Raw genomic sequence first — 141,490 nt, 5'->3', positions numbered from 1 at the left:
CAGCAAACTGCAGACCCAGAAGAGCTGACGGTGTAGTTCCCATCCGAAGACCAGCAGACTTGAGACCCAGGAGAACCAAGGTTTCTGTTCAAGTCTGAAGGCAGAGACAAGCTGCCATCCCAGTTTGAAGGCTGTCAGGCAGGAGGAATTCTCTCTTCCTCGAGGGAGGGTCAAACTTCTTGTTCTACTTAGGTCTTCAGTGGGTTGGATGAGGCCAGCCACACTGGGGAGGGCCATCTGCTTTACTCAGTCTACAGATTTACTTGCTCATCTCATCCAGAGACATGTTACAGGCACACCCAGAACAGTGCTTGGCCGAATATCTGGGCACGTGTGGCCCACACAAGTTGACAGGTAAAATTACCCACCACGACTGTGAGGAGTCTTCACCTGCTTCCTGTGGCCTCAGCTTGCTGGGCTGAGCTATGAGTGACTCCTGCAGAATCTAGCTGGGGACGGGGAGGTGTCCCTAGGTATGAAGTGTTTGCATAATGCAGGTGTAAGATGATCAGCTTCGGGGCAGGTCGTAATATAGGAATCGGAATAGTAAGAACTCTGCCTCGGAACCTTATAGTGCTTTGGGATTTGCAAAGCTCTTCCACACCCATGTCCTGGTTTTCCCTTCCCCGCAGTCCTGTGCCTTATTACTGCCATTCTACAGAGGAGAGGACAGGTGTGAAAGGGGTAAGAGGTTCGCCAAGGTTACACGCGTAGCCAGACACAGTCAGCTCTCCCCAGGTGATGGGGAGCTTGGGTGGGAAGAACAGTACGGCTGCAGAGTGTGGGCAGAGCTGCAGCGGGCGAGGGGACAGCCTGGTGTGCACCACAGGCAGGAGACAGCCAAGGACACAGCGTGCTGCCGCCTGGCCACAGTGACAAGCAGGGCTGTCACTTAGGCGTGGAGACGGCTGTGGCCAGTGGAGCCTGCTGGCAGTGGCAGCTGAGGTCAGAAACCCAGGGCTAGCAGGGATGCAGCCAGACGGTGGGTGAGGAGCAGCCAAATCTGTCACTCAGTCAAGGGCAGGCCTGATGCTTCGGGGAGGAGGTCAGAGAGGCTATCGGGTGGCAGCCCCGGCTCCACGGCCCTGTCCTAGAGGCCCGCGCTGAGTGCCTGCCCACGGGACGCTGCTCCTGGGCCTTTCCTTGCTGACCATGAAGGGACAGAGAAGGCGGGTGAGCTCAGGACTGCTTCTTCTGCCGATGCATCTTTTGGCTGTCCATTGGCTAGGGTCTGAGTGGTTTCATACTGGAAGTCCTCCTTCCTAGCACTGTGCCCAGTGCATGGGAGACCCCTGATGCAGGTTTGTGGAGGGAAGCGACCAGAACACCCTACCGGAGGGCATGTGCCTGATGCCCGGTGGAAAGTATTGGAGGGAGAAGATGACGACAGACACCAGTTGCCACCTCGGGGGCAGGTGAACAGGGCCAGAGGCAGACAGCACTGTGGACCGAGGGCCCATGAGGACTCCCAGGAGCAGGGAGAGCAGAGCAGGCCCGGGGGAGACTCCGGTAAACAGAGAAGAGGGGCTAGCAGGAAAAGAGGGAGAGCAGAGGAGGGACGCACTCAGCAGGAGAGGTGGACAGCATGAACCCGGCCTCGGGGCTGGGTAAGGGAGATGAGACGAGGCCAGAGCCGCAGAGCAGGACAAGGGGAGAGGTGGCTGCAGGAGTCCTGAGTGTCTGGGGAAGTCCTTGCCCAGGGAAACACAGTCACATGGAGAATAAGGGATTCGGGAAATGATGGAAACAATGGGCCTTTCCCCTGCCTTATGTGGAGGCCCCAGTGTCTGACCTGGAGTGGGTACAGGGTTCCACTGGACCTGTGTCTCATGGTGCTGAACCCACCGGTGCCCAGTGCCCGGGTGCTGGCGAGAGGGCTTCTCCCTCCATGGTCTCCTGTGCCCCAGACCCTGAAGCTCCCTTACTCCTGCCCTCTGGGGCTCTTTGCTCACCCTCAAATCTTCCTGATCCTCTGCTCACACGTGGACACCCTCTTCTCCTTGCCAGTTTTGCTGACACCAGCTGCTCGGGGCCCCTCCCTGGGGCTGTCACTCTGCCAGCCATTCTCGCGGACCTTAGACCTTTGAGTAAGACACAGGCGGCTTTCCTCCTTCACAGCGCCTTGGTGCCCGTACTGGCTCACAGCTGACCCCCGGCCCTTGGGGCAGGTTTTTATTTTTTTCACTGCTGGAGAAATGCTTTCCTTTTAAATACCTGGAAGGACAAGCCTGCAGGAAATCTCAAGAGTATATAATATCTGACTCACGATGACATTTCATTCTGTGGAAGCTCATGCTTAGAAATTGGAAGGCCTACCAAACCTTTGAAAGAAAGAACAGAAAGGAAAAAATATGTAACCTATACACATCTATATACACACAAATAAATATGTTTCCTTTGTATATGTATGTGTGTGCATGCATGTATATTTATATTTATATATATACACATACACACACATATATATTCTAGGGTTCTACGTGAACTTCAACATCGAGTATTTCAAGTAACTTTCAGCAAGAAACGAAATCTTTTTCTTGAAAGAGGAAGTTACAAATTGGAAGAGGACAAAGGAGATACACAGATTGTTTTAGAGTAACATGTTCTTTCCCCCACCCAGCTTTATGGACGTGTAATTGGCAAATAAAAATTATATCTATTTAGGCATGATGCTTTGACAATGTGTGCATTGTACAATGATCACCACAGTCGAGCTGAGGAAGGTACACATCACCGTCATCCCCTTCGGAGAGTTTTGACCAAGGTACACACATAAAGGTGTCCAGACGCTTCCCGATGGCCCCAGTCACTACTCACTCTTCCTCCTGTAGACAGGGAAACGGAGGCTTAGACCGAGGGGAGACCGGTTGGGCCAGTTCAGCGGAGACTTGGCCCCCAGGTTTTTCTCGCAGTTTTGAATATTAGGGTTGTGCGAGTGTATCAGTCAGAGCTATTCAGAGAAATAAACCAATAGGCTATGTGTATGTGTATGTTTATTTACATATATATGGAAATTTATTATGATCTCACATTTGTTATGAGCCTCACCTCACTCTGCAGGCTGTGAAACCCCACAGTGTGCTATCTGCAAGATGGGGACCAGAAGGGCCCATGGTGTAATCCCAGTGTGAATGTGAAGGCCTGTGGACCAGGGGGAGCTGGGGAAGACCCAAGGAGATGTCCCAAGCAGGCAGGCAGGAAGGACGAACTCCCCTCTGCTGCCTTCACGTTCCACCCAAGCCCTCAACGAACAGGATGAGGCCCCTACATTGGAGGGCAGTCTACTGCGTCCACTGATTCACATGCGAATCCCAGAAATACCCTCAGGCACCCCCAGAAATAATGTTGAGTGTGGACGCAGCCCTCCCTCACCTGCACTGGTGGTGGGACTTCAGTCCTGCCTTCCTCCCCAGAGGAAACCTCCCAGCCTCGAGAGGACTTAGCTGCCGGCCCACTCAAAAGGACCTGCGGCTGGGCTGGGCAGAGTGGCGTGGTGGTGGCAGGTCTGCCTGGCAAGGGGTGCAGAGCAAGGATGGTCACCCTGGCCCTGGCTCACCTGCTGGGTCTTAGGTGTGAGGAGAGAGGTCTTACTTAGCTGCCTGTTGCTGGTGACCACGGCCGTTCTGTAAAGCAGGAGGATTAATCAAACACACCCTTCATCGGGGGTCCTTATGGGCATTTCTCCCGATTCTAATGCTCAGTTTTTATTTTCTAAACAGACATTTACTACTCTTCCCTCTCTGTTAATTCTATGATAATAAAATAACATTGGGGCTGTGAACTTGAAGTACGTTTGAGCTCAGATAAGCTCATAAATAACAGAGAGAGTCACTCCGAAGGGGCTCACATACTGCCCCGCGCTGTTCATTTCACGCCTGGTCCTATTTTAGCAAATCTCAAAGTGGAAAAAGTCTTCTAAGGTAACATCAATAACATAGCAGACATTTTTCAAAGGATCCAAGTCATCTTTTACTATACTCTTTCCTTTAAAGGTGATGTTTCTTTCTGTCTGCAGGGCAGGGAAATTAAACCAGTAGCCTGGAGTTTCCCCAACTTCTGAGTGTCATTCAGTGCTTCAGGTTCACATAGACCTTGTGAAGTGCCCTCCCAGGGTGGAGAAGAGCTGGTTCCGGAGAACACACCGGGAGGTTTAGAGCACCTGCGGTGCCCGCTGCTAAAGGCCATTTGGTCCCGTGATTACCACCAATATTCTAGGCTAGGTGTGAAGCCTCCTTCCACCTCTGTGGCTGGCAAACATCCTCATTCCGTTTTGCTCCCTGCCTCCCCAGTCTCAGAAATCCTGAAGTGCGGAAAAGACGAAGCCTCTCCCAGCCCTCTCTTCATCAATCCCACTCCTGGTGATGTGGAACAGGCCTGGACAGACCACCCGGTCCAATCTCCTGCTTCTGGGCTGCACAAACCAACGACAGAGCAAGCTCCCCTTGGTCTCATCTACTGACTGGCTTGCTCTCCCCTGCACATTAACAGCCAGCAAGAGAGGAAAGAAACTCTGGAAAGAACCCAAAGTGGCCATTAGATGATTGTTATTATGTTGGTGCCTGTTGCAATGATATACATCTGGGGTCTTAATAAAATCCAACATTTTTCCAATTAGCTCTTGCTTAATTAGCATCATGAATATTCAGCGTCCTCGTGCCCTTTTGAATGCCCCGCCCTGCCCAGCCTCTCCCAACGAGGCTGCTCTGTCAGTGCACTGGTGACCCCTTTTGGGGTGGGGATGGAGACCCAAGGAGCTCAGACTCCTCTCATCTTGCTTGGCCTCCTGGGAGGCTGGGATGGATTTAAGCCTGAGGCCACACTTCTCACCACTGCCGGTCCCCATCCAGGGGCCAAAGGGCTTGGCGGTCAGATCATCTCGTCTGAGATGCAGGATGCACAGATGTACGGCGGATTTTCTGCACTTGCTGCGAAGGCTATGAGGATGATTGCTTCTGGAAAGGCCCACCCTGAGTACTAGAATATGGAACTCTTTCCACAGACTATGGGAGCAATTAGAAGTCTAGAGGTTTCCTCCCTCCCTTCTTCCTTCCTGCCTTCCTGCCTTCATCTCTTCCTTTTTTCCTCTTCTTCCTTTTTGGAAAAAGAAATTAGCAACAGAACCGTTCCTTCAAAGGCATCTCAGTAGCTGTAACAGATGGAAACAGCACAGTTCTAGCTCATCTGCAATTGAGGGTGTAAAACGCTCTGCTTCTCTACCCTACCCTCCCATCGGGTCACCTCTGGGACACCTTCTGAAAATCTAATGAACACAGTTTTTAAAACTTCCCTCCCACCCCCCAGGAAAGAAAATGAAGGGCCAGGGAGGGGAGGTAAATCACCCAAAATAGACAAGCTCATTAGAAGCAGAAGCCTCCCCACCTGGGGCATTTCCCAGGCCACTAAATGGGGAGGCCAGACAGAAACACAAACCCCGGGCTCCCAGCCAGAGGGAAGGGGAAGCTCCCGGTTGACTGCACAAACACCCATTTTGCTTCCCTCTCTCTACTCCTGATTGAGGGAGGAGAGGAGAGGAAAATGTTCATTCTTTGCCCTCCAAGTCTTTTTCCTGGCCTCTTCTCACCCTACCAAGGTTTGACTATGTTGCACTGGCTATAATTTGGGCTTAGCTTGGAGGTAATTTCCTGGTGGTGTCTGCAGCTTCGTAATGCAGGCTGTCAAAATGATGTAGAATTGTGCTCTGCCAGCCGCCTGGGTGACTTTATTCAGATACATCTAATGTGACAATTTTGTCAAAGCCTGTTTTACAGAGCTGTTTTGACTGGATGTGAATGTGGCCTTCCTCATCAGCCGATGCTGCAGCTGATCCCCCCATACCAGGAATGAGAGGATGATAATCTTTCTGTAGGTAAATGTTTCTGGCCTTGTCTCCCTTGTGTTGGGGTGAACTGGCCCACCACAGGGGTGGGTGGTGGGACAGTAGGCTGAGCCCGGCCCAGCCCGGCCACCCTGTCCTGCGCTGGCTGCAATGACAGCACCAGGGAGCCAGTCAGGCCCTCAGGCTTAAGAGCTGAGTGGAGGAGAGCAAGCTGCAAGCTGAGGGTGTGCGTGCGGAAAGAGGTGCAGGAGCTTGTGCTAATGAGGGTGAGCGGTGGGACCTCAGAGAAGCTACAGCAAGGGCACGGCCAGGAGAGGCCACATGCTGGGCAGGGCAGTGAGTTAGGGAATCCCAGACTCTTGGGTTGAGAGGTCCTGTGCTCAGGCTGAGGGTCCTCCTGATAGCAAGCCTGGGAAGGAAGAGCGAGAACGGGCTCTGGGCTGACAGATGCCGGTCGGAATCCCGGACCCTCCCTGAGCCCCACTGGTTCATCTGCGAGTATTGATCCTTGTAGGACAGCTGTGGGAATTAAACACGATAGCATAAGAGCAGCAGGTCCCCCCCCACCATCTTGCCCTCGATTCTGGGCAGGAAGGGCTGGAAGCCAGACGGTGAGATGTACGTGGAGGTAGACGACACAGTTTCCGGCAGCTTCTTACGCCCCTCATGCTCCGTGGACTGTTTATAAACGCCCTTGCGAGATTTTTAAGCTCTGTGTGGGTGGGAGTTGGGAATTTATTATTTCATATATATTGCAAGGGCCTCACATATTTCCGCATATTCCTGTAGAATCCTTGGTACCTGATTTAGTATGAGAAAGTTCTCATGCCTGGTGTTTAATCAAGATTTTTATTTTTGCCATTTAAACCGATTTCTCTAACCATTGGATTTTGCTTCAGAGGGAAGCAGAAAATGCAGGACCAGATACCTACTCTTCGAGTGTCTGCACACACCAGGCCTCTTCAGGTTGAGCCACAAGCCACATCACCCCCTTGAACTGAGGTGCAGCAGGAGTGAGCCAGCAAGCTCGGATGTGAGCTCACCTCTTCTACCGCCAAGGCTCGCGTCTGCCCGTCACACTGCTGCCACGAAGGTGTCACGTGTGCGAAGCCATCCCGGTTTTGGCACTGACAAACTAGCAGCTGACATCTGTACCTGGTCCTGAGAGGTGTGGAGGTGGGGGTGGCTGTGGGTTGGGGGGTCTCCAAATTGTCTGCAGGCCACGTGTGCTCAGGCACGCGGGGGTTGGGACTCTCCTTGCCTGGCTTTGGGACTTCCCACTTCATTTGCATCTCAAAATGTCACCTCTTTTCTTCAGCCGCTGGTTATTGATGTTTATTTTTAACTCGCATGTGATTAAGATGAATCAGAGCTGTCTCTGTCAGCTGCAGATGGGCCTAATTGGGGCGTTGGAGGTTCGGGCCTCTCTGTCCTCTTTGGGGGTCCTCCCTGTTTATGATAGTTGGAAGGCTGGGACACATCTGACTTCCTATCTTGCTCCCAGAACCTGCTGACGGAGCCACGAGAGATTCTTTGAGCCTGTCTGAATACCCGTTTCTCCGGCCCCTACTTCCTTTGCACCCCTGGGAACATCTGTGCTGCCGAAGGCACTTTATTTGTCTTCATAAGACAAGAGTTAAAAATAAAAATCAATAATGACCAGATTACCAAGGGAAGATTAATTCCACTTTTGTAAATACTAATGAGATTTGGAACCCTAGCCGGTGGAAGGAGCGTGGATTAGTGCCCTTCTGCTGCTTCCAGGAGAAGGGCTTGATGGGAGCGCTTGTGGGGGACTCGCATCCCTATCTCCTTACCCCTTGAGGCCGTGCCCCAGGACTAAGGCCATGCCTGAGCCCTGGTACCTCCTCCATGGCCTCCTCAGCAGCTCAGGCTGCTGCTGGCAGAGTTTGACCAGAATGCCAACTACCTGGGAGGAGAATGAAATCATGGAGTCAGGGCCTGGCGTCCTCGGCTGTGAGGCTGCAAGGGCACTGCAGTTCCCGTAGGGCTGGGGAAGCCTGTGGCAGGCTCTCCACCGCGCATCTGCCTGAGCCGGCTTCAGGGACCTCTCCCGGGCCTGGCTACCGATAGCCGAGTCAGAGGCAGCAGTCCTGGGTGCTCTGAGATGTCGTCTCAGCCAGAAGGCACTGGGGCAGCACTGGGCGACCTGGGCTTGGAGAAGCACATTCTGCCCCGAACTGCACCTTATTTAGTTGACTTTGCTCCAGCCAAGTCTGCCCAGCCTTTCTCTTCCAGTGTTTCCCCTGCTGGGTAGGCTTCCCTTCCGCGGCCCACCAGGAAGCTAACACCCTTCAAGTCTTTGCACAAAGGTCCCCTTTTCAAAGAGGGCTCTCTGGCTCCTGCCCCCGCCGTTCCTAAGCACGGCCTCTTGCCCACATTTCTGACTCCTCTCCCACTTCTCTATTTTCCCGGTAGCACCCCACTTGACACACCACACCACTTATTTAGTACGTACATCCTTCACCACCCCTCTCCTCCCGCAAGAACGGAAGCCCCATGAGGGCAAGAACTGCAGCCTGCTTTGTTCACACGTGCATCCCAGTCCCCTAAAGTGAAAACACGGAGGACACTCAATCCTCTCTTACGTAATGAAGGAACAGGGACAGTCACTGTGTCTTCACTTCTTTCTATCTTGGACCCCTCTGTGAGGAAGGTGCTAAGCTTTGATGAAGTAGACCCAGAGGGCAGGGGCGCAAACTGTGGTCCACCCACGCCACGGGGCACAGTTCCAGAGAAAAAAGCACACGCGATGGCGAGAGGTAACGGCTTGGGTAGGCAACAGCTTGGGCAGATCTCAGACACTGTGCTGAGTGAAAGAAGCCAGTCTCAAAAGGTGGTGTACTGTAAGCTTCCATTTGTTTGCTATAGTAGAAAAGACAACATTGTAGTGATAGAAAACAAATCGGTGATTGTAGGGGTTATGGACTGAGTGAGGGTTGGAGGATAAGTGGGGGCAGCTTGAGGGAGTGTTTTGAGTGATGGAGCTGCTATGCGTCCGACTGGGTGGTGGCCACACGACTCTAGACACGGGGAGAAATTCACATGGTCTATAGGGCTATAGACCAACAGAAAAAAGCGTTAATTTTTCCATACAGTAATTTTAAAATAAACAAAAAACTATTTTTAAAAGGAAGGGGTGGAGTTTATGCAGATGCACAGGCTCCAGCATGGTCCCTAAGTGGAGTATCAGCCCCGCTTCTGGGAGAGGTGTCTACGCTGCGGAAGCGACTCCCCCGCCACCTTGATCAGCACAGGTGCGGCCCCGCGTTATGAATGGGAGCCGCGGATCGGTTTCTCTCTTTATGTACACACAGCAGATAGAATGCACCGGTGTCTGTGCCGTTTTAAAAGGACAGCATATTTTTAATACAGAGCAATACATTTTAGCAGCCCATTTACTGCGATAACAGGGAAATACACCCTGAATAGAATTTTCTTTGCAAATCCTTTTCCTGGTCTCAGACCCAGTGATGGATTTCTTGCTGTTAATAGAATCCAGTCCTTTCACTGTCTTCTTCTTGCCGGTTCTACCGCTGTCGCTGTGCCCTCTGCCTCACAATGGTTCCCATTCCACTCTAGGATTTGCAGTTCTCACTCACCATTGGGCCCAAGCTTTCCATTTAGCCTCAAAGCCAGACAGAGCAGGAGCAAGCGGCAGTTCACCCCAGTGAGAAACCTCTCCCTCCAGGATGCTGTGTGTGACGTGCCCTTTGGTGAAATGCAGCTATTCCTGGGCAGACAGGCACTGGGAGAGCTTACCATACATTTCCTTTGCTATTGCTATGCGTTTATTTTTCTGCCCATTCAACCTACACGTGTGATCCAGTACCTTCTAAGCATTAGTCGCTGCGCTAAGGCTAGAATGAGCCACAGCCTGCCCTGCCTGCCCTGGGCTCACATCCAGGACCTTTCTCCTGCAAGTCAGAAACCTGGGGGTGATCTGTCTCTGAATCCACCATCCACCCTGTCCAGCCATCCCTCTGGCCTTGGTATCCGCCTGAAACCTCCCTCTGATCTGCCCTCTCTTCCCTGCCCTCACTGCCTTGCCTTAGAAGGGGCTGGCAACACCTTGCCCCTGGACCACTGACCTGGACTCCTGCAATGGCCCACATTCCCTCTTCACAATCTGTCTCCAACTCACCCCAAACCATCGCCTGCTGATACCTGGGGACCCCTCCCTCACCACAGCCTGCCTTCTGATCAGCACCCAGGAAGCCCCTGGAAACATGCACCATGTGACCTGCTGTGTTACCGGCCCTTGTAACATCCCCAGCTCACTCCCAGGGGTCACATGTCACCTTCTCTGACAAAGCTGCCTTCCTCGCCAGCCCCTGGGCAGAATTAAGCTTTTCCTCTTCTGTGCCCTTGTTGTACTTTATTCGTACGAGTGGTATACCGGCGATCATGCCATAACCATGGATAAGCTTACAGAGGGCAGGGCTGCATTTTATTTCTGTTGGCATTTCCAGCACCTGGCAGAGCACCTAGCAAGGAGAAGTACATTTAATGCACACCAGTTTGTTGTGCTGAATTGATTTCAATTTCCCAGATACCATCTTCTCTGAGGGTGTTGTGTGTGTGCAGTGTGAGAGGGGGAGGGAAGGAAAGGCGAGGGTCAAAAACGAAGTCTCTTCATGGCTTTCTGGCCTGGAGCCAGCCCCATCCTCCCCTGCAGCAGGTCCGGCTTAAGCTCCCTGTCCTTAGGGAGGGGACTGGGTGTGGGCTTACTTCTTCCCCCTCCAACTTTCCTACTTCAGGTCCACAGTGGCTCAGGCACAGGAGGCCAGTGCTCCTTCCTGCCTCTCCCTCTTCTGGTGCACGGTCACCATGGCCTCCGATCTCTCTGGGGCGGGGGCGGGGGCGGGGCGTGGGGGAGCTCCCAGGGCCTGGCTGCAGATTGGTGCTGGGCTGCCGCAGGAATCCTGGTGGCTTCCTCTCCAGGGAGTGCTGGGCTCCTGCCTCTGAGCTGGTGTGAATAGAGAGACATCCTTTCACCTTTCCCACAGGCTTTCACATCCAAGTTGGATGTATTTGGAAGGAGAAATCTGACAGCCTGGGGAGAAAATTTCTCTCATTTTTGTCAGGAAATTAGTGAATTCTCCTGAATCAGAGAGTTCTAAGAATTAGAGATTTCCTGCTTCTTCTCCCTTCATCCCCCCTCCTCACCCCCAATCCTACCTCAAGAGCCTGACTGGGAGTGGGATGTGGGGAGCAGCTGCTGTTTCTGTGGCTGTTTGAATTTTTGAGAAATTAATTTTTGGTCTATTTATATTCCCCCCCTCCGCCACCCGCCTGCACCCTTTTCCAAGAAAGCATCCAGGTCTTCTATGTTCTCTTGCTTACGCAGACGAGATATGTTCCTCATAGACACGCTTCCTTCCTGGCTTTTGTTTTCTAAGGCTGGGCTCCTGGGAGGAATTGGGTTGGGGGGGTGGTGGAAGGGGAACTTCCAAGGGGATTGATGGCAGTGGTGGGGAGTGGGGTGGAGGGTCTCGGGCTTGGGAGCAGGGGCAGGTCCTCACCCTCTGGTGAGAGGGTCTTTGTAGTCCTGTTTGCTCTGCCTCAAGGTTCTTTCCCCCATGTATTTGCATGACTTCTTCACTCAAGCGAGGGGTTATTTCTCGAGATCTTCCTGACCAATCTGTCTAAAATGGCAACCTTCATTAGTTTCCTTCACGTAACCTGATTGGTGTTTCTTCTTAGTACGATAGCTACCTAACATATGATACATGTATTTGATTATGGTTTATTATTATTTTTCCCACTCCTAGAATGTAAAAGTCCCAGATTTTTGCCCGTGTTGGTTCACTGCTCTATCCCCAGTGCCTACATCACTTAATGGCATCTTACGATGATGAATTTTATGTGTCAGCTTGGCTAGGCCATGGTACCCAGATATTTAGTCAAACATGAATCTGGATGTTACCGTGAAGGTACCTTTTAGATGAGATTAACATTTAAATCCGTCAACTTTGAGTAGAGCCCTCGGTAAGGTGGATGGGTCTCATCCAATCAGTTGAAGGCCTTAAGATAAAAAAGACTTGACTTCTCCTGAAGGAAAGAAAATTCTGCTGGCAGATGGCCTTTGGACTTGAGCTGCAACATCAGCCGTTGCCTGGGTCTCCAGCCTGTTGGCATATGCTGTGGACTTTGGGCTTGCCAGCTCTAAACACAGGACCAATTCCTTAAAATCAGTCTCTCTCTCTCCACTCTCTTGTACTTGTTCTGTTTATCTAGAGAACCGTAACTAGTAGAGCACCCAGTAAATATTTGTTGAAGGTCTGAATGAGGTGTGAGACCTCAGAAGAGAATGGCTTTCCTGAGTGTCTAAGAGACTGTATTGTAGACACTGGGACTCCCAAGACAGTCCTGATAGCTGTAGCATAACTTGCCTTTAAGGAATCATGGTGTGTGAGGTTTGAAGGTATCACAAATGGCCATCGTAGACTTGGGGAGTAGAGGCTTTTTTTCCCACAGTGATTTTTTTCCCAGATCCTTGGGTGAGGTTGAGGTGGGGTAGAGCAGGGTTTTGGGTAACAATAATGATTTGGGGTCAATTTATTCAGATTTGAAGAAAATAAAGTATTATGACATTTCTCGAATTCCCGAGTTTATGGGCTAAGTTTTATCTTTCCAAGTTTGGAATGTGAGTTCTCCTGGCCATGGCCACCAATTCCCTCTTCTCATCAGTAGTCATAATGTTTGACTGATAGCCCCTCTACTAGAAGCTTCATTCATTCATCCGTGAAAATTTCCTGAGCACCTGCTGTGTTCTAGGAACTACATTATTACTAGGGATATGTGTTAGTTATTTCTGCTCCAATGCGTATTGCCTTAAAACCTAGCAGTTTAAAGCAACCATCTCTATTTCTTACCTCTCATAGTGTGTATGAGTCAGGAATTCAGGAGTGGCTTGGCTAGGTGGTCCTGGCCTGGGGTCTCTCATGGGATTGTAATTGGATGTCCAGCCTGGGCTATCATCATCTGAAGGCTTGACTGAGGCTGGAGGCCCCTCTTCCTCACTCTCCGATGACAAAGGTCTAGAAGGCACAACAAAGCCCAGAAGATATAAAGGACCTGCTTCCAAGGGGGTTCACTCATGTGGCTGGCAGTTGATGCTGGCACTTGGCTGGAGTCCTCAGTGAGGACCCTCCCCCGGGCTGCTGATGCATCCTCATGGCATAACAATGACTTCTCCCCAAGTGGGTCATCCAGGAGACCAAGGCACAATGCCTCTGTGATAAAGCAATGGAAGTTGCACATCGTCACTTCCCTGTGATTCTACTGGTGAGTAACACAAGTCAGCCCTAGGGACTTGTGTTTCATATCTTGCAAAGAAATTGTTGTGGCTGGGGCTCAGCATATGCCCACATCATCTCCAGGTGACCAGTTCTCCCGCCTAGGAAGCCCTCTTGTTCCTCAGTATCATCACCATACCAGCCTCTGTTGGTACCTCTCATCATGGTGCCCACTAATACTATTAAGTCCAGGACATTATACCCCAAGTCTGGGCATATTCTATGCCCTGCTCATATTGTGGGTGAGCATATACAAATGACCTCATGCCACTGAAGGACTCCTAAAAAAATGAACAGGCCTATAAAGGCAAAGTATAAATCACCGGTGAGGGGTTTGACTCCTGAAACAGACACAGATACACAGAGTGGCATCCATCAGCTGCATCAGCTGAGTGGCATGTTCCCTGGTTCCTTGGTCCTGATGTGAGACACTGCATTCATCTGTACTTCTTTCCTGCTAGACTCTGTTCCTGGGGTCAGGGAGTGAGTCTTCTCCCTCTGGGTCCTCTCTCTCTTTCTTCTAAAGCTGGTGCACCACTGAGGACTCACACCACACCCCGAAGTGACTGGTTTGAACCGTCCTCACCAGACGGTCAAGGACCAAGACCCTTCACTGCAGCAGCCCGAGGCCTGACAGCGTACCACTGTCCGGAGTGAAGTTCTGGGAGTTAGAAACTTTCCCGTTCACATTGCTGAAAACAGCACTTGCCACATAAAGACTTAAATGCTATTGAATGAACCAATTCCCCAGGACCAAGTCAAGTTCACTCAGCACTTGGGGGAGTTCACAGGTCCCAGAGAGCCAAAGCCTGTCTCATTCTCCTGGACCCAAGAAAAACATCAGAACGACTTTCCTCTCCTCTGGGCTTTGTTTTGCCTCCTGGTTCTTTGTCATCGGAGAGTGAGGAAGAGGGGCTAATGCATCACAAAGGTTTGTGGGTGCCAAACCCTGGCTTTAGATATCGTTAACTGGATGCGGACACAAGAAATGACCTCCTTTGAGTTTATCTGTAGGCAAGGGGGCTGAACCCAGGGCTGGCCCTGAGGGTGGGTTGGGGGTGCAGGTACAGGAGAGCCTGTGGTGCTGTGGGATCTGGGTGGGATCCTGTACAGCCTGGAGAGAGGAGTGGGGCGGAGTGCCTCATTAGCCTATGATTAATATATCATAATATAGTAATCACCAGGCAGAGCCATGTGAACACAGCATTAGGCTGGAAATAACACCCGCAGGAAACACCGTCTGAAGCCTCCCACGGCATCGCAGTTTGGCCTCTCATTCTGTGTTGGCTCAGGTGAGAGCCGGGGCCCCCGAGAGCCCTGGAAACGCAGGCAGCTTCCTAACTGCTTCATGTAGGAAGCACTGCTCAGCTGAGGGACCACACCTGGCCTGGGACGCCAGCTCCTGGGGGAAGCTTTGGGCCTTCCCTGCCCATTATTCTCTCCCTCAGCTCATGCCTAAGTGGGAAGAAGCTGGATTTCCATGGGCTGAGGGCAAGGGTGGTTTGGGGCCAAGGTGGTTTGGGGCCACCTTGCAGGTCTGGTCCCTCTCCCTGGGGATTCTGTGCCTAGGACTGTCCTCTTTCCTACTGGTGTGCCGTCCTGACCTATGTGCATGCCTGGCTGGGGCTCTACGCTTGCACAAGGAGGAAGTGCTTCTGCTTTCAATCCTGCTTTGAGGTGGCTCCCCTCCCCTCTCTGGTCAAGTGGGTATAGACCTGGAGACAAGAAAGAACAAAGGACACCTGCCTCTGGTCTTGACCAGAGGAGACGTTTGTGTCCAGGTTGCACTCCAAGACCATTGTGGAGTTTTCAGCACAAACTTTAAGAGTGTGCTTTGTCCTGCCTTTGTCCTCCCCACCACTATCTCTGCAGGAGAGCCACAGAGCCAGGGAGGGGGACCAGAGCAAGTGGCACAGCCTGGATTCAGGTGTGCAGGGACTGGGGTCCCTGGCCAAGCCTTGCCTTCCACATTCACATAACTTATGCATAGGAACAGGAGAGCACCTGATGTTCTGGGGCATGTGTACCTCTGGAGGCAGGGAATGGGCAGTTTGACCCCGCACAACCCTAGAATTCACAAGGCTTTTGCATTTCCAGCATGTAGCAATTGCTCAAGAGAGAAGGAAACAGTATTTCCAAGCAGCCTTTGGTGCAGAGCTGATGGTGTGTTTGCCATGCAAGGAGCGGTATCCCAAAGGTGAGTGGAGAGAGACGTCCCGGTGAACATAAAAGTAGTAAGGGCGGAGTTCAGCCCAAGAGGCTGACCAGGGCCAACCAGTTGGTTCAGGCAGACTATATGCTCGACTCTGCTCTGTCCCCCAACAACACCCCCATCGACATCTCCCTTAATTCCCTGGTGCTTGAGTCCCATCTTCCTGGCGAAGCCTATTTTCAGCGGTTTCTCACTGCAAGGAGAATGCTCCCAGCTCTACTGTAAAATGTGACCCTTTCTTTACTGCCCCAGCTCAGTGTTCACCATGCAAATACCTACAAATGTGGGTGTTGCTCGTACAGTAAATTAAGACAATGTACCACCCCAGCCTAGTAAGCAGGGAGCCACCAGTGTCATCTTCTCGGGACAGGAGGGGACGACCACCAGGGACTCCAGGCTGGTGGCGTCTGGTGCAGGCTTTTCTGCTCTGGCATCCGATGTGTCCAGATATAGACAGATTCTCTGGGACCTGTTGCTGTCACTTTTTCTTCTTGGCCAGGGGAAATATTTTCTTAGGCCAATTCCATCCTAAGAAGGGATCACCACCTGCTCCATTAGGACAGGAAGAAAAGTCAGGGATAGGAAGCAGAAGGAAAAGTCGTGAGACTGAGCCCAAGTTAAAAGAGGCTTGTAGCCGGGCGCGGTGGCTCACGCCTGTAATCCCAGCACTTTGGGAGGCCGAGGCGGGCGGATCACAAGGTCAGGAGATCGAGATCATGGTGAAACCCCGTCTCTACTAAAAATAGAAAAAATTAGCCGGGCGCAGTGGCGGGCGCCTGTAGTCCCAGCTACTCGGGAGGCTGAGGCAGGAGAATGGCGTGAACCCGGGAGGCGGAGCTTGCAGTGAGCCGAGATTGCGCCACTGCACTCCAGCCTGGGCGACAGAGCGAGACTCCGTCTCAAAAAAAAAAAAAAAAAAAAAAAAAAAAAGAGGCTTGTGCAGAATTTTCCCAGAGTGCTTCTTTTGTTGGTTTGGTGATGCTGGCCCCCACTGAAGTCTATTGTAGGGGGTACAGAATCCACGATTTCTGGCTTAGATGAAAACTGAGGCATCAGGTCACTGTGGCGTTGTCCCTCCTTGCCAAAGTACAAGGTATCCAGGTCACCTTGCAGGCTCTGGGGCTGTGTCTCCTCTCTCTGGGCAAGGCCGGCTTTGACCGGCTCTGCCCTTTCTTTCTGGCTCAGGTGACATGACACGTTCTCTGTTCACTGTGTTTTTACAGGGCTGCATTGCTCCCCTGGCACAGCTGTTCCTGCCTGTCCTGGCTTCTGGGTGGAACAGCACCACCTTCCAGCTAGAGAGAAGGAGATCTCCCTACAGGCTGGTCACAAGAGGGGATGCCAGAGGCTGTCACCTTCTGAGGAGGTACTCAGAAGATATGCAAAGCTTTCAGGCAGAGTGGGGCATCTTCCCTGTGCCATGCCCTGGTGCCCATTGTCAGTGCACAGGTCCCACCACACAGGGCAGAATTCACTGGCATCTAAACAACAGCTCTGTTTGTGGCAGGGTAAAAACGTGCCCTGCAGCTTTATGTCACTCTTTTAATAAGCTCATTATGAATCCCCAAACACTGCAAGCACAACCAGTTCTTTGTTGTGGCCATGTGCTGTCTTGCTGGGAATCAACCTGGTCCACCTCTGGCTTGGCTGGTGGGGAGAAAGGCAACTGGATTAGGAATCTGCTAACTTTCCCTTGACCCCATTCTGTCCAGTTCTTATTCTCTAGGAATCCTGCAGTGCATTTGCTGTGTTATACTTTTTGCAGTCGGTGCACCTCCCAGGTCTCCTTCCTGGGCTGCCACAGTCTGCCCCCTGCCTCTCTCTGAGTGTGGACTGCTGTTGCTCAGAGCTGCACCCTTTCTTGCAGGGAGACGCTGAGGAGGCCACACCCCACACCAGGGTGACGAGCAGCCACGAGGGACTGGTGCAGGTTACGGAAGGCCAGCACTTTCCCCAACGTGCGACAAGTCTGTGGTGCCATTCCTGCCCGGGACTCTGGGGGTGGGCAGTTGGAAGAGATACTTCAGATGAAACCATGTTCTTTTCTTGGCTTCTTCCCCGGCCATTCTGCTTTCCTCTCTTCCTTAAGGCTCCTCCTAGGAGCCCTCCCTCCATAACTCCCTGGCACAGAATCCCCAATCTCAGACTTGGCATCTGGGGAACCCCACCCAAGACAAATAGCTTACTCTAGTGGTGAGTGTGTGTGTGTGTGAGTGTGTGAGAGTGTGCACATGTGTGCGTTCAGGAAAGAAGAAATGCTGGGCTGGGAATCAGATGAATTCAATTCATTGAACACTTTCTATGAAGCATGGACCAGAGGCACTGAGGGAGGGCCAGGAAGACCCGCAGGGGAGAGCACATCCCCTGAGTCTGGAGGACGAGGGATAAAAGTGCAAAGAGGAAGAGGAGCGGTGGCAGTGAAGCAAAGCAACTGAGCCCTAGAGAGAGGGTTAGCCACCTGCCTGTATCTGCGGGGAGCACTGGAACTGGGCGGAGCTCAACCCAGCCTTTCTGAAGCCAGGGCTGTCCTACTCCCACTCACCTCGCTCCCTTGAGCTGGGCTGACTGGGTGAATACGGACCCCTTGCCCTGCCTATTGCCATCATGTCAGGACACGGTGCACCTGCTTGCCTGATGTCACTGTGCCTGGCACAGCACCAGGTGAAATGGTTTGCATTCATTAAATGTCTGTTGAATGAAGTTGACACCATAACTGCTCTTACCCCAGCTTGCATCTTGTATGTCAAGGTTCAGTAAAGGAAAAAGTCCCCACTCTACGTAGTTCAAGCCAAAAGGGATTGCGTACAGGAATTTGGGAGCTTACACAATCATTGGAAGGGCAGAAGAAGAAGATTCAGGATTGAGGCTACTACAGTGACTCCCAGAACAACACAGAATTACTGAAGCCATGACTCAGAGGCACCATTGAGGGTATGCTCTTGGACGTCAGAGCTGCCACTGGCCCTGGAGAAGCCTCTGGAGACCTGCAGATGAGAGAAGAGACAGTGGATTTCAGGGAGCAGGCAGTCAGATGGAGAGGCTGTGCAGGCTAACATTCTGCATCTTGGAAAACGAAGCATGAACACTGGAAACTCCCGCAAGCCTGTTATGACCTTGATAGCCACCAACAGCTAGGGCTGCAGGAAGAGCACCCCTCTCCTGTTTGTCTGCCAAATCTTGTGCAAGTGCACACAATTGGTGGCATCTAATCCACACCCAGAAACATAGTGCAAGGTGTTTTGGGAAATGCTTTCCAACCTTTTGGCACAGATGGTGGGGTGGTGGGAGTAAAATGGTGGATGAGAGAGCCGGCCACAGGGATCTTCCACAGACTTCTCTCCATTACTCTGACCTGCAAGGGACCACCGAATGGCAAATTCCTCTCAGTCCACGCAGCTGTTACTGGTGGGGTATGGGGGCCTAGGGGTGGCGGGGCAGAGTTGATGGTCCTTAAACCCTCATGGATGGTTGGAAAAGCTCTGTGCGATAGAGGACAGGAAGCAGGTTACACAGAGAAGGTTCAGACCACGGACATGAGGACAGAAACTTCGGCTTTATGTGCCAGGCTTCTGATTCCAGTGATGGGGCCAAGGCCCGAGGTGTTGATGGGGAACGCACAGCACTGAAGATGTCCTCCCCAGATCGTACACATCTATCTTCGGCTGCTGTAAGCCTGCAAATGCAGCTTATCTGGGGGGAGGCGAAGGCCGAGAACTCACTAGGAATATTAGCAGTATATTAGTATAATAAAGGGAATTAGTAGACAAAATTAGAGACAAAACTCAAATAAGCCTTATTCCGTAGATTGGCAGATATCTGACTTTTTCAAGATCTTCCTTTTGCATAGCGGAGGCCTCGGTGCCCTTCACCTTCTTTTGAGGGTCAGATCACTCCCAGATCCCACCCTCAGCCTCTGCAGAGCCTCGCACTGAGAACTATGAGTAGAAATGCCCAACAGTGGCCCTTCCTTCAGACAAGCTGCAGACCAACCGTTTGTTATTGAAATGGCTTTCCTTCCACTTCATGCCAACCAGTGAACATTCTGGGGAGGGAGATTTTACTCTATTTAGAGGGAATTTTAGAACTGTTCGGCAGAGAACCGCCTGCGTGATGAGAGGCCTCTGCTCCTCCGGTGTCCTTGGGTGCCGCATGTTCGGTGTGAGGGACAGTCCCTTGCTGGGAATGTCATTAAGGAGAGTTGGGCACCAAGAGAATGTGGGCCGGAGGGACTCGAGGATCTCCCAGAGCTTTTCTCCTTCTGACGTTCTATGTTTCTATGACTTAACCTGGAGATGTGCCTGGCAGGAAGCCATTGGCCAGTGGCGGGGAGTAGAGAACTTGGCCATAAGGAAAGAGGCAGTGGAGTCTGAGGCCTTGGGTGTCTGCTTGGGCTGTATTGGATGGCCAGTCCTACTCTGTCTCCTCTCTCCTCTGTACTTGCCATTCATGTTTCCATTCTGTGCGGGAAGGGAGTGAGCTGGTGGCTGTCACTCTGTGTTGGCATCTGTAGGAACTGGCACCTCCTTTCCAATGGTTTGGGGCCTCAGGTGCAGACGCACTCCAAGCTCCTCTGAGGACTGAGGTGTAGAGACAGCCCAGCTGAGTTATAATGGGCTTTGTCTGGTGGAGAAGCAGCTGGGCATTTCTCCAACACCCCAAAGGGATGAGGAGGCAGGGTCCATTGCAGGGGAGGGCACACCACAGGCCTCTGCAACAGTAGAGGAGTTTCTGCGTGGACGTGTGTGTGGCAGGCGTGCCGGACCCCTCCCACCGTAACTGTTGGTGGGTGTGCTCACACGTGGAGCTAGGAGGGCAGCCGGGGAGGGGGCCGGGATGGGCTAGAATCCAGCTCCTCACTTGGCTGGAGCATGCTTCCTGTGGGCCTCAGAGCATTCTCTTCTCCAGCCAATGGCATGTGTGTGTGCCCCTGCGCATGAGCGGGCGTGTGTGCTTTTTGTGTACATGCATGTAGACTTGCATGAAAGTGTCCGTCTATATCAAGCTATGTATGTGTCTACATGTGGATACCCATATGTGGCCCGGTGCATTTTGTGTGCATACTGATCCATGTACTTCTTGGGCAAGGGGATGAATGCATGTGTGTGCATGTGTGTGCACACATGTGTGCAGGTACATTCCAAGTTTGCACCAGCAGGTCTCTCGCCGGGCTTTGCCTTGGGCCATTGGTTCCTAGAGGCTGAGTTTGGGTTTGTCCTCCCTGCTCCAGGGTCGATGGCATTGATCCAAGAGGAGGGAAGAATCAATTGTAATTTGGTTGGAGGGCCTGGCGCCAGAGTGTGTGAAGAGTAATTAGAGGGAGAGGAGCGATGCAGAGGGCTGAGCCCACTGCTCTTGGTAGGGGCTGCAGGCCTGTGGGCAGATGCGGGCAGCGTGGGTGGAGCAAAACCTCATTTGGCAGGTTCCGGGACTCTTCCTGTGAGTGCTTGACGCACCCCCACAGCCTCTTTTCCTTTCCTGGGCTCAGGACAAGCTGAGAAAAGCCCACAGGGAGTGTTGGGGTGGCCACGCTGCTTGTTTGTTTGCTGGTCTACTGCGTGATGGGAACAGCATCTCCTGACAGACACCATGTCTTTCACCACCAGGCATCTCTTTCATGATAATAGAATCACACATCATTTATTCAACTTGCCTTTCAACAAATTTCCACCTTTCTTTTCTCCTTTGAACCTTGTTATCTCCTTTTTTTGAACCTTGTTTCTTTTCTCCTTTGAACCTTGTTATCTTTGAATGAGATAACAAGTATCAAGCCCATTTTGTGGCTACAGAAATGGAGGCACACGTGCAAGGTAACTTGCTAGCGTTCCCATAACGAGCGATTGGCAGAGCCTGGTTCACAGCCCAGGCCCAGCTCAGCCAGCACAGGGCTTCCTCTAGCAACAGGTCACAGAGCTTGTGTGTGTCTGAGGACACCTGGTCATCTGGAGAGAAGGTTGGTGGTTTGGAGGATGGTCCCTGCCCCTACAAGGACAGTGGCTCCCCAAGCTGTGCCTGAGCTCCAGGGGCTCTGCAGAGGCACCACTCTCAGGCCCTGCTTCCAGGCTCCGACTCAGCAGGTCTGGGGGCATCTGAGGTGAATTCCGGAAGCTGAGTTCTTATCATGTGCTCCAGGTGATCCTGACACCGGTGATCCATGAGCCTGGTTTGGGGGAACAGAAACAGAGCTGTAGGGAGTGGAAAGCAAAGAGATGTCAGGAAGCAGGTGGTACCAGCTCAGGGCAGGGGCTGCTACAGGGAAGCCTGAGTGCCTGACATCCTGCCTGCCTGAGGAGAGAAGTGCAGCCGTCCCTGCTGTGAGTGAAGAGTGAAGATGGAAGGACTGAATGACCGTTCTGAAAACCCGGGCTGTTCTGAGACTCCTTAAGACTTGTTCTGTGGGCTTTGGAAGAGAAGCAGCTGCATCTTTCTTAGGCAGTGGAGGGTCGGGATGGGGCAGGGTGGGAGGGGTTGAGGTGGGGGCGCGGGTTCAGGAAACAGGAGGGGAACATGACAGGAGACAGAAAAGGAGTAAGAACAAAACAGAGAGCAGAGTGCTTGGGGCCTTCACTGACCGCTAATGGTGACAGATTCCCAGCCATTGCTGTTAAACGCCTGAGATCATTTGCCAGTGTGAGGAGCACAAGGAAAGGACTCTGTCCTGACAGATTCATCAGCAAGGAGGGGAAGGAAGGGGGACCAGCTCAGGGCTGGGAAGACTGCCTGGGATTCTGGGAAGAAAAGGAAGATTGGGACAGCGTAGGAGACGGGGCAGTGTGAGTGTCTGAAAGCCCCTCCGTCCCTGGCCAGTGACTGTTCTGCCCTGCACAGCAGCCAACCAAGCACGAGAGGTATGGGGCTTCCAGAAAGATGGGTTTGTGCTTTTGTAAGTGAAATGATTCCATTCTGAGCATCAGAGAACCTTCTACAGAAAGTGGCAGGTCATAGGATGAGGCTGATCGGGGACCTGGCAGTGTCCAGAGGTCTCCTTTGCCTAAAGTAATCTGCAAAGTAGTTCTCGGTCTCCACGTCCTACCCTTTGAAACATCAGAAGTACCTTCTTGAATCCACGGAACCCTCCTGACTGTCCTTCTGGGACCTGTCCTAGGATGACTCGGCTTAACACTGGTTCTCCTGGCATAGTGATTCTCAGAGAGGTCACAGACCTGGTGACGGGTTTCACATGAGGGAAGGTGGTTGAGGGGTGGTAATGCGAGGAGCAGAAGGATAAATGGACTGCATACAGCTTTAGGGGTTGGAAGAAGAGAGATGTCAGGTGAGACAAAGGTTATAATTAAGAGAAGGATTAGAAGGATTTTGGGGTGAATTGAAATTATCTTCTTGATTTTCTAGAAACTATTTTGACCTCTTACCTAGTCATGGACTAAGGAGAGAGTCAAAAGCCATGCGAGGGTGCATATGGCTGCCCACCCCTCTTGGCCCATCTTCTACCCATTTCTCCCTTCTTGGTGTGATGTGCCAGTCCCAGATGGCACCCGTCCCCACCCGGTTTCCTGTATTCATTTCGGCTCTCATTCCTTGCACAATTACTCATACATGAGCCAGGCTGGGATGCATAACAATATACCCTAACATTCGTATAATGCTGTGCAGTCCTCAAGCTCCTTTTAGACCCATGACGTCATCGGATGCACACGGCCTGCCACGAAGGAGGTCACACTGTGTCATGGCTGAGAATACAGATTCTGGAGGCGGGCTGCCTGGGTTCCAATCCAGTTTCTACTCCTACCATTGGTGTGATCTTAGGCAAGTGCTTTCATTTATTCTTCTATACAGTGAGGATAGTAACAGATCATTCCATTTAATGTCATGAGGATTCAAGGATTTAATCTTTGTAAAGTGCTTATAACAGGGCTTGGCATTCAGGAAGCTCAGTTCGTGTTAGTATTATTATTGTGATTATTCCAAGTTAGTAGACAGGAAACAGAGACTCAGATGGGGTGAGTAACCTGCCTAGGTCTCAGAAATTTGGCAAGACTGGGGCATGAACCCAGATATCCTGGCTCATGGTCCCGCAACATGGCAATGCTGTGTCACCAAGGAAATCAATATGTTTTGCACAGACTATTCATCTCTTGGCCTGGAAGTGCCTGGGGCTGGGAGCCAGAGTGGTTGTTAGCGACATTGACAGTGTTCTCTAGTACACGTCAGGCACAGTGCTGGGTGCTGTATGGTCTCCAGTCATTTGATCCTCCTGACAGCCCTGAGAGGTAGGTATTTTCAACCCCTGTTTATAAGACTCCTGGGTCAACAGGGTTGGACTTGAGTGTATCTGACTTAGCTGGTCTTCTGGATGCACGTAAGCGGCCTCTGGTGTCCCGCGCCTCTGAGAACTGCTCTGGGCTTCACCGTCCTGCTATGGAGGCGCTGTCCACAGTGCTGAGGGACTCGGCTGGACCACCACTGCCCCCAGCCTGGGGCACATGGGTGTGTTTGTAGAAGGCTCTCTGTTCATTCCCCTGCGCCCCTATCCTCAGACAAGGGGCTTTCTGATGTCACACGTCTCTCTGATCTCCAGAGGCTCAGAAACCGGGGTGCTTTACAGGATGAGAGTCATCTTTCTGCCCTGAACCTCTTTCTTTCCCTTTCTTGGGCGTGCGGGGATCTAAGGATCTACAGATACAGCGCAGCATGTGTGTGAGTGCACACACGTGCAGGTGCACACACAGCCGGTGTGCCGTTGCTGTATCTATATGTATCTCTAGGTTCTCTACCGGCCTGCGTGTCTGTGAGAAAGTGTGTGGGTGGCAGGTCTCTATGGGGTGGCACAGCACCTGTCTGTGTGGGTGGTGTGCGAGTGTGTGTCCCTGGAGTGTGCGTGGTGTGGGGAGTGTGTGGAGGCGGCTAACGACTGTTATCTGTGGCGTGCTGACCATCCTGCAGTTGTGAGGTCTAGTTTGCTTGACTTCATCTTTACCTTCTCCCAGAGTCTCCCTGTGCGCATCAGATTGTGCAGACACGCATGGACCTATGCACACACACGCGCGCGTGCAAACACACACACCTGTGTCCTCAAAGCTTGTGCAGACACGCATGGACCTATGCACACACGCGCGCATGCAAACACACACACACACACGCATGTAAACACACACACCTGTGTCCTCAAAGCTTGTGCAGACACGCATGGACCTATGCACACACACGCGCGTGTGCAAACACACACACCTGTGTCCTCAAAGCTTGTGCAGACATGCATGGACCTATGCACACACACGCGCGCGTGCAAACACACACACCTGTGTCCTCAAAGCTTTTCAAACCTCCTTCTTCCATATCCACGGACACACGGGTAGCGCCCTGCATTATAGTGCAGCGCTCACATATGCATGCAGACACTGAGCCAGGCGCACACGGAACACGAGCACACACACCCGGACCCCCAGCTGACCCCGCAGAAGGGGCTTGTTGCTCCCCTCCACTTTCCTGTCCCTGGTCTTCCGCCTCCCGTCTCCTCCAAGGGGCGGGATCCTGTCCTTTCTCTCTTCTCTCTTGGGAGTGGCTGTCTTTGGCCTGGTGGTCTCGGTAGATCATGCCGGGGCTGGGGCTCAGCACAGCAAGGCCGAAACGCGGATTTGTCCTCCTGCTAGTCTCGGTTCTCCCGCCGGCGCCACCTGCTGGCGGTCGTTCCCTAGAGCCTGTAGCCCGTGCGGGTGGGAGCCGGGTGCCCCAGAGGGCAGGACTGCGTGAAGCATGGGCAGCCTGGACGCTGGGCACGGGGTAGGGGTGGAGAAGGTGGATTTCAGGCGGACAAGTCTCCTTGGGACCTGATTTAGACAAGACAAGAAGGGTGTTCTGGGGACGTCCGTGCCAGGAGTTCTGGTGTGGGAGAGCATGAGGCCCACCTGCACATGTGTTCACGTGTCCTACTTGCACACAGCCCACGTTAGCCTCGCGATGCGTGAGGATGTGGCACACACTTGCACACATGAGCAGCTCCAGAGGGAGCAGACGGTGTAGATAACATATGTGTGGTTATCTGAAGAGATTCTGCATGTGAGCGTGTGCACAGGAGGGTCCGCGTTGGTGTGTGGACCTCTGTACATGTCATTTTGCATACGTGTGTGTGTTCCTACAAGGGCTGTGTGTGCAGCATGTTGCTTGTGTGTGTGTCTGCAGAAACACGTGGGTTTTAGTTGTGTTAACACACCATATGGTAAAAGCCTGGGCATTTCTGATTATGCCAAACCCTTCAACCTAGACACAGGTCTCTGAAAAATTGTCAACATTTTCTTCTACACTGCCAACTCCTGATCCTCCTAAGGGCACTGCCTGTCCTTCAGCTGATACTCAGCCTCCTCCCCTTCTCTTCCTTCATGCCCTTCTCTAAATACCCATAATTCATGTTAGAGTCAGACTCGGTGGAATTCCGTATACAGAGATTTCCCAGCTACCATCATCATCTCAGGGCTGAGGGCGGCTGAACCAGCCACTGACCCCTTCTTCTCTGCCAAGAGCAGCCCGTTGGCCTGGACGATGAATGGTGAACCATCCACCCCGGCCCCTCCTCACTCCCTGCTTTTTCACAGGGCTCATGCCTCAAAGAACCTCCACAAAGGGACGGCAGCCCAGGGCAGAGAAAGGCCCCTTCTCCCCACAGCAAATGCTCTTTTCAAACCAGCCTCCCTCTTGTTGGAATGTTGCAGAGGCTGCTCCGTGCCCCTCAATTAACCTTGGGAAGCTGCCAGGAGAGCAGCCCTCGCAGAGCCAGCCCCTCCATCCCCTTCTTCCCATATTCCCCCTTCCATCAGCTCATTGTCCGGGATTCCCCATGAGACTCTCTTTTCAGTGCCTCCACTGGCCGCCTCCCACACTCCCCCTCCCCACTGCCCCAGGCTCCCCTGGCAGCTGTGCCCACCACCAAGGCCCAGGCTCTGCTTTTCCAAGTTGCTTTCCTAGAAAGGGAGTGGGGAGGGAGTCCAGCTTCCGAGCCCTCCCCAGTCAGGGCTCTGGATCAACTCTCTTCTCCCAAACAGATCCCGTTATTATGTTTATTCCTCCCACCCTGCCCCCGGGAACACACCCTTCTCATTCATACGCACCAAATATCATTGACAGTTGGGCCTCCCCAGGTTGGGCAGTCCTCTCTATCCTCTATCTCATGTTTTCCCCTGGTCTTTAACCACCTAGAACAGACACTAGGCTGCAGACAAGGTCAGAGGTTAAGCACCATCCTCTAATTCTAGCCAGGGCCATTGCAGCCACATCCCACAGGGTAGATGGAGGTCTGGCTGCACTCTCCTTGCTGGGCTTCTGGTAGACCTGTGCACAGCATCTCTTGAGCACTTGCTGTGGACTGGCCGCCATACTAACCTCTTCTGAGCAACCCTATTGTCTCTTAGCTGTACGTTCTGTGAGGGCAAGAACCATGTCTGTGTTACTTGTCTTGCACCCAGTAAAGTGCTCGGCTCCCAGTAGGTGCTTGGCACATGATGGTGGGTTCAGACAGCTGATTAAATGGTTGGACATTTGCAAAAAAAATGAGGCTTGGGCAGGTTACGCAACTTGCTTAAGGATGCACTGGTGGTGAGGAGAGGCAGGGACAGCACCCAGGTCCTCTGACTCGGAGTCCAGGAATCTCTCCTCTATGCCATATTTGCCTTGTGTCCAAGCACCATGGAAACTTGTTGCTGTGGTACCCTCTGCCATGGACGTGTTTTCCAAGAATAAATCCGGATCTGTCTCTAGGCTGTCCATACCACTCTGAAGCCCAGCGAGGGGAGGGACAGAGAGGAGAGGAGGGAAACAGAGAAAGGAGGGGTTAGGAGAGAAGGCTGTGGAAAAGGGCGGGCAGAGGGCAGCAGGGGAGGGAGGCAGGCTGATGTTTCCATCTGACCTCTGGCCTGTCTGCTCCCCAGCCCCTCTCTTCCTGTCCCCTGCACCTGCTGGGGCAATGTGCATGCCAAGGCTCCCAGGAAGGGTGGGGGCAGTGAGATAAAGCTGCATTGGGCATCTCCAGTAATACCACACAAGGCCCTTTTGTGTGGGTGTTGAGAGCTCAGTGTGGAGAGGTCCGGGAATGAGAGGTCTGGGGGTCGAATGGGTACAAGAATAGACCCCCTAGAGCCCTCCAGCTGTGGCTCCAGGGCCCAGTCTCCTCCCCCACCCCCAGCCTATCCAACTGCAGGCCCAAAGCAGAAGCCCAGGCCCCCCACACCCCTGCAAGGGCCTCTTTCCTCTCCCCAGCCCCCACTTCTGTGCCCTCAGCTTCAGTTTGGTTTTGACCAAGAGAGGTACTTCCTCCTTCTCCTCAGCCTTTCCTTCCACCCAGACCTGTTTCTCACTGCTTCCCTCCAAATTAACCTACAATTCGCCCCATTTGCCTATGCCTCCTTTCCACCTTTCTGAGTGGACCTATTTCCTCATTCTCCCCCAACACAGTTCTGTTCTAAACACGGAAGCCTGTTCCTTGTGCCACACTGACCAGCCGGGCCACCTCCTTGCCACTTCTGCATGCTCGGCTGCCAGGCATCGTTAGGGAATGCCAACTTGGGGCTAGGTGCTGCACAGACCAGCCCCTTGACCTCAGCAAGTTTCAGAGCAGCAGCTTTCCTGGCTGGCAGTCTCTTACTCTTCCATCCCATCTCTCCCTCTCCTTTCTTGAAGACTGAGCTCAGACCTCACTTCCTTTACTCAGCCCTCACCATCTGCGCCATCTCCATTTTCTTTTCTTTTCTTTTTTAATTTTTGAGATGGAGTTTCCATCTTGTTGCCCAGGCTGGAGTACAATGGTGCAATCTCGGCTCACTGCCACCTCCACCTCCCAGGTTCAAGTGATTCTCCTGCCTCAACTTCCCGAGTAGCTAGGATTACAGGCGCCTGCCACCACGCCAGGCTAATTTTTTGTATTTTTTTTTAGAGGTGGGGTTTCACCATGTTGGCCAGGTTGATCTCGAACTCCTGACTTCAGGTGATCCGTCTGCCTCGGTCTCCCAAAGTGCTGGGATGACAGGTGTAAGCCACTGTGCCATTGTCCTGTTCTACTGCAATTCAAGTCTGGGCCATCCTCACTCTTGAGACGGTGTAGACAGAGTTTAGTAAGTGCCATTCATGTGGTCAGCCTTGTTTTTCCATCCAGGTGCTCAGGTCCTGAGCGACTGAGACTGTGGCTGGTCACTTTGGTGTTCTCCGTAGGGCCTAGCACAGTGCTGACTGCAGGCTGGTGTCCAGGTGCTACTCATTCATTGTGGAATCCCTTCTGCTGGCGCTTCTTGAGCGTAGGCCCTGGGCCTGTCTGTTTCTGGCATTCTGGCATGGCTTGCTCCTTGGCTGACTCCTCATAGCTTCTTGAGCCACTGCTCGAGTCCACCTTTTGGCAGTTTCAAGGTTGTCATTTGCCTGAGTCCAGGACTCCATGTGCCTCTGTGGAAGCGTCTATGCTGTACTAGAATCCCTGGCTATTCAAGCCTTGGGGAGAAAGCCAGGTCCCATTTTCTTCCTGTATCATGTCACAGGGGCATGACATTGGGCTGTTGGAGAGTCTGTGACAAACTGCCCATTAGAGTCCTCAGATCCTTCTCTCCTGGGCCTTAGTTCCCACTACCTTCTATGGTCCCTTTTCCAGATGGAGGAAGTAGAACTCAGACAAAGAGAATGACCCACATCTGCTGGCTGCTGGGGCCAGAGCTGGATGGTGCAGTGGAACCCTGATTCTAGTTATCTTCCAGACTTCTGGATGCCAAGAGTTTGAGTGAGGTTCACTGCTGCCTGTCTGTCACTGTGCCTTGCAGCTGGGGCCTGTGGCCATGGACAGACAAGGGCATACTCAGGTGGGCCAGAGTAGCCCCAGGAGGCCTGAGAACAGCATTTTTAATGATGCAGCCATTGGCAAGGTGAGGAGTTGCAGAACAGTGAGGGTGACATGTTCCTGGGGGGCAGTTCACAAGCATGGCTATCTATATAGGGCTCCTGAGTTCTATGGGACAAATTTCATGCAGATTGATGAACTTCCTTTCTGTAGTCCTACCTTAAGTCACACAACAATGAAATATGTCTTCTCTGAGATTGTTCAGAGCTGGCCTGGAACACCAAGAAGAAAGAGGAGAGGGATTAATAAGGCTGAGGGTGCTGTCCACCTAGCTTTCAAATAAACTTATCCTAAATTATAGATCTACTTTCTACCTTGAGCAAGGACTCCTCCCTTCTCAGCTAGGCAAGAAATGAATACAGTTCAGCTAAAATTCTAGTTTCTTTATCATTAACTTCTACTACATTGCCACAAACAAATCTTTAAGAATTTGGACTTCGGGCTCAGCATGAGAGAATTCTGCTCTGTAGAGATGCATGTTTACACCTGTGCACACACAAACGACCAGGACAGGTTGTGAGAGTGTCATCTGCTGTCCACTTGCATATGTGGGCAGCAGTTGGCATACATGCTACCTCTGCCATATGCGTGGGATGGTGAGAGCACAGGGAAGCAACGTTAGGATGCATCCTTGCAATGCATGGGATTTGGGTTGACCCTCTTGCTGGGCTGTGGACTCATCTGGATGAAATACAAAATGACGCTATGGTGGTTGGAAAGGGTATCTTAAGCTAGGAAGGGCTAGATCACTCTCTGGGTCAGTTACCACCACCTAACCAAGCTGTGGCCTTCAGAGGAAATTGCACCTCAACAGAACTCTGGACATTGTAGCCATTTTTTTAAAAAATGCGATCTTATTCTATCACCTGGCCTGGAGTAGAGCGGTGCAATCATAGCTCACTGCAGCCCAGAATTCCTGGGGTCAAACGATCCTCACACCTCAGCCTCCCAAGTAGCTGGGACGACAGGAGCATGCCACCGTGCTGGCTAATTTTTTAACTTTTTTTGTAGAGATGAGATCTTGCTTTGTTACCCAGGCTGGTCTCGATTTCCTGACTTCAAGCAATCCTCTTGCCTCAGCCACCCAAAGTGCTGGGATTATAGGGGTGAGTCACCGTGCCTAACCTGGTAAATTTGACTCATAATGAAGTTTGCGTTTGAATAAGACAAAGTCTTCAGGAATTTATGTTTGGAGAGGGCAAGATGGATGGTTGCAATATCTACTTGGGTCCAGAAAAACAACTTAAGACCAGAGGCCACCCACCCAAGAGACAAGCAGGGAGCCAGGAGAGACGAACACCATGTGAGGTGCTTGCAATGTTCTGGGAGGATTTTGAGCCTAGATGAAAAATTCTTATGGTGAGAGGGCTTGAGACCCTTGCAAAGCTTTTCTCTACTTCTCCTGCATCAGATCTTAAGATTATATATTTATATTTTAGAAATGCAATTTTATTTATTTTATTCTCTCCTCCAAGTTCTTTTAAAATATGCTGACTGGTCTCTGGTATATTAAAAGAAAGCAAAGTGAAAGGATTTGCTTCACAAACAGGCTAGTCTTCTGCAAGGATCAAGGGCACATCTCTGACACCTGGGACTGGCAGCAGTAGCTTGAATCAAAGGGAGAAAACTCTGAGATCGGATACTATATGCCAAGCCCTTTTGTGTTGGTCAATTTTAGATGTCGACTAGGGTAAGGGCTGCCCAGATACCTCATAAAACCTTTCTGGGTGTGTCTGTGAGGGTGCTTCTGGAAGAGGTTGGCAACGGAATTGGGAGGCTGAGTTAAGATGGTCTGTCCTCACTAGTGCAGGCAGCCATCATCCTACCCTCCATCAAGTCCCCACATACAGCACCGAAGGCTGAGGGTGGGCAAATTGCTCTCTTCTGGAGCTGGGGTAGCTTCTCCTGTCCCTTGGACATCAGAACTCTAGGTTCTCAGGTCTTTGGACACAGACTGAATTACACCACCAGCTCCTCTGGTTCTTCAGCATTCAGATGGCATATCATTGGACTTCTCAGCCTCCATAATTGCATGTGCCAATTTCTAAAATACATCCTATTATATCTCTATATGTATATTTGATATCAATATTGGTGTCTATATCAACCCTATTAGTTATATTTTTTTCCGGAGAACTCTAATATATACCTTTCTTTCTAGTTATTTCTTCTAGCAGTCATTTTTTTTGCTTCAATTTTGAAGACTGTTTTCATTGCAAATTGTATCATCCAAAAACGGCTGCAACACTCTCTCCCATCCTATAAGTTCTTCTTAAAATGTGACGGGGGCCAGGTGCGGTGGCTCACGCCTGTAATCCTAGCACTTTGGGAGGCCGAGGTGGTTGGATCACGAGGTCAGGAGTTTGAGACCATTCTAGCCAATATGGTGAAACCCTGTCTCTACTAAAAATACAAAAATTAGCCGGGCGTGGTGGCGTGTGCCTGTAGTCCCAGCTACTCAGGAGGCTGAGGCAGAAGAATCGCTTGAACCTGGGAGGTGGAGGTTGCAGTGAGCTGAGATCACGCCACTGCACTCCAGCCTGGGTGACAGAGTGAGGTTCTGTCTCCAAAAAAAAAAAAAAAAAAAAAAAAAAAGTGACAGGGACACTGTTCTATTGCGAGCTGGGGAACTGTGTCCTCTCCCTTTGAATTGGGGCAGGTTTTTGACCCTGATGGAAGTGATGCTATGTGTCTTCCAAGGCTAGGATATAAAGGGGAATATGCCTTTCACCTGGTTCTACTGGGACGCCAGCTTTTGGAACCCAGCCACCATGCTTTGAGGAAGCCCAGGCAGCCTGCAGAGAGGCCCACTTGAGGAAGAATCACAGCCCTTTGCTGGCAGCCCAGGCTAACAGCCAGTGTCAACGTACTAGCCACGTGAGTAAGCCATCCTGGCCATCCTGAAAGAAGAAAGGTCCACACTCCACTGGAGCTGATGCAACATGACGTAGAGAAGAGCCGTCCTCACCTACCAGTGTCCAAATTGCAGATTCATGAGCAAATGAATGAGCCTCATTGCTTTAAGCCATGATATTTTGGGCTGGTTTTACATGGCGACAACTGATACAGTTCCGTATTTATGTAAACACTAAACATGCTCTTTGGTGTTTGTGTTGAGTAAATTGCTTTTATTTAGAGTTGGCTCTCCTTTTCACAAGCAGCTGTCCCAACAATTGTTCTACCCTGGATTCTGCAGTGAGGTCTGGAACCACTAAGGAAGGTGAGAAGTGACAGGCAAGTGAACTATTGTTTTTGAGTCCTCCTTGTTCAATGACTGTGAAGAGGGAATGAGGATAGTTTCCTCTTCTCCTACACTTGAAGCCTCTGTCAGCCCCTTTTCTCACATGTCCTCCAAAGGCCTCTGGGGATGTGTAGGTAGGTGGCTGCATGTGGTTTTTTTTCACAGACACACTGATGGGATTATTGTTTTGTATTTCCAACAAGTCAATGCCTCTTAAAAGAAGACGACAGACACTCCCATATCTGATATACATAGCATCCCTGGATATATTACTGCATTTATTAGTGACATTGATGACATTCAGGTACACCTATGAACTGCTCAGGGAAGTGGCTCATGTTCCTCCCTCATGTCCCTCTTGGACATCTGGGGTCCATGCTCCCCTTGAACACTCAACTGGATGTGTCTACGCTAGGAAGGGGCAGCCATCCGTTCTGGGTCCAAAGCTCAGCCATATGCCAAGAGGAAAAGATTTGATCAGACTCACTCCCCACTGTAAGCTCATACAGTATATCTCTATTTAGCTGATCTGAAACCCAGTTGAGATATGTCTAATGATGATGATGATGATGAACTTTTCCCTTTCTATCTTAATTTTCTTCCCCTTCCTCTCTGCCTTCATCCCTTGTTCCACTGTTGCCAGTAGAATTATCCAGAAGAAATTTATTCTCCTCTTTAGATAGATCTTTTAAACCCCTTCCCAACCCAATTCATGTTCTAAAGCTTGTTACGTGTTTTTTCTTTCCAATTTGATGGACACTTTTGTTGTTGTTGTGTCTGTTTTTTAACAGGGTCTCATTCTGTCACCCAGGCTGGAGTGCAGTGGCATGATTACAGCAGTCTAGAACTCCTGGGCTCAAGCAACACTCCTGCTTCAGCCTCCTGAGTAGCTGAGACTACTGGCATGAGCCTCCATGCCCGCCATCCGTTCTGATAGACAACTCTACTTTTTTTAGCGGAAGCCACAACCCTGGGTAGGACAAATGGATGGCCAAAGAAAGTAGTCAAGATGGGTGGTGACAGTGGCTCCATCTTTTTCCTTGCCCCGCAGGCCCCTAGGAGAGGGTTTCTCTGAGACCTGTTGTTTCCCGCTCCATACCTAACAATGGTGAGGAATTAGGGCCAGCCTTTGCGGATCCAGCACTTTTCTCTAGGCCACAGTTAGCTGCTTAGAGGTTTTGGGAGGAGAAGGATCCTGTTATGACCAATTCTGCAAATGGATTCCAATATGTCTTTACAGTCCTGGGGCGCTGGGAAAGTGTGTAAGTGTGTGTGTGTGTGTGTGTGTTGGGGGTGGAGTTATTCCAGGTCATGCCACCTGGAAATCGCTGCATCAATGAGACCTGGAGCAGCTCACTTAATTGTCCCCAGAAAGGCATCTTTGCCCAAGAAGATAACCAAAATCATGGCTCAGGGAGAGATGGCCCCAGGTTATGCATCTTGAGTGTGTTTGCACGGGTGGAGGGGTGGGTAGGGTAGAAGGTTATTCAAGAGTCCTGGTTCTCCACATCTATCCAGGCCCTCAACCTTTATCCATGTGCTCATTGACTGCTCTGTTGGGGGCCTCTTTCCGCCTCAGGGCTGGCGGTGAGCTAAGAGGCTTCCGGTGTCAGGGAAGGCTCCACCTTGGGTATTCAAGGCCACTTTCTGTGCATGTGTGTGCACCTGTGCGCACGCTTTCCCAGAAGCAAGTCTCTTTGCTGTTTTGGGAGCTTCGTGTCCTGGAGCCAGGGCTTTGTGCTAATGAGTGCTTTGAGAGGATGAAATTCCTGAGATCTCGCTCGCTGACCCTCTGCCTTCCTTCCTTGGCCAACAGCCCGTCCCAGGGAGCGGCGTGATTCTTACCACTGCCTTCACTCCTTGAAAGAACAAACATCTTCACTGCAGCCTGTGAGCGCTGGTGTGAGGTGATTGTTTATAGTAGATGTTTCCATGACACTCATTTATTTCTTCTGCAAATACAACTGTATTGGGGGAGGGGACGGAGACACGATAGGGTAGGGAGACTGGAACCTACGAAGACCTTCCAGTTTCCTATTTACATTCCTCTGTAGGATGAGAAGCCCCTTCCCTTTCCCTGGGTCTCCACCATCCCAGACTCCTAAAGCGTCCCTCAAACCCATCTTGGTTTCGTGCGGTAGAGACAGAGACGGGGCTGGGCTCCGAGTAAGGTGGGGAGGGGAGGAACCATGTGCGTGAGGAAGCAGCTTTTACCAGGAGAAGTGGGAAAAAGCCCCAACTTTGACTGCTCGGAGTCGGGATTCAGTAATGACGAGCAGCAGTGACCAGCACCGGGGGTGGTGTGTGCACGAGTGTTCCTGAGGGGTCTGTGGCACTTCGCAGCTGAGCCAATGACTCACTCTAAATCTGAGCGACTTTGAGAGGTCATTTTAGTCATCCCCCGGTCTGCATCACGTTTGGAGGGGGTGGTGCGCTGCTCTGGGGACGTGTCTGGGTGCGGAGGGAGTGGGGGTGGGGAGGCGGCGCGTGACCTCTTTGAAAAGCTCTCCGGCGAAGGACGTTCCCCGGCTCTCCCGGGCCGCCGGCTCCTGGGTTTCCCCATCATAGAATCAGCATGGTCCTCTCGGGAACTGCTGTTTGCAGGATGGAAACCGGATGTTGGCTTCCATGAGTGGGCGGGGGCTCCACTTCCCTCAGACCTGTCCGGGGTAATTGCGACCCGTCAGGGTCCCGTTAGAAGCTACCATTTCCTTCACTCACCAGAAACTTGCCACGCAGTGTGAGCTGAGAGAGAAGCGAGCAGAGACGCTACACCGCCTTCTCCCCGGCAATGCGCATGATTCTGCGGCTCTGTGCTCGCCACACTTCAACGCACCTTGAAATGGGCTCGCCTCCTTCGCGCCGCGACGGGCGGAAGGCTGAGCCAATCGGACCCCGGGATTGAGGGAGGCGCCCAATAGGCGGGCGGCGGGGGCGGTTCCAGAGGCCCGGCCCGGCTAGGCTTCACCGTGGACCTGGCTGCGCTCCGCCCGGGCGAGTAGTGCAGGTGCCGCTGCGCCGGGGCCGGGGAGGCGCGCGCCGAGCCGAGCGGAGCCTAGGAGGGATGGAGAGCTGGCCGCCCGGGCTGCAGGAGCACCGGCGCGGGGCGTAGGCGGCGCGAGGCGGGCGCGAGGCGGGCGCTCGGGCGCGAGGCGCGTGCGGGCGCGGGAGCACTTTGCGATAGGATGAGGCTCCGGGCTGGCGCGGTAGTACTATGATTTGGTATGTGGCCACTTTCATAGCAAGTGTGATCGGCACCCGAGGGCTTGCGGCTCAAGGTGAGTTGAAGTGCGGCGTTTCTCCCCTGCCCCTCCCGGCGCCCTCGGCCCCTCGCGCTCGGCCCCCTCGGTTTCCCGGTTCCTCGGCCCCCCGGTTCCCCAGCTCCCCAGCGCGCCTTCCCGCGGGCGAGGCTTGGGCTCCGGCGCGGGCCAGGCGCGCCGGGGAGCATTGCTGGGGAGGGCCTGCGGGCCGTGGGCTGGAGGGGCGGGCGGGAAGGGGCCAGAGCCCACGGGCTGCCGGGCACTCGGGGAAAGGACGCAGTGGAACCCAGGTCGACTTCGCCCACCATGGGCCCCGCGGTGCACCCCGGCGCGCCGAGCCCGTCGCCTCCTACCCGGCGGCCGCCTCCCAGAGCTGCGGGAAACTCTAGCTGCGGGAGTTTGCGGTCTCCGGGCAGGCTGCAGCACGCTCGAGCCCCGCGCCGCGAGGAGCGCCTGCGGGGAGGCGCGACCGGGAGGATCCCTGGGACTCGCGGCACACGAGTCTAAGGCCCCGGGTTCGCGGCCCTGCGGGCGCCCACCGTTTCGCTCGCGCCCTTCCTGCCCACACATCTTGGCAGCTGGAGGTCGGAGCCCCCTTACAGGGGCGCCTGGTGAGAGGAGGATTGATGAGGCCGGCTTCGAGGTGTGTCCGCTTTTGGCCGGACCCGGCCGGCGCCCGCGCCTCTCAGCCGCACCTGGGCCCAGGCCAGGCAAAAGTTCCCCGGGAGCGCGCCGCAGCCGCGCGGGCCCCACGCCGCCCTCCCCGGCTGCGAGGCAGAGCTGGATGGGGGCTGGAGGGAGGGGCGGGGGAGAGGGGTCCCCACGCTGTGAATCCGAGCGGAGGGGGGATTTTCTCTTTCCGCTTTCCTGGGTCTGAGCTGGGGGAGACGCAAGGGGGAAGCCGCCGAGTTGGGTGATGCGTGCGTGAGCGCGCGGGCTTTTGCTTTGGCGATGGGCAGAGCGACCTACAAGCCTCTGGGTGGCACCCCCGGCTCTCGGCCCTTGTATGGAAGTGGGAGCGGAGCCTGGAGGGAGCCAGGACTGTGAGCTCAGGGCTGTCAGCGCGCAGACACGACCCGGCTGCGGGCAAGTTCACCAAGCCGGAGGAGATGGCGGCGGGAGAGAACCCGCTGTGGGGGGAGTCAGCAGGCAGGACTCGCCGACGGAGCACCCTCTCCCAGCGGCATGGGGCACCGGGTGGGCTGGAGGCGCCTCTCGCGGGGTCCCCTCGTCACCGGTCTCTGCAGGGGGGAGTGCTTCAAGAAACTTTCTGGAATGGAATGAATATGTCGCCTCTGCTTCTGGGGAGGGTGGTGGTGTCTGAAAACAGAATGAGCAGAGGGCGAAGGGAAGGGTGATTTTGTTAACTGACATGTTGGTCCGGGCGGTTTTAAAACTCTTCGTTTGTCAGGTGGGAACAGAGGCAAGGGTGATGGCGGAAGCTTATGGAACGCGGGGTGGATGTGAGGTGGGTCGGGCTGCGCTTGACAGTCTGCCTGTAGCCTCATCCTCTCCCCCATTTCCTTGCCGTCTTCCAATGCCCGCATCCTCCTCCCCTCCCGTTTTTGGTATGTTCCTGCTATGGGACTGTCCCTGAAAGCACAAAAGGATGAGCTGGGATCTTTGAATAGAACAGAGACGCTGAAGGAAGGCTCTGAAATAGCCTACAAACCTAAGTCAGGGTGGGCAATGGACTTCTTTGCAAGTTTAAGCCCAGAATAAAGGAAAATGAGTTTATACTGCAGCAACACACAGAATCGCAAGATAGAAGAAAAGGCTTCCCAAAATTGAAGGTTGCCCGGCATGAAGGTTATGCCCTCTTTCAGGGTGCAGAGGGGTCCTTCTGTCTGGAATGGCTGGACATGTACCCCTGTCTGGAAGCAGAGGGTGACCTTACTGGTCTTGGGGTCTTTTTTAGCTTCAAGTGCTCTGTGTGTGGTTAGTTAAGGACCTAGGTCTAGAGCCATATGACTGGGATTCGAATTCTGGCTCTGCCACCTGCTGACCCTGTGACCTTGGGCAAATTCTCAACCTCTCTAAATGTCACTTGCCTCAATAGAAAATGTGCTAACAGTATGCGCTTTTAGGGTTTTTCGGTGGACATGAGTGTTATAAGGAAACAAACAACTACCTGTTATATAGTATGTGCTCAGGAAATATTAACATCATTTTCTCAGTGTCCCTGGGATTCCAGGATCCTCCTCAGTTTCTTTCCCTTGGGCCATTCAGGGCACTAGGAGCTGGGAATATGTTGCAGGGAAGTTCAGAAGGCTGCCCATGTCAGGAAGTAAGACCCCTTTCTGGGCTGACCTTGTCTGGGCAGAACCTCTTGTCCCTGGCATCCCAGGGACACGTGTGCAGGGTGTGCAGGCCTCAGAGCTGCTCAGAAGTCCTTTGCAAGGTCTCCAAAGCTGGAATGTTATCAGTGGCCAGAGGTTTATGGAAGGACACAGCCCGGGAGGTGAGGGCTTACAGCACACAGCCTCTGGAGAGAGAGGGTGGGTGCCCGCTCGTGTGAGCAGCACCAGCCAGTGTTCACATGCTAGTGAGGCTCCCTGCGAGAGCTCAGCTGTTCCCTGACTGGCAGAGGTGACTTCTGGGGAAGTCCCTCAGCAGGAGGGACTTTGAGATGCCACCCTTGGGAATTGGCCATAGCAGGGGCTACTCCGGCAGAGGGGAAAAAGGGATGATGTTGTGTTGGGACCCAACTCCATCAGCCCTCGGGTGTGGGACAGAGGTTGGAATGGGCTCTTCTTTTTGACTTTGAGTGTGTGTGCCTAGGAGGTGGTTAAGGTCAGTGGACAGGTTGGGGAGTGTGGAGAACAGAGAGGCTGGAGTGCTACACAGAACCTGGAAGACAGTGATTGGTGTAGACTCAGTAGCTCAGACGGCTGCTGAGCCCGCCCAGGGGAGTTCCTACTCTGTGGGAGGACCCTGGGCCGTGCTTAGCTGACTGTGGACCTTGGATAGGGGAGGCAAGTCTGGGACTTTCCTCCCACGCCTGCCTTCTCTGTCTGCCACAGATTCCGTGGTTGCATTATCCCTGACTACAGTGTCCCCAAATACAATGAGGTTCTGACTCAGATCCTGCTACTAGTTGGACCATTGCCCTCTACTTTCTACCTGGCCTTGACCTACCCTTCTTCCTTTTGGTAATGAAGATGGGAGGGTGGAGGTTTGGACTCAGAGGTTGCTATCAAGACCCCGTGGTGAGCCTATCAGCTGAGAAGGACTTAACTCAGGAAGTGGTCAGTGGATGGATGGATGTGTGTGTGTGTGTCCTCAGCACACACACGCTGGGGACAGGAGTGTGTCTGGCAGCCTGTGCCCTGGGGGATGTGAAAAGGGCTTGGCTGAGGGCAGTGGGAAAATCAGCTTTCAGCTGCGGGCCTGTGGCCCTGCATGTGCTGGTCTTGGAGTTGCAGGGTTCCAGACCTGGAGTGGTTTCGTGTTTCTGGCTCTGAGACAGAAAGCTGGGATCTGGTTACAAAAGAGCAGAGGCTGGCTGGCTGGAAGATTCTGAGCCCCAGCATCACTCTGGCCCTCACTCCAACCTCCTGTGCCTTTGCCCTCTCCCCAGCCTGGGTGCTGGCTTGTGTCTTCTTCCTTGGCCCTCTCTTCCTCAGCCCTGCTGGCTGCTCCCTGCTGGGTGCTTCAAGATGTGGGGGTGGGAGATAAGCTCTAAAGAGGGCTGGGCCTGAGATTTAAGGTAGCCCTCTCCACATCCTGTGGCCTTCTCAGGCTGGGGTGCAGGGTACTTAGGGAGCAGTCCCCTTCCACCTGCTTCCTAGAAGAGTGAAGCAGCTTGTGTGAAGAGTGGATCTGAATGGTCAAAGAGCTGCAACTGTTGACAGCTTCCAGCTGTCCAGAAGTGTGTGTGCGCACACATGCATATGTGTGCACTTGTGTGTGTGCATACACACATGTTCCTATATGTGTGTACATATGTGTGCCCCTGCATGTGTACATATATGTGCCCCGTGTGTGTATGCATGCCAGCATGTATATGCATTGCATATGTGTGCACACCTGTATGTGTGTGCACATGTGCCCATCCGTGTGAAACTTGTATGTGTGCATGCTCACAAGTGCTTGAGTGCCTGTGTGTTTGTGTGCACGTGCGTGGAGTGGCAAGGTGGGGAATTTAGTGTGCAGACACGAGGTGGGGGCCGCTCCTCTCCGTGCTGCAGCCCTGAGAGCAGAGAGACCCTTGGAGCCAACTTCTTGCCTTCGTATCCCCTCCCACTCTGCCGAGGTGCCCTTGGTGCTGGAGTCTAGGCAGCACGGAGGTTATCCGGAGCCCGGGCCTGTCTGTCTCGCTGAGGGTGTGGCTGTGGTCTCAGTTGCTCACTCCAGAGGACTCTGGGGTTGGACAGGCAGCTTATGCCCATTCCCCACAAGGCGCTGCCCATGGGTGTGAGCCCAGTGTGCTGGAGGCAGCTGACCTATTTTTCTTGGGAATCTTCCTGCTTTTCTATTCTCTCTTGCGTGAATAAGCAGGAGATGGGGCCTCCAAGAGGGCTCTGGAGAAAAAGTCCATGTGCGCCAGGGCTGGGAGGAGTCTCAGCCGGCCTGACTGTCCTTTCTGAGAAGGCCCCGCTCAGCCTGGCTTTCGGTCCCCCGTGGCCCCTTGCCTCCCTCCCAGCCGTGTATGCCGCTGAGATGGAGTGGGGGCCTGTGACTTGCACACAGGCACAGACTGTATGAGGTGAGTCACTGTCTTCATTTTCTGGCTTCGGAGTAGGAATGTTGATGTTGCCCAGGGAGTAAACATGGGACTTCGGCTTCCCACGGACTTACTGCCTCTATCTGGCACCTTACCACGGAGCCCAGCCTCCTGGGGGCTGAGCCCACGGTGCCCTCAGTTGGCCAGACTGCCTGCCAGCTGCAGGGGTGCGTGCACCTGGGCCCTGCGAGTGCCAGGCAGGCCTCTGCCCAGGTAGGGAGGGGGCAGTGGGGGTGTGGCTTTGCCTCTGCTGAGGAGCCATTAAAGGAGTGGAGCCGAGATTGAATTACTGACTTCCTTCCTGCCAGTGGCTCCTGGGGAAAGGACTCTTGGAAATACAATCTAGCTGAGAGCAAATTAAGGTTGCTAATAGCATCCCGGCCTCACAGCTGCTGGGGGAGCCCAACCGAGAAGGGTCAGGGCAGAGCGGCCCCTGCAGGAGGAAGGAGCCTGGCGACCTCGCACCTCCCCAGCGCCTCTCTCCTTAAGGAGCGGCTAGGGCTCCCTGACCCCTGGCTTCCGAACCCGAGAGGTTTGGTGGCGAGTGGGGGCCGGGAGGGCTGTGAGGGCACTAAGGGGCGATCACTGAAGGGTGGAGACGCTCTGAGGTGCTGTCGGGTTTTGTGGGGGCTTTCCTGCAGGCAGCAGGGTGTCCAGAACAGCCTGTACCTGCCTGCCTTCCTGTAGGGAGAACAGGACGCCGTCGGCGTTTTGGGCCAGGTCTCTCCCCCGCCGCCTCGTCCTTTCTGGGTGTTCGCTGTGCTTTGGGTCCCGCCTTCCTCCTGCCTTCCTTTGGGCGTGTGCCTCCCACTTTGTGAGAGCCCCGGGTCTGCCGGCTTCCTGGAATCTCCTGGAGCCTCCTGGCTTGTCAGGGAGGAGGGGTTGGGGGACTATTGGGGGCTGTGCCTTTTTTGGACTCAGCAGGGATTATTTTTAGGCTGGCAGATGGAGGTGGCGGTGGCTGTCGCTGGTATTATTAGACAACAGGCCTGTGGTTTGGAAGTCTGGTGCCCAGAGGAGGAGGAGGAGGAGGAGGAGGAGGCTGCAATAAGGACTTGTACTAATGAGCAACGGAGGCTGGTGCTCGCTCCGTTTCCCCCCTTCCCCAGCCACCAGCCAGACCTAGCGAGGGGTCTCAGAGTCTCAGGCAGAAGGCCGGGCTCCTCAGAGCGGGTCAGAACCCACCCGGCTGCCTTCTGAGACAGGCCCACCCTATGGTCCTAGGCTTCAGGGTCTGGACTGGCAAAACCTGTCCCAAGTGTGGTGTGGGAGTTGCCGACTTCTGGCTCAGGCCCTAAGAAAGGGAAAAGTGAGGGACAGTGGGTGAAAGGCCTTGGTCCCGGGGCCTGGGTCGGGCCAGGATGACCTCTGCGCCCCCTGCTTGCTGAGAAGGACAGGGACCCCATCCGTGCATCAGGCACAGCTGGAAGCGAGTAACTTTGGGTGAGCAGCGCAACTCCCTGTTGCTCATTTTTCAGTGGGAGACAGCGGTGCTTGTGTCAGGAGGGCCATTGTGGGCAGGGATTGAGATTCCCTGCGTTCCCAGCACAGAGCCTAGTGTGCAGCAGGCACTCACAGCGTGAGAGGCTTGCATGCCAGCTGATGCTCGCCCGGCCCTGCTCCTCACACCTTGCCCTGCACTCCTTCCTCTGTGTTTAGAGCAGTCCTGCTCTCAGGTACCCTCCTCCCCCCAGCCCTCCCCTGGAGGAGCAGCTCCAGGTTGTGAGTGCTGGGCATGGGCTGTGCCAGGCCCTGGATGCCTCATGGTTCTGCACAGGGGGTCCAACGGCAGCCCTGGACTCAGCCAGCCACTGGGTACCACCTGGCCCAGAGAGCGGGAGATTTGTACCCTGTGGGCTTCCAAAAAGGTCAGCCAGACCTCCAGGGGCTACCTCGTCTTTCCTTGCCCTCCTCCTTTCTCTTCCCCGCCATAACTGCTCCAGAGGGAGCTGGGCACACCCCCAAGATACAGATTTACTAGGTTCTGGGCACTACTATTTCTGGCCTTCTCTAAAAAGAGTGAGACCTATGGCACCACATGGGTGCCTTTCACTGTGCCCACCCCTGACAATGCCAGTTTTCCCCCTTTGAGGGAGGAGCCTGGTCCCTCTGGGCTGCTGTGGTGGGAGAGGGGCTCAGCAGGCTTCACCCTCCCCTTCCTCTCTTCCTCCTGTTCCTCCCCTTTCTCCCCTCTCTTCAGGAGCCAGCCCCTCCCCCTTCCACTCTCCGATCTGCCCCCACCCAGGCTCTGGGGTGTTCTTACAGTCTGTGTCTGTATCCAGCTGGCCTGAACTCACCCTCCCAGGGATGGGCTTTGCACCTGGCCCTTCCTCCGCTCTCCTCTTTGCTCTCTGCTTTGCACTTCTTTTACTCCTGGATGTGGGTTTGGTTTCCCCCTATATTTGGGTTTCTCTATCTCTCCTCCATCTTCCCTCTTTACTGCCAGCCTGATTACTTTTTTTCACATTGAGCTTTTCTGGAGAGAGAGAGTGTGTTATTAGACATACTTTGGCTCAGAAACGATCAGGCTTAGGGAGAAGTGCTTGTGGGTGATGGAGTGAGAGAACATGCCGTGCGTGTGTGTGTGCGTGCGCATGTGTGTGTGAAGGAGATGACAGAAAACCGATAAATATTTTAGGATCCAGAAAAGCAAGAGGGCTTGGACCGAGGGTGGAGGCCAGGACACGGGCACCCACACCACTGCTTTGTTCTGGGGAAGCTCCCTCTCATTTTGTCTTGCTTCTCCTCTTTGGGATGTGTCCTCTCTGCAGCTGCCTCTGCCTGGTTGAAAGGGTCTTTGGGAAGAGATGCTAGGAGGGGACTGCCTGCCTTGAGGGTAGGCCTTGGGTTGGGTGCTCAGCGCTTCGCCCAGGGGCTGGCTGGGGCTGGGGTGGGAGCCCAGCGCTGGGGAAGGTTTGAAGAGCCTGCCTCATTGCTATGCAGTGAGAATGAGGCAGGCTAGGTGCAAATGAGCGGCCTCACAGCGGGAACCCATGTCAAAGCCAACCCACCTCCTGGCGTTGTCCCCTAGAGCCCTCCACCTGGAAGCCAGCTCACCAGAGCAAAACTTCACTGTTGGAGGTCCCGCTGTCCCCCTAGGCCTCTGTTCCTCCTGCCTGGGCCCTAGGGTCAAAGCTCTGGGGAGGAGCCACCTTCTGTTGCCCACTCTGCCCTCCTCTAGGTAACATGGCACTTGGGAATAACTCCCTCCTCTTCCCCTAGGCTCCTGTAGTTTCTTATCTCCTCACAGGTCTGTGCTGTAGACACACACACACCACACACACACACACACACACACACACACACACACACACACACAGCTTCTCTGCAAGCTCATGGCGCTCATTATTCACCCATTCCTCTTGGTCCAGCATCTGCCTTGTGGTCCTGGCTGCTGGGAGGCAGGCTCTCCTGCTGAGGGCCCCTGGGGCTGTGGGGGAGGCGAGGCTGCAGCTGGGCACTCTCCCTGCTTTCCCTGAGGGGCTGGGATGCAAACTTAGCCTGAAGCAAGGTTGGGGGTGGGGAATTGGGAAACCTGCTGGGGCCTCAGGCAGGTGAGTGCGATGCTCTGCTCTGCTCCAAAAATACTCTGTGATCTTAGCTCTTTCTCTAGAAAACAGTGATGTCACCAGGAGCCAATCAGCTTCTGGAAGGGCTTGCCTCCTCCCTCTTCCGCAACTTGCAGGGGAGGGGGAGGGGGAGAACAAGACACACAGAGATGACATACAGACAGACACGGAGAGCCACAGACAGGGAAGTACACACATGCAGAGACAGAGCCCTTGCATACAGAGAAGCAGGCAGAACCCCTCCCCTTGCAAGAGCCAACCAGAACACACACACACACACACACACACACACACACACACACACGCTGGTAGACAGAAACAGGGAGAGAGACAGGCAGGTAGACACAGTCACCCACATAGAGCAAGAGCTAGAGAGAGACAGAGAGAGACACAGAAAGACATGGAGAAGGAGCAGGAGCCAGAGAGAGGTGGACAGATAGACACACACGCAGAGATGGAGCCAGCAAGACAAATAGGCAGGCAGACAGACAGAAGGAGCCAGAGAGAGACAGACACACAGAGGAGCCAGCAAGGCAGACAGACAGAGATCCAGAGATGAGAGAGAGAGAGAGAGAGACAGAGGAGCCAGTAAGACAGACAAACAGAGATCCAGAGATGAGAGAGAGAGAGAGAGAGAGAACAAACACACACAGAGGAACCCGGCATGTGTGTACGTGTGCACAGACACACAGAGGTGGCCAGACACAGACATGAAGGGATACGAGACAGCAAGGTGCACACAGGGGTCTGAGATGCAGAGAGAGTCAGACCCAGGCACCGGAATGGGGAATGGCAGGGACTGGTGCTGCCCTCCTCTGGGCATCCTCCCCTGCGGGAGTCCCAGCTGGCTCTCTGTAAGCTGCCGCTTCAGTACTGCAGCTGCTGTCCTAGGTGCTGCCCTGGAGAGTTGGGTGCCTGGCCTGGGACCAGAAGGGTCTGGGGCTGGGGAAAGCTGTGGTCAGTTGGGAGTAGGGGGTAGTACCAGGGAATGAAGGGGGTGAGGCTTCCCCTCAGCCATCCTTTTCCCTGGGACGTTGCTGGACAAGGTGACCTTGTGGCCTCCCTGGCCCTGCCTGGCAGTGGAGCCTGGCGTGGGAGGAGGGCTGCACGCCTTGTTTGGGCCCGGAAATGGTGCTGCGGCGCTTGGGGTGCGTGGCTCTTCCTCTCTGCAGCGTCCTCTAGCTTGCGGTGGGGTGGAGGCCGGGGTGGTCCTCCCTCCTGCTGCCTTGCTCGCCCCCTCTGCTGCCAGCCAGGGTGGGTGTGCCCTATCCCACCGTCTGATTTCGTTTTCCTCTGCCCAAGGTGAGCACGGCCCTGGGATCTCCCTCCTCTGTCCCCAGCATGCTGCTCTCCTGATGGTGATGTCTGGGGCTTGGGCCCCTCCCACTCCCCCTCTGCAGCAGGGCTGGCACACGCTGCGGGGAGGAGGGGCCAGAGAGGCCGGCTCAGCCTGCAGGGCTTTCCTTCTGGTGTTGCCACGAGCAGCCTCGGCTGAGCTTGTTCGGGATTTCCCTGCTCCTGCATGGAGTACCCTTGTTTTGTGCCGTGCACATCAGGCTGAGCTGGGGGTGGGGTGGAGGAGGAAGGCTGGCTCTGTCATTTCCCACCAGGCTGTAGTGGCAAGCGTCCTGGTGCAGAAAGAATGTTCCATGTACACAGGCGGCCACAACTGGGCAGCGCTGTGGGCCTCCAGAGGGGGCCAGGCCCCTCACCTCCATGTCCTGGACTCCTTGTAATTCATGCAGCGGGATGACGCCTACGGCTCTTTGAGACTGGGGAGGGAAGAGCTGGCGTGTAGGACTGAAGAGAATGGCTTCCCTCTCCTTTCCTCTCTCTTCCTTTCCCCCAAGTTGTAGATGTTTGGGGGCCCCAGGACAGAGGGAGGTATGAGCAGCGAGGGGGAAAGGGATGGAAGGTGTGCGTGAGACCCTCCTGGGAGGGCACGGTAGCCCATGGAGGGCAGCTGGTGGGAGGTGGGGCCACCCTGTGACATGGGCATGGGGCTGCTGGGGCAGGATCTCTTTGTCACCTGCTTTCTGTGTCCAACCTGGCTGTCCCCATCAGGCGCCCACGGCCTGCGAGAGGAGCCCGAGTTTGTGACGGCAAGAGCTGGGGAGAGCGTGGTCCTACGATGCGACGTGATCCACCCAGTGACCGGACAGCCCCCACCCTATGTCGTAGAGTGGTTCAAGTTCGGGGTCCCCATCCCTATCTTCATCAAGTTTGGCTACTACCCCCCGCACGTGGACCCTGAGTATGCAGGTAAGGTCTGGGCATCCTGTTTCCCGCACCTTCTCCATCTGGAGTCAGCTCCTCCATGGTTCCCCTCTGGCCCCTACCTTTTCCTGACCACTCTTTATCTCTGTTTCCCCGTCTCTGCCTGGTTCCTCCCATCCTTTGTCCTCTGGTAGGTTCTAATTAAGTGGTGGGAGGAGAGGGAAGTGGAGGTGATGCAGGGTAAAGCCCTTCTAAACAGCCTAAAAACCCGCCTGGGGTGTGGAGAGGGCTGGGAGCCATAGGGGAAGCTGGAGAGGCCTGGGTGGGAGAGGGGACGGAGTGGACAGGAAGCTGAGTCAGGCAGCCCTGGGCCAGCGTGGCTTCCCTGCTTGGCTGCACCCACCCCTTCCCTCTTGGCTCTGAAGTCGGAGCTCCTTCCCATCCTGAACGTATGGATGAATCTTCGGCCCCCCACCATTTGCGGGTGCCTGGTCTCTGCTTCCTCTGTCATGCTGTCCTCTCCTTCTCCTGGCCCCGTCTGTGTCCTGCTTGGCAGTTACTCCTGCCACCAAAGGCCTCATGACTCACTGCCACTGCCTGCCCCCCAGCCCGCGGGAGAGGAGGGCGTGGGTGTGTGTGTGCGTGCGTGTGCGTGTCATTAAGCGAGCGTGTGTTGGAGTTGAAAGGAAGGGAGGAAGCAGGCAGGGCACTGCCTTCACTTTCATCTTTGCTGGTGGCTTCTGAGGTCTGCCCTGCCTTTCTCAGAATGCTTCCGTCCCTGTCTCTTTCGCTCCTGTGCCTATGTCTCATGCTCTCTTTTTGGCCAGGGATGGCTTTGAGAGTCTAGTTTTTAGGCAGATTGCCAGCGTCAGGACAAGGAGGAGAGCAGAGGTCCTGTGATATTGGCTGGGGTGAGGGGTGAGCTAAGAGTGGGTGAGGTGGGGGGCTGACCTCGAGGGTTCCTTCACCCTGCTGGCGTCATGGAAGGGGCTTCTGCACCTCTGGCCTCCTCATTGCCGCATGTGAGACACAGATGGCATCCTACTGGGGTGGGGATTGGAGCTGAGGAAGGGTGCCTCCAAGATTTTGCTCTGAGGGTCAACCCATTCCTTGTTCTCAGGCTCCTGCCTCCCTCATCTCCTGGGGTCTGGGCTTTGGTAGGATACGTAGTCTCTCTGGCACTGACAGCAGGACTGGGAGGGGACCCTAGCATCCTGGTCCCCAGCCTGCCTTCCCTCTGCTCTAGAGAGGGAAGTTGGGTGAGCCAGTCCTGGGAACCCTACTGGGATAGGCATACTGCTCAACTGAATGGAGGTGCTCCTGGGTGCGCTGGAGACCCCCCACCCATCCTCTTCTGTTGGCACTTTTTCATTCTCTCTTTCTGTCGCTTTCATCTCTTCTCATCTCTGTATCCATCATGACTGACTTTTGTCCCAGGAGACCTCCAAAAGAATGAGAGTATTCTAAGGAACTGAGGCTGCTCTCAGTGCCAAGTGCATTGAGTTGCCTTACAGGCTGGGGCAGGGCCAGCTGGGGCAGGAGAGTGGCTCTGTGGCCAAGGTGCTAGGCCCTTTCGTTTGCCACCTGCTGCTGGAGGTGGGTCCAGCTGTTGTTCTGGGGCCCTGCCATAGGGAATGCTATGAAGATTGTGAGGGGTCCCCTGTCTTTAGCTAGGGCAGAGGGTGGGGAGCTGCTGGCCTTCCCTGATGGCCTGTGGGGCTTTTTGTCTGCTCTATTCCCCCAGGCCGGGCCAGTCTTCATGATAAGGCATCTCTGCGGCTGGAACAAGTTCGCTCTGAGGACCAGGGCTGGTACGAGTGCAAAGTGCTCATGCTGGACCAGCAGTATGACACCTTCCACAACGGCAGCTGGGTCCACCTCACCATCAACGGTGAGTGAGGGCTCCTTCCGGGGTGGGTCCACCTCATCATCAACGGTGAGTGAGGGCTCCTTCCGGGGTGGGTCTACCTCACCATCAGTGGTTCCTGAGGGTTGTTTCTGGGGTGGGCCTGGAGGACTGCCCCGAGGGCCTGCCCCAGGGGAAGCCCTTCTCCCAACCGCACCCCACCCCATGGCCCTCTCCTTGTTGCTGTGGTTCCATGAGACATCAGCTTGCTCCTGCAGTGTCCCACTGCTGTCTTCCAGAAGCCTCTGCAGGCAGTGCAGGTGCCCTGGAGCAGCAGCTCCCTGCACGTGTGGTGCTGTCAGAGTCCTTAGAGGGACATGGGAAGCTGCTGCTTCAAATCAGGAGGGCTGAAGCTTTAAGGTGGCAAAATTGGTCACTGCTGGGATTATTTCTCAGCCTTGGGAAGACCCTGGTACTCCAATTCTAGTGGAATTCCTGGGGTCTCAGAGTTAGTCTTTCTTTTTAGATTGATATTTTGGTTCTCTTTAACCACATTTGATTAGTGTGTACCAAGGGTGTAGTGTGTGTCCAGCTCTGCAGCTGACGATAGAGAAACACTGACAAACAATCCCTGCTTGTGTGGGGTTTACCAGGTAGTAAAATGCAAGCATCCTGGGAAGAGTCACAGTTTTAATGGGTATCAGTTACTTACAACTCAGGTTAAATGACTCGTGCTGGATAAGATGCTTTTCAAGGGTCTGGGTAAGGGCAAGGAAGCCCCAAGAGCTTGCTGAGCTCCGGGAGTTGGGCTAGGCGGGGGGCCTGAGTCCCCGGCAGTGACAGCACTAGGGGCTGGGTCCTTGGGGTCTCCCTGGAGGGAGAGTCTCCTCTTTGTGTCCCTGGAAGGAGGTACTCTGGAGGAGCTAGAAGACTGGCACCACGGAGGAAAGATGAAGAAGTGGTCCCCGTGGTGGGAGGGGAGCGGGTTTTAAAAAAAGTTTCCTTTCATTTTTTTGGCCAAAAAATTAATAATATATCCTTCATTATTCCATTGATGACAAAATTTGTATCTAGCCATCGTTGTGTTGCAGATACTGTGCTAGTTATTGAGGCTTCAACAGCGTGGGTGCTTGGGTGTGCCACATACAGCTTACGGTCATTGAGACTGTAGATGCTGTGGTTAGAATAGAGAAATTGATGTTCCTGGCTAGGAAGCTTCTCTCAGTATTGATCTGCCCTGAAGGATGGCTCTGTCCGCCCTGCCTAGAGGGGCTGGGGCAGACCTGTGTTCCTTTTGGGCCTGAGAACTTGTCTGGGGTCCTGGAAGAACAGAGTATGTTATGTTTTAGCAAGATCACTGGCTTTGGGGAAAGAAACCTTAAAGCTTGTGGCCCTAGGCTGGTGTGCGTCCAGCCTGCCAAGCCCAGCCCTCCTTGTGGGAGGTGGCTGGCTCCTGTCAGTCAGTCCCAAGAGACTGATTGAAGCATATTTGAAATCTTTGGGGGGATTGTTCCGACCACCTGCCAGACTTTTGAATCACCCCCTTTTGGTGCCAGCCGTTGCGTGAGCAAAGAATAGGAACCCAAGCAAAGTGTAATTAGAAAGGCAAATCTGCTGCTAAAATCTTGCCTCGATGAACACCAGGCTGAGGGTCCCCACATTGCTTCCCTTCTCTCCTGTGCTCTGTTCTGAATGGTGGGGTGAAACCATCTTGGGGCATTGCCTCCGTTCTTTTGCATATCCTGGATGGCAGTGTTCATTTCAGGAATCTGAGACACCAGGCATTCAGTGGACGTGCATATGACTGGAAAGTAGAATCTCACTTCAATTTTATGTTCTAGAGCATATCTGTGTTAGTTTGCATGAGTGGGAGTGGGTTCTTTGGGAATTCATAATTGCTTTGAGTGGGATAAGCATGGAGCAAGACCTTTAAAAGATGAGGTTCATTTCATAGACCCACTGTGTGCTAGCTGTGTGCTCTGGGCAAGGTTACTTAACCTGTCGGACTTCCGGCTCCTCAGTGACAAAAAGCAGCGACTACTATTTGCAGGGTTGTTGTGAGGACTGAGTGAAATGCTGGATCTTGCACAGTGTCTGGAGTGTTAATTACATGTGGGTAATTATGTGTGAGATGCTGGCCATCCTCCTTCTCAAGAGGAAACAAACAAAGTCAGATGAAAATCTAGTAGCAGGGATATCAGGCTGGAAGGTGTAGAGGACTTTGGTAGTTTTGCAAACAATTATCTATTCGAAACATAGTTTTGGACGTCCACTCTGTGGCAGGCTCTGGGAATACAGCAGGAGGCATGACCCTGTCCTGGGTCTTAAGGAGACTTCAAGAGACTGTCACATCTAGAGATTACTGCAATATGGCTTTGGGAGCACAAAGGAGGGAGAGCTTCTCTGAAGAAATGGCCTGTCTTCAGAGACCTGGCTAGGGAGGGAAGGTCATGTGCAGGTGGGAAGTGGGGTAGGGTCCTCCAGGCAGAGGAGACAGGCGTGCTCGGAATCCCAGAGCAGGGAGAGCGGCGCATTCAGGGAACGCTGCTCACAGGGAAGTGCTGGGCGGGAAAGCTGGGGATGGTTCACCATCTGCTCCAGGCTTGAGAACCAGGGCTGGCGATAAACGATGCTTTTCCATAATCAAGGCACCTACCTGCACACGGGCAGAACAGAACCAACCCTTCCGAGGTGAGAGATCTCCTTTCTCCTCTTCTGCCTTTCTCTTCTTCCCAAGTTCGAGACTTCTTCCGGCATAGATAGTTCCGTTATTGAAGGAAGGAATCCAAGCACCAGCATTCCATTGCTTTCAAACTAGAGTGTTTAATGTCAGGCGTTTTCTGACAGGGATCACCTTTGGAAAATGAAAGGCCAGTGAACAATTAGAATTACAAATTGTCTCATTTTCCTTCTGTGTTTTCTTTGAAGACCAGTTGGGTGGAAACAGACCCAATTATTTCTTTATCACATATAAAATACCCCAAAAGCCTGAGCCAAGCCTTCCTTTAGGTTGGTGAATTACATGGAGGAGAGGGCAGCCTATTACTAACCTGCACTATTAATTACAGGGCACTTGTAAAAAAGAATTAAGCCTGGAGATGCAGCTGGCAAGCTAACATCTAATTCAGTAAATAATTGAGAGTCAAACCATTATTTTCCTGAAAACTAGAAATTGTTCAACGTACTTTCCTGATTAGCACCTAAATAATAAAGTAATTATGTAGTTAGTAAGTAATTTATCACTTCAGGATGTAAATTTAACTTATTATCTTTTCTTTTAAGCTTGGCACCAGGCGTAATAGAGGCAGTGTCTGTGTTAACTGTATTTCAAGGGGCAGGCTGGGCAGGGAGAGGCTGTGTTGGAGATGGACACACACTCTTAGTGGGAAGAGGCCTGCAAGTGAGGATCCCAGGACCCCTTTACAAGGACTTTGAATGACTTTTTGCCACTATTTTTAGTATATTCTTAGGCACTGGATAAGAATTGATTTTTTTGAGGATGTGCCAGGCGTATGTTATTGCATGTGGTGACGTGTGTGAGGACGTGCGAGGCGTATGTTTTTGCATGTGATGACGTGTGCAAGGATGTGCGAGGCGTATGTTTTTGCATGTGATGACGTGTGCAAGGATGTGCGAGGCGTATATTTTTGCTTGTGATGACGTGCGAGGACAGGCGAGGCGTATGTTTTTGCATGTGGTGACGTGTGTGAGGACGTGTGAGGCGCATGTTTTTGCTTATGATAACGCGTGCTCCTGCATTCATTCAGTGGCCACCCCCTGTGTGCCCCTGATGTGCTCGCACTGAGCTGCAGGCTTCGGAGATGGGAGATGAAAGTGGTGTAACTATGGTCTTGCTCTTAAGAAGTGTTTTGTGTTTGCACTGGTGCTGGCCTGTAGGTCTGTGCATGTGTGAACACCACTCATTTGTTTGTTTCATTCTTTCATTCATTCGACAAATGTTTGCTGAGCCCTTGGCTACTACATCCAGGAACTATGCTAAAAGCTGGGCATGTGGTGACCTATATGCAAAACGGGGCTGCCCTTAAGGAGCCACCATCCTAATAAAGGGGACAGGTAAGAAACAGGTAAACACACAGAGAGAGAGAGACAGAGACTTGTAAGTGAAATGTGCTTTGAAGGAAATGAAACAGCACCAGGGAGCAGAGAATGCTGGAAGTGCCATCTGAGATGGGATGGGCTGCCCAGGTCAGGCAGCATTTTAGCAAAGACTTGCATGCACCAAAGGAGGGAGATCCAGGTACGTAGTTCTGGGCAGGTAGAGCCGCACGTGCAAAGGGCCTGAGGTCAGAAGTTCTTGGCGCATTTGAGGAAGACAAAGACAGCCAGTGTGGTTAGAGTGCGCTGGGAGGGAGAGGAGGCTGGTGCTACAGGCAGGACCAGATCCTATAGCACCGTGACTAGTTCTCGGGGCAGGGCTGTGTGGGGAGGAGGGACTCCTCCCAAAGCTTCCCGTGAGTGTCTCAGCGGCTCCTGAAGAGATGATAGTGATGATGGTGTTACTGGCAATTTGTACATTTTACAAGCTCCTTTTTACATGTTTATTCCTCACAGCATTTCTGGAGGGTGGGGGATTTAGGTATTTAGGTAAGACCCAGAGAGGCCAAGTAACTTGTCAAGGCTACCAGAAGTGGCAGGCTAGTGCTTGAACTTGGGTTCTGAGCTTCACGTACCTTGAGATGAGCTCAGCTTGACCTGCGCCAGCCTAGTGCTGTGGGCCTCAGGGCCGGAGTTCAGAACTGGGGGCCTCCTTGCCATCTCAGAAGACTGTGGAACTGATAGTCCAAGGGGTTAAGATTGACCGGATTGCTTCTACAAGCAGCTCAGGCAAATGGGACTGAGTCTGTTAAAAGCCGATTATCCAAACAGGATGGAGTTTTAATCAAATCTCCAACGCAGGGGGGAAGATGACCTGGCATAATCAGAGGAAAATGAAGAAGGGAGTGGCCTTTGGGTGGGCTGTCCACCTTCACCCGTGGAAGCCAGAGAGGGAGGAAGCAGGATGATTTTCTCAGCAGAATCTGGGAAAATGTGGCTCCGCATAGCCTTGGCCTGCATCTGTGTTAGGCCTTGGTGGGGCTCAGACGGCAAGTGTCCTGGAAATGGGGGGCCTGGCTGAGCTGGGATTCAAGAAGTAGGAGCTCCTGAGTGTCATGGATCATCGTAAAGGGAAAGACTGAAGGATGGTAGGAAAGCCTGAGGAGCTGGGAGCAGACAGTGTTTGGAAGGGCCACCCTGGAGTAGATGCTCAGTAAACAGCAGTGAACTGGGAATAAGCTACAGTGCAGAATTTGGACTCCGCCAGACTGAGTTTGGATGCACGTCTCCCTGCCAGTAATGGCGGTTCGCAGAACGTTTTGCCCATCCCCACCTTCCTTCCTTTGTCCTTGCGTTGCGCAGAGCCGCAGTGAGGGTGATGTGTGGGGCAGGCACTGTTGCCGCAGGGCAGTGACTTGGCTGATGGCGTGTCCTTCACCTTTGTGGTCTCCTTTGCAGCCCCTCCCACCTTTACAGAAACACCCCCCCAGTACATCGAGGCCAAGGAGGGTGGTAGTATCACCATGACCTGCACAGCTTTTGGGAACCCCAAGCCCATTGTCACGTGGCTCAAGGAGGGGACACTCCTCGGTGCTAGTGGGAAATACCAGGTGAGTGTGGTTCTAGGTTGGGGCCACTGAAGTCTGTTTTCCAGGGCAGCCTCCCACTGCAGCTGACCCCTGATGCTACATGCACAAGCACAGGGAAGGCTGGAAGGCCATGGCCTGGCTCAACTGCAGGCGTCTCTGTGTCACTGGCGGGAGATGGGCAAGGGGGCATCTGCCCTTCGTGTCCCCCAGATGCATGTGTCCCTACGGTCATCTCCACCTTAGCATCTCTGACTGCATCTCCCTGTTGGAGGGTAGCAGCGGTGGGTGCGAGTGTGGGTGCTGAGCTCCATCTGTTTCGGGCCCCAGGTGAGTGATGGCAGCCTGACAGTGACATCGGTCAGTCGGGAGGACAGAGGTGCCTACACCTGTCGAGCGTACAGCATTCAGGGGGAGGCTGTCCACACCACCCACCTGCTTGTCCAAGGTAGGAGCCATTTCCTCCGCCTCTCCACCCCCGGACGCGTGCGGGGATGTCCAGCCCGGCTGAGCTACGGAGGGCATTTTCCCAGGGCTCATCTGGGGCTAGGTGGAGGTGCAGGTGGCCATGAGGACCTGTGTGGGGCCCCTGTGTGCCGCCTGCTATCCTGGTCAGAGCTCCCGCACTGGCTGCCTGGGAGAGGGCCAGGCCCACAGGCCGTGGCCGGGCACCACATGGCGTGGCAGAGAGGCCCCTGCTGTGTGGGTTTCTGGTTTCTCCTTCTGTTCAGATAGCATCTCTACCATATCTCCGCCTCCCTGGGAGAGGAGACCTCCCTCGGGTCGTCTATCCATTAGTGACGGCATCAATAAATAAAGATAGAAACTCAATCCAAGCCCCAGACGTTTAAATAACACAGTGGGCATTTGCAGAGCTGGGGTCTGTATAGTCAGCACAGGGAGATGCCAGTCTGCCCTGCCTGGAGCCTCAGAGTCCCCCAAGAGGGGCCAGGAACTGAGCAGGATGGGGCAGCGTCCAGGCCAGGGGGGTCTCCACCCTGTGCTGAGCTCGGCCCCCTGCTTAGCCCCCCCAACCCTGCCTCCTGGAGGAACTCTGGGGTTGGGGGGTTGGTGGTGGCTGCATGTTCCTCCTGGCTATGAGTGTCAAGCAGCAGCCAGGGCCAGAGGTCCCTCAGCAGCCTGGATGGAAGCTGTTCCCTCTCAGGGGAGACTTGGCCACAGCTGCCCTCTCTGTCTGTGCAGCCAGCACCAGGACTGTTGGACTTTCACCCTCTGCTTACTCCTCGGCCCCTGCACCCCCAGCTGCCCTCTTGATTTCTGGCTGGGGAGCAGCATACGGCCCTGACTCCTTGAGACTGGAGTATTCCTTGTTCTAGATTTGAAAAGAGTTGCCTTTCTCCCTGCCGCATCTCTGGCTTGGGCTCTGCTGGGAGAAGGCGGGCAGGAAAGGGGTGTGTGTGGCGGCTGGTCTGGGGAGCTAGGTGCAGGGGCCAGAAGGCGGGCAGGAAAGGGATGTGTGTGGCGGGTGGTCTGGGGAGCAGGTGCAGGGACCAGAAGGCGGGCAGGAAAGGGGTGTGTGTGGCGGCTGGTCTGGGGAGCAGGTGCAGGGGCAGGGGCAGTGGACGGGATGCCTGAGCACAGACAGCATCTGGAAGCGTCTCCATGACAGCCGCCCCCATCGCAGGGTTCAGGGCACCCCTTATTGAGGCACTGAGGGCTCCCAGGAGGCCTGGGTGCTGCTGCCGTCCCTGATCAGGCGAGGTGAGGTTTGTTCCCTGCTCTCCCCAGGGCCCCCTTTCATCGTCTCCCCTCCTGAGAACATCACCGTCAACATCTCCCAGGATGCTCTGCTCACCTGCCGGGCAGAGGCGTATCCGGGCAACCTCACCTACACCTGGTACTGGCAGGACGAGAACGTCTACTTTCAGAAGTGAGCGCCCTGCTCTGGCTTTTCAATGAGGTCACCACCCTGGTCCCCACGGGCAGGGCCCCTGAGCAGAAATTGCATGGGCAGGCTGCCCACGGCTCCTGGAGCTGGGGGAGGTGGGCGATCTGGTTCGTGTGTCTCACATGCCAAGGCCAGGGTCTGCATGGAGGGACCCTGGGGATGCCAGGGGCACGGGGTCTCCATGCCACATCTGGGGCAGTGATGGTGACTGTGTGTCTGTGGCAAGACCCCCTTCTGCTCACCCAATCCCCTGTCCCCGTGCCGCTTTGCAGTGACCTGAAGTTGAGGGTGCGCATCCTAATCGATGGGACCCTGATCATCTTCCGGGTGAAGCCGGAGGATGCTGGGAAGTACACCTGTGTGCCCAGCAACAGCCTGGGGCGCTCCCCCTCCGCCTCAGCGTACCTGACGGTGCAGTGTGAGTAGGGGTGCGGAGGAGCCTGGGTGGTGGGGCTTCCAGAAGGTTCTGGTGTTAGCCAGACTGTAGGCTGGAGGGTAGAAAAGACCAAGCATCATTTGGGGGTGTGTGGGTGGAGGAATGAATGAGGGAAAAAGGAGGGACTACTGGAGACGAGGCCGAGGCCCTGGCCAGTCGGGGTGGACCAGCTCCTACTTCGTTGGCCAGGCGTCGCTGTTCAACCAGTGCATCTCATCAGCTCAGTGCAGGCTGCACTCAGGAAGACACCTTCGAGCAGTTCCTTCTGAACGGCGTTCCTCGGGCTGAAGGCTGGCCTGCACCTCTGTGGCCAGAACCAATTGCTCTCTGATGCTCTTTTCTCAGGTGTCTTACGGAGCATAGCCCAGGCCCACACAGGGTTAGGTTTCTCCTAGCCTTATTCCCTGCCTTTCCACACTGTGTCTGTGTCGGGGGTGATGTGCTGCAGCTCCTATGCCCACTCACTCTGGCTTCTGTGGCCTCTCCTCTTGGGTGGCTGGAGATCCAGATGAATGAGCTGCTCCTCACCCAGATGTTCAAGGGCTTTTGTGCAAGTACCACCATTCAGCTTGCTGATCTTTAATACTGAGTGGCCAGTTGCTTTCCCGCCCCCTGGCAAGCTGAGCCCTGAGACAGAGAAGGATGAGTAATGAGGAGTAATGTCCTCCTTTTGATTTGTGGATGGCCCTGTCACTCAGGCAACAAAGGCTGGCATTGTTGCTGTAGACAACAGACTCTCCCTCATTTGCCGGCTGGTGTGGGCAGATTGCTCACACCCAGTGACAGGGAGTGGCAGGGGTGAGAAGTGGAACAGTCTGGAGATGAGACTGGGGTCAGTGTATGAGCTGAGGACAAGTGGAGAATGGCTGGTGGCCCTGGAGGTGGAGCTGGTCCGACTACTGCCCAGAGCTGGATGTGGACGTTCCACTATTGGCTGCGCCTGCTGAGCCCTGTTGGACCCCTAACCTTGCAGTCTCACCCTTTCCTCTCTATGGAGTGCATCGCCTCTCTGCTTCTGCCGTCAGCCACTTAAAGGACTTTTGGTGTGCTGTATCCCCAGGCCCAAGCTTTAGAGAGCCGTGAGGCCCAGGACAACAGATCTCGCTCCCCAGACCTGCAGCGGGAAAAAGCGAGTCGAGAAGTTATTCATACGTGACTTAGGATGTGCCCAAGCTGTGCTGGGGTGGGCAAGAACTGCAGGAAGGAGAGACCCGTCCACCACAAAGGTGCGCCCCGTCCCTCTGTGCTGGACGCAGGCTGTGCCACCTGGCACGGAGGTGGCCATGGTGGGGCAGGAGGAGCCAACAGGAGGTGGCCTTTGGAAGACGAGCTGGCCAGGATGAAGGCCCCTCCTCGAAGCCATAGGCCATCTGTCTTTCTGGAGACATGTTTTGGTTTTCCCTGTCTCTCCCCAGCGCCAGCATCACCACCCACTCCCCCTTGTCCTTTTTCACCTCCTTCCTGTCTTCAAAGAAAATCCAGGGGGTTGAGATTTACAGGTGGGTGAGACAAGGATTTTTATTTCTGCTAAAAAGCAGTGTTCAGAGTATTTCCCATTCATAAACCCTTTGAAAACCTTGGAGAAAAGAAAAAAAAACTCTACCATACAAAAGTAGGAAGCTATGTCTAAATATATAACTCGGCCTGGTATTTATGTAATGCTGTTCTCTGAAGAGCTCAAAATGCTTAAAAGATACCAGCTCATTCATCCTCACTGCCTTCCTAGTTCTGGATCCTTCTCCTCCGTAGCCCTCAGGGGAAATAGGGGAGTACTGAGAGGAGGTGACTCAGCCTGCATCACAAGAGGTGTGAGGTTCTTCTTGCTCCTCCAAGAGCCAGGGTCTTGCTCTGTCATCAAAGTTGGAGTGCAGTGGTGCCATCACGGCTTACTGCAGCCTCAAACTCTTGGGCTCAAGTGATCCCCCTGCCTCAACTTCCAGAGTAGCTGGGACCACAGGTGTGTGCCACCATGCCCAGATAATTCAAAATTTTTTTTTGGTAGAGTTGGAGTCTCGCTAAATTGCCCAGGCTGGTCTTAAATTCCTAGCCTCAAGCAGTCCTCCCACCCCTGCCTCCAAAAGTGTTGAGATTACAGGTGTGGGCCACTGCACCTGGCCTGATTCTGCATTTCAACTGCAGAATCAGATGGGGAAACTGAATCTAAGGAAGGCTGGACAACCAGCAGAATGGGGAGGAAAAGTATCCGCTTTGTGGTTAAGCCTATGATAGTGTTCTTCTTTTGGTTTAGGATGTAGAGAGGAGGTACTGCTTGTTGCTCAGAAGACTTTGGGATAAGGAGCTGTTGGGAAAGGGTGTGGGCGAATGCTAGTTTCGAGGCTCGGGGTCTAGGAACTGGGGGAAATGGGCACTGAGAGACCTCGTTCAGCGGGTGAGGTCCATGGCAGAAGCATGATGGGCACTGAGGATGGGAGCAGGCTCAGACGTGCCTTTGAGTGCCTCCAGACATTCAGAACCGAAGTTCCGAGTACCTGGGCTGGTGCATGGGCTGCCTCCGGCCTGGATTCTCACCTTTCTTCCCTGTGTCTGTCTGCTTTCCCACCTGTGCTTCCTCTGTGCAGACCCAGCCCGTGTCCTCAACATGCCCCCTGTAATTTATGTGCCCGTGGGGATCCATGGCTACATCCGCTGCCCTGTGGATGCAGAACCACCAGCCACCGTGGTCAAGTGGAACAAGGACGGCCGCCCCCTGCAGGTCGAGAAGGTGCTAGAGAGATGCGTGTTGGGGGATGGAGTGAGGGCTCCCCCCAGTACTGTGATGCCACCTTGGGCTGTGGATTTCTGTCAGGACTCATGGCCCCTTCCAAAAGCCCTGGGCATACAGAGAGCTGCTTCCGTAGGGGTCTCTGGTCTCCGGGGGTCTGTGGGTACCACCCACCCCAGGCTGGAGCTGCATGCCATCCCACGTGCTGCCTGGCCCAGCTGGGACCCAGCCTGGGATGGAGCATGGAGTCTCTGACCAGCGTTCCCTGCTCTATCATCTGTGTCTGGCAGAACCTGGGTTGGACCCTGATGGAGGATGGCTCCATTCGAATTGAGGAGGCCACAGAGGAGGCTCTTGGCACTTACACCTGTGTGCCTTACAACACCCTGGGGACCATGGGCCAGTCTGCCCCTGCGAGGCTTGTCCTGAAGGTGAGGTCCTGGGGCTGTGACCGCCTCCATGAGCTGGGCCCCTGGATCCCCGGCCTCATGAGGGTGCCTGTGCTTTCCTCCCCAGGACCCCCCCTATTTCACGGTGCTACCAGGCTGGGAGTACAGGCAGGAGGCCGGCCGGGAGCTGCTTATCCCCTGCGCGGCTGCGGGGGACCCCTTTCCTGTCATCACGTGGAGAAAGGTAGCTGGGCTCTGGAGCTCCTGGGGCTGTGGGGAGGTGTGAGGACACAGCGAGCAGTTCTATTCTGGACCTGCCCTGACCAGGCTGGATGCCGAGCAGTGAGCTGACCCTGAAGAGCAGCAGCACTCAGGAGGAGGGCAGCACGGGTGGGCCGGGGTCTCACGCGCGTCCTTCCCATCCACTTTGGGCTTCTCTCCTCACCCCCATTTCTATTCCCGCCCTCTTCCCTGCCCCTTGTTCACCAAGGTAGGGAAGCCCAGCAGAAGCAAGCACAGTGCCCTGCCCAGTGGGAGCCTACAGTTCCGTGCCCTGAGTAAGGAGGACCACGGGGAGTGGGAATGTGTTGCCACCAACGTGGTCACGAGCATCACTGCCAGCACCCACCTCACCGTCATCGGTACGTGTCTGACAGGGCGGTGGGGCCAGAACAGGCTGGCTGGGGGTGGGGTGCTGGACGCTGGGAGCATCCCCTGGTGGCCACTGCACTCTTCGGGCATCCTTCCTAAGTCCGTCCAGCCCTGAACCCCAAGTCTAGCACCTGCAGCCTTTGCCCCTGTGGGCTCTGTCAGGGAAGGGCAGCATGGCTCCTGTCCTCGGGGAGGTCTTTTTGGGGACAGGCCTGATGTCCACAGCAGCCCACCTGGGAAAGAGACGGCTGTGTGGCTAGAAGGGACTACAGAGCCTTTAAGGGCCTTAGGGAAAGCTGGAGGACTGGAATGAGAGAGACGGGGACTGTGCAGCATCTCAGATAAGGGCAGAGCTGAGACCTGCAGGCCAGGCCTGGCGTGCGGAGGCTGGGCAGGAGGAGGTTACTGGTGTTCTGTGTCTGGGCGTTCCTGTTTCTGATTGCCCAAGGCGCGTGTCCCAGGACCTTCGCCTGGACCCTCTCAGCCTGTCCTGGGTCCTGATGGCTATAATCAGTCACAGGCAACGCTTTTTGAGCCTTTACCACCAGTTTTAGGTTCCATTCTAAGTGGTCTGCACAGCTCGTCTTTCACAACTCGGGAGGTGCGAGCTGAGCTTTCCCTAGTGTGTATGTTCCTCGAAGCAGAGGTTGGCGTGACCCGAACGCTTTCTCCGGCATCACATGGTTAAGAAGTAGTGGGTCCGGGAATCGAAGCCAGGATGAGGCTCCTGACTGCTGTGCTGTGCTGCCCACACGCCGGCATTGGGGAGTCTCCTGAGGCCAGAGAACCTTACAGGAGGGGACTCTGTGGCTGTGCCTGCGACCTTAGGAGTGTTTCTGTGCTTACCAGAGAAGCACAGGATTTGGGCCAGGACGAGGAGGGCTCTGGTTTCTATTGGACCCATTCCTGATGCTATGTGATCTCCTAGTTGGACTAGACTGCACAGTGGGACAGACTTCCTGCTCCAACCCCACTAACCAGTAGGATCAGGGGAGTCAGCACCTAAGAGCACCCCATCGCCCCTATCCCTTCACTTGCAATATTGCGCTCCGCTGCCATGCACTTCAGCCTCTCAGGTTCCCCACAGCGAGACGGTGGGCACCCAGCCACGTGGCTGAGTTCTTTTCAGTCTGAGAGGTCTCCACTTGATCTCCAGGCACCAGCCCCCATGCCCCGGGCAGTGTCCGGGTCCAGGTCTCCATGACAACTGCCAACGTGTCCTGGGAACCAGGCTATGATGGAGGCTACGAGCAGACATTCTCAGTTTGGTACGGACCTCTGTGAGTCACCCCGGCATGCTTTGCTCTCTGCTTCTCCCCTCCCACATCTGCCTGCAGGCCACCCTGGGTGGGGGGAGGTAGGAGGAGGCTGCAGTTCCTGGCCCTGCATAGAGTGAGGTGGGTTGAGACAGTGATGAGGTCCTTGAGGGTGACGGGAGGGGTCGAAGGGACTCTGGGCATGGCTGTGTCCTTGTGGCCTGAGGGGTCTGGGCCTCTCTGTGCCTTCTCCCTGCTCATCTACTGCCTCATTTTGTGTCCTGCTTCATCCTCTGGATTCCTCTGGAGCCTGGAAGAGACTTCTGCCCTTCAAGGGCTTTGTGAAATTGCCCAGCCTTAAGTGTAGAGTCTAGTTTTTAGAGCTTAAATTTTTTTTTGTATTTTTGTATTTGTAGTTTTTGTGGGTACATGGTACATATATTTATAGGTATGGGGTACATGAGATATTTTGATACAGGCAGGCAATGTGTAATAATCGCATAGAGGTAAAGGGGTATCCACCCCTCAAACATCTGTCCTCTGTGTTCCAACAATCCAATTATACTCATAGTGATTGAAGAATGTATGATACATTATTGTTGATTATAATCCTCTGTTGTGCTGGCAAATACCAGGTCTTACTGGTTCTTTCTCACTATGTTTTGTACATGTTCACCCTCCCCACCTCCTGTGGTCTAGTTTTTATTCTGTCTCTTCCCCAGTGGCCACAGAAACTGGTGTGGAGAGGTGATGCTCACTTCCCGGCCTTGGGGTCAGCCCCTGCTTTTTCTCTCTAGGACCATGTGTTTCTCAATTGTTTTCATTCCTCTGTTTTCAGTTTAGCCAGATGCAGTGATTTGAGATCTTTGCGCAAACCTTACGGTAGATAGAGATCTCAAAAATGTGCCAAGCGGGGTGAGGGCAGGAGGCACAGGAGGGGAGGAGACAGAAGCCTGGCTGACTCCTCCCATCCCCCCAGGGCTGCCCCTCCCCACACTCCTGTCTGAGTCAAGAGTGGCAGCCACCTACCCTGCCCCAGGTGTGACAGCCTTGAGCTAGGAGGGTGAGCCCCTCAGTGCCTTCTTTTAGACCTGTCTCGCCTGCACGTGTCTCTCCAGCCAAGCTAACTCGAGCCTGGGGAGGAGGAAAAGGCAGGTGCCAGAGGCAGCTCAGGGGGTTCAGGGAGACCCCTTTATCCACTTCTCAGCAGCAGGGGAAGTTGAGAGGGGAACCTGCCCTGTCTCCCATCACGGTGGTTCGGTAGCTGCTTCTCAGACAGAGTGTCCTGGGTGTCTTGATTCTGAGTTGGAAAACTGCACCTAGATGATGGGAGTTGCAGCAGCTCACCTCCTATCCCTTTACTCTGTTCCTCCCGCAGCAGCGTGGGGGCCCTAACCAGCCTGCCCGGTGGCTGCTGCGAGACTGGTGCTGCTCAGCGCCTTGGTGGCCAGGGTGGGACATTTGGTGTGGCCAAGCTGTCATTGGAGATGCCTGGGTGGGAGGTCTGGACATCCGACCAGGGGGCTCAGGCATGGACTGGGGCTCCCCTGCTGCCTGCGGCGCTGCTCCACGCTGCTGTTCGTCTGCACTGCTTTTCCACACGTGGCTCCGCTGCTTTGTTGCCTGGGGCAGGGAAGGGCGGGGCCGAGGTGGGGATGTCTCCTTTCTTTCTGCCTGCCTCTAACTCTGTGTACTGACTCCGACGTTTGGCGCCGGCTTCTTTTTATTCTGCTTTCCGCTGCCTCAGTTCACCCTCCTGGGTTAGTGAGCCAGGAGCCTGGGAGCGGGTCCTGGAGGGCACCCACCAGGTTACAGCTCAGGGCTGCAAGGAGAGAGCCAGTCCCACGGGGCCATGTCTCCTCCTTGTGGTGACGTAGTGGCACTGCACCCATAGCCCACTGGCTTTGCTGGGAGTTGGGAGCTTGTGGAACAAGGGAACACCCTCGGCCCTGTCTTCCTACTCTCCATGCATAGTGTGACCTTCCTGATGTGACTTCGAACCCTTACGGCCTTAGGGATCCTGGCCCCACTGTGGGGAAACCCCTGGTCATTGTGGTCTTATACCCCGGACATCTCAGATGACTCAAGTCTGATTGGATGAATGAGCCCTGTGGGTTACCCGAGGCCCTACTTTGGCTGTCCCTGGGGGTGTGTGCAGCCAGGTCTCCTGGGCTCCTTCCCTCATCCCACCACTGTTGAACTGCTTCTCCCCACACCCCAGTGTCCTTACTCTCCCCAGGCAGAGCTTGTTCTTAGGGTTTTGACCAGGGTGGGATTCTGCTAGTGCAGCTGGTTATCAATTGGACCAGTGTCCTGAGCATGACTTGCACCTAAAGGCCCCTCTGGTAGAAAAGGTGCCAGCTGTGGTTGGTGACCCGGCATCAGGAGGATTGGCACAGTCAAAGCTGGGCAGGTCATCCACTCTGGGCCATGCCCTCTTCTTGCCCTTGAACCTGGGAATGCCAGGCCCACCAGTGCCTTCTCCCTGAGCACCCTGCATGCACCCTCTTCTCTCCAGTGTAACCCACCCCGCCCCTCGTCCCCTATCTTGTCTCTCTCTTTTGGCCAGGATGAAGCGGGCACAGTTTGGGCCCCATGACTGGCTGTCCTTGCCAGTGCCGCCAGGACCCAGCTGGTTGCTGGTGGATACCCTGGAGCCTGAGACAGCGTACCAGTTCAGCGTCCTGGCCCAGAACAAGCTGGGAACCAGCGCCTTCAGTGAGGTGGTCACTGTGAACACTTTAGGTGAGGGCCCGGGGTGGGATGTTGGGAGCTGGGGTTGTAGAGGTGGTGGCGGCAGTGGCCCAGGCAGCTAGCAGTTGGTTTCCTGTGTGCCAGGTACCTTGCTGAGTGTTCCATGGAGCCATGCTGTCTGATCTCCCCATGAGGATTTGTGTGGCCTCTGTGGGGTTTGCTGGCCCCGCATCAGAGTGCTGTTGGCCGAGTTCCTATTGCTTTTTCAGATGGAAGAAAGACACTTAGAATTTTCTCTTTCCTTGTCAGGCCACGTGTTTGCCACTTCTGTGGCTTTCAGGGGAGATTGGGCATCCTCCCTCCTTGACAGCGCCTGCTGGTTCTTGCCTTTGGCCCAGCCTCACTGGCTGGTAGGCATGTGGCTGCCTCCCGCTGTGGAGTCTTCCCAGTCACCTTCCTGGAGGCAGTCTCATACTCCTCCCTGCCTGGCCACAGTTGTGTTTGCTCTGCTCTGGAGCCAGAGAAAGGGCCGCTGTGAACAGGCTTTTCCTAGGTGGTGTGGGTGGCCCGACTCCAGCCCCTTTCCCAGAATTCGCTCCTGAGCTTCCGCCAAGGTAGACAGCAGTCTGGGATGCTCACCTCCAGTCCTTGGCACCTCTGTGGGGCCTCGTGTTGACCCCAAGCCCCGGCCAAGAAGGGAATGGAAGGAGCGACTGCTGTGCTGTGAGAAAGAAGATATCCCTAGCTCCCTGGAAGAGCACAGGAGATACTTTGATAACATTTAATTATTCCTCCTTCTCCATAGTTCCCATTTCTCTTCCCTTTCGAAGTACACGATTCCCTCATGTATGCTCTTTAGACGTACTCTGAAGACAGAACCCTGAAGCCCTGGGCCCCCAGGCCCTGACTCTGCTTCCCTCTGGGCCCTGACATGTGTGTACGGGAATGTGGGAGTGCGGCAGCCGCCCTGGGCCTTGCTGATACGCTGTGGTTCTTCTCCCTCCCCTGCTGCAGCATTCCCTATTACAACTCCAGAACCCCTGGTGCTGGTCACCCCACCGAGGTGCCTCATAGCCAATCGGACTCAGCAGGGTGTGCTCCTGTCCTGGCTTCCGCCTGCCAACCACAGCTTTCCCATCGACCGCTACATCATGGAGTTCCGCGTCGGGGAGCGCTGGGAGATGCTCGACGATGCCATCCCCGGCACTGATGGAGAGTTCTTTGCCAAGGATCTGTCACAGGTGAGGGCCTTGCTCTTCCTTGCTGCTGCTTCCCAAATCCTGGAAGTGACAAGACTCCAGAGGCACTGGAAGCTTTGAGTGACCAACTTTGAGTGTGTGAGGCCAGCCCCATACTGTACCTCCTCACCACTGGTCCTGGGTGATCCCAGACTCGCTACCAAGGCCTGGACTCCTCAGATCATGATCCACAGACTTGGGGCCAGCTCCGGGGCAGCAGGGACCTGTGTTCTATTGAGGGCCTCAGCACTGCCACAAACTGGGCAGGGCAGGCTGAGAGGCCGGCAGGCATAATCACAGCACTGACCCCAGCCCCTTGCTGAGCCTAACCTGGGATGGGCAGAGAAATTCCAAGAAGAATTCTCTTCTAGGTTTGTCCAGGGAAGGACCCCTCCTCCAATAATTTAGAGTCCCTGGAGGAAAGTGCATTATCCGTTTTTCCAGTAGCCCTGTTAAACTTGGATATCTAGCTGGGGAGAGGAAGCAGATGGTTTCGTAAGATACAATCTCATCTATCTTTCTGTCTTCCTTCCTGGACACTTATTTATTAATAGTGGTTCCTGGAGTGGGCTCCCAGTGGCCCTGGAGAGCCTGTTGCACATATCTCTTCCCAGCACTTTTGGTGACCTCACATTCGTAGCTTGAAGTCAGCCATTGTAAGAGTTGTTTACACCACAGCAATTGGCCAGTGCTACCATCACTTAGCATTAGACGCTTAGCAGTCCTCTCGTGCTTTGGGCACCCTGCCCTTTGCAAGGCTGTGTGCAGGATGAGTGTTTGTGGGGATAGTGGTCATCTCAGGTCCCTCGGCTGACTGGGTATTGTCCCTGGTGCTGTAGGACACGTGGTACGAGTTCCGGGTTCTGGCCGTCATGCAGGATCTGATCAGCGAGCCCAGCAACATCGCCGGCGTCTCCAGCACAGGTATTTTGGGTTGAGGGTGCTCTTGCAACTCTAGGGACGTAAGCCCCAGAGCTGCATGGGGGTCGTTTTGTGAAATAGCGACTCTACAAGGAGAGGCTGGATTGGAAACTAAGGAGGTGCCTGGTTGCAGCAGCTGTGTGAGTCGTAGCCTTTCTTAAGCCCACCAAACCCATATTTCCATGATGCGTGCCATTTCGTGAAGCTCAGAAGCTGAGTTTCTGACACTTGTATAAGACAGCCACAGAAATAAATTCAAGTAATCTTCTCATTATAGTAGTCAAAAAGGACTTGATTGAAGTGCTATTTGCTGTACATTTTCAGTTTCCTCTTGTGGGGGAGGGGCTGTGAATCGGAGGAAACAACAGGTCAACTATGTTTATCGAATGCTTGTGATAGACTTCTTTCTAATTATGTGGGTTTTATTTGGAAAATTGTTGTTTGGTGTTTTCCTCCCTTCCTTCCTCTCTCTAGATTTTTAAGGCTAAATAAAGCCAACCCCCTAGCATTTTCTCCATTTATCTTTCTTTCTCTTGGCCCTGGTCCCATTTCTACACATCTTCTCTCCAGCCATAGTTCCTAAGACATAGCAGGGTTCCTCTGCCAGTGAAGCGATGTCTTTGGTACGGAAAAAGGCTCTTGCTTATAAGCAAGTGATGGCATCATTTCCTCGGGCACTGCTCACCCAGAGACTCCTGGGACCAGGTGGCAGCGACCTCGTCTGAGGAGCTCATGCGGCAGGACTTGTAGAGTTGGGGAAGTGCTGGTGTGGACACACTGCAGGGAGCATGAGAGCAGGGGTGGGTGTGGAGTGCGATTTCTGCTTTATACATTAGGCACCAACGGGCTTTAAAAAAACAAAGTTGTGTCCTACAGGTAGCAGAACCCACAGTCCTTCTTGACTTCTCTCCGGGGAATAGACTCAGAGTTGGAGGAACAGGGATGAGAGCTTGCAGCCAAGGCTGGAGCTGAAGAAGGGGTGTTGTGTGGGCCCACCCCTGACAATTCTCTGCTCAGTAGCTCTCTGCCAGTTCCTGGCAGGAAATGTGCCTCATCAGACCCTTCCACATGGGAGAAGGAGGAGGCAGCAGCCTCAGCATTCCCTGTATTAGGTCCCCCATTTCCAAAGGCTGTAGCTTTCATTTTCCCCTCAGACAATCAGCATCATCTGGATTATTTTTATCCATTATTATTATCAATGCAGCAATGAATTCTGGCCAAATACATTACAATCTATCGATTTTGCCTTTGCTGAACCTAAGCAGTGGCACTTACATAACTTTCCATTGAGTATAAGAAGGTAGGCTGGGGTCTGGTCTTGGCTCGGTCATAACAAGCTCTGTGGACTTGGGCAGGAAACGAGGACGTTCAGTTCTTTACAGTGAAACAAGAGATTTGGCTCCATCTCTGCTGTCCCTGCCAGCTCTAGGGTACTTCCGTACCTGAGATGACCAGGGTGCGAATCTTCAGGACATTGCATGCCTGTGCTAGAAGGGGTTAAATACATTTCGACCTGAATTTTGTAGTAATAATCCCTCTTCCTGCGGTAGTATTTTATCCTCAAGTTGCCTTCACACCTGGGCTCTCCTTTTGTAGAGACAGCGTGGTGTGAGGCAGGAAATCCCAGACTGGGAGCAGGCAGCTGCATTCTGGTTTGGGCACTGATGGCAATATTCACATAAGCAGGTCTCTCCAACTCAGCGGATCAGAGCCCTTTCATTTAGAGAATGAGAACAGTATGTGTGCTCTGTGTACCTCATGGGGTTAACATGAGAAGAGCTGATAACGTGCATGAAGGTACTTTGCAGAAGGCAGAACCCTAGATAAGTATAGATTACTCTTGAAGTCATCATCCCCATGGGGGTAGGAATAGATGTTTTCTTGTTTATACCCTCTGGAGAGACTGACGTCTGTAGACTCTCCTATCTTCTTCCTCTTCGTGACACCATCCAGACCTCCTCAGTGCTAGAGTTCAGCTTGGAGCCTGAGCCTTGATACTGTCTGTTCTACAAAGGCAGGGTGAAACACTTGGGGACTGAAGCTCGGAGCAGGTGAGGTCCCGGGGAAGGATGGGCTCATGAGTGCTCCCCACCCTCCCTGCAGACATCTTCCCGCAGCCGGACCTGACCGAGGACGGGCTGGCGCGGCCTGTGCTGGCGGGAATCGTAGCTACCATCTGCTTCTTGGCAGCTGCCATCCTGTTCAGCACCCTGGCTGCCTGCTTTGTCAACAAGCAGCGCAAGCGTAAGCTCAAGCGCAAAAAAGGTGGGTGTCTGTCCCCTTCCCTTGCTCTCCCTGGTCCGGTTTCAAAAGCTCCCCATCAAGAGAGATGGACCAATTTTAGCATGGCCCCCCTTGGAAATAGGGACATTGAGATCTTGTGGGTAGAGCTGCCAGTGAGACTTGATTTGAAGGTGGGGGTAAGAAGCAGGGGTGTCGGGGAGAGGCTGCTGGGGCCCAAGCTAACATGAAGGCAGGGGCCAAAGGTGCCCCCTGTGAGCAGCTCCTTCCCCGCGCGGCGGCGCTCCGGGGCCCTGTCAGCTCCTTCCCCGCCCGGCGGCGCTCCGGGGCCCTGTCAGCTCCTTCCCCGCGCGGCGGCGCTCCGGGGCCCTGTCAGCTCCTTCCCCGCGCGGCGGCGCTCCGGGGCCCTGTCAGCTCCTTCCCCGCGCGGCGGCGCTCCGGGGCCCTGTCAGCTCCTTCCCCGCGCGGCGGCGCTCCGGGGCCCTGTCAGCTCCTTCCCCGCCCGGCGGCGCTCCGGGGCCCTGTCAGCTCCTTCCCCGCGCGGCGGCGCTCCCGCCCTGTCAGCTTCTTCCCCGAGCGGCGGCGGCGCTCCGGGGCCCTGTCAGCTCCTTCCCCGTGCGGCGGCGCTCCGGGGCCCTGTCAGCTCCTTCCCTGTGCGGCGGTGCTCCCGCCCTGTCAGCTCCTGCAGATGAGCGTGCTGCGTGGTTGCTGGCTTGGCCTCAGCAGCCTCTCCCCTTCTCTTTCCTTCCAGACCCTCCACTCTCTATCACCCACTGCAGGAAGAGCCTGGAGTCTCCGTAAGTGTCTCTGATCCTGGGAGAACTGTGCTGTTCATGGCAGGGGGCACATAGGTAGACGGCTTGCCTCACCCAGCCCATATCAGTGTTTCTAAGCCATTTCTTCTGGATTGACCTGTGTGTTAATTGTACTTGCCCAGCCCCATCTCAGTGTTTCTAAGCCATTTCTTCTTAATTGCCCTGTGTGTTAATTGTAAGTTGTCCACACTGGTAGAGGGAGTGGCAGTGCAGATGATCCAAATTAGCCAGTAATCAGTTTCTCTTCAGCCTTGGAATGTATTTCTCTAGTGTTTTCCCACCCTAGCAGATTTGCCTCCTTAATATGTATTGCTTAAGTTGATATTAAAGTGAGCTTGCTTGCCTTGAAAAGGGGGGAATGAAGCTGGTGGTATGCTTAGAACACACCAGAGAGGGGGCAGGCCAGCACAAAAGTGGAGAGGTGGGTGTTCACTGGAAAGATGGATGATGCGGTGGGGGCCGGGTGCGGTGGCTCACACCTATAATCCTGGTGCTTTGGGAGGCTGAGGCGGGAGGATTGCTTGAGGCCGGGAGTTCAAGACCAGTCTGGGCAACATAGCAAGACCCCGTCTTTAAAAAAAAAAAAAAAAAAAGGAGGATGCACATCCAGACAGTGGAGAGTTGACCAAAGCATTTCACACCACGATACACAGCCAGTTTTCTTTAGCATGAGGATCCTGGGTGCTGGGTGGTTGCCAAGAGAGGGAAAGGAAGTCCTGGCCAGCACACTCCCCCACCTCATCCCCTCCTGGCTCTCACTCCTCCCTGCAGCTTGTCCTCTGGCAAGGTGAGCCCTGAGAGCATCCGCACACTCCGGGCGCCCTCAGAATCCTCGGACGACCAGAGCCAGCCTGCGGCCAAGAGGATGCTGAGCCCCACCCGCGAGAAGGAGCTGTCGCTGTACAAGAAGACCAAGCGGGCCATCAGCAGCAAGAAGTACAGTGTGGCCAAAGCGGAGGCCGAGGCGGAGGCCACCACGCCCATCGAACTCATCAGCAGAGGCCCTGATGGCCGCTTCGTGATGGACCCTGCCGAGATGGAGCCCTCTCTGAAGAGCAGGCGCATCGAGGGCTTCCCCTTCGCCGAGGAGACGGACATGTACCCCGAGTTCCGCCAGTCGGACGAGGAGAATGAGGACCCACTGGTGCCCACATCTGTGGCCGCCCTGAAGTCCCAGCTCACCCCTCTGTCATCCAGCCAGGAGTCCTACCTGCCACCACCAGCATACAGCCCTCGGTTCCAGCCCCGCGGGCTGGAGGGCCCCGGTGGCCTGGAAGGTCGGCTTCAGGCCACAGGCCAGGCCCGGCCCCCTGCCCCCCGGCCCTTCCACCACGGCCAGTATTATGGGTACCTCAGCAGCAGCAGCCCTGGGGAGGTGGAGCCGCCCCCATTCTACGTGCCAGAAGTGGGCAGCCCCCTGAGCTCCGTCATGTCATCCCCGCCCCTGCACACCGAGGGGCCCTTTGGCCACCCTACCATCCCCGAGGAGAATGGAGAGAATGCATCCAACAGCACGCTGCCCTTGACTCAGACACCTACAGGAGGGCGCTCCCCTGAGCCCTGGGGCCGGCCAGAATTCCCCTTCGGGGGGCTGGAGACCCCAGCAATGATGTTCCCCCACCAGCTGCCACCCTGTGATGTGCCCGAGAGTCTGCAGCCCAAGGCCGGCCTCCCCCGAGGACTGCCCCCCACCTCCCTGCAGGTGCCCGCAGCCTACCCGGGCATCCTGTCTCTGGAGGCACCAAAGGGTTGGGCAGGCAAGTCGCCTGGCAGGGGCCCTGTCCCAGCGCCCCCCGCCGCCAAGTGGCAGGACAGACCTATGCAACCTCTGGTAAGCCAAGGGCAGCTGCGACATACAAGCCAAGGCATGGGCATACCCGTGCTGCCTTACCCCGAGCCGGCTGAGCCGGGGGCGCACGGCGGCCCCAGCACATTTGGCCTGGACACCCGGTGGTATGAGCCCCAGCCCCGGCCCCGGCCCAGCCCCCGGCAGGCCAGGCGCGCCGAGCCCAGTTTACATCAAGTGGTGCTACAGCCCTCCCGGCTCTCACCTCTGACCCAAAGCCCCCTCAGCTCCCGCACTGGCTCCCCTGAGCTCGCCGCCCGTGCCCGGCCTCGCCCGGGCCTCCTGCAGCAGACAGAGATGTCAGAGATCACCCTGCAGCCTCCTGCTGCAGTCAGCTTTTCTCGAAAGTCCACGCCATCCACGGGCTCCCCGACCCAGAGCAGCCGCAGCGGGAGTCCCAGCTACCGGCCCGCCATGGGCTTCACCACACTGGCCACAGGCTACCCTTCCCCTCCACCTGGCCCCGCCCCTGCTGGGCCTGGGGACAGCTTGGACGTGTTTGGACAGACGCCTTCCCCTCGAAGGATGGGGGAGGAACTGCTCCGACCAGAGCCCCCACCACCCACGTTACCTACTTCAGGGTGAGTGCGCCGCCTCTTCCACCACCCGCACCTGGTCAACTTCCTTCCCCACCCGCCTCGCCCTGCCCTCCACCTCGTCCATCCGCCCGGCGACAGGGCTTGTGTGGACATGCTGCACCAGCATCCCTCGGGAGAGGAGTTCTGGCCGCCGCGGCATTGGCAGGGTGCAGTCGCTGGGGTGGAGCGGGCCCACCTGCCCAGGTGCCCTGCCAGGAGCATGAGGCATCTTCTCCAGCAAGCCCTGAGCTCTCAGCGGGCGCACCACCTACCAGGGAGCAGCGGATCACAGCGAGTGCCCTTGCGGGGGTGGACCCCGTCCCTCTTGGAATTGATGGCTCTCCGTGTCCCTGTGGTCCTGGCATCGGGCGGTGGTCCTGGCATCGGGCGGTGGTCCTGGGGGTTGCCCACACACCTCGTGTCTAGCCTTTTCTTCCCCGGCCCCTCCTCCTTGTTAAGCAGGACCCCGGAGCCTGACTTCTCCAGACCACCAGGCCAGGGGCCTCCTGTTCCCAAACTCCTGGCCCTTAGCAGCCCTAGTGAGCGCCGGACTCCAGCCCCCTCCTCAGCCTCTCCTGGAGGCCCAGAGAAAAGTGTCAGGCCTTGTGACCATGTGCAGGACACGTCCCCCACCCCCACCTGTATACCTCGCAGGAAGCTGCAGAGAGACAGACAGACAAGCTCCGGCTATCAGCCTGCCTGAGAGAGCGCTCTCTAAACTGTAGCAGCTGGTATTCCAGGTACCAGAGCCTGGACACCTGTCTATGCCTCTTCTTCTCTCATCCTTCTCCCCTGCCGTCCCCCCTCCTCCTCCCCCTGCCCCTCCTTCCTTCTCCAGTCAGTCTTTCTCTCTGCCTATCTTCCTTCCTCACCATCGTCTTTGGGTTGACCCGACTTGCTCAGAAGAACTGGCCACGCCTCTGTAGTGCCCCTGGATACCCCGTCCCCCCGCCCTCTTCTCTCTCTCTTTCTCTCTCTGGCTCCGTCCTTTGGTCTCTCTTCTTGATGTAGCCGCCTGTGGAGGGAGCAGAGAGTTCCAGAGGAGGCTGGCCTGGTGGTAGGCAGGATGGGAGGTGGTCGAGGAGGAGGGAGCCCAGCGCCCTCCCCCTGCCCCGTCCCCCACCCTCCCTGGTACCTGGAAGTACAAGGTCACCTCCCAGCCCCAGCCCCACCGCGGGCTGCTCCGGGGCGGTGAAGGGGGTGCGGAGCTTAGGGCGCAGGGAGGTGGAGGAGCCGCAGCCGCCGCCTCTGTCTGCGCGGGAGGTGCCGCGGCAGCCCTGTCTCTGTGCTTTGTGCGCGCTCAGCTCATCTGCTTCCTTCCATCGTGTCTGGGTCTCTGTCTCTCTCCTCGTCCCTCCCCCGCGCTCCGGCCTCGCCTGTCCGGTGCTCGCTGTGCCCCCCCCTGCTTCCCTCTGGGTGTGCGTGGGCGGTGCCCCCCGGCCGGTGTTGATAACTGCTTTGTTTCTGATTGATCTCAGCTATCTGGGCAGTGTTGTCGAGACAAGCCTCTCCTCAGCTCAATAGGTAAGGGAGCTCCTCGGCTGGGCGGGCGGGGGCGGGCAGGCGGACGGGGCTTCGGCCGGGCCATTGCTTCCTGGACAGGGGATCCAAACCATGTCCCCTCACCGCCCCGTGGGGTGGCCGCTGCCGCTCCTCGATCCCCACGGCTTCTGGGTTCCCCACATCGAGCCACGCTCGGCACCGCCTAGCTGCAGCTTCTGCCCCCCATCCCCATGTCCAGCCCCTCTAGAGCCCCCTGCGGCTCTCCTCACTCCGACGCCTTGCCAGCCTGCTGCCAGTACACCCAGGGCCTCCCACAGAAGCCCTGGGGCCCTGCATGCACCCCGAAGGGGCCCAGAACGCCCGAGATCTGCTTTGCATCTCTGCACCCTTGGGGACCTCTGTGGGGCCCCTCTGGTATCCAGGAAGAACCTCCCGTACCCTATTCTCCCAGCAGCCCCAGGCAGAGCATCCCTTCTCCTGGGGTGGTTGGCCCCTCACCAGCTTCTTGGGATCTTCGTGGTATTAGGCTCTCTCGAGGAGCACAAGGTTGGGATGAGCCCCACTTCTTCCCTGACAGTGGGGTCCTCCGCAGGGTCAGGTCCCTGCAGTCATGCTGTAGGGAAAGGGTCTTGGGAGGACCTCCCCAAGGGGAGGGGGCAGGCTTCCCCTGGGCAGACAGGCATTGAGCTGGCAAGAAGTGAAACCCCCCCAGGGACCAGCACTGTGTCCCTCCCTCTGCCCCCGCAGTCGACCTCTCCTTGAGTGTCCTTCCAGGTGGAAGCCAAAGGAACTTGGGCATTCAGGGAGCCTTTGAGTCCCTCACAGAGACTCAGGGCCACCCGAAGCTCGCTCCCTCTCACAGTAGCCTAACAAGGTGCTGCCTGTCGCCACGGACCCTCTGCCCTGTGCCTGGGCACACACAAGCATTGGGCACCTGCATGGGAGACAGCGAGCCTCCCGTCCAGGTGCTTCTGGCTTCCCAGGCGAGGAGATAGGTGCTTTCCCCACCTAGAGATGTCAAGGGAGGCTCATTTTCCTAACCAGGGCTATAATTCTCATTCAGTCCGAAGAGTGGCCTCCATAAAGAGGACTGCCCTGACATTTCTTTACCATCTGTAGCTATAAAATTGTCAGCAGCCCAGAGGCCCTGGAATTGTGGGTGAGGCTGTCTGGCATAGGGTGAGTGTGAGGAGGGCTGTCAGGCAGCGTTTACGAGCTCACCTGCTCCGGGGCCCTCTTGTGGCCATAGACCCATTGGTCTTCCACCTTCCCCATCTCCTTCCCTCTCCCAGCTGTGACTCCTCCACGGCTCCCGGAGGTGTGGGAGCCCTAGACTAGCTCTCAACCCCAGCTCCTGGAAATTCCTAGACTCCGCTCCCATGTGTTACTTCCTCGCCCCTTCACTCAACTCCATTGACCCTCCCCTTTCCCAGTGTCCCCACTGTGCCAGATCCAAGAGAAGCCCACTCTCTTTTCACTGCTGTGGCAAACCCAGAAACCAGGGGCAGCGATGAGGGACCATCGTTTCTCTCCCGGGCCTGGCCAGCATCCCCAGCCTAGGAGAAGGAGACCCTCCCCATCCTGAGTCAGCCTCTCAGTGCTGGGCTCTCCTGCCTGCTGGGAGCCTTCCCGGTACGGCTGCTGGGCCCTGGGGAGATGCAGGCTCTGTTCAGATGCTGTCTCCATGCTGCACCTTTGCATGTGTGCCCTCTCGGTCTTGCTTGGAGAAGTTGTGACAGCTCTTGTCCACGTGCGTTCTCGCTGTTTCTTTTCCCTTCAGTTCCTCTCCTGTTCCTTTGGCCCATATGTAGTTGTTGGCCCTGCCTCTCCTGTTTTCTCTCTCCCTTTTTTTCTCCTCTTTCCAACTCCCTTCTCAACTTGGGGAGTTGTATTGTGTGGACCTGTCCTTTCTGTGGACTGTGGGGAGGCTGAGCCAATTCTTAGCTCCCGTCTGAGCCTAGTGATGCCCTGTCCTCACCTCTCCTTCCACTCGCTTTCCCGTTCAGGCTGTCACTGCAGGGAGGCAGGTGGGTCTGGAGCATGGAGTGGCCCCTGTCCTGGGTCAGCTGTAGGAAGGAGCCCTTTTGGAAACAAGCCTCTGCCAGGTTCTGAGGCAGAGCACTGGTCTGAGCCCGGCCCCACAGAAGGGTTCCATCTTGCGGTCAGTGGGGTGGGTTCAGACCTCCAGACTCCTGCAGTGGGCCCACCCTTTCCCTTGCTATGGCCCGTCTGTGAGTGGCTTTCCTCTGCCTCCATCAGGGTATAATCAGGCAGGTGGTGTTTGCTCTCAGATGATTAGAAGAGGAAGAAAATGCCCATCAAGCCACTGATTCAGCCTGTTGGCCAGGGAACACCTGAACAGCGTCATAATGGTCAGCTGATGGGCGCTGAGCTAAGGAAATATGCAGGGGGTTTGACTTTCCCTGTCCTGAGGCTTGCCTCCACTTTGACGTGGCTGCATCTTTCCTCAGCTCTTCTGGGTAAGCTGAGAGCTAAGCAAATAAGACCTCCTGGGCTACCTGGTCGTGATTTGGGTTGCGTATGGATTTTTTGAAAAGAGAGAAAAAGTATTGGCTGGGTGTGGTGGCTCATGCCTATAATTCTAGCACTTTGGGAAGCCAAGGAGGGTAGATCTCTTGAGTCCAGGAGATCGAGGCCAGCCTGGGCAACATAGTGAAGCCCTATCTCTACAAAAAAATATAAAAAATAGATGGGCATAGTAGCACATGCCTATAGTCTCAGCTCCTTCGGGGGCTGAGGTGGAAAGATCATCTGAGATGGGGAGGTGGAGGCAGCAGTGAGATGAGATTGTGCCACTCCACTCCAGCCTGGGCAACAGAGACCCTGTCTCAAAAAAAAAAAAAAAAAAAAAAAAAAAAAAAGAGAGAGAGAGAAGTAAGTTCCAGGCAATTGTTGGTAGTTCTGTACTGTAAAAATCACCTCTGTGCCAAGGCTTTGAGGCCCTCATCTTACAGTAATCCCCTGACTTCCTGGAAGAAGGGGAGCCCCAGGGTTCATAGTATTCCTGCATGCTTTAGAACAGTATAGACTGTTTGGGAAGAGAGCTGTGACCTTAAATTCTTGGAAAGCCCAGGACTGGCTTCTGGGGTAATGGGATCATCTATGGATCAAACTTAGATTTACCTGACAGCTGAATTCCAGGGATAGGATGGAGTTGCTTCACTGAAGCTTCCCATCTGAGACATTGGCACCAGGAGCTCCATGACCAAAGGGTCCCAGGTGGGGCTGGCATTGGCAGCAAACATGGTCACCTTTCCTAAAACAGGGAGGCAATTCGATTGCACAGGGCTTTACATGCAGTTCGTAAAGTCTGTTAGGTCACGTTCTATGCGTCTTTTCTGTACCATGTGCCAAAAATAGACTCGTTTTGCCTGCCCCGCTTCCTCCCTCCTGTTCTGCCAGACACTAGCTTTTGTTTTTTCCTCCTGCATTGGGTGAGGGTCTTGGTGTGTCCAGAGCCTTCTTTGTCCTGTGGCCATGCTTCCGTGCTGAGCCCAGAGCTAAACAGGTGGACAGCAGGTATCCCGGAAGGGCTGGAGCTTGGCTGTTTCTCAAGGGAAAATCGGCTGCTTCTGGTTACTGGATCATTACTGTTTGGGAATTTTTGTCTGAAGATACAACTTAAGCAGGCTCCTCTACAGCCCTGGTCTGTCTTACCGGGGCTTTTCCACCAAAGCACAGAATGTCAGTGCTAGCCTCGAGTACGTTGCAAAGCATATCTATTTCTCAGGTGTGGTGGGGATGCCATGCTTTTCTTCTTTGTAGCTGCTATACCTGTGTTGATTGGGAAGACGTTGGAAGGGCAGTTGAGAGGTGAGCCTAACGTTAAGAGTCTTGGCTCTGTCCCACGATGACTGGATTATTTGACAGGTTGCTTACCTCTCTAAACTTCAGTGTCTCCATCTGAAAAATGGGGGCATTGTAGTATTTACCTCTTAGGTTTGCTGTACAGATTATAGGCAATTACTGTACAGCAGTGCCTGCTGTGGTAAGTGGTAAATCAATGCTAGATAAAAATGACAACAGTGATAAGATGTGGATTCTAACCATCGTATCACCCCTGGAAGTTTCACCTGGCTTGAAGCATCCCTAACAGTTTTCAGGGCACCCTGTACCCGTTTCTCTCGTGCTCCTGCAGTCTCCCTGGATGACGTTGGAGACTACTGTTCTTGCTGGTCATGTGCCTCCCTGACCACACGTTGCTCTCCCTGTGTGGTCCTCCTGAAGAGGCCGGCCAGGAGACAGAGATCGACTGAATAGGTGGATTCACATTGACTTTCCTTGTAGGCAGCATGAAGAAGCCTCAGTCGAGGATGAGAAGGGGTGAGGATGTGCCTTCCACACTGGCAAGGTGTGCTCCCTCCCGCCCAGGCACCTGCACCCTTTGTCTGCCTTCCCGCTTCCTTCCCAGCTGCTGCTGTGCTGTAGGATCTCTCTGGGTAGACTGGCATGTTGGGTCACTTCTTCACGAGAGGGCTGTGTGTGCCTGTGTGTGCACGTAAGGGACCCTGTGTGTCCTTCTCAGCTCTGCTGTCAGGGGCTATGGAAAGTCAAGAGGTTGATCCTGACCTGAATTTTTGAGGGAGCCTTTTGAAACTTTATGGACTAAAGTACTAGAGAACGATGACATCCCCCAGGAAGATGGAGGTCACTGCATTGCCAGTGCATGCAGGAAACCCCAGAGACCAGAGGCTTATCTGCATTTAGTGTGTAAGTCTTCTCTTCCTGCCTTGCTGCCAAGATATTTGATGTTTTGGAGAAGAGGCTGCAGGTTTCCTATCCCTGTTAACATTTTTTTAAACCTCAGACCTCTTGACCTTTGGGGTCTTCTTTTGCCCTCACAGCATTGTCTGTCCTACCTCTTTTAATCAGGACTTTCTAAAAACTGTTTGCAATGGAGATAGGGGAGGGAGTTGGGGGGTCCAGGAGAAGAGCGAGGCACGCCCATCCACCATAGCCCCAGAGCGTCCCTGCTTCTCTGATCGCGTGCTAATGCCAGTGCTGGTGGGAAGACAGTGACCTGTCTCTTTCTGTTTTCCCTTCATTCCTCAGGCTCCGAGTTGGGTTACTTTGAGAAGAAATGGCATTGAGAACATGTCTTTTAGGTTTTCCTCTTTTATGACTCTTGAAAGATTCTCTCCAGTATGCACCGAGTGTCACAGACTGCCTGTCCTCTCAGCTCTCCTGGCTCCCTTGTGTACCTGGGCTGCTGCACGGGTGTGGCCAGACTGTGGACCCTGTCCTAACTGTGCAGTTGATCCACCAGGCAAGTGGCAATCAGGATGCAGGAAGAGAGGCCAGTACACTTCTGTTCCAACAACCTCGTTTCTCTGTCGAATCCTAAAATACAGAGGTTCACCACGTTCTTGTTACAGACAGCAAGGGCTCTGGGAGGCTACCAGATTTGGTTGTTCTGCCATCATCTCCTGCCACCTTCTCCTGTTTTCTTACATGGCCGAGGAGAGCTGAGCCTCGTCTGCAGAGTTGAGGAGACACTGCCCTGAAAATGTTGGTATATGACAAGAATTCGTTGCTGTAAGCTGCTGCTGTTCTGTGGGAATCTTGCAGCTGCAGAAGAAGAAGCTGGGGTCTGGGTTTCTCACTTAGCACCCCCTTTTCTGGAGATGGAGGATGGTTCACTGGGATGGGAGTTGCTTGCCCCTGCTCTAATATGCCCTTTTACTTTCCATGCAAAGGTCTTGATTTCTAGGAACTCCAGACGTTGAGACTACTTCTGTCTCTGACACTGAATACATCCCAGCTTGAGTTACATGGGAAGGGGCTTACTATTAAAGTCTTGCTCTCTCCCTTTGCTAGGGTCTGCTGATTGCTCTGCAGGTTGGCTTCCATCCGAGGTGGGCCATGCTCCTGGAGCTTTCTACTGGGTTTTCTTCTTTCCAGGAGCAATAGAAAGGCGGGTGTCATGGAGCCATCGTGGGCACCCTGGGCTCTGTGGGACTGAACTCTGTCCTTCTATGGGTCAGCTACTTGGCTTTCTTCCAGTCCCTCTTCCAAAGCCTCACACATCCGGGAGCTGACCTGTGGCTCTCTGGTTGTCCTTTCCAGAACACTTCCACCTGCTCCCGAGAACGCTGCTGCACCTGAGAGGCTGGAGGCTCTGAAATACCAACGGATAAAGAAGCCCAAAAAGTCATCCAAGGGCTCTTCGAAGTCAAAGAAACGATCCGGTAAATGATGGGCAGAGGGCTGCCCCACTTCTCCCACCTTGCCTTGCCATTGTCAGGAGGGTGACTGGGCTCAGGGTCCCAACCCTGGGCTTTCTCTAGAATTGAATCCACAAGCTTCTCTTGTCCTTTCTTTTTTAACACTATTTTTCAAGCAATACACAAACATGATTTTAATATACAAAATGAGAAAGATAAGCAGAATCTATCTGATTGCTCTCCCAATTTGTTTCCACTCACCTGGAGAACTGTCATTTTCAGCGTATGTGCCTTCAGAACCTTTTCTGTGCCTATAGCTTCAGAAAATATATCCTATTGTTTTAGTGTATTTTCAAACAACACAAATAGTACAGATATATTTTTCCACTCTGCCGTTCACCTTGCACGTAACTCTATCTCCTTACTTACTTCCCCTCTATCATTTCAGGCCTTCTAGGAAACATAGGCGTGACGGGGCCCCATGTGGAGCTCAGGGTACATTGCAGCCTGGGCCCAGCCTCTGCAGGTTGGCTGCACTCTTCTCAGTGAGATCGAGTGAAGGAAGCCTCCTTACCCCACAGAGAGGGCGCCTCTATCGAAGTATGTCCGATGTGTATCTTGCAGGGATAGGTAGCTTCTGAGTGCAGAACGAATTTAGCCCTCTTTAAGACTAGAAAATTATTTAATGTTTGTTAAAAACCCTCTTTTCGGGCCGGGCGCGGTGGCTCAAGCCTGTAATCCCAGCACTTTGGGAGGCCGAGACGGGCGGATCACGAGGTCAGGAGATCGAGACCATCCTGGCTAACCCGGTGAAACCCCGTCTCTACTAAAAAAATACAAAAAAAAACTAGCCGGGCGAGGTGGCGGGCGCCTGTAGTCCCAGCTACTCGGGAGGCTGAGGCAGGAGAATGGCGTGAACCCGGGAGGCGGAGCTTGCAGTGAGCAGAGATCCGGCCACTGCACTCCAGCCTGGGCGACAGAGCGAGACTCCGTCTCAAAAAAAAAAAAAAAACAGAAAAACAAAAAAACCCTCTTTTCATGAATGGTTTTAGGAGTGTTGTGGCAGGCTGTCAAGGAAGAATGCTGAACAGTTTCTTTACAGATCTTTGATAACTGTTGTACAGTAACTCTCCTTCTAGATAGGATTATGGGAGAGTGTTATACAGAAATTCAGAGCCCCATGAATCTCTGGGAGATGGTGATCACTTATGATCACTTAGCCTTTGGCAGGTACTAGTATCCTCTCGGTTTACAGATGGAAATACCGTGGCAGAGAAAAATAAAATGATGTTTTTAGGGCTTGGGTTAGAAATTGGAGCTCAAAGCTGCATTTTAACCAATTTAAGCCCATTCTTAACCCATTTAAGACCCATCAATATATATTTTATATGTATGTATAACTTATGTATTTCTTTGTTGCAAAAAAAAAGTCACATCAGAGACCTGCATTCTCTCTTGTTCTGATGGCAGTGGTCCTGTTACCAGTTCTACGTTGGCATCTTCCAAATGTCTGTCTTTAGCCCAGGTCCCTTCCCTGAGGTCATGGCTCATCTTTCCAGTTGCCAGCTGAATGTGCTGTTGGGTGTTTCATACGCCTTTACAATGTCTAAAGCAGAGTTATTGATCAACCTCTCCAGGTCTGCTTCTCCTCAGCTCTTCCTCAGTTTAATCACTAGCACTGGTGCCCCCTGGGGTGTCAGGCCCTTTAATTCCCAGATTCTTCCCTTGCCTTCGCATCTCACGTCAAGCCCACTAGGTAATACCTGTTAGCTCAGCCTTTGCAACATATCCTGAATCTGGCCACTTTCCGTTGTCTCTATTGCTAACTCTATGTTCTGAGTCACTGTCTGTCCCACCTTGACTATTGCAGTACCTCGTGACTGGTGCTCCAGCCCCATCCTTGTACCTTGCACCATGGATTCCACACACAGCCACCACAGCAAGCTGTAGGACACGTAGCAGCATCCTCTCAGTTACGAACACACACGTGCAGGCATGCGTGCGCACACACACACACTTCTTAAAACCTTCCAGAAGATTCCTGTCGTAACCAGAACAGATTTCAAGCTCCTAGATGCCCTGCCTGTCTTTCTTGCCTCACTCTTTTCCAACTGAGATGACTTCCCTTCTGTACTGGGGACACACCACATTTACCCTTAACTTGGGGCTTGCACAAATGCCATTTCTTCTGTTGGGGATAGTAATTTTTCTTCAGATCTGTAGAAGGCTCATAATTTAAGATGCAATTCAAGTGTTAACCCTTTAAGGAGCGGAGTAGTGCCTCAGTTGACTCTATTTTATCTTTGTAGTATTTTCAGTAACTGCAAATTTTATTTCTGTACTTTTAAAGTCTTGACAGTTTGTCTCTTCCTCTGCACCCTAACATGGATGCATAGTCTTTGAAGATAGCAAAGGCATTCCTGCTTAATCTCCAGAAGGGCCAGAAGACAGAGGAGAGGGCTGGGCACTCCAGGAAGGGTCAAGGCCTGACTGTTGCATGGAATTAAAATATTGTATAAAGTCAGTCATTGCTTGGGGCAGACGAGAAAGATGCCCTGAGTCCCAGCCTGTTCCTTCCTGATCCCCAGTCCCTAGAATGATGCCTAGTACTCAAGAGGCACTAAAATAAATATTTGTAGACTGATGGAGAAAGAAATGAATGAGAAAGAAAATCCTCTCCATTCCACTTTCTTAACTCCTATTCCAGTGAAGGAGCAGGTCAGGTTGCTGGTTGCCTTAGCGGAAAAGAAAGTGGTTTCTCTGCAGCAATTCGTTCTGGTCTCTCTAGACTCAGGTGATTCCTTTGTTTCAACATTAGAATCCCGGAACATACGCAGGTGGAAAAGGTGAGCGGGCTGCGTTCTTCCTTTTCATCCGCTTGCTTTTCTTCTCTTTTGCGTCCCTCTTCCTTTCTCCCTAGACGGTTCTGCCTCCCAGGCTCAGCAGCTTCCCAACTCTCAGGTTCTGTGGCCCGATGAAGCTGTCTGCCTCCGAAAGAAGAAGAGACATTCTCGTCCTGACCCCTTTGCCCGGCTCTCAGACTTGTGCCACCGCCAGCTTCCGGAAGACCAGACAGCGATTCTCAACAGTGTGGACCACGATGACCCAGGCCATGCCACTTTGCTGTGACTCCACCCCACCCTAGGTGTCCCCAGGGCGAGGTTGCTGGGCTCAGGCAGGGAGGGCCACCGTGTGGGGGTGTGTCCTCCTGCGCCTGCCAAGGACGGCCCGGATCTTTGTCCTGCATGCCCCGTCTTTTGCCAGAGTGGGCGTCTCCCTCCAGATTCTGGCCACCTGTCTTCCGGACGGAGGGCGGGCAGACCTTCCACCTGTGGGTCGAGGTCAGGAAGTGGATTGGAGACTGGGCAACACCTGTCTCCTCCCCTCCGCCCCCTGCTTTACTCGGTTGATTTTTCTCATCTCTTCCAATGTCTTTGGAAGTGAAGAGGAAAGCACGGCTTTTACTGCTCTCTGCTTCTGTTTCAGTTTTTCAAGTCCTGGAAGAAGGCTGGACTTAATGTCCGTCTTCCACACCCCCACATATGTATAGATATAGATACAGATGCATATGTCTGTAGTGTGTGGGTTTCTCTATGTGTGTGTGTGTATATATATACATATATATGTACATCGATGCAAAGTGCTGTTGCTCTCTGTGGTTAGTGGAGGCAGGAGGAGGAGGGCAGTGGTCAGCTGGGGTTTGCGATCAGCACTGGCTGCACATTGGCCAGGTGCTTCACATCTGTCTTGGGGGCTTCTTTCTCCTGAAACAGGATCCACGCCTCTCAGCGGAATTCTCCATTTGTCTCCTACCTTCTCCCACCCAGAGTAGAAATGGGGCCTTGCTGTGATTACTGGCTGCCTTCTATGGGGGTTCAGCAATGAGTTACTGCAGAACTAAATTCAAGCCTTTATTTCTTGGTTCCTGGGTGAAGAAGGGGTGGCCAGGCACCCAGACCTGCATCTTTCTTCCTTCCAGCGCAGCTCACGCTGCAGAAGTAGAGGCTACTCAGCCATGGGGCTAAAGCAAGCCCCTGGTGCACAAATCCAGCTCATCCATCGGCACCCTTCCGCCCAGCCAGGCTGTGAGCTCTGTGGCCAAAGGCTCCCCCACCGCAGAGCCACCTGTGCTAGCGCCAAGCTGCCGGCTCTATTTATACCGTCTCCGGCTCAGCACTCTGCAGTGCGGTTCCACAGCGGCTGATTGGATCCTCCTTTCCTTTTGTGGGAGCTAATTCTCCAGATTGATTAATTACCACTTGTGCGGAGCCGCCTGTGGCTTTCCCATACTCACCATGTGCTGCCTGCCGACTGTTCTCTGCCTTGGGGCCTTGCTCCTCACGTGGACCTGAGCTCCAGGAGGATGGGCTCAGGTGAAGCTAGGGCGCCTCCGGCTGCTGGGGCCTCTGGATCCCGCCCGCTTTGCCCAGTATCTATTCTGTGGCTGAGGCATAGGAATGAAGGCGGGAGGGGTGGTGAGTAGGGTCTGGGCACTGACTCTTCCTCTGCCAAAGTCTTGTCCTGGTTCAAACTCTTAGCATCCAGAAGCTTCATGAGTCATCTTCCCACTAAGATGTGTCTCTGCCTGTAAGACATGGTGCTGCCCAAGGACAGGGCAGAAGGCCCCGAGGGCGGGCTGGAGGGCAGATCTGCCCCTCCCCCACTCTGTGTAGGAGCCCCGCTTCTGGCTTGGCTTAGAATGAAGGTTCCTTGAAGTATTTCCTTCTTGGTGCTGCTGTCTTGGTGGGTTTGGGGGCGCCCACCTCTCCCGAGTTCCCTGCTTGGATGTGAGCCATGGCAGCACTGGACGGCTTCTGCTGGTCTCATGCAGCTGCCATGGGCTTGGCCCAGTGACCTCGCAGGATGAGGCCTTGGATGGCTGCTGTCTCTTCTTGGCATTTCCATCTTAGGGGATGGACTTCTTCTCTGCCACACAGGCCCTGGTCCTTCCTTTCACCCAGGGAGCTGAGGACCAGCTCCACCCTTGAGGTTTACTGTGCTAGTCACACCACTGCAGTTCCTTTCTGAACACATCTGAAGGGGTCATGGTGGGAGAGGCACAAAGGGGCTTCTGAGACTGGGCCGGGCACCCTTGGGGTGGAACCTGGGCCTTTCAGTTGATGTGCTTCTCTGGGGCATTGGAATCCACTTGACCACTGAGCAACAGCTCTGCAAGGTGGAAGAGCACACAACTTTTCGGGTTCTTTTTTCCAGGTAGCACACCCTCTGCCCCCGTGCTGTGACATGCTGCTCACTCGGGCGTCTCTCCTGGGGGATGATGGGAGCCAGCTTACCTGAGGTGTTGGGGTGGGAGGTGGCGGCTCACCACAAGCTGACGTGCAGCCTTTGTGCACTGGCAGTGTGGGGTTTCTCTCCCAGAGGAGCTCAGGGGGCTCAGCCAGGCCCTGGGATGCACTGGGATGTGGGCATCAGGCTGTCAGCCTTCAGGATGAATTTGGCCAACTTTTCTGAGCAGCATCCTGAGAATTCCAGCCCTCAGTTTAGAAAAGAAGAGGAGATGATGAGGTAGAAGGCTTTGCTTCTTTTGGATGTCATGAGAGGCTGAGATGCTCAGGTTGTGGCTGTGCCTTCCAGGGCACCCCTGTGCTAACCAAGGTGCTGACTCCTTCTCTGCTTTCCTCTGGCAGTGCCCATGACCTCAGCACATAGACCCAACACGGGGAGCCGTGCTTTTTGCTGGTCACTGAGTGGCCGCTGTGCTGTGGCTTCCCTGGCTAGGGCAAGGACGTCAGGTCTACCCATCTCTCAGTGGCCTGCCACTCATTCAGTTCCCATGAGGGCTTCCTCCTGTGACAGTGTCCTCGGAGGCCAGCAGCCCTCCTGCACCCCGTGGATGGCAATGGAAATTGGTGGAACACCCTCTCTCCGTGGGATAGAGGGTGAAGATGTCACAGGCACAAGCTTAGGTGCTGGGTATGGGCGTGTGTGACAGCGTGGTTGTGAACATGTGCGTGATGGAGCTATAGCCACCTCTAGGGACCAATGTCCTTCATAGTCTGCCTTTGAACAATGGCAGTGACTACTGACCAGCTTCTTAGGACTTCTGCGCTCACTCTGTGGGAGATCATGCTTTCCAAACTTCCCCTTTTACCATCTGGCAGCCTTGCAGTAGACACGGCTCAGATGCAAACCTGCTCCTGTGTCTCAGATGTCTGTCTGCCTCTTCAGGATTGTGGCTGAGAACGGTGGCTATTGCAGTGTCAGGTGACCCACAGACCAGGTAGAGGGTGAAATGGTTCTTAGCGGGGCCTGGACGACTGCATTTGCGTGGGGAGAGAAGATGTGCGACGAGGCAGAGAGGCGAAGCCTGTCTCGATTTGCTGGTGGGCTGCCGTGGGCTCCCTAGTGCTAAGCGGGGTCCTGTGCTGGATTATTGGGGTAGCTCTGGGCCCAGCATCCCAGAGTGGCCCTGCCTGCAGCCAGCCTGCCTCTAAGCAGCTTCCCCCGAGAGACTGGGGGTAGGATAGGCCTTTTGAGATTCTACTTTCTTAGCAGGAGGGACGCCTTTTTCCCAGTGGGCTGACAGGGTCTGTGCCCTCCTTTGAGGTGGCCTAGTCCCACAGCCATGCGCTTGGGGGAAGACTGAAGCCGGGTGGATTGAGCCGAGTATTTCTTGATATTTTTCCTTGCTCTCTGTGTTTATTTTTGATTTGTGATCTAAAATATTTGGGGTTGAACTGATTTAATTTATTCCTCTGCCCTTTTTGTGCTGAGGAAACTGGGGTGAGGTTCAAATGTGAAATTTTCTGATTTTATTTGGGGTGGGGGACAAGGTTGACAAAACAGTAGCTTCTGGGGAGAAACAGATTTCATGGCGCCTCCGGCATCTTTGGCACTGCCCACGATCCAAATCTCCAGGGCTGAAGACTGCGTGGCTGGAATCTGTTTTCTCCCATTTTGTTAGCAAAAGCCTTTTCCAGGCTTGGGGGTGGGGTGGGGGAAGAATTGTACATAAAGTACATTTTATTAATATGTAGAGAAACCTAGGAAAAGAAAAGCTAATGGTTAATCTTGGGCTTGCTTTGCTTGCATGTAAAGGAGCTTTGAGGGCACTGCAGGGATGGCTGGGGAGCTGCAGGAAGGGGCAGAGGGTGGAGCCGAGCGGGTCGTGGAAGGCCCCGTGAGTCCAGCCTCTGCAGCACTCTAGGAGCTGTGCACATTCCCACCGGGGCTTCTAACCCAGCCCTGCCTGGGTATCTTCTTCAGATAAAGTGGATCTAGTAGGCAGTGTGTAGAGCCCATGTGGCTGTGTGTGTGGCTTTAGGGAGAGGGCCAAAGAGGTATCTTATTGGCCAGATCTAGGTTGACCAGGGTAATGAATGGGGCAGTGGTGTTTCAGGACGGGTAGTTGAAGAACTGGAGGGTGGAGGGGAGACCTAGGTGTTTGCCAGGTGTTGGTGAGGCTGGAAGGGGCACAGAGGGTGAGGTCAGGCATGGGTTAGGATGGTGAGACCACCCCAGGGGACATCAAGCCTCAGCATCTCTTTGAGTCATGTGATAACTTAGTCACTTGTAAGGGTGCAGGGTACACACTCGAGGATCATCTCAAGATGACGAAGAATGATTGCCTGGTGGGGGTCTGGCTGGGGAGTGGTGGCCGTGCAGGGCCTGTGGGAGGGGGATCTAGGCATCGGGGACAGATTGTGGGGTGGGGTCCTGCATGTGGACCCAGACTAGATCTTGGGAGAGGTCTTCCTTCTTAGCTAGACCTTCCTTGCTTCTTCTAGAATTAGCCTCTAACACTAAGTGCCCAAACCAAACATGGACATCTTTATATTGTATTTCAACTTCATTTGTTTTTGGGGGCTCCTCAGGCCCAAAGCTGAGAGACTTGTCTTGAGATGCCCATCCTATCACCAGCTCTTCATCAGTGGAGAAGGAAGCGCTATTCTCGCAAACATCACGTTTGTTTTCCTAAGTGCAGTGGTGGGCTGCCTCTCCGTCCACACAGTCTGAAAATGTTCATGGGCCTTGGTGATGGTGATGGTGATAGAGAGGAGCTGGAGCCTGATGTGCCTTCATCCCCCTTTCCTCTTGAGGTATAGAGGCTTCCTTCAGGCCATTACATTGCACGGTGGCTTCGTGAGGCCTTCTCTTTACTTTCTCTTTTTTTGATAGGCTAAAGTCACTAGTCTGTGGTGGTGGGAGGGCAAAAGAGTTTCACCTGAAACTCTTGGCTTGACCAGCCATTCTTCTCTCTTTAATGTCTCCAGCTCTGCTTCTTTTTAGATTAAGAGGCAGAATTAAAAATCTCTTCTTTTGAAGAAGTCAGTAAACCAAGGATCAAAGCCCAGATTGGACTTTTCGCACTCTTACCAGCTAGCTGTTTGGCTAGGGGGACCCATCACCACCCTTCCCTCAGACTGCGAGTGAATCCACACTGGTCCAGAGCCTTATTTCTGAGTTCCTGTCTGTACTCTCAAAACCTTCTTTTAGGAGCAAGTATAATAACCCCACCAGATGTTCTGTGTGTTGGGTTGCTGAGAAGGTGGAAGTTTTTTTCAACCTCATTTTAAGCTGTTAGAAAAACACTCAGTAGATTGAATTTGGTCCAAAGACACCACCATCCCCTGAGGGATCCCGTGTAGGATAAGGACAAATGAAGCGTCCATACAGGGGTCATTAATGGCTGCTCACATCTTAGAGAAGGAAGAGTCCGGGTATCTTGGTTGCCATATACTTTGGTGGAACAGTGGCCAGTCATTAAAATCACATGGGTGTTGTCTTCTGTGGCGTAGAAGACAGTAGTAGTAGTTAGGGTTTCAGACGAGAGCTGGTGAAAAGCTACCGGCTTTGGAGCCCTGGCTGGAAGAGCTAGATTGGACAGCTTTAGCCCCATGGCTCAAATGCTCAGCTCCTGTCCCTGGTCCTTGGTTGTCACCATGCCCATCGCACTAGATGGGGACGTGAATGGCTGCCTGGGCCTGCCTTTCTTTCGGGTCTTGAAGAAATGTGCTCCACCAATCCTACCTCTCTGTGGCACTGGACTTCCTGGATTTATTTTGGGAACTAGGGCAGACTCTCCCTCGCCACCCCATATACACACTAGTTAGCTTCCCTTCCCTTCTTTTCCCTTCCCCACTTCTGTGTGGCTCCAGAGATCTTGGACATGTGCATGGTTTACGATGGGGAGGTGTTGAGAGGGGCAGGGAATCCTGGAGGGCAGGGGGTTGGGCCGGGGAGGGGGATTTGCATTTTCGGCCTCAGAAATGCTGTGGGCATGCTTTTGGGCCACGTGTGGGGTTTTCACATGAGCCATGGAAGGGGCGAATGCCCAGCCCTCACGCTGGTGGTGGAACCTAGGGCTTTGGCCTCCTTTTGGCATAGGGGTCTATGAAGCTGTATTTCTGGTGGAGGGGTTGGACCTCCTGACAGTCATCTTGCAGTTCTTGAAAGGGTAGTTGTCAGCCACTCTATCAATGAGGATTTATATGGCCTCCCATGAACGAGAGGTGTGCCATGGCCGATGGTGTCCTGGCGGGGCTGGAGAAAGGGGATCATCTTGTGTCCCTCTGCAGGCACCAGGTTGTTCCCCTGGTCTCTAACCCCCAGCCAACTGCCTAGTCCAGTGTTTCTTTTCTGGATTCAGGAAGTAAGTGGGGGTGTATGTGTGTGTGTGTGGTATGTGTGGTATGTGTGTGGTGTGTGTGGTATGTGTGAGGTGTGCATGTCTGATGTGCGTGTCTGTGTGGTGTGTGTGTGTATTGTGTGTGGTGTGTGTATTGTGTGTGGTGTGTGTGTCTCTGGTATGTGTTGTGTGTATTGTGGTGTGTGTGTGGAGTGTGGGGTGTGGTATGGTGTGTCTGTGATGTGCGTGTATGTGATGCGGTATCTGGAGCGCGTGTGTGGTGCAGTGTGTGTGGTGTGTGTGTGTGTTGTGTGTGGTTTGGTGTATGTGTTGCGTGTGGTGTTCATGTGTGTTTGTGTGTGGTGTGGTGTGTCTGTTGTGTGTGGTGTGTGTGTGTTGCATGTGTGGTGTGTCTGTGGTGTGTTTAGTGTGCATGTACTGTGTGTGGTGTGTGTGTGGTATGTGTTGTATGTATATTGTGTGTGCTGTGTTATTGTGTGTAGCTGTGTGTGTGGGCTGTGGTGTGTGGTATGGTGTGTGTATGTGGTGTGCGTGTGTGTGTGTGTGAGATGTCTGGTGTGCGTGTGTGTGATGCGGTGTCTTTGTGTGGTGTGTGTGTTGTGTGGTTTGGTTTGTGTGTTGTGTGTGCTTTGTGTGTGTTGTGCGTGGTGTGTGTGTGGTGTGTGTTATGTGTGGTGTGTGGTGTGTGTGTTGTGTGTGGTGTGTGTGTGTGTTGTGTGTGTGGTGTGTTTGTTGTGTGTGTGGTGTGTTTGTTGTGTGTGTGGTGTGTCTGAGAGAGATTTGTACAGACGTGCTGATTTGCCTGCGTAGTGTCAGGCCCAGGAGACCCTCCTTTGGTTGGCTCCTTTCTAGACAACTTCTGTTTGGGTAGGAGGGTCAAATTAGTAATGCACCATCTTTAATGTATTTTTTATGGAGACTGTACATAAAATTGTATAAATCTCTAGAATTGGTTCTATTTTAAGGAGAGAGGGGAATGTATGTGGGGGGCAAGGATCAGATGCAATTGTGGAGAGTGGGAGCTTCGGGCGAGTGGTACTCATGGGGTATGGGGAGCGGGAGGGCAAGAGATGAGTGCCAGGCAAGATGCACAGGGGCCCGTGCCCTCTGCGCACGTATATAAATATAAAGAAAACCTAGATAAAGTCTATCTATATAGCTCTATATCTATATGAAGTCATAGTTTGCTTTATTTTTGTACCTGTGCTTAGAGATGTTTTCAGCAGTGCTACCTTCCCAGGCAGTCTGGGATACCAGCTCATGCCTTGATGCCACCTCCTTCCCTGCTTTTCCTTTGATATTCTCTCTGTTCAGAGTTTCTTGGGTCTTTCTGATGGAAATGTGTATATATATGAAAAGTTTGTAAAATAACAAAACAAATAACCCACCTGCAGGAAGGACAAGTGAGCTGAAGGTTGTGTGGAGCTGCAGGATCTGATAGCCCTAAAGAACCAGGACCCACGCGTCTCTTGCCACTTGGGAGGGATGTTGACTTGAACTTCTTTGCAGAGGTGCTTAACAGGGCAAGGCTGAGGAGATGAGAACTGTGACTGGATCTCCATGTGGCTGTGGGAAGGTACGAAGTTCCTCAGAGAGAACCCGGCTTTGCAGTGTTAGAAAGGGAGTGGTTGAGACTACCTAGGGACCTACAGTGACACCTGTCTTGGTTTGTAGCACTGTAGCTCAGATAGCTCAGACAGCTCCTAGAGGGCATGGCGATGGGAGAGTTTGTGAGGCTGGCTGTGTGGGCTTGGTCTTGGAGAACACATGGCCTGTTCAGTGTCACTGCAGATTCTTAGAGCCAGTGTGAATGTGATATATAGTATAAATATGTCATCTATGTTTTTTTCAGTGATTTTTAATTGGAAAATAAAGTGCCATTGCAAATGGGATGGTCCAATCCTGGGACACTGAGTGGAGGATGGGGAGTGAGAGATTAACTTTGGGCAGGACTGGGACAATAGGTCTTAGTGGCCTCCAGCCGGGGACTTAGAAAACTGAACAATGTATTGGTAGAACTGGACCCGCAGCGGGAGATTCTGGAGAGCAGGAGTTCACTTGTATTTGAGCAGGAAGCAGTGTGCCCTGAAGAATACCTCTTTGAGCAAATTCCAGACCTCACACACATGCAGGGGCCCTGCCTTGCAGCCTCAGCAAGCGTCTCCTGGGTGCTAGCTCCTTCCTGACTTGCCCGGAGCTCAGAGTGCTGTGTTTGAAGCCGATGCTGGGCCAGATGGTGCAGGCAGCGAGGAGAGACTCAGGACTGCAACCTTTCGGCTCCTTATTCCTGCTCATCACTCAGAAAAGGGCAGTACTAACGCCTTTCCTAACCAAGACGTGGCACTCCCTAAGAGCTCTTGTCTATAGAGTTCGGTCCCTAGAGGAAAGCAGATGCCTTCACTGTGCGAAGGGCTTGGTTGACAGTTTTGGTGTATTATGGGAAGAGTAGGTTCGGGTGAAGCTTGAGTCTAACTCTTGATCCTCACATGGACCTATGAGGCCCTGCCATTCAGTCAGGCACTGTCCTTGGGTCCTCAGATTAACTGCTGAGAATACTTCCCACTTTCCGAGGACGCTGATGGGAAATGGGCTCTGTCCACACAGCCGGAAGGGCCCAGTGCTGGCGCCACTCGCAGTGTGTCTGTCCTTGCCTCGACTGATCTTTCTTGCAGCCTCCTGCAGCTGAGTATTTCTTGTAAGATTTTTCAGGGGGCTTGGGCAAGAAGAAGAGCTGCGAATTCTGTTCCCTTCCCACCTTGAAGCCTTCCCAGGCCACCACGGTCTCTGCACGAGGGAGGCTTCCATCGCCGTTCTTTTGGCTTCTAGACTCCCCATCCCCTCTCTTTCCATGGACTCTGCCCGACTTCTGGGCCACATGCAACCAGCAGAGTAAATCGCTCCAGCACCACGGGCACGTCCTAGGGCTCACCCTCCCACCAGGGCCAGCCCAAGACTAGGTCCTCAGCAGCATCAAGGTCTGGGAGAGCCACTGGCCCGCATGTCACCATTCCATTCCTCAGCCTCCAACTGGACTCTTTGTTTTTGGGGGGGAAAGGGAAGATGGGGCTATGTACCTTTAAATTGTACAGTGTGGAGGGGATGTTAGTGCCTCCCTGTGACCTTTCTGCTCCACTGCTTAGCAAGATAAGGTAAGGGTGGGTGTCAGAGGGGACTTCCAGCTTCTCTGAAGAGCCAGCCCTTAAGGCACTTGGAGCAAAGGGCATTGAGATCAGCTTTATGTGGAGTAAGGAGGAGGCCTGGGAACGGCTTGTGGCATCAGTTGGTGCGACAGGTGGATGAGTGTGCTCTGATGGGGCCTCTATGGCCCACAGCCACTGCCAGGAGCCTGAGCTCTTCCCCATGCTTGGGACATGTTCCTTGGTCCCCAGAGCAGAATGGACATTGAATTTTGGTGCTTTTCCCTTTTGGTAGAAGGTGGGGGTATCTGAGGAGTTGTTTCTGTCTTGCTACCTCTGTCTGCTGTACAGAGCAAGAGTTGGGAATAGGGAGATCTGTGAGAACCGCCCTCCCATGGATCAGTGTGGGCCCTGTCGCTCTTCCCCATTGTCACCAACCAACAGCTTGGGGAAGAGGCCTTGTCTTGGATTTTTGCTGCGCGCTTCCACTCCTCTTTGTGGTAGATGTTCATGTCAACCCACTTTGAGCAGTCTGAAAGTAGGAGGCGGGGGAAGAAGCAAGCCTGCATAGCACACTTCCTGTCCATAGGGGGTTGACTGTGGCAATGGAGGGTGGGGTCTCAGAGTCTGGGGACTGGGAGGAAGGTACTTGATGGGATAGTCTTGATTCTGGAACTTTAGACTGAGGTGTTAGAAAGGGGAATTGTTGGCTAGGGGAGAACAGCAGTGTAACACTCCACTTGCTAAGTTGTATACATCAGTGTCAAAAGGTCTTGACCTCCCATTCAGATTTAATTTCCTAACTGCCATTTGTGGGGCTAGGGATAGAGGGCCCGGAAGGGGGCACTGTCACCAGTTGCTGCTGCTTTTCTGCAGTCACTGACGTGAAGGGACCACATCCTGCTTCATGTCAGCGACTCCTGCCCCTTGGTCTTCAGTTTTTTCTCTTCCCAGGAGGGACTTTGATCATGCGGGATAGAATTCTCCCATCGCACATTTGGAGGCAAGTTTTAGATGAGCTTCTTTCCTCCATTTTACCTGGTGGTCTGTGGACACACAGAGGGTGGGGGTGAGCGGGCAGTGTGGGTGGGGAGGGGCTCCTGATGCTACCTCCCCCAGATCCCTTACAAACTCTGTACCTCTCGGTGCGTGGCAGCCTCTTGCTGTAGTTCTTCTTTTCTGGATATGACTGTCAGTTTCGTCATGAGATTTCTTGCTCTCATTTCGAACTCTTTCTTTCTTCCACTTTCTTTGGGGGTGACCCCCGATCCATGCCAGGTCTTCCTGTGAAGACTACTCCAACCTCGTTTCCATTTCTTGAATGTTGAGTATTACAACATCACTGCGCTAGGGTGCTTCATGGTGCTGTTCTCGAAGAGGCCAGTTGGGCTGAATCTCCCTCCTCCCACTGGCTCCTGATATCTTGCTGTATTTTGTCTTCTTTCTGATTTTTCCCTCGGGGTTTGGGGTGGGTGACTTAGGGGCGGCTTTTGTGTTCTCCCTCTCTCTCTTTCTCTCTCTTTTCTGTATGTATGTACTGGCTAAAGTGAGTTTGGGCAGCTGACTTTATGGTATGGGTTGGCTGACTTTTGTTCAATATTAAAAACAAACCAACAAATTGTACAGCTGCACACAGAACACCCTCGAGTGTGAACTTGAATGGCAACTAGAGGCTTACTTTTTGAACTTCAGGTATGTAACTCAAAAGTAAATAAAAACACTATTTTTTCAGTAAGCTTTTTTTTTTTCTTCTAAAAGATGACTTAGAAATCAAACTATAAGAACATGAAATTGGTGCTGTACCAAAGCCTTATATGAACATATTCTACACTCTGTATAACCTGTCTGTGAGGAGCTCCCTGCTCTATCACCCTCTTCTCAAAAGCCTGGGAATGCCAGCGCGTGCCAAGCCTGGGGCTGGGTCTTGGGGACCTGTGGGCCAAGGGTACCCTGGGAAGCAAAAGATGATGGTGAGAATGGGACACCCTTCTGCTGCCTGAGCAGACTGCAAGGAAACCCGATGTGTGTGTGTGTGTGTATGTGTGTGTGTGTGTGTATGTGATGGTGAGGATGGGACACCCTTCTGCTGCCTGAGCGGACTGCAAGGAAACCCGATGTGTGTGTGTGTGTGCGTGCACGCGCGCACGCGTACCTGCATATATATGTGTGCGTACCTGTGTGTGTGTGTGCGCGTGGGTGTACCTGCATATATGTGTGTGTGTACCTGTGTGTGCATGTGTGTGTGTGCGTGAGAGAGTGAGAGCGAGAGAGCTCACAGGTGATCAATGCCAAAGTGAATGCACTAAGTACGAGCTTGAAGGGAGACCCGCTTGGCTCTGGGAGCGGGACGGTGTAGGAATGAAGGGGGACGCTCTCTCCCCTGTTTCCTGCCTCCTTCCCTTCTTCTCCATCAGGGAGGGGAGGTGTGTTGGAAACACCTACACTCTCAATCAGGTGCTTTTTTTTCCCTCAAAATCTCCAAACTCAAAGCACTTATAAGGGGCCCTTCCTAGGGGCAGGTACCCCCAGCCACCAAATCACAGATTTCCAAGAGTGGGAGGAGCTTTCTTCTCCCCAACCATTCCTTGGTTTCCTGGGGAAGAGGGTTCTTCCTGCAGGGCCCCTGGGCATCCTGCTCCTGGGCCTGGGCCTATAGACTGCCCTGCCCCTTCTTCCCAAACCACTGAGAAGACCCCACTGGAGATGACCCCAAAGCCACGCCTGCTCCACAGCCCTAAGCAATAATGCCTGCCCTGGCTACTAATGACGGTGATCCCTTTGGCCTTTGACTTGCCAGTTAAAAATGGAGTGACACCCCAGACTCAATTAGGAAGAGAACCTGCAGCCTGCCTCAGCTCAGGCTACCACGCCAGGCTCCACTCGCTGGTATTTTCAGGCTTGCTAAGTACTAACCAACTCATCCCCAGTAACACTGCATGTTCATATCCTGAATTAAAAAGCAAAATGAGCAAACAAGTGCATAAGCAAACGAGAAAAAAGAAGGCACATCAAATGACGAGATGTGCAGCCAGTGAAGGTACCCCGGGAGTGTTGCAAGTTAAACTGATGGAAAGATGTTTAGTATTTAATTGCTCCTCATGTAACATTACTCTGCTTCAGAAATGTTTTGTATTTTGATATAAATAAACATTTGCTAAAAAAAAAAGTTCATTTTCTAATTTTTTTTTGTACCTAGGGAGTACTTCCTGATGTTGTCTCACCCCTGGCCCTAGGTCTCCCTAATCAACCCACTTTAAACTCACGACTCAACATGATTCTGAAAGGATTTGCGGCTGGGAGATGAAGAGGTTGTCTTTCGTTCATTGAACACACATGTACTGAGGGTATACTGTGTGTGAGTCACTGTTCAGTTCACTTGGGGTGCACGAGTGAACAGACCAGACAAGGCTCCTGCTCCTGGAGGGCTTTTATTCTGGTGGTAGGGAGAGAGAATGAGTTGTTATTGCACTAAGAAAATGACATCAAATGACCTAAGGCAAAAAAATTTAAAAAGGAGCAGGGTAAGGGGCTGCTGATGTCCAGAAGGAGGGAGGGCTGCGGTTAGAACACTATTTTAGAGTGCTCAGAGAGGGCCTCGGGGAGGCAGCCCTGGAGCAAAGGCAAAAAGGGAGTAGTAGCTTGTCTGGTGAATGCACACAGATGTCTCTTACTTTGTAGGCGTTTTACGCTGGCTCTTCAATTACGCGATTAAGGTAATTTTTTGGTTGGACTCCATCTTTGTCTAAATGACCCCCCAGCCAGCAACTCCTGCTGGCCCTTGGCAAAATCTCGTGCAAGAGTCAGGGGTGTGATGGCCCCTCTGTCTCTGCCTTTCTTTTCCCCGGGAGGGAGGGATGGTCAGGCCTCAGCATCTCACTCTGTCTCCTCCAGGGTTGAGTTTGGGGACTTGACTTCCTGCCCTGGCCTGTCCTCGTCCTCATCCTCCCCTTCTCATGCTGGATGTAGGCAATGCTCCCCTTGTTCCCTAAAAACACCTACTAGGCTGCCTTCTCATTTTATTTGGGATTTAGGTAGAGATCGGATGCCAAAATATGATACTCCTCTTTATGCCAACGAAGAGAAGAAAATAGCCAAATGAACAAACCAGCAAACAGACAGAAATAGGCCCATCTATACATTGAAAAACCTCTGCCGTGTGAAATTCCCTAACAGCTGTGAGATGGGCCGTTCCACCAGGCAGGTCCTGTGTCCACACAGCTTTCCTCTTCCTCAGTGATCTGCCTCTATTCTCTTTCCTCTCTAGTCTCCATTCGCTCTTTCCTCTGCTCTCCCCTGCTCTTAGCAGGCAATGATGAAAATTCTTTTTGATGTCTCTTCTATATTTGGTCTTAATTTGTAAAAGCAGATACATGGAGTGTCTCGCAGTCTCTTTCTTATGCATAGGTGAACGTGGCCGAAGTTGCCAACCCCATCCTGTGAGAGCCGGCTCTTGGTTCATCCACGAGGCTGTGCGCAGTGCAGTATTGCACTCCCGGCATGCCATCGGCGTTCCACGGGAGCAGCTGGCTGACCTCACAGTCCTTCTGTAACATTCGCAGGCTCTCTGGCAAAGCTAAATTTAAAAAAAAAGCGAGAAAAAAATAATTTTGGTCGGGAGGACTGTCTCTGTTAAATTTAAGAGACTTTCGCCTCTTTTTAAGATGGGGCCTAAATTCGTGTGCTCCATACTTGAAGAAATCCTTTCATTTTTATTTCATTTGATGCTCACAATAACCTCACAGGTTTAGTAAAATAGGTAAAAAGTGATTTATCTCTTTTTTGGTCAGAACCAATGAATGAGCCAATCGATGGCCCTTCACTTCTCCTTTGCTTCCAGTCTCTGCCTCCCTCTCTCCCTTCGCCCTTTCCTCCCCTCATCACTTCTCAAAGGCTTTAAGGCAGCAGGAAGTAGAAAATAAAAATGAGGCCCAGTACTTTCTCCCTTAGGCCTCCTTTCAGGTGAACATGACGCAGTCCCAGGACACCCATGTTCCCCAAGTGAGGTCATGTAGCGCCTTGAGTCTAGGGAACGGCACTTGGGAACCCTGCTGAGCAACGCCAGGACTTTTGTTAGTGGAAGTTTGGGTGAATTATGGTGCCAGAGAAAGGGTTAGGGGAGACCAGGTGACAGCAAACATTCTGGGCTTTGTACACCTCGAGACCATGCTGATTTCAGGGCCGAAGCTCTGCTGTTAGGTTTTGGGGAGAGACCGGGCTGGTCCTGGGGTACTCAGGAGTCTGCATCATCATGCAGATGGTGTGCTGTAGGTAAACCAGCCAGAGTCTCCTGTGCCCCCAGCCTCCCTTTTTGGGCTGTTTTCCCCATTTCTATGGAACGCTCTTCTCTGTGGTCAGGGGCCTAGGAGCCATCTGTCTACAAACCTAGTGTTGAAGAAGAATTGCATGATGCCTTGGTTTATCAGTCAAGAGAGGTGGGCAGCATCCTGCAATTCCCATACTAGACTGATCACTGCTTTCGAGAAGCTGCTTTTGCCTGTGCTCCTCAGCCTTGGTGGAGAAATTGTCTGCATTCACAGTGGCTTGCCTTCACCCCCCACCACTGGAAAAAGTCCTTGTCCTGCCTGTGCCATTAAGAAAGGGGTGACTGGCCGGGCGCGGTGGCTCATGCCTGTAATCCCAGCATTTTGGGAGGCCGAGGCGGGTGGATCATGAGGTCAGAAGATCGAGACCATCCTGGCTAACACAGTGAAATCTCGTCTCTACTGAAAAAAAAAATTACAAAAAATTAGCCAGGCATGGTGGCGGACGCCTGTAGTCCCAGCTACTCGGGAGGCTGAAACAGAATGGCATGAACCCGGGAGGCGGAGCTTGCAGTGAGCCGAGATGGAGCCACTGCACTCCAGCCTGGGCGACAGAGTGAGACTCTGTCTCAAAAAAAAAAAAAAAAAAAAAGGTCGGGGGACCTTAGGGAAATCCCTTGGCCTTTCTGAGGCAGCTACCGCGGGGAGGGAGCCAGCCTTTCTTGGCAGGAGACCACACGTTCTTCGTGTCTGCACAGACGCACAGGGTGCCTGTCCAGCTCTTTGGGGACTGCCTTGGCAGCACAGGCTGAGTGCAGGGGTCTGCAGCTCGGTGGCATCCTCCAAGGAGAAATGCTACTTTCTCCTTCTTGCAGGCAGCCCCCTCTCTATGCCAGATTATTATGGAGCATTATCTCACTTGGTTTTGAGGGAGAAGCATGCGCTTTCCACTCACATAAGGAGGGGGAGGGAAACGCCTCTTAGCACTTCCAGGCACTCCTCAGAAGGTCAGTGACTGGACTTCAACCTTCCCTTTCATCTCCTTCCTGCCGCCATCCTGGTGTGCTGCTAGAGCCAGCTGTGCCGCCTCTTGTTCAGCTGTGCTGGAGGTAACCAGCACTGCGTGACAGGGTAGGGTGCTTAGCTCCTGTGTGTCCTCAGTTTGGGGCCTTAATCGTCAAATGGCAACAGGAAGTATCCCTTCACACCTGAGGCCCCTTCATCCTATCATGGTTGTGGGCCTTCGCAGCGGCAGCTCCTTGACCTAAATAAAGGCTTTCACTGCGCTTCGTTTCACTGGCTCCTTGTGTGTCTGCCTCACTAGTGTGGAAGCCCCTTGGCAGTGGAGCCCCCATCAGTCCTGTTTGCTGTTGGAGCCTGAATGCCTACCACAAAAGAGAGACTTAATGTTTATGGACAGAACGAATGACTGGTCAGAAAAACGCCTATGATATTTGGCATTATTTAATTTGGAGGTCGTTGGTACCCTTGGGAGAACACCTTCAGTGGTGTGATTGGTGCGGTGGCCAGTGGGGAGCTGAGTGGGGACAGAGCCACTGGGGACTGTTATGCAGACAACACTTCAGACACCAAGTGCTTTAAACTACAGTGTATTAACAGTATTTGAGGCATAGCAAGGCCCGCACATCAGAAGACAGTTGTCACTGAAAGACAGTTTGTTACAGTTCCTGAGAGGAAGCAGCACACCACACCACACCACGGGGCCACTTGGGGAAGCACCGGAGTTGGCCGGGAGACAGAGGACCCGGGAGCTGTGGGTGGGGGTCTTCACTGTGGTCTTCCTAGGAAGGAATGGGCAAAGCAGGGTGAGTGGGCTCAGGATTGTCTAGCTTCAATAGTGGTAGCGGGCTCTGGGGCACTGGTACCCTAGGTGTCTACTGCCTGGCCCTGGGTGATTAGGGCAGGACTCTAAGACCCTCGCAGGAGGTTGTGGGATGTGGGCTCTGGATTGGGTGGGTTTGTATTTAAAAGGGCATTTTGGGGTGAGTTAATGTCTCTAGGAATTGGCTAATCCTGGAAGGGGCAGTCCCTCCAGGGTCAGCAAGGCCTCAGATGTCAAAGCACCAGAAGACAGAGTTCATATACCACATCGCAACAGGGGAGAGAAAGGGGACGGCAGCTAGCAGAGTGTGGTCACAGGTGGGCATTGCCTGAGTTTTAGCTGGAAGGGATTAAAGCATGCTTCCATGCTTCTGGAATGATCCAACAGAAGAGACCAAAGATACCAGAGGGAAAGGCACTCAGGAAAGGAACAAGGTCCTTGATAGAGAGCAGGGAGGAGCAGGACTGGCCTGCAGGGGAAGGTGCTGGGCAGCCAGGGGCCAGGAGGGAGCTCTCCTGCCCTAGCCTGCATTTCTCAGGAAGTGAGAAGCAGGGTATCAGCTGGAAGGCAGAGGGGCCGTGGGGGTGGCAGAGGAAACCTGCAGAGAAGCAAGCCTGCTGGGGAAGCGCTGAGGATCACTGGCTATGCGGAGTCAGTATGGGGCTGGTGATTATGAATGTGGTTTATCCCGAGTCGTGGATTTTCTAGGAAAGTATGATGGAGAGAGTGGGACAAGGTAGTTGAGGGAGAGGGTGAAATAATACGAGAAACCATGGAATCCAAGGTTGGTGAGCACACGACACAGGATGAGATGCATAAATACAAATACAGTGATAGGTCCAATGGATCCGAGACTTGATGACCGGCTTTTGTGTTGCAGTCAGTGTTGGGTTTCTCTGCTTGAAGAACAGGGGCTTGCAGGCAGATCCTGCTGCTCATAATTTACGGGAACAGCATCTGGTAATGAGTAGGCCCATGGTGTGACTGAAAGTGGTTGGCTCAGGTGGGGTAGAGAAGTTCACTGAAGACATGCTCAGAGAATGAAGAGCCCAGGGCAATGGGCAGATTCCCTGCGGGGAGGGTCCATTCCTAGTAAGAATGACCTGACTTGGAAAGATGGGAAGATGGGGCAGGCGCTAACATTTTCAGCAAATGAGAGCATCTTGAGGATGGGGGATGTCAGCAACGAGAGGGGAGTGGCCAACCCAAAAGGCGCCTGTCTCAGAGGAGCCCTGTGAGGAGGGGGAAACGGCCTGGACCCGGCAGAGAGGCCCGAGGAGCAGCGTGAGGAGCGGCGTGAGGAGCGGGGAGCAGTGTGAGGAGGGGAAACGGCCTGGACCCAGCAGAGAGGCCCGAGGAGCAGTGTGAGGAGCGGGGAGCAGTGTGAGGAGGGGAAACGGCCTGGACCCGGCAGAGAGGCCCGAGGAGCAGCGTGAGGAGCGGCGTGAGGAGCGAAGAGCAGTGTGAGGAGGGGAAACGGCCTGGACCCAGCAGAGAGGCCCGAGGAGCAGTGTGAGGAGCGGGGAGCAGTGTGAGGAGGGGAAACGGCCTGGACCCGGCAGAGAGGCCCGAGGAGCAGCGTGAGGAGCGGCGTGAGGAGCGAGGAGCAGTGTGAGGAGGGGAAGCAGCCTGGACCCAGCAGAGAGGCCCGAGGAGCAGCGTGAGGAGCGGCGTGAGGAGCGGCGTGAGGAGCGGCGTGAGGAGCGGGGAGGCAGTGTGAGGAGGGGAAACGGCCTGGACCCAGCAGAGAGGCCCGAGGAGCAGTGTGAGGAGCGGGGAGCAGTGTGAGGAGGGGAAGCAGCCTGGACCCAGCAGAGAGGCCCGAGGAGCAGCGTGAGGAGCGGGGAGCAGTGTGAGGAGGGGAAACGGCCTGGACCCGGCAGAGAGGCCTGAGGAGCAGCGTGAGGAGAGGAAACGGCCTGGACCCGGCAGCGAGGCCTGAGGAGCAGTGTGAGGAGCGGCGTGAGGAGCGGGGAGCAGTGTGAGGAGGGGAAACGGCCTGGACCCAGCAGAGAGGCCCGAGGAGCAGTGTGAGGAGCGGGGAGCAGCGTGAGGAGGGGAAACGGCCTGGACCCGGCAGAGAGGCCTGAGGAGCAGCGTGAGGAGAGGAAACGGCCTGGACCCGGCAGCGAGGCCTGAGGAGCAGTGTGAGGAGCGGCGTGAGGAGCGGGGAGCAGTGTGAGGAGGGGAAACGGCCTGGACCCGGCAGAGAGGCCCGAGGAGCAGTGTGAGGAGCGGGGAGCAGTGTGAGGAGGGGAAGCAGCCTGGACCCAGCAGAGAGGCCCGAGGAGCAGCGTGAGGAGCGGGGAGCAGTGTGAGGAGGGGAAACGGCCTGGACCCGGCAGAGAGGCCTGAGGAGCAGCGTGAGGAGAGGAAACGGCCTGGACCCGGCAGCGAGGCCTGAGGAGCAGTGTGAGGAGCGGCGTGAGGAGCGGGGAGCAGTGTGAGGAGGGGGAAGCAGCCTGGACCCGGCAGAGAGGCCCGAGGAGCAGTGTGAGGAGCGAGGAGCAGCGTGAGGAGGGGAAACGGCCTGGACCCGGCAGAGAGGCCCGAGGAGCAGCGTGAGGAGCGGCGTGAGGAGCGGGGAGCAGTGTGAGGAGCGGAAACGGCCTGGACCCGGCAGAGAGGCACGAGGAGCAGTGTGAGGAGCGGGGAGCAGTGTGAGGAGGGGGAAGCAGCCTGGACCTGGCAGAGAGGCCCAAGGAGCAGTGTGAGGAGAGGAAAGGCCTGGACCCGGCAGAGAGGCGCGGCTTTCCCACAGCCTACGTTCTGATGTAGGGCTCCAGCCAGTCACCCAGTCAATCAACAATCCAGTCACTGTGAAAGTGTCATGGGCATTACACAGAGAACTGTGTAGGATGGTGTGGAGTGACCGGCCGGCTGCTTTCGGTTGGGTAGCTAGGGAAGATGGCTTCAAAGTCACATTTAAGCCTCCTCACGTTGCTGAGAATGGGCCAGACGGATACAGCTCAGCAGAGAAGAGCTTCCCAGGCAGAGGTGCTGTTTCTGAAGATCTGAAGGTAGAAGTGGATTTGGTCTGTTTGAGCAACAGAGTGAGCCATGAGTGGGAAGCGAAGGAGACATTGGCGGAAGAGAAGGGTGAGTGACAAACCAGGGCTCTGTAAAGCGGAGGGAGGGTTAGATTGCATTCTTAGGGTGCTGGGAAGTCACTGGAGAGTTTTAAGCTGGGCAAAGCCTTGATCTGATTTATTTATTAGAAATACCCCTCTGACAGCTGGTAGAGAGTGGACTACAGGAGGGTGAGAGCAGAGGGAACAGAGAAATGACAGTGCCATCCACAGTCCCAGATGAGAAGTGTTTAGACCAGGACAGCCACAGCAGAGGCAGAGAGGAGGCCAGTTTGGATCTGTGTGGGAGGAAGGGGCGACAGCCTTGCTGAAAGGCTTGCCACGAGAGTGAAGAAAAGAGAGGAATCAAGAATGACCCCGGCTTTTGACCTGAGCAACTGAGAAAGAGGACTGAGGGAGGAGGAGGTATGAAAGGGGACAGACGTCAAGAGTTGTAAGGTCTGAAAGGGTCATTAAACTTCCCATTGGAGGTGTTGGGTCAGAGGCCACTAGATGTGTGGGCCTGAGATTCCAGAGGGACCTTATCAGTGTAGATAAAGGTTAGGGAATTGTCCTCGGAGAGGTGGTATTTAAATCCTAGAAGGGGAGGGTAGACAGAGAAGAGAAGGGGTGCACACAAGCCGCTGAGTGTCGCGTAGAGGTAGGTAATGATGTGACAAAGTGGCCTCAGTGGCACGGTGGGGACAGAAGCCCCATGGGAGTGGGTTGATGAGAAAGTGGACATAGTGACTATTGACAAATCTTGGGCTAGGAGGCAGAGGGGAAATTCTGATGGCACAGGGGCATGTGCTGATGGCTGAGTGGAAGTTTCCCAGGACATCATAGCTTTAGGGCTCAGGAGCACTGTGGGTGCCAAAGTGTCCTATCCAGTTGCCCTCTACGGGATGGGTGTGCCCATCCCCTGGCTGCTTTGCATGTTGGTGGCCCATGGCTCACAGGTGCCTCCCACCCTGCTCATCCCTGGAGAGGTGCCCTTGACTGACATAGCCCCCCTGCCCAAGAAATGACAAGCTCCTCTGCCAGGAGTGACCCTCAGCCAATGACTGGCACAGGGATACAAAAGGCCACCTGCTTGCCTTAAAGAGGGCGCCTGCTTGCCTTAAAGACGGGGCGTCTCTGTGTGCTCTCCAGGATCAGGCCACGGCTAGAGTTCACCTGATATGACATCCTTCATCACTTCTTTCCCCAATCCTGTCTAGCTTTCCTTCTTTAATTTTTTTCTTGGATATTTCCACAATAAAATACCCCCCACCCCATTGCCTGGCTTAGGCTTTGCACCTAGAGAACCCATTCTAAGACTGGATGCCAGGGGACTCTAAGATTGGAACTCAGGAATTAGGTCACTCACCACTGGCTGGCAAAAGGACCCCATCATAGCGGCAGATAGAGTATTAGCAGTTGCTGGTATGTGTTAGCAGTGCAATTGCTAAGACTGTCACCTATGTAGAACTGAGGCAAGGCACAGGGAAAAGGGATATACTGGTTCATAGAACATCTTATATTTGAGAGGTTCTGAAGAAAGACTACTGATAGGAACAGTGGGATGGAGTGGCCGAATGCCCTTGAGGCTTTGAAGAGAGGAAAGGCACCACCAAGGGCAGCCAATCTCTAATTTAAAGCAAAGAAGAGTCAGCGTGCCTCCTTGGTGGCCTTAAAGAGACTCCCGTATGTAGCAGGAGGGTAGAACAAGCTGAAGACCAGACCCAGGCTTAATTGTTAGAGAAGCAGAATTCTGGAGCAGGCTGAATCTCAGGCCAGATGAGTCTCATATACCAAAGTCAGGGTGTAATAGGGAAGGACTGAGGCCCACCATCTGGGATGGGAACAGAGAGAAATGTGTTGGAAGACTTTGACCCTCCAGATTCCCCAAAACCTCTGGTTCTGCCAAAATGGCCTTTCCCCCTTTCTGGAAGACAGAAACCCCTTCTTGCTTGAAGAACACGCAGATGCTTCAAATGAAGCAGGTATTCTACAAGAAGTTCCTGACTTCCTCAGCAGCTTTCCCATCCATAGATGCCCCATTTGTCCCTTCTTATCACTTAGACCAATAAGAGAGTCAAGGCTCAGCATATTCCCCTAGGCAAGCGTTGGGTCTGCTAAGAGAGGAGAGGGATTTCTTCAGTGAGCTGAAGGATCTGACTAGTGTGTGTGGGGCACAGACAAGGGAGTGTGCTTGGGGGTGAATCCTGAGGGTGCTGGGCCAAGGGGGCCAGACTGGAAAGCCCTTCAGGGGAGAGTTTGTTAATATGGGGGCACCCACCAGTGATACGGGTTTTAATAATCTTGCTAGGGCCCCATAAGGCAATCCTTATGGCTGCTGAGTGGTTCCTAGAGGCTTGCTGAGAGTGATGGCCCACATGAAATGAAACAGATGTGTCAGAACTCCCTTGCAGATCATGGCTGAAGGGATCCAAAGGCTTAGGGAAATGGGCTAGAATGGATCCACTCTAGAATACCAGAAGACCCACCGGCTGCCTGTGCTTTTTGATTGGGCTGGACGACGCTCCATTCACCAGGGAGATAAAGGATGGTTGGTGAGAGGGTCCCAGCATGGATGAGCAGCTCAGCACAGCTGTCCTCGGGAGGCCGAGGCTGAGCTTGCTGATGCAGAGCGGGGTGTCTGCGGAAGCCTACAGAAGCTGTCATGATTTGTGGGGAATCGTGAGCAGCAGTCCTTCTGAAGCCCAGAATAAGAAAAGAAATGGCACCAGTGCCACCATGAAATATTGGGCTGAAAATCCAACTGATGTGGTTAAAAGGTAAATCCATAAAAGGTTAAAAGAAAGCAAAACAAAACATTGATTATCTTCAAGTAATATGACTATATATATACAGAAAATCTGTGAGACTCTATGGACAAACCATTGGAAATAGTAAGAGAACCAAGCAAGATTGCTGAACCCAAGGTGGAAGGAGTTCTTTATACCAGCAACAAAACAACATGTTTTAAAAGGCACCTTTATAATAGTGACGACAACAACAGAACAAGAGAAAACAATGGGCAAAATCTTTATCAGTTAAATGGCAAGATTTCATTGAGAGACAAGAGAAGGTCTAAAATCACACGGACCTCAGATTAAGACAAATGAGCATCCCTGTCTCCATGTGTCGGTCGTTTCCCCGAGGGGTGGTCCCTTGAAGGACCTGGCTTTCTGTCAGGACTGACAGTTTTGTCTTACATGGGCCTGTGTGTTTGACACCTCTCCCCAGAGGCCAAGTCCCTGCTCTTTTCTTAGAGATTGGACCCTTCCCCTCTCGCCTACCTCTCTCTCTGTCAGATCAACTGGAGCATCAACCCATGCTTAGGACTCTGGTTTCCAATTCTTTCTTCGCTTTTGGCTAAAGAAGTTATAAACTCAGCTATGCATTCAGAGGCACGCTTGCCACATCCTATCCAGCATTCTAGATTTTATGGGCAGAGGCTTTTTAGGCTATCTGGTTGACCTTGTTACCAACACTGAACACCTCCATCCTTTCTTTGTCTTTGTTCGAAGCATGCTGTTTTACTTTTCTAGATTGCATATTTGTAAAAATATTTTCCAATCTGATGGTGTCTGTTTTTCAGAGGATCATTCACATTGAGTGAACTGTTATAGTTTACACAGCATTCTACCTTATTCTGTATTTTTTATTCATTTTATTTTGTGGTTTCCCAATCATCCTTTTCCTTATTTTTGCTGGTTACTGTTTATTTTTCAGTTGTTATTTATTGCTTTTTAACCCCTTATTAAATTTGAGAGTTCAACTATCATTTTCCATTCCATTAATGATAATGTTCCATTTGTAAGTACTCAAATCCATATTTTCTTCATCACTATTAAATGATAACAAATGCCAACCTTTTCCTCTATCAAGACACTCAGTTATCTGACGGTTCTCTCCACCTTGCGCGTGGTGAAACATCAGGACATTTTTACTTCCTGACTTTTCTCTTCCCCAACTTGAATGATGCATTTGGACATTTTTACTGATGTCTCTCCATCTTAATACCCAGGTTTTGCTGAGAGAGTTTCGTACATTTATTCTAAGCTGCTATTATTAGAATTTATCTTTCAGTACATAGGTCTCTTTTATTTAAGATCCTTATTTCTTGGATTACTTATTTTCAGATGCTAATTTTCAATATATATGTACTTATAGGTATATGTAAAATATCTCTGAATGCATATAGGTACATACATATATGGATTTGCGTATATTTGTTGCTCACCACTTCCTTTTCTCCATCATCTTTTATTTGTGTTTGGATTTTTTTTGAGAGTAAAGTCTTTCTTATATAGGTTCATAGGTGCTATAATCTCTGGACCATGCATTTCTACAAGTATCATTTTTGGCTTCTGGTGTCAATAGCATGGCAGCAGCAGCAGCAGCAGGTGGTTTTTAACCCTCTTTCAAGGCATTAAGGTGAGAGGAGTCTCAGCTGACTTGCTCAGCTCTTCTTCAGCTCCCTGGAGGTCAGAGAGAACAGGCACAGTCCCGTGGGCTATTATTGTCTTCCCCTAGGGTTTACCTATCTCTGCACACTAAACTTTCTCTAGGAGCCACCAAGTGCCTCGTCTGGCCCTGGGACTTTTCCAACACATGTCCCTAAGCCAATGTGTTGCAGAGATAAAAAAATAAAAAAATTAAAAAAAAAAAAAAAAAAGGAGCCTCAGGTTAAATCATGAAAGTAGTAGAGATTACTTATGAGGACACAGGGCAAGGGAATGGGCAGTGACTGAGAAGAGAATCCTGGGTTCACCGGTGTTTAAGGGGTAGGCAGAGAAAAGGGGGCCCAAGAAAGAGGAAGTGGTCAGTAAGGTCAAGTATAAGAGAAAGGTCACAGGATGAAAATTAAGTTCACTTTTCATAGGAACTATACATTTCAACGACTCTGTCTCATTTACCAAATAAACAGGAAGGCCAATTTTCCCAGGGTTCCTTATTCTTACATTTCTCAGACTCCTTGGAGTATTTACATGAATTCCAGAATCGATCCTGGATATCTTCAATACTTGCTGGTAGGCATGGAAACTCAAGAGCCTGCATCCAGCCCAAAGGAGTCTGGGGTGGCGGACCTTGTGTCTCAGGATGTCTGCTGCTCCTGCTGCTGCTAGTGCCTGCGTGGGGACAGACCACGTGTCCAGAGGTGGAAGGATGTAAGTGCCAGTGCTATGCTCTGTAGGCCACGGGGAAAACTACACACTGCTTACGTAAAGTCCTAGCTCTGTCTGTGTGCTTGCTTTTGTTTCCTTTCAGGACACCCAGTTTCTAGAATCTCAAAGGATAGGGAGGCTCTCTCCATTTTCTTCCCATCTACCTCCATATAATTTTTTGGATTTGATTAGTTGAGTAGAGGGAATAACATCCAAGTCCTAAATGCAAATGGATGTTCCTGGGAGGGAGAGGGGAGCAATGAATGACACCACATTGAATCAGTTGGGGTTTCAGCAGGAGACACATAATGGGAGGAAGATGTGTTTATAAAGGGATGTTTTCATAGGTGTGGGAGGGTGTAGGAAGACCATGTGAGTGGTGCAGGAACCCAGGGCAGTTAGTGGCTGGCTGTCAACCCCCTTAGGCCTGGAGGCAAGAAGGGAAGGAGAGGCTGCTATAATTGGGGAAGAGAAGAAGTCACATGGAGCGGGTCACCTTGAGAAGAGCAGTGACCAGGGCTACAGACAGCCCCAGATAACCTCACCAGTGTGGAGCCAAGGAAGCAGATACCTAGATCTTATTTTCCTTTTGCCCTTCAATCTCCTGCCAAGGATTTCCACAGGCTGAAGCCAACCAGCATCCAGAAGGCACAGGAGTGCATTGATATCATCCAGATAATGGAAGAGAACAGGGAGGGAGGGCTAGAGAGTGGATATTGAGAGACAGGATAGCCGGCCCAAGTGTGATCTGCTTACAGAATGTATGACAGGTTGACGCTCAAATAACGTGTTCTGTCACATAATATAAGAACCAAAAAACTGCATGTTAGACTGGCAGTTTAGAGCCCACTGGCAACCTTGTTGAAAACAAATGTAGTAGAATAATCAGGAGAGGACGCCAAATTGCAATGGACTGACTCACAAGGAAGATAGTGAATGATAAAGACCCTCCCAAGAAGCCTGAGATGATAGGGAGAAATCTAGATGAGCCAGATCTAGGAGACTGCAGGATGTAGCATATTGCAAAGATGCCCTCAGTTCTTTACCCCTTCCTGTATTCAAAGTCTTTGCCATACAACTTTCTAGTGTCTCCCCTCTCTACTCTGGACTTGATCAGGCTTGATCAGTGGGGTGTCAGCAGATGTTATACAAGCAAAGCCTTGAAATAAGGCCATGCTTTGGAGCTTGCTTTGTTGTGCTTGTGCCATTGGCATGAGAACATGCAGATGGTAGCCTGCTGGGAGAGCAGAGCCACATTGCTGTAATTGCTCCAATTGGAACCAGCCTATATGAGAAGCCAGTGTTGATCAGCTGATCCTCAGATATGTGGGCAAGCCCAGTCAAGATCAGGAGAGACGTCTAGCTGACACCCAGATGACGCCTGAGGTGGAATCCCATGTTTCCAAGTGTTTATGATTTCAAGTTTTTATGAGTAATAAATACTTATTGTTATATGCCACTGGCATTTTGTAGTTAATTTTTAATATAGCATTATTGAGGCAATCAATAACTGATGCACAGGGTAAACTGACATTTTTATTAAATTCTCAAAGGATTGAATACTTAAGTGTAAAAATTGTACCCATATAAGTACTAGAAGAAAGCATGAGTAAATTCTTACATAATTTGGGGTGTGGGGAAAAAATCTTTTCACTATGACTTAAAATCCAGATGCAATGTAAACAAATTAGTACATTGACTTCATAAAATCAGGAAAATTTGAGAGGGGGCAAGATGGCCGAATAGGAACAGTTCTGGTCTGCAGCTCCCAGTGAGACCAACACAGAAGGCAGGTGATTTCCGCATTTCCAACTGAGGTGCCTGATTCATCTCATTAGGACTGGTTAGACAGTGGTTGCAGCCTGCAGAGGGCGAGCAGAAGCAGAATGGGGCATTGCCTCACCTGGGAAACACAAGGGGCTGGGGAACTCCCTCCTGTAGCCAAAGGAAACCATGAGGGACTGTGCAGTAAGGGACAGTGATATCTGGCCCAGATACTGTGCTTTCCCCCTGGTTTTTGTAACCTGAAGACCAGGAGATTCCCTCGGGCACCTACACCACCAGGGCCCTGGGTTTCAAGCATAAAACTAGGTGGCCGTTTGGGCAGACACTGAGCTAGCTGCAGGAGGGTTTCAAGCATAAAACTAGGTGGCCGTTTGGGCAGACACTGAGCTAGCTGCAGGAGCCTTTTTTTTTTTTTTTTTTTTTTTAACCGCAGTGGTGCCTGGAGCCCCAGCAATACAGAACCATTCACTCCCCTGAAAGGGGACTGAAGCCAGGGAGCCAAGTGATCTTGCTCAGTGGGTCCCACCCCCACAGAGCCCAGCAAGCTAAGATCCACTGACTTGAAATTCTCACTGCCAGCACAGCAGTCTGAAGTTGACCTGGGATGCTCAAACTTGGTGGGGGGAGAAGCGTCCACCATTACTGAGGCTTCAGTAGGCGGTTTTCCTCTCACAGTGTAACAAAACCACTGGGAAGTTTTGACTGGGTGGAACCCACCACAGCACGACAAACCACTGTAGCCGGACTGCCTCTCTAGATTCCTCCTCCCTGGGCACGTCATATCTGAAAGAAATGCAGCAGCCCCAGCGGGGGCTTATAGATAAAACTCCTATCTCCCTAGAACAGAGCACCTGTGGGAAGGTTAGGCTGTAGGCACAGCTTCAGCACACTTAAAAGTTCCTGCCTGCTGACTCTGAAGAGAGCAGCGGATCTCCCAGCACAGCACTTGAGCTCTGCTAAGGGACAGACTGCCTTCTAAAGTGGGTCCCTGACCCCTGTGCACCTCCCAGCAGGGGTCGACAGACACCTTATACAGGAGAGCTCTGGCTGGCATCTGGTGGGTGCCCCTCTGGATGAAGCTTCGAGAAGAAGGTGCAGGCAGCAATCTTTGCTGTTCTGCAGCCTCTGCTGGTGATATCTAGGCAATCAGGGTCTGGAGTGGACCTCCAGCAAACTCCAGCAGCCCTGCAGAAGAGAGGCCTGACTGTTAGAAGGAGAACTAACACACAGAAAGCAATAACATCAACATCAACAAAAAGGATGCCCACGCAAAAACACCATCCAAAGGTCACCAACATCAAAGACCAAAAGTAGATAAATCCACAAAGATGTGGAAAAACCAGCACAAAAATGCTGAAAATCCCCAAACACAAGAATGCCTCTTCTCCAAAGGACCATAGCTCCTCGCCAGCAAGGGAACAAAACTGGATGGAGAATGCGTTTGATGAATTGACAGAAGTAGGCTTCAGAAGGCGAGTAATAACAAACTCCTCCAAGCTAAAGGAGCATGTTCTAACCCAATATAAGGAAGCTAAGAACCTTGATAAAAGGTTACAGGAACTGCTAACTAGAATAACTGGTTTAGAGAAGAACATAAATGACCTGATGGAGCTGAAAAACACAGCGTGAGAACTTTGTGAAGCATACACAAGAATCAATAGCCAATTGATCAAGTGGAAGAAAGAATATCAGAGATTGAAGATCAACTAAATGAAGTGTGAAGACAAGATTAGAGAAAAAAGAATGAAAACGAATGAACAAAGCCTCCAAGAAATATTGAACTGTGTGAAAAGACCAAACCTACGATTGATTGGTGTACCTGAAAGTGAGGGGGAGAATGGAACCAAGCTGGAAAACACACTTCAGGATATTATCCAGGAGAACTTCCACAACCTAGCAAGACAGGCCAACATTCAAATTCAGGAAATACAGAGAACACCACTAAGATACTCCTTGAGAAGAGCAACCTCAAGACACACAATTGTCAAACTCAACAAGGTTGAAACGTAGGAAAAAATTTTAAGGGCAGCCAGAGAGAAAGATCAGGTTACCTATAAAGGGAAGCCCATCAGACTAACAGTGGAATGCTCTGCAGAAACCTTACAAGCCAGAAGAGAGTGGGGACCAATATTCAACATTCTTAAAGAAAAGAATTTTCAACTCAGAATTTCGTATCCAGCCAAACTAAGCTTCAAAACGAAGGAGAAATAAAATCCTTTCCAGACAAACAAATGCTGAGGGATCTTGTCACCATCAGGCCTGCCTTACAAGAGCTCCTGAAGGAAACACTAAATATGGAAAGAAAAACTGGTACCAGCCACTGCAAACACATACCAAAATATAAAGACCAATGCTATGAAGAAACTGCATCAACTAATGTGCAAAATAACCAGCTAGCATCATGATGATAGGATCAAATTAACACATAACAATATTAACTTTAAATGTAAATGGGATAAATACCCCAATTAAAAGACACAGGGTTAATCTCCTCCAATGACGATGGAAGAACTTCTTCTTCTGGCAAGAAAGACTCAGAAGAATTTGAGTTTCAACATTCCCACCTTCATGAAGATCTTTCCATATGTCCTATTCCAATTTTCAGATCCCACTACTTCCCAATTAAGGCCTTCACTTTAACAGCAGACATCTTACTAGGTTGGTGCTGTGTTCTAAATGCTGATGTCTCCTTTACCCAAATTCATATGTTGGAACTTAATCCCCAGTGTGATAGTATAAAAGGTGGGGCCTTTGGGGAGCGATTAAATCAGGAGGGTTCTGCCCTCATGAATGGAATGCATGTCCTTATAAAATAGGTTGAAGGGGGTTAACTTGCCCTTCCATTGTGTGAGGATGCAGCAACAAGGCACGATCTGTGGGGCAGAGAGTGAGTCCTCTCTAGAAATCGAATCTACAAGTGTCTTAATCTTGGACTGCCCAGCCTCCAGAACTGTGAGAAATACATGTCCGTTGCTTATAAATTTCTCAGTCTAAAGTATTTTGTTACAGCAGCTCAATCAGATGAACAGAGTTGGGAATTCAACTTGTGTTGTAGTTCAGCTGTTCACAAGATGAGACTCTGGGCTTGGTTTTCAGCAGTCTCAGCTCTGTGACTAGAGGAGATATGAGATTCTTTCAGGACAGATATAGAAACTTTCAGGTCATTTATGCAGTGCTTAACCTGGAAATCTGAGTCCTTGAGCACATCTTTTCTTCCTCCCCACACTGTCCAGTGTGATTAGGAGATCCTGGTCAAAGTCATCATACTCCTTAGTCTGACAAAAATGTTCTGTTGTATCAAATATAGTCATATGTTGCTTCAAGATGGGGAAATGTCCTGAGAAATGCATCATTAGATGGTTTCATCGTGTGATTATCAGAACATACTTACACACACCTAGATGGCATAGGCTATTACACACCTAGGCTGTATGGTAGAGCCTATTGCTCCAAACTTGTACAGCATGTGACTATACTGAATACTATAGGCAACTGTAACACAATGGTAAGTATTTGTGTATCTAAACATGTCTGATAGACAAAGTGCAGTAAAAATACAGTATTATGATCTTATGGGAGCCGAGCACAGTGGTTCACACCTATAATCTCAGAACTTTGGGAGTCCAAGGCAGGAGGATTACTTAAGCCCAGGAGTTTGAGACAAGCCTGGGCAATATACAAGACCTCACCTCAACAACAACAACAAATTGTTTTTTTTGTTGTTGTTGTGGCATGTGGCATGTACCTGTGGTCTCAGCAACCCAGCAGGCTGAGGTGAGAGGATTGCTTGACCCTGGAAGGTCAAAGCTGCAGTGAGCTGTAATTGTGTCACTGCACTTTAGCCTGGGTGACAGAGCCAGACCCTGTCTTAAAAAAAAAGAAAAAACTTTATGGGAACATCATTGTAAGTGCAGTCCATTACTGACCGAAATGTTATTACTCAGTGCATGACTGCACAAGGTTACCAGAACCTTGCCGCTTATAAGTATTTGGTTAGGAGGAGCCAGTGGTTATATTGTGCCTATCTCTATTGCCACCTCATGTAATGAACTATCGATGCTCTTTTTACTACTGGAAAATGAATCCCAGAAATCTCAGAACCAATTCTGATAACTCACCCTTAAGATTCTGTTCTTCAAGAATCACTCTTAGCACCAAACATCTGTATTATTGAGGCTTTTCTGGAGAAACAGAAACAATAGGATATCCATATCATCTACATCTATGTTGACATCTTTATCTACACTTATATCTATATTAACTTATCTGTCTATCCCAATAGAGGTGAAAACCCTATGGAGCCTGGTGATAGCTGGTTGTCCAAGACAGAACTTAAGTTCAACCTTAAACTTACCCATGTGTATATAGAGAGTAAAACATTTATTTTAGGGAATTAGGTCATGTGATTATGAGGGTTGGGAAGTCCAAATCGGCAGAGCAGGACATCAAGGTGGAAACCTAGGCAGAACTTCTATGTTGCATTCTTGAGGCAGAATTCATTATTCTTTGGAGAACCTTAGTTTTTTCTTGTAAAACCATTAACTGATTGGATAAAGCCCACCCACATTATGGAGGGTAATCTTCTTAAAGTCAGCTGACTGGAAATGTGAATCACATCCGAGAATACCTTCACAGTGATATCTAGACTAGCAGTTGACCAAACAACTGGCAACCATAGCATAGCCAAGATTAATGATCACAAAGAACAAGAGAAAAATGACTTATCACACACAGGGAACAATAATACAATTAATAACTTTCCATCAGAAACAATGAAGGCCAGAAAGTGGTGAAGTGACACTGATGCCATAAAAGTGATAAACAACAAGAGTCAATCAAGAATTTTATATTCAGCAAACCTATTCTTTAAACAAAAGGTGACATATTTTTAAATAAATAACAATTGAAAAAAATGTATTGCTATCATGCTTGTGTTACAAAAAATATTAAAGAGATTTCTTTAGACTGAAGGGAATGAAACTTTATAGTAACTCAAATCCACATAAAGAAATGAAGAGTACTGGTAAAGTAAATATGAGCAAATAGAAAAATCTACGTAAACAACTAGACAGGAGATTAATAAGGAAATAGAGGTCTTGAACAACACTACGCCACTACGCACCAGTTGCACCTACTTGACATATGAAGAACATTCCGTTGAACAACAGCTGAAGCACATTTTTCTCAAGTGCACATAGAGCACTCTCCAGGGTAGACCATATGTTAGGCCACAAAGCAAATCTTAATACATTTAGAAAGATTGAAATCACACAAAATATCTTTTCTTACCACAACGAAATAAAACAAGAAAATAGCAGAAGGAAAACTGGAAAATCCACGAATATGTGGAAATTAAATAATGCATTCTTGAACACCAATGGGCTAACAGGAAATCACATGGAAAATTAGAAAATAATTGAGACATATAAAAATGAAAACACCATATTCCCAAACTTATGGGATGCAGTGAAAACAGTGCTAAGTGGAAAATTTATGGCTAGGAATGCTACATTAAAAAGAACAAACATCCCAAATCAACAAACTAAATTTATACTTTAAGGAACTGGAAAAAGAAGAACAAACTAAATATAAAGCTAGGAGAAGAAAGGAAATAATAAATAAAGATTAGGGCAGAGATAAACAAAATAGAGAATAGGAAAATAATAGAGATAATCAACAAAACCAATAATAGGTTCTTAGAAAAGACTGACAAAATTGACAAACCTTTAGCTAGACTAAGAAAAAACAGAAAGGGGACTTAAATAACTAAAATCGGAAATAAAAGAGAGGACATTATGACCAACTTTATAAAAATAAAGAGGATTATAGGAGAATACTATGAACAACAAATTGGATAATCTAGATAAAATGGACTCTAGAAATATATAACCTACAAAGACTGAATCATGAAGAAATAGAAAATCTGACCAGACTTACAACTACTAAATATAATGAGTCAATAATAAAAAAAATTCCCAACAAAGGAAATCTCAGGACCAGATGGCTTCACTGGCGAATTCTACCACACATTTAAAAAATTAACACCAATCCTCCTCAAATTCTTTGAAAAAGTTGAAGAGGAGGGAATACTTCCAAACTCATTCTTTCAGATGAGCATTGCCCTAAAATAACGTATACTGAAGCCAGCCAAATACATTACAAGAAAAGAAATCTAGAGACCAGTGTCCCTGATAAATATTGATACAAAAATCCTCAACAAAATATAGCAAACCAAATTCAACAGCATACTAAAAAGATTATACACCATGACCATGTAGAATTTATTTCTAGAATGCAAGGATGTTTCAACATACAAAAATCAATCAATGTAATACATTACACTAGTAGAATAAAGGAAATAAAAACACATGATCATCTCAATTGATGTGGAAAAAACATCTGACAAAATTAAACACTTCTGATGATAAAAACACTCAGTAAACTAGTAATAGAAGAAAACTACCTCAACATAATAAAGACCATATATAAAAAGCTTATAGCAAGCATCATGCTCTATGGTGAAAGACTGAAAGCTTTTCCTCTATAGTTAAGAAAAAGACAAGGATGTCTTGCTTTTGCCACTTTCATTTAATACAAAACTAGAGGCCTGGTGCGGTGGCTTATGCCTGTAATCCCAGCACTTTGGGAGGCTGCTGCAGGCAGATCACTTGAGGTCAGGAGTTCTAGACCAGGCTGGCCAACATGGTGAAACCCTGTCTCTACAAAATATACAAAAATTATCCGGGCATGGTGGCAGACTGCTGTAATCCCAGCTACTTGAGAGGCTGAGGCAGGAGAATCATTTGAACTCAGGAGGTGGAAGCTTCAGTGAGCTGAGATCGCACCACTGCACTCTAGCCTGCGCAACAGAGCAAGAATCTATCTCAAACAACAACAACAACAACAACAGAACAAACCAACCCCCGCCTCCCACCAAAACCCAATATAATACTGGATGGAAGTTCTAGCCATTGCAATTAGGCAAGGAAAAAGGGCATTCAAATTGGAAAAGAAGTAAAATCATCTGTGATTACAGATAGTATGATCTTACATGTAGAAAACCTAATGGTTTCACATACAAAAAGTACCTGTTAGAATTAATAAACAAATTCAGCAAAGTTGTAGGACACAAAAACAACATGTAAAATCAGTTACCTTCTATATACTAAAAATGAATAATCAGTAAAGGAAATTAATAATATAATTCATAATTATATTATATATATTATATATAATTATATTATAATTCATAATTAATAATATAATTCAAATCTCATGTTGAAATGTAATCCCCAGGGCTGGAGGTGGGACCTGGTGGGAGGTGATTGGATCATGGGGGTGCATTTCTCATGAATGATTTAGCACCATCCCCTTGGTGCTGTTCTCGTGATAGTAAATGATTGCTTGTGAGATCTGGTTGTTTAAGAACTGTATGGCACCCTCCCCCACTCTCTCTCTTGCTCCTGCTCTGGCCATGTGATGTGCTTGCTACCGCTTGGCCTTCTACCAAGAGTGGAAGCTCATGAGGCCTCCCCAGAAACTGGGCAGATGCCAGAGCCATGCTTGTACAGCCTACACAACCATGAACCAATTAAACCTCTTCTGTTTATAAATTACTCAATCTCAAGTATTCCTTTATAGCAATGCAAGAATGGCCTAATACACCTTATATACTGAAAACTACAAGATACTGTGAAAGAAACTAAAGAGAACACATGTAAATGTGTTCACGGATTAGAATACTTAATATCATTAAGATATCAATACTTCCCTCAGTGACCTACAGTTTCAGTGTATTTTCTATAAAAATTCATTTTTTTTCTTTTTTGCTGAAATAGAAGAATCCATCCTGAAATTTATAGGGAATCTCAAGAGACCCCAAATAACCAAAGCAATCTTGAAAATGAAGAATTAAAGATGGAGGTTTCACACTTGGGGGTTTCAAACATCTTACAAGCTACGGTAATCAGAACAGTATGGTACTCGTATAAAGACAGACACATAGCCCCTCTGGTCCGGTCCCGCCGCCGCGGCCGCCAGCCATGAACTCCACGCAGTTAAACAAAAGCCCCTCGTATGGCCTCTTGGCTGCGGTCACGAACCGGCTCCTGTCCAAATACGACCTCCAGAAGGAAGCAGAGCTCCGCAGCTGGATCGAGGGACTCGCTGGCCTCTCCACGGCCCCGAGTTGCAGAAGGGCCTGAAGGACTGGATTATCTTATGCACACTCATGAGCAAGCTGCAGCCAGCCTCAGACCCCAAGATCAACCGCACCGTGCAGAACTGGCACCAGCCAGAACACCTACGGCATGAACCCCGTGGACCTGTTTGAGGCCAGCGACCTGTTTGAGAGTGGGAACATGCTGCAGGTGCAGGTGTCTCTTCTCGCCCTGGCAGGGAAGGCCAAGACTAAGGGGCTGCAGAGCGGGGCGGACAGTGGTGACAAGTACTCGGAGAAGCAGGAGTGGGACTTGACGACGCCACCATGAAGGCCGACCAGTGCGTCATCGGGCTGCAAATGGGAACCCTCAAATGCACCAGCCAGTCCGGCATGACCGCGTACGGCGAGAGGAGGCATCTCTACGGACCCCAAGAACCACATCCTTGGCCCCCCATGGACCACTCGACCATCAGCCTCCAGATGGGTGCAAACAAGTGTGCCAGCCAGGTGGGCACGATGGCTCCCGGGACCCGGCGGCACGTCTATGACACCAAGCTGGGAACCAACAAGTGTGACAACTCTTCCATGTCCCCGCAGACGGGCTACACACAGGACGCCAACCACAGCTGCCAGGTCTTCGGCCTGGGCCGGCAGACATACGACCCCAAGTACTGCCCGCAAGGCACAGTGACCGATGGGGCTCCCTCGGGTGCAGGCGACTGTCCCGGCCCTGGGGAGGCCCCTGAATATTCCCCTTACTACCAGGAGGAGACCGGCTGCTGAGGCTCCCAGCATGCTCTCTCCCCACATTGTCTCCCCGTCTAGGTTTTTGGGTTTTTCTGTTTTCTTTTTTCTTTCTTTCTTTTTTTTTTTTTTTTTTTTTTTTGTACCTATTCAGTGCTGCCAATCAACCAAGCGTCTGTGAGTGGCGGCGTTGGATCAGGCAGCAGGGCTTTTTTCTCCTCTTGCCTTGGTTCCTTCGCAGGACTGAGCCACCAGGCTGTGGGGGAAGGGGTCAAGGCTCTATCCCAATGCGTGTAGGGTGAGGGTCCCTGTTGGCACGTTCAGGCTGTGGGCAGAACTGTGCTGGGAGAAGAGACCTGGGCATGGAGGGAACCGGTCCCGGAAAGTTTCCAGTTGCCTCGCCTCTTTCCCTTTTGTCAGCCGATCAGTTTGTGGTTTCTGTACCCGCAAAAGTTTCAGGAAGTATTTATAAAAGAAAATATATATATATACAGGTTTTTTTTTTTTTTTTTCCAGAGGAATGGGGCGGGGACAGTGGAGAGGTGCTGGAAAATGAGTCCCTTGGGAGAGGGAGCCCAGCCACGATGCTAAATAGCTCAGGCTCCTGAGTGGCTGGATTCCCCTAGGACCCTCAGACCAACAGACCTCAGACCCTCAGACCCATCTCATGGCCTGGTGGGGAAACTGAGGCCCGTACAAGGAAGTGGAATTATGAGTTGTTGGGGTCAAGCCTGAACCTCTATCGATGCTAATCTCCCTCCACCTCCCGCCCCTGCCACTGTGGCCTCAGTAGGTTTTTGTTGTTGCAGGCTGGAGTGCAGTGGGGCGATCTCGGCTCACTGAACCTCCACCTCCTGGGCTCAAGGGATTCTTCTACTTCAGTCTCCCCAGTAGAGTGGCTGGGACTGCAGGTGCTCCACCGCGCCTGGCTAATTTTTGTATTTTTAGTAGAGATGGGGTTTCACCATGTTGGCCAGGCTGGTCTCGAGCTCCTGACCTCAGGTGATCTGCCTGCCTTGGCCTCGCAAAGTATTGAGATTACAAGCATGAGCCACTGCGCCTGGCTCCTCAGTAGGTTTTAAGGGGCCCCAGCCCTTCTTTCCCCTTCCAGGCCTGACCAGCTATACTGCTCTGGTTCCCCGCCCCTCACACAGTCCACCAAGTACTGCACAGGAAACCCCACCCAGGGGCCCTGCACCATGAGATAATGAGAAATAAGGACTGTGGACCAAACGCAATAAAACTTCTGTTTGTAAGAAGACAAAGAAGAAGAAAAAAAAGACAGACATATAGACCAATGGAAAAGCATAGACAGCCCAGAAATAATCCCTCACATATATGGTCAAATAAATTTTGACAGTGGTCCAAGAGTATTTAATGGGGGAAAAACAGCCGTTTAAAAAAATAGTGTTGGAAAAACCGGGTATTTCTATGCAAAGAAATAAAGTTGACCCTTAACTTAAACCATATACAAAAATTAACTCAAAATGACTCAACGACCTTAGAAGAAAGCACAGGGGGAAAGGTTCATGGCATTGAAATTGTCAATAATTTTTTTTTGGGTGCGGAGGTAAAACACCAAAAGCACAGGCTACAAGAAAAAACAGATAAATTGGATTACATCAAAATTCAAAACTTTTGTGCATCAAAGAACACTATTAGTAGATGGAAAAGGGACCCATGGAACGGGGGAAGATATTTGCAAATCATCTATCTGATTAGAGGTTCGTGTCCAGAATGTATAAAAAACTCTTACAACCCAACAACAACAACAACAAAAAACCCAAATGACTTGATTAAAAAGTAGACAAAGAACTTCATAGACGGTTCTTTCAAGAAGATATACAAATGGATAATAAGCACATGGAAAGAAGCACAACATCACTAGTCATTAGTGAAAAGTATATCAAAACCACAATGAAATACTACCTTATACCCATTGGAATGGCTACTATATACATATTCAAAACAACAGAAAACAATAAATGTTAGTGAGAATGTAGAGAAATTGGAACCCTTGCACACTGTTGGTAGAAATGTAAAATGGTGCAGCTGCTGTGGAAAACAGTATGGTGGTCCCTCAAACAGTTAAAAATGAGTCTGACTGCAGTGGCTCATGCCTGGAATCCCAGCACTTTGGGAGGCCAAGGCAGGAGGATCATTTGAGGCCTGGAGTTCAAGACCAGGAAGACATAGGAAGACATAGGAGACATAGGAAGACCCTGTCTCTACAAAATAATAATAATAAAAAAAACCCAGCTGGGTATGGTGGTGCATGCCTGTGGTCCCAGCTACTCAGGAGGCTGAGGTGGGAGGATCACTTGATCCCAGGAGGTTGAGGCTGCAGTGAGCTATGATCATGCCACTGCATTCTAGCCTGGGCAACTGCATGAGATCCTGTCGCTAAACAATATTTTTTTAAATGAAATTATCATATGATTCAGAAATTCCACTTCTGGTTATATACCCAAAAGAACGGGAAGCAGGATCTTGAGGAGCTACATGTACAACTATGTTCATAGCAGCATTATCCACAAAGCCAAAAGGTGAAAGCAACCCACATGTTCATCAATGGACACATGGATTTTAAAAATGCGGTGTACACAATGGAATATAATTCAGCCTTAAAAATGGAAGGAAATTCTAAAATATGCTACCACGTGGATGAACTTTGAAGATATGCTAAGTAAAATAAGTCGGCCACAAAAAAAAAATACTGCAAGATTCTACTTATATAGAGTACTTAGAATAGTTAACCTTATAGTGAAAGAATGTAAAATCATGTTGCTAGGAGCTGAGGGTGGAGAGAATGGGGAGTTACTGTTTAATGGTAGAATTTTAGTTTTGTGAAATAAAAAGAGTCCTGGAAATGGATGATGGCAGTGGTTGCCCAACAGTGTGAATGTGCTTAATAACACTGAGCTGTACATTTAAATATGGTTAATATGGGAAATTTCATGTTACGTTATTTGACCAGAGTTAAAAATAATAGAAAGAAGTCTATATAAATATATACTTCACTTCTTTTAACTTCTTTTATAAGATTACATAAAGCAATTATTATCACATTGTATTATTGGATTTACAACATAATATAGATTTAATACGTATGATAATTGTACAAAGGAAGCTGAGGTGATGAAGGTGTACTGGAACAGGGTTTCTATAGTTTACTAGAATGAAGTTATTTTGATGTAGACTGTAATTACTTTGATGTAGACTGTAATTAATTAAGATGTATGTTATAATCCCTAAATCTGCCACTACCAAAAGTACAAATATACTGTTTAAAAAATCAAGAGGAATTAAATATTACACTAAAAGTATCTATTTGATACAAAAGAATATAATAAATAAAGAACAAGGAATAAAAAACTCATGAGACATATAGAAAACAAATAGTAAAATGGCAAATGTAAATTTAACCATATCAACAATAACATATGTGAATGGACTAAATAATCAAAAGGTGGAGATTGTTAGACTAGATGAAAAAAAAGATCTTACTCTATGCTGTCTATTAGAGGCATATTTTAGCTTCAAAGACACAAGAATTTAAAAATAAAAGGGGGAAAATATATGCCATGCAAACAATAACCGTAAGAGAGCTGGAGTGGCTATATTAATAGCAAAATATATTTTAAGACAAAAATATTTCTAGAGACAAAGTGATATTTCATAATGACAAAAGGAAGATATAACAATTGTAAATGTCTATGCCTGAAACAAGAGAGCTGTCAAATATTTGAAGCGATAACTGACTGAATTGGAAGGAAAAATAAACCATTCAGCAAGTAAGAGACCTAAACACTTGACTTTCAATAACTGAAAGAAAAAGTAGACAGAAAATCATTAGATGAATAGAAGACTTGAACAACAGTATTGACCAGCTTCATCTGAGAGCGAGAGAACACTTGAATCAACCAATGACAGCAGAATACATATTCTTTTAAGTATACTTGAAATCTTCTCTAAGATAGATCATATGCTATGCTATCAAATCTCAACAAATTTAAAAGAAACGAAATAAAAAAGTATATTCTCTGAACACAAAAGAATTAAATTAGACATCAACAGTGGGGAGAAATCTGGGAAATCTTCAAATATTTGTAAGTTAAACAACATTCAGGGATCCCTCCTTATCCTTGCTTTCACTTTCTGTGGTTTGACAGACAACTCAACTCAAATAGATCATATGCCTAAATGTAACAGCTATTATAAAATGATAAAACTCTTAGAAGAAAACAAAATATTCTTCATGACCTAAGATTGAGCAGAGTTCTTAGATATTATGCCAAAAACATATTTCACATGTGAAAAAAACATATTTCCAGTAAATGGAAAATTCCAGAAATAGACAATTCATAAGTTTTAAAGTATAAGCCATTTTCAGTAGCATGATGAAATATTGCTCTGTCCCGCTTGGGAAATAAATCATTCCTATGTCCAGCGTCTCTGTGTTGTCTGCGTTACCCACCCGTTACCCACCCACTCGGCTGACCTTTTGGTTATCAGTTTGACTGTCCCAGTGTCACCGTACTTGTGTTCGAGTAACATTTATTTTACTTTACGGACCAAAGTACAAGAGTTGTGATGCTGGCAATTCAGATATGCCTAAGAGAAGCTATAAAGTGCTTTTTTTTTTTTTTTTTTTTTTTTTGAGACGAAGTCTCGCTCTGTCCCCCTGGCTGGAGTGCAGTGGCCGGATCTCAGCTCACTGCAAGTTCCGCCTCCCGGGTTCACTCCATTCTCCTGCCTCAGCCTCCTGAGTAGCTGGGACTACAGGCGCCCGCCACCTCCCCCGGCTAGTTTTTTGTATTTTTTAGTAGAGACGGGGTTTCACCGGGTTAGCCAGGATGGTCTCGATCTCCTGACCTCGTGATCCGCCCGTCTCGGCCTCCCAAAGTGCTGGGGTTACAGGCGTGAGCCACCGCGCCCGGCCTAAAGTGCTTCTTTTAAGTGAAAAGGTGAAAGTTCTCAGTAAGGAAAGATAAAAACTATATGCTAAGTTTGCTGAGATCTAAGGTGACAATAAATCTTCTGCCCATGAAGCTGTGATGAAAGAAAAAGAAATTCATCCTAGTTTTGCTGACACACCTCAAACTGCAGAAGCTATGGCCACAGTGCCTAAGTGCTTAGTTAAGATGAAAAAGGCATTATATTTGTAGGTGGAAGACAGGACGTGTACTGATGGACAGGAATCGGATTTGGTACTATCAGCGGTTTGAGGCATCCATGGGGGTCTTGGAACATATTCCCTGCGGATAAGGGTATACTATTGTACTTCTAGATAACCCTTGGTAAAATAAGTCAATGTATTTTGGATTGAGTTTATAAGAATATGCAACTTACAGAATACAACTAAAGTTATGTTTAGAGGGAAATTTATATCTAACACCCACATTAGAAAAAAAGGAAGACCTCAAATCAATAATCTAAACTTCCACCTAATGAACTGGAAAAAGAACAGCAAACTAAGCCCAACACAAACAAAAGTAAAGAAAGAAAAAACAAACAAGAATTAGGAACAATGAAATAGAAAACAGAAAAATAACAGAGGAAAAACAAATACGGAATTTCAATGTAAACCAAAGGTGGTCTTTTAAAAGACTTTTTAAAATTTCACACACCTGTACACAGGTTGAGCAAGGAAACCTAGAGAACATAACAAATTACCAAAATTAGGACTGAAAGACAGGACATGACCACCAACACTATAGATATTAAAAAGTTTCCGTGGAAATACTACAAATAACTTAACAAATTAGACAATCTAGGTGAGTTGAGCTGTAGCTTCAAAACAATGCCTATCAAAATTCCAGCAGGCTTTTTTTTGGTAGAAATTAGCAAAATGATCCTAAAACTTCCATGGAAATGCAAAGAAATTAGAATAGCCAGAAAAGTATTGGGAAAAAAGATTTATACTACTTGATCTCATTTTACTACCAAGGTATAATTATCAAGACAATGTGGTGATGGTGAAAGGATAAGCATAGCCCAATGAAGTAAAATTGAGAATGCACAAAAGAATAAACTCTCATGGTCAATTTAATTTTTAACAAAGGTGCCAAGGCAATTCAGTGGGGGCAAAAACCAGTCTTTTCTACAAATGGTGTTGGTATAATTATATGTTCATAAGAAAAAGCATATACAGATCTTTACCTACAGCATATCCACAAAAACAACTCAAATAGATCATATGCCTAAATGTAACAGCTACTATAAAATGATAAAACTTTTAGAAGAAAACAAAATATTCTTCATGACCTTAGATTGAGCAGAGTTCTTAAATATGATGCCAAATTGAAAAAATATTTGAATTCATCAAAATTAAAACATTTTGCCTTCAAAAGAAAACATTAGGAAATTGAAAGACAAGCAAGAGACTGGAGAAAGTTCTTGCAAATCATAATCTGATAAAGGACTTGCATTCAGGATATATAAAGAACTCGATAATAAAAAGAAGACAACTTAATTTTTTTTAAAAATAAATATTTGAATATTATATCAACTTTTATATATAACATATATGTTTTATGTGTATATATATCATATATATCAAAATCCTTACATATAATGATATATAAAAATCTTTATATATGTTATACATACATAAATATTTAGATATATATAAAACATACATAAGTTATATACATGTTGGTGTAATAGCTAACACCTATATATCTTATATCTAATATATAGTTTATTAGCTATCTAATATATATCATATATATCAAAATCTTTATATATAAACATATAGAAATCTTTATATATGTTATATGTATATAAAGATTTAGATATATAAAAAACATACATGCAAGTTATATATATGTTGGTGTAATATCTAATATGTAGTTTATTAGCTATCCAATGTAATATAAACAGATTATCAATATTATAAGCTATCAGAAAAATGCAAGTTAAGGCAGATGATATGCCTCTTTACACACCAACTAGAATGTCTATGATAAAAAAATGTTGTGAGGATCTGAAGAAACTTCAGCCTTCATACCTTGCTGATAAAAATGTAAAATGTTACGGAAAAAAGTTTGACATTTCTTAAAAAGTTAAATGTATATCAAATATTTAAAGAGGAACTACTACTCATCCTTTTACAGACTCTTCCAAAAAACAGAAGAAAAAAGAAAGTATTCCAACTCATTCTATGAGGTTTAAAAAATCAAGAGGAATTGAATGGTACAAAACCCTGATACCAAAACCGGACAAGGACATCAGAAGAAAATAAATTATTGCCCAGTATCTCTTATAGATGGAAATATTCTCAACAAATAATAGCAAACTGAATTCAGCACATATAAAAAGGATTGTACTTTATTACCAAGTGGGATTATCCCTGGAGTTGGTTTAACATTTGAAAATCAAAAACTAATGTAGTACACAATATTAATAGAGTAAAAGCCACAACCACATGGTTCACCTCAATAAATTCAGAAAAAGCATTGGACAAAATCCAATGCTTTTTGATTACTAAAACACTCCAAAAAGTGGGAATAAAAAGTGAACTTTATAAACCTGATAAAAAACATCTATGAAAAAATTCTCAACTAATACTATCCTTAATGGTGAAAGACCATACTTTTCTCCTAAAATCAGGAGCAAGAAAAAGATGTTTACTCTCTTCAGTTCTATTTAATAATGTATAGCCAGGACAATTAAGCAAGAAAAATAAATGAAAGGCATTCAGATTGGAAAGGAAGAAGGAAAATTATTTGCAGATGACCTGATCTTGTATATAAAAAATTTTAAGGAATTCACTAAAAAACTTTTACAAGAAATGAGTTCAACAAAGTTGTGGCATACAAGATTATTATTCAAAAATCCACTATACTTCTATACACTAGCAATGAAAAACCCAAAATGAAATTAAGAAAAAAATTCCACTTAAACTAGCACTAAAAAGATAAATTCCTAAGAATAATAACAAATGAAGTGCGAGACTTGTACACTGAAAATGACAAAACTTTGTTATAAGAAATTTCGGATCTAAATAAATAGAAATAAATGTCTATGGATGGAAGACTTAATATTGTCAAAAGGGCAGTACTCCCCAAATTGATGAATAAATCCCTATTAAAATGCCAGTAGACTTTTTTTATATTCTAAAATTCATATGGAAATTCAAGGATCCCACAATAGCTAAAACAATCTTGAAAAAGAACAAAGTTGGAGAACTCAAACTTTGTGGTATGTTAAAGCATACTACAAAGCTACAATAATCAAGACAGTGTGGTACTGGCATAAGGATAGACACAATGGTTAATTGAAAGTCCAGAAGTAAACTCTTACATTTATAATAAACTGATTTTTGACAAGGATGACAAGACAATTCAATGGATAAAGAATATTCTTTCTAATAAATGCTGTGGGGACAACTGGATATCCACATGCAAAAGAATGAAGTTGGGTCCTCTGCCTTACACTATCGATAATAATTAACTAAAAATGAATCATAGACATAAACACAAGAGCTACAACTATTAAACTCTTTGAAGAAACATAGGATTAAATCTTTATGGTCACAGGTTGGGCAATGGTTTCTTAGATTTGACACCAAAAGCATAAGAAACAAAAATAAAAAGAGATAAATTGGGCTTCATAAAAAATTCAAAACTTCTGTGCTTAAAATAACATCTTTAAGAAAGTGAAAAGGCAACCCACAGAATGGGAGAAACTATCTGTAATCATATATCTGATAAGACACTTGTACAAGGGATACATAAAAATTCTAACAACTCTACTATAAAAGATAAATAATCCAATTATAAAATGAAAAAGGACTTAAGTATATATTTATCCAAAGAAGAGATACAAATGACTAATAATTACATGAAAAGATACTCAGCATCATTAGTCATTAGAGAGAGACAAATCAAAACCACTATAAGATACCACTTCACACTCACTAGGATGGCTAAAATCAAAATGACAGGTAATAATGCTGGCAAGAATGTGGAGAGATCAAAACCCTCATACATTGATGATGGGAAAGTAAAATGATTCAGGCATTTAAAAAACATTTTAACAGTACCTCAAAATGTTAAACACAGGGTTACCATATGACCTGGGAATTCTACCGCTAGATATAAACCCAAGAGAATTAAAACATATGTCCATACAAAAACCTGTACACACAAATGTTCACAGTAGCATTATTCATACCAAAACATAGAGACAATCCGAATGTCCATCAGCTGATGAATGGATAAACGAAATGTGATACATTCATATAATGGAATACTACACAAGGAATTAATTGCTGATATCTGCTATAATGTGGATGACCCACAAAAATGTTATCTTCAGTTATGAAAGACCAGATATTGTATGATTCTATTCATATGAAATGTCCAGAATAAGCAAGTCTATAGAAACAAAGTAGATTGGTGGTGGCCTAATGCTGAGAGAGAGGGTTGGGGGAAAATAAGGGTTGACTACTAATGGGTACGGGGTTTTGTTTTTGGAGTGATAACATTATTCTAAAATTAGGTCGAGGTGATGGTTGTACATCCATCCAGTGAATATACTAAAAACTACTGAACTGTATATTTTAAATGGGTGAATTTTATGGAATGTGAATTATGTCTCAGTAAAGCTGTTAAGAAAAAGTAAAACATGTTAAGCATAAAGTTATCAATCTAGTCCCAGGAATTTACCCAAGAGAAACAAAATATATTTCCATTCCACATAATATTTTTTCAAATGTTCATCACAGATCATGGTGGATGGGAGGAGGACTAGATTGTATTTCCAGACAGAGCAGCATGTGGAGGCTAGCATTACGAATTTTAGCTCCAGATTGACTGCAAGAACAAACAAGCTGTCGTGAGAGGACCCACAGACCCTCTGAAGCAAGTGGACTTCTCCTGCAGGACCCGGGAGACATCCCAAATACTGTGAGTGCCCCGACTGTGGAAGTGGGAAAGGGAGGCCCTCCTCTGCTGAACACACACCCCCACGGAGAAGCTGAAGGACTATTTGTGGGAGACGTTTCTGACTTTACCTGGAGCTGAGTCAACTTAGAGAGCCCAGCCGAGCGAAATGCAGGGGTAGAGAAAGCAGCAGGAAGGTCCTGGGAGCTCGCTGGGTCCCCAAGCAGCCCATTCCTGCCTGGCACCACAGGGATCGTTCAGGAGGGTGGCCAGAGGAGCAGGGAGTAAAACTTCACAGCCAGAAGGAATTCTCTAGCTGAACTTTGTAACAATTTGAACTGGGTGAGAAGCCTCCTGGTCGGAACATGGGGGAGGGCGAGAATCCCGCTTGCAGACTTCACAGCCAGAGAATAACTAAAGCCCTTTTCTTTCACAGCTGGGAGGCTTAAAGCCTCCGGCAAGTTTTCAAGCCCTATCGCCCTCCGACTGGAAAAAGACTGAGGGCTGTTCAGAGGACACAGAGGGAGTGAGACTAGTCCTTCAGATTCTGTGGGACCTGGGTGAGGCCTGTGACTGCTGGCTTTGCCCCACTTCCTGGACAACCTGCATGACTCAGCAGAGGCAGCCATAATCCTCCTAAGTACACAACTCCAGTTACCTGGGAATCTCACCCCCATCCCCACAGCACCTGTAATCCCAACTACTTGGAAGGCTGAGGCAGCAGAATTGCTTGAACCTGGGAGGTGGTGATTGCAGTGAGCTGAGACCATGCCACTGCCCTCTACCCTGGGCGACAGAGTGACGCTCCTTCTCAAAAATAAATAAATAAGGAAAGAAGCACAAAGAACACCTGGGAAATTCATTGCAAAAAGATCTTTGCCTGGGCACACTGTCATCAGATTATCCAAAGTTAAGATGAAGAAAAGAATCCTAAGAGCTGTGAGACAGAAGCACCAGGTAACCTATAGAGGAAAACCTATCAGATTAACAGCAGATTTCTCAGCAGAAACCCTGTAAGCTAGAAGAAATTTGGGCCCCTATTTTCAGCTTCCTCAGACAAAACAATTATCAGCCAAGAATTTTGTATCTAGCAAAACTAAACATCATATTTGAAGGAAAGATTCAGTCATTTTTAGATAAACAAATGCTCAGAGAATTCTCCATTACCAAGCCACCACTACAAGAACTGCTAAAGGAACTCTAAATCTTTAAACAAATCCTGGAAACACATCAAAACAGAACCTCTTTAAAGCACAAATCACACAGGACCTATAAAACAAAATGCAAGTTAAAAAGCAAAAACAAAATGCAAAAAACAAAGCAAAGTACACAGGCAACAAAGAGCATGATGAATGCCCCGGTACCTCACATTTCAATACTAACTTTGAATGTAATGTGAATGGCCTAAATGTTCCACTTAAAGATACAGAACCACAGAATGGATAAGAACTCACCAACCATCTGCTGCCTTCAGGAGACTCACCTAACACATAAGGACTCACATAAACTTAAAGTAAAGGGGTGGAAAAAGGCATTTCATGCAAACGGACACCAAAAGCGAGCAGGAGTATCTGTATCAGACAAAACAAACTTTAAAGCAATAGAGTTAAAAGGGACAAAGAGGGACATTATTTAATGGTAAAAGGCCTTGTCCAACAGGAAAATATCACAACCCTAAACATATATGCACCTAACACTGGAGCTCCCAAATTTATAAAATGATTACTAATAGACCTAATAAATGAGATAGACAGCAACACAATAATAGTGGGGGACTTCAGTACTCCACTGACAGCACTAGACAGGTCATCAAGACAGAAAATCAATGAAGAAACAATGGATTTAAGCTATACCTTGGAACAAATGAACTTAACAGATATATACAGAATATTTCATCCAGCAACTGCAGAATACACATTCTATTCAACAGTACATGAAACTTTCTCCAAGATAGGCCATATGATAGGCCATAAAATGAGCCTCAATAATTTTAAGAAAATTGAAATTATATCAAGCACTCTCTGAGATCACAGTGGAATAAATCTGGAAATCAACTCCAAAAGGAACCCTCAGAACCATGCAAATATACGGAAATTAAATAACCTCCTTCTGAATGAGCATTGGGTCAAAAACGAATTCAAGATGGAAATTAAAAATGTCTTCAAATTGAATGACAATAATGACACAACCTATCAAAACCTCTGGGATACAGCTGAGGCAGCGCTAAGAGGAAAGTTCATAGTCCTAAACGCCTACATCAAAAAGTCTGAAAGTGCACAAATAGACAATCTAAGGTCATACCTCAAGGAGCTAGAGAAACAAGAACAAACCAAAGCCAAATACAGCAGAAGAAAGGATATAACCAAGATCAGAGCAGAACTAAATGAAATTGAAACAAACAAACAAAAAAATACAAAAGATAAATGAAACAAAAGCTGGTTCTTTGAGAAGATAAATACAATTTATTTATTTTTGAAAACATAAATTGATAGATGATTTGGATTTATCTTTGAAAAGATAGATAAAATTTATAGCCCATTTGGATTTTCTCTCTTCTTTTCTTAGACAAAACAAGATTAACCAAGAAAAGAAGAGAGAAAATACAAATAACCTCACTAAGAAACGAAACAGGAAATATTACAACTGACACCACTGAAATACAAAAGATCATTTAAGGCTACTATGAACACCTTTATGCAGATAAACTAGAAAACCTAGAAGAGATGGATAAATTCCTGGAAAAATATAACCCTCATAGCTTAAATCAGGAAGAATTAGATAACCTGAACAGACCAATAACAAGCAGCAAGATCGAAACAGTAATTAAAAAATTACAAAAAAAAAAGTCCAGGACCAGATGGAGTCACAGGAGAATTCTACCAGACATTCAGAAAAAGAACTGGCACCAATCCTTTTGACACTATTCTACAAGATAGAGAGAGAAAGAACCCTCCCTAATTCATTCTATGAAGCCAGTATCACCCTAATACCAAAACAAGCAAAGGACACAACCAAAAAAGAAAACTATACACTGATACCCTTGATGAACATAGATGCTAAAATCCTTAACAAAATACTAGCTAACAAAATCCAATAGCATATCAAAAAGGTAATCCACCATGATCAAGTCGGTTTCATACCAGGGATGCAGGGATGGTTTCACATATGCAAGTCAACAAATGTAATCCACCACATAAACAGAACTAAAAACAAAAATCATATGATCATCTCAATAGATGCAGAAAAAGCATTTGACAAAATCCAGCATCCCTTTATGATTAAAATCCTCAGCAAAATAAGCATCCAAAGGACATACTCTAATGTAATAAAAGCCATCTATGACAAACCCACAGTCAATATAATACTGAATGGGGAAAAGTTGAAAGCATTCCCTCTGAGAATGGGAACAAGACAAGGATGCCCACTCTCACCACTCCTCTTCAACATAGTACTGGATGTCCTAGCAAGAGCAATCAGACAAGAGAATGAAATAAAGGGCATCCAAATCGGTAAGAGGAAGTCAAACTGTCCCTGTTTGCTGATAATATGACCGTTTACCTTGAAAACCCTAAGGACTCTTCCAGAAAGCTCCTAGAACTGATAAAAGAATTTAGCAAAGTTTCCAGATACAAAATTAATGTACACAAATCAGTAGGTCTTCTATACACCAACAGTGACTAAGTGGAGAATCAAATTAAGAACTCAACACCTTTTATAATAGTTGCAAAAAAATAAAATACTTAGAAATATACTTAACAAAGGAGTCAAAAGACCTCTACAAGGAAAACTACAAAACGCTGCTGAAAGACATCATAGATGACGCCTACAAATGAAAACACATCCATGCTCATAGATGAGTAGAATCAATATTGTGAAAAATGACCATACTGCCAAAAAGCAATCTATAAATTCAATGAAATCTCCATTAAAATACTGCAATCATTCTTCACAGAGTTAGAAAAAAACAATTCTAACATTCATATGGAACCAAAAAAGAGCCCACATAGCCAAAGCAAGACTAAGTAAAAAGAACAAATCTGGAGGAATCACACTACCTGATTTCAAACTATACAGTAAGGCCACAGCACCAAAACCAGTGTCGTACTGATATAAAAATAGGCACATAGGCCAATGGAACAGAATAGGGAACCCAGAAATAAACCCAAATACTTACAGGCAACTGATCTTTGACAAAGCAAACAAAAACGTAAAGTGGGGAAAGGATACCCTTTTCAACAAATGGCACTGGGATAATTGGCTAGCCACGTGTAGGAGAATGAAATTGGATCCTCATCTCTCACCTTACACAAAACTCAACTCAAGATGGATTAAGGACTTAAATCTAAGAACTGAAACTATAAAAATTCTAGAAGATAACATTGGAAAAACCCTTCTAGATATTGGCTTAGGCAAGGATTTCATGACCAAGAACCCAAAAGCAAATGCAATAAAAACAAAGATAAATAGCTGGGATCTAATTAAATGAAAGTGCTTTTGCAGGACAAAAGGAACAGTCAGCAGAATAAACAGTCAACCCACAGAATGGGAGAAAAATCTTCACAATCTGTACATCTGACAAAGGACTAATATCCAGAATCTACAACAAACTCAAACAATCCCATCAAAAAGTGGGCTAAGGACATGAATAGACAATTCTCAAAAGAAGACACACAAATGGCCCACAAGCATATGAAAAAATGCTCAACATCACTAATGCTCACGGAAATACAAATCAAAACCACAATTCAATACCACCTTACTCCTGCAAGCATGGCCAGAACCAAAAAAATCAAAAAACAATAGATGTTGGCATGCATGTGGCAATCAGGGAGCACTTCTACACTGCTGGTGGGAATGTAAACTAGCACAGCCACTATGGAAAACAGTGTAGAGATTCCTTAAAGAACTAAAAGTGGAACTACCATTTGATCCAGCAATCCCACTACTGGGTACCTACCCAGAGGAAAAAAGTCATTATTCAAAAAAGATACTTGCACATGCATATTTATAGCAGCACAATTCACAACTGCAAAATCGTGGAAGCAACCCAAATGCACATTAATCAATGGGTGGATAAAGAAACTGTGGTATATATACACAATGGAATCATAGCCATAAAAAGGAATAAATTAATAGCATTTGCAGTAAACTGGATGAGATTGGAGACTATTATTCTAAGAGAAGTAACTCAAGAATGAAAAACCAAACATTGCATGTTCTTGCTGATGTGTGGGAGCTAAACTATGAGGATGCAAAGGCATAAGAATAATACAATGAACTTTGGGGACTTGGGGGGAAAGATGGGAGGGGTCGAGGGATAAAAGACTACAAATATGGTGCAGCATACACTGCTTGGGTGATGGGTGCACCAAAATCTCAGAAGTCATCACTAAAGAACTTACTCATGTAACCAAACACCACCTGTACCCCAATAACTTAGGGAAAAATAAAATTAAAAAATTAAACACCACCACCAACATGTTCATCACAGTGTTATTCATAGTAGACCCCAAATGGACACCATTTAAGGTACCTCAACTGGTGAATGGACAAATTGTGGTATGTCCATGCAGTGGAATACTACCCCATAATAAAAAGGAGTGAATTACTGACACATGCTACAAGGTATGTAGATGACTCTCCCAAACACGCTTGATGAAATAAGCCAGAGATAATATGGTATAGTTCCATATGTATGAAATGTCCAGAAAAGGCACATCTCTAGAGATAGGAAGCAGATTGGTGGGACTGAGAATAGAAGCCGAGGTTGCCTGCAAATGGGCATGACAAACATTTTTGGGGTGATGGATATATTCTGTATTGTTGTGATGGTTGCACAATTCTCTGAATCCACTAAAATTATTTATTTATGCATTATGATGGGTAAATTTTATATTATTTAAATATATCACAATAAAATTGTGTAGTCTAGAAACTAATGAAAATTTTACTTCTGAAGTGAGTTAGAACAAGGTTGAAGGTATAGGGGAAGAGATGGAATGTCCTTGAATATATCTGTTCATGTAGTTTTGATTTCTGAATCACATTAATATTTTAAATAGTCAAAAATAAAATTATATCAGTAAGGATTAAAACATAAATTTTGGGGGATAGCCACAGAAACAGAGATGTTGACAATTAATTTCATCTGCTGTTTTACAATTTCCAGTCTTCCTTGGAGTTAGGTTGGGGCCATAGGACTAGTTCTAGACCAAAGGCTCTAAGTTGGAGCCTCTGAGCTGAAATGTCGAACACTGGCCTGATTCCTCTCTGTGCTCTCTTCCCTGCTTTGGCAGTCATGGAGCTCACATCCTCTGAGTGTGGACCTGTGAGTCTCCACATGGCACACAATTGCTCTGAAATTACCCAACTTGCGCCAGAGCTTTTGAGAGTGAGAAATAAACATTTTTGATTTGGAGATTGGTTTGTCGCCTCAGTCCTCAGCAGAGCCTAGCCTATTCTGACTATGCCAGGGATGGTATAAAATTGAGGCGAATTGTTGAGAGCAAAGAAGTGTAGTGGCTCTATCGGGGAATTGGAGAAAGTGATAAAAGGTTTTCTATAGTCCTGAGAAGAATAAACATGGGAAAACTTATGGAATATTAGAGTTAGAAGAAAACTAGAGACACAACTTTATCCCTTTCAGTATAAGGCAAAGAAATTCAGACCAGAGGGACTAATGATTAGGTCAAGAGCACATAACAAGTTGTTGCAGGACAGGTTGTTACTGGTGGAGGGTGTTCAGGTTCTTGGCATCTTGAACAAAGAAATGGACAAAACACACAAACAAAGCAAGGAAAGAATGAAGCAACAAAGGCAGAGATTTAATGAAAATAGAAGTACACTCCACAGGATGGGAGCAGACTGGTTACAGAATTTTCTGGGGTTTAAATAACCTCTAGGGGTTTCCCATTGGTTACTTGGTATATACCCTATGTAAATGAAGTAGTGGCTCATGATCAGTCTGATTGGTTGTGGAAAGTGACCAATCAGAGGCTGAAGTGAAGTTATAAAGTTATAACTCTATGCAAATGAAGACCTGGCCCACAACCAGCTTGATTGGTTGTGGAAGGGGACCAATCAGAGGTACTTTCAGTTTTTCATCTGCCATGCAGAAAAGGAGAGGGTTGCCAAGGGAGTAGGCTCTGGTTCTTTTGTTACTTGGGCATGGAAAGTTGGGGTTTTCCTTTTGATTTAGTTCTAGGAAGTCAGTGTGAATCGGCCTTAGGTTTCCTGCCTCCAGACCCTATCCTCCTGCCTCGAGGTGAGCTCCCAAATTAGTGCTTTCCCAAGAAAAGAATTCAAGGGTGAGCCAGTGGTGTTAGACAGCAATCTTTTATTCACTGGTTCTGCTCCTTGAAGCAGGGTAACTCATAAGCAGTGCACCCAGAGCCCGAAATGCAGGGGCTCTTGGCAACTGCATTTATACTCACATACCTCATTTTCAAAGGGAGGCCATTGTCACATCATCATGGGTCAACCAATCAGGTGGACACCTCCTTTTAATGACTTTCCTGTCCCATAGGAGTTCTCAGGCAGCTTCAATGGAAGGAGGGAGCCAAGAAGGGGCCCTGGTATACATTCAAAGATGATAATTACAACATGGATTGTGTATATTCTTGCTCGGAAAGGTGCAGGGCTTCCCTTCCTACCAATAACCAGTTCGGTAAGCAGCTTGGTGGTAGTCACATGGAATAATTTCTCATGTATCTTCTCCACCTCTGGGACCCTGCTGCACTTCAGAGAGCTATTACAAATAACTCTGAGTAACAGTTGTCGGGGGTGGGTGGGAGGAGCTGGGATTCTAGGTTTTCTGAGGTAACCAACTCGCTAATTTGTTCCAGGACATTGACGTTGTGGAAAGCGAGGCTGTGTCTGTACTACAGCATTGGCTGAAAAAAGTAAGTAAGATTTCTTTATGACTCAGGGTATCCAAAATCCTAGAGAGCTGGTCTCAGTGGGTGTGGGGATCTGGATTTCCTTCTTCATGGAACTGGAACTCAAGTTCATTGCCAGACACCCTTCCTAGATTTGAGTCTAATTTCTTCACATGTCCTGGAGGACACTGTGGCTTGTGTCCTGGTAGGAAACATGTTAGCACCACCACTAATGCTGTCCTGCTTCGCAAGCATCCTGGCTTAAGGGTTTCAGCTGCATCCTTCCCAGCTCAAGGGTGTCTCAGGAATACCTTGGGATAGGGCCAGGTACTTAGGGAGTTCCAAGGACTTCACAGGAAAGAAGCTTATTGCAGGAATAGCAAGGTAAGGAGTGTATGTGTGTGGATATGCAGTGTGTGAGTTGTGATGGAGAATGAATAAAAGGGAAAGAAGAGGAGAAGAAGACCCAGGGTTGGAGGCAGAGTGACGTTTTCAGAGGGAATTCCTCACCTTTCAGACAGAAGAAGAGGCTTCTCAGGGCATAAAAGAAAAGCTGTCCATCAACTACCCTTCCCAGGGTGTAAGGGAGAAGATGTCCACGGACTCCCCTCCCACCCATGGCCAGGATGTCCATGTGACCAGAGATGTGGTAACTGAGAGTTTGAGATGTTGCATGGGAGTGGGGGTGAGGGAGAGGGAAGAGGCAGGAGGGGCACCGTAAATGATTCTGGGCAAGGGTAAGGCGCTCGTCTGAGCTCTGTGCCAGCCCAGTTGGGGGCCACACTGGGCAGGAATCACATGGACCCTCTGGATTTCCCAGGTGAAGCACCACCTCTCTAAGTCTGATATGTCGGCAAACCAGAGCCAAGAGGTCCTAGAGGAGAGAACACGAATCCAGTTCATAAGATGGAGGTAAGTCGTCCCATTTGCCCTGGGTGAAGGAGGGAGAGGGAGAGATGCGCAAGCCCCTCTCTTCACGAGCCCGCAGATGCTCTTCTCTAGAGGTGTCGTCTTTGGCTGACAAATTTCTCAGCCTTGCTTTGGGGTCTTAAGGGAATATTCTTGCTATCTTGAAAGCCCAGCTCATTTCTACATTTTTAAATGACTTGAGGGGTTGGAAAACTGGGCTTGCACTCCATTTCTTAAATGCTTCTGAATACATTTCAGACTTCTGTTATTTTTGCACTTGAGTTGCTCAGAAGTGGCTGCACTTTAAAGAGCTGAAAGAAAATAAGCTCTTCAAATGCAGAAGCCAAAGTTCTCATCTGCAACCGAGGTGTGTGGAGGCTTCCCAGCGCCCGAGGCTAGAATTCTGCGCTTGGTCATGGTGGCTTCGCCAGCCTCCCGGGTGTCTGCCAGCTCACAGCCATCCCTACTGCCTCTCTTGGCTCTGCAGATGCTGAGCCACGAGGCCCAGGGAGCTGGCCTGAAGCCATCACTCTTCAGACAAAGGCTTTCCTATTTCCTTTCCTGCACCTGTGTTCACTGGGACTCTCTGAAGCACATCAGCTCCCCCTTCCCAGGAGAGGGACTGAGGGCTTAGACTGGTCCTCTGGGAAACTGAAGGAGACCTCTCCCCTTCCTCCTCTCTTCTCCCTTTCCCTGCCGCATCAGCGGTGTTGATCTGTTGTATCAAGGACGCTCCACTTCTCAAGAAATGGTTTCCATGTGCTTACCCCTTCTAGTGGCATCTGCCTTTTAAGAAGACTCAAATGCACAGTAATTACATAACCAAAAGGAATAACATGGTGGGATCTGAGAGGTCCCTGGGAAAGAGGTTTTTTGGATGGGAAGCCTTCTGAGGCCCCTAAAATCATAAATGTTGTTGATTATAATCCAGGCTTTCCTGTGCCCGATGTGGTTGTGCTATGGAATTGCGGACATCGTGCTCCTTGGTTTGGATAACACACACATCATCTTCCAATATTTTAAAAATCTTGGCTGTATAATAAAACTAGATTTAAGCTTTTGAGACAGGCTACAGGAATCAATTATCTACATATAATTTTTCCACTCTGGATTTCCTACAAAGATTTTAAACCAAAAGCCTCTGCCTATCTTCCCCCACAACCCACTGGTTTTGGTGTCCCCCTCTTATTTCAGTAAGTATGTAGTCCGGAAATATATATCCCTTTATGAAACAAGCAAAGAGGCTCCCCAGGAGACCCCACAACTTCCTCACTCTAGGCTTTCCTAGAAGCATCTCTGGACCGCAGTGGGCGTGGGGTGATGCAGGTCATCAAGAGCTGACGATAGGACAGGAATTCAGAAGACTGAATTCAGAAGGGTGAATTCCATGGCTCATGAGACCACTGCCTGCTGCCTTTAGAAAGGGCGCTCAACTCTGTGTCCCTGGCTCTCCCTGGGACAGTCTGTTACCTGTCCAGCATTACTGGGGGCTCACGGGTACCTGGTTAGTAAAAAAAAAGCTTTGTGCTCATGAGTCAAGAAGGGGGAGAGACCAGCTCAAAAGTTCATGGTGTTGGGGCAAGAGCCATTGTTTGCAGGATCCCAACTCTAGCAGTTCTCTATGCCTGTTAAGAAAGAAACTCAGATCCCATATACCAATGCACGAATGGCCTTTTGCAGCCACACTCGTATCTTCCAAGTGCCAAGTGAGATGACAGAGGACATCATGCGAGATCGAATAGAGCAGGTGAGACGAAGGTAAGCTGTTTGGGACTGGTTGATTTGCGTTCCCGACTGGGGGCAGGTAGTGTGGGGGTGACTGCTGGGTTTCCCACCCACACCCACCAGTGCTCTCTCTGGTACACAAACATCAAGAGCAGGGGCACACGGTTCCCAGGGCTGCGTCTTATCTTCTGTGCTCCACATGACAGGGCTTTGCCAGCCTCCCATAGTGTCTGCCAGTGCCCAGAAGGGCTCCAGGCTAAGGGCCTGTTCAGATGACTGTGCTCCCAGGCCCAGTGCGGCCACGGCCTAGGCATGGCCTGCCCTCCCACCCCAACCCCTGTGCCGTGGTCTGGGTAGCCTCTGCTATCAGGCAGCCTCCCTCCACCTGACCCTTCTCCTCTGTCCCCTGCAGCATCTCCCGTCTTGCAGATGTCTCAGCTCAGGACTTCAGTATGAGACCCTCCTACTCAGACTGCTAAGAGCAACAGGTGAGAGCTGACGGATGAGGAACCGGGCAGAGAAGATGGTTATCCTGGGCAGTGGGAAGGGGCACTGCAGCAGGGAACTTGGTAAAGAGGCTTAGCCTCTCCCTACTGGGGAAGGGCCTGCACTCAGGGCCAGTAGAGGAGAGGAGGGCAGGCTGCCTTGGGCTCCCGCAATGCCTCTCTTAAGTTTGTGGAAGCACTTGAAGTCAAGTTTCAGATTGGCTTCCTGACTTTGTGGTGTCAGAGAGCACTGCCTCTGCATCATTTATGGGCCTGGGCTTTCGTGTTTAGGAGGTTGTGGTGGAGCCTGCAATTCTGCATTTCTCAAAGTTTCTGGGCATTGTCACTGCTGGTCTGCTGACCTCACCTTGAGTCACAGATCGTAGTGTCAGGGAGAGGCTGTATAGGTTTTAGACCTGCCACCAACTTGTGAGGTGACTTTGGGTCCCATGGTCTCTTTCCTTGTGCTTGGCCCAGTGGTCACACAGGGGCTGTTTGTGAGGCCCTGGGAGGTGGAAGGCCAGTGGCAGGATAAACAACCACAGGAGCTCTCCAGGATGCAGCCCCTGAGCCTGTGGTGAACAGCTGTGCTGGCCATCCTGGGGCTAAGGGAGAGATTTAGGCACAGAGACCTCAGCATGCTTACAGGAAGGCTGCTGGAGAGCAGTACCAGCATTTACTGAGCACTTACTGTATGCCAGCTTCTGCACAAGGTAGTTTGTCAGGGTTTCTCATCTGATCCAAAAAACAATCTTAAGAGAGGGCATCGTTTGTGTCCATTATACAGAAGGCAGAACTTAAGTCAAGCCAGGGAGCAGATGCTGGGTTCCAATTCAGCTCCACCATGGGCAAGTTACATAATGCCACTGTGCCTCAGTTTCTTTATTGCAACAGAGTATCTACTTCAGAGGGTTGTCTTGGGGGTGATGGTGTCTGGCACATGGTAAATGCCATATCAATTGTTTGCTCATATTAGTAGAGGTGAAGAACAGGAAGTGCTGGGAGGGTACACAGTTCGCAGGGGCTTCTGAGCTGGAAGAAACAGACTCAGGCTTCAATTCCAGCTGCCTGATGAACCACTGTCTATTCTTCCATGGGTTTCTGCTCTCTAGATGGAGCTGTGGGAACGCGGAGAACAGTGGGGTTACAGGGAGTCATCAGCAGCCCTACCCCTTGGCCAACCACATCTCCCTGCTGTGTCCCCTGGGCATTTCTCTACCTCCTAGGTGGAAGTCCTTCAGGGTCCAGCAGCAACTTGTATCAGAAGAACATCCTTCTCTGCTTGACCTGACGAAGGGCCAGACCTGGGCAGAAAGACTCCAGCAGGTGAGCTCTTCGTGCGACAGTGTCAGCACTGGAGTCTTCTTGCTGAACTGCGAATAAAGAGACGTGCTATTTAACAACTCACCCTGTTGCTGGTTGGGGTGCCGTGTCATTCATTTGTTCATTCATCAGACACTGAGTACCTCACAGGCCTGGCTCTGGGGACACTGACTTACAGCCTGAGGGAGACAGACAGCAACCATTCCAGCAATGGGACAATGGTGATATGGGTGCTACTGGAACATAAGAAGGAGTGCTCTGTGACTGGGGCAGGGGGAACTTTTTGAGGGAAGTGTGCTGGTTTGTTTCAGACATTTATGTTATCTGTACTTATTCCTTCTCTAACTCTCTTCCTTTTTAATGTAGGTTTGGTTTCTGACCTATATCCTTTTCCTCCTCTTTGAAGAACTTCTTTTAATGTTTCTTACAAGGTAGCTATACTAGTGACAATTTCCCTCAATTTTGGATGGTTGGAGAAAGTCTTTATTTGTCCTTCTTTTGAAGGGCAATTTTGCAAGATACAGAATTCTAGGCCGGCAATCTTTTTTTTTTCTTTCAACACTTAAATATTTTACTCCACTCTCATCTCGCTTCTATGGTATCCAAGGAGAAGCTGGATATAATTCCTATCCTTGTTCCTCTATAGATAAGGTATTTTCGCTTTCAAGAAACTTTGTCTTTGATTTTCTGCAGTTTGAATGTGATATGACTAGGTGTAGTTATTATTTATTTATTTTTTGCGTTTATCTTGCTTGGTGTTCTCTGAGATTCCAGGATCTGTTGTTTGGTGTCTGTCATTAATTTTGGAAGATTCTCAACTATTATTCAAACTCTTTTTATTCTCCTTCTGGTCTTCCCATTACACATATGTTACACATTTTGAGACTGTCCCACAGTTTTTGGAAAATGTTTCACTTTTTTCCACTCTTTTCTTTTTCTCTTTGCCTTTCAGTTTGGGTAAATTATACTGACATTTCTTGAAGCTCCAATTGTTTCCTCAGTCTTGTCTAGTCTACTGATGAGTCCTTCAAAGTCATTCTATATTCCTATATAGTGTTTTTGATTACTGGCATTTTCTTTAGACTTTTTTTCTTAGAGTTTCCATCTCTCTGTTTACATTACCCATCTGTTCTTGCATGTTGTCCACTTTCCCCATTAGAACCTTTAGCATATTTATCATAGCTATTTTAAATTCCCAGTCTAATAATTCCAATATATCTGACTGGTTTCTATACTTGCCTTGTCCCATAAAGCTATGTATATATATTTTTAGCAAGCTTTGTAATTATTTTGGGGAAAGCAAGACATGATTTATCAGGAAACGGAGCTGCGGTAAATAGGCCATTAGTGTGAGGCTGTATGTTTACCTGGCTAGGAGGCTATGTTTATGGTTTTGTAGTGTGTCAGAGGCTAAGGTTTCCTCTAGCAGCCTTGTCTTC

At 50.4% G+C, this 141,490-nt stretch overlaps 2 protein-coding genes and 1 pseudogene across 14 annotated transcripts; all 3 read left to right on the top strand.

The window, feature by feature from the left end:
* The first annotated feature begins 35,413 nt into the window (after positions 1-35,413).
* Positions 35,414-94,613, top strand: IGSF9B (immunoglobulin superfamily member 9B). Of its 12 annotated transcripts, none has more exons than XR_005242660.2 (22): positions 35,414-35,711; positions 46,053-46,250; positions 47,950-48,096; positions 53,566-53,717; positions 54,024-54,141; positions 55,443-55,584; positions 55,875-56,020; positions 58,618-58,760; positions 59,051-59,191; positions 59,277-59,393; positions 59,640-59,790; positions 60,957-61,080; positions 63,626-63,801; positions 64,765-64,991; positions 65,828-65,912; positions 68,013-68,174; positions 68,902-68,947; positions 69,737-71,392; positions 72,044-72,129; positions 72,868-72,913; positions 77,201-77,264; positions 77,966-79,092. XR_005242660.2 is itself a non-coding variant. In XM_038004973.2 (20 exons), exons 1-20 carry the CDS (start codon positions 35,648-35,650, stop codon positions 82,204-82,206), a joined length of 4,314 nt encoding a protein of 1,437 aa, XP_037860901.1. In that variant the 5' UTR covers positions 35,414-35,647; the 3' UTR covers positions 82,207-94,613. The 12 variants fall into 12 exon arrangements, 5 of the variants coding, with proteins under 5 accessions (XP_037860901.1, XP_037860900.1, XP_072878512.1 ...); XR_005242663.2 differs by having other exon boundaries at positions 78,980-79,079; XR_005242661.2 differs by having other exon boundaries at positions 77,201-78,421; positions 78,980-79,069.
* Positions 94,614-101,844: 7,231 nt separating this feature from the next.
* Positions 101,845-140,132, top strand: SPATA19 (spermatogenesis associated 19). Of its 2 annotated transcripts, none has more exons than XM_038004976.2 (7): positions 101,845-102,027; positions 135,577-135,633; positions 136,127-136,258; positions 136,430-136,521; positions 138,199-138,276; positions 138,656-138,731; positions 139,955-140,132. In XM_038004976.2, exons 1-6 carry the CDS (start codon positions 101,989-101,991, stop codon positions 138,720-138,722), a joined length of 465 nt encoding a protein of 154 aa, XP_037860904.1. In that variant the 5' UTR covers positions 101,845-101,988; the 3' UTR covers positions 138,723-138,731; positions 139,955-140,132. The 2 variants fall into 2 exon arrangements, with proteins under 2 accessions (XP_037860904.1, XP_008019753.1); XM_008021562.3 differs by lacking the exon at positions 101,845-102,027 and adding an exon at positions 135,282-135,398.
* On the top strand, positions 116,926-117,881 carry LOC103248884 (calponin-2 pseudogene; annotated as a pseudogene).
* Positions 140,133-141,490: the final 1,358 nt, after the last annotated feature.

Source organism: Chlorocebus sabaeus, chromosome 1 (genome assembly GCF_047675955.1).
Source record: "Chlorocebus sabaeus isolate Y175 chromosome 1, mChlSab1.0.hap1, whole genome shotgun sequence".
Classification (NCBI taxonomy): domain Eukaryota; kingdom Metazoa; phylum Chordata; class Mammalia; order Primates; family Cercopithecidae; genus Chlorocebus; species Chlorocebus sabaeus.
Note: the sequence above shows the minus strand (reverse complement) of the source record. Positions and strands in the feature narration are given on the sequence as shown.

Coding starts and splice junctions, on each gene's coding strand:
- SPATA19 (XM_008021562.3), top strand. CDS start 135,321: ATGATAATTACAACATGGATTGTGTATATTCTTGCTCGGAAAGGTGCA. Junction 135,399..135,576: donor TCCTACCAATAACCAGTTCG/GTAAGCAGCTTG, acceptor AATTTGTTCCAG/GACATTGACGTTGTGGAAAG. Junction 136,259..136,429: donor TCCATGTGACCAGAGATGTG/GTAACTGAGAGT, acceptor TGGATTTCCCAG/GTGAAGCACCACCTCTCTAA.
- IGSF9B (XM_038004972.2), top strand. CDS start 35,648: ATGATTTGGTATGTGGCCACTTTCATAGCAAGTGTGATCGGCACCCGA. Junction 61,081..63,625: donor TCAGTTTGGTACGGACCTCT/GTGAGTCACCCC, acceptor TCTTTTGGCCAG/GATGAAGCGGGCACAGTTTG. Junction 63,802..64,764: donor GGTCACTGTGAACACTTTAG/GTGAGGGCCCGG, acceptor CCCCTGCTGCAG/CATTCCCTATTACAACTCCA.